A 142,653-nucleotide genomic window follows, 5' to 3' on the forward strand; every position below is an offset into this window, starting at 1 on the left:
AAAGACCTCCTTTTATGAAGACGGCGCTGAAAGCTAAGAAGGAAGCCCCTGCCCCTCCCAAAGCCGAAGCATGGTATGCAAATTACACTTTAATAAAAAAGATAATTAGCTTCTACAAGCCAATCAAAACAGAAGCGCCTTTAATTTTAAGGTGTTTTATAATGCAATCTGTAAATTCTCTCTGGAGGTAGGCAAAGATATACCAATCCATTTGTTTCCAAATTATTTATGCCTTTTATTCATTAGGGTTCTCCAGAGAAACAAACCAATGGCATGTGTACATATATAGAGAGACTTATTATAAGGAATTGGCTTACACTATTATGGAGGCTGGCAAGTCCAAATCTTCAGTGTGGGCCAGAAGGCTTGAGAACCAGGAGAATGGATGGTGCAGATGAAGCCCAAAGACAGTCTGCTGGTGAATTCCTTCTCACTCAGGAGGCTGGTCTTTCGTTCTGTTCAGTTCTTCCACTGAATGGGTGAGCCCTACCCACATTTTGGAGGGTAATCCAGATTTAAATGTTAATTTCATCCCCAAACACCCTGTAAAAGAAAAAAATTAATCATCACATAGCCATACATTGAAAGTATCTTATCAAACTGCCAGGGAGGCTAGATAACTGTTAGAAGAGTTTTTGAGATATGAGTTCCCTCATACCTTGACATTGCTCATTTGCATGTATTTCTATTGAACTTCCCTATTTCTTTTAGTAGGGAATGAAAGAAGAAAGAGCCTTGTACTCAGAACCTTTACAATTTCTTGGGATGTCATGAAGCTCTGACAAGCCAAAAGCAATCATTCCTACTTCCATCTGCACTCCCAAAACACACGTTCAGTCTATTTATACAGTTGCTATCAGTTTTTTTTTTTTTTAAAGACTTTATTTATTTGACAGACAGAGAGAGAGACAGAGTGCACAAGCAGGCAGAGCGGCAGGCAGAGGGAGAGGGAGAGCCTGATTTAGGGCTCAAACCCAGGACCCTGGGATCATGACCTGAGCCGAAGGCAGATGCTTAATGGACTGAGCCACCCAGGTGCTCCTCAATTAGATATCTTTACTGTTTAAGTCATGAAAAAAGTTTCGATTGTTTCTTTTTTCTCTGTATACATTTCCCTCCCCTTCGATAGAAAATACACCGGTTTGAATTAGATATAAACTATGGTGTTCACAAATGACAAAAAAAAATCTTGTGGCTAATTAATCTCCAATAATTAACAACCAAAAAAAAAAAAAAAGCTATCTGATGGGACTTCTGGGATGCTGGTGCGAGTGGCCAAAACAATTTGGGGAAAAAAAAAAAAGGAATAAAATCAGAGGATTCACACACTCCAATTTCAGAACTTACTACAAAGCAATGACAGCATGGTTGTGGCATAAAGAAAAACATACTGATCAATAAAGTGAGGGTCCAGGAACAAATGCTTGTACTTATAGTTATTTGATTTTCAACAAGGGTACCAACATAATTCAATGTGGGAAAGAATAGGCTTTTCAGTAAATGGTGCTAGAATAACTAGATATCCACATGCAAAAGAATGAAGTTAGACTTTTCTCACATCACGTACAAAAATCACCTCAAAATGGTCAAAGACTTAAATGTAAGGGTGAAAACTCTAACATTCTTAGAAACATAAGAACAGGTCCTCATTACTTTAGGTTAGGCAAAGCCTTCTTAAATGTGACATCAAAAGCACAAGTGAAAAGGAAAAGAAATTAGATTTCATCACAATTAAAACCTTTTGCTTTTCAAAGGACACCATCAAGAAAGGGAAAAGAAAATCCAAAGAATGGGAGAAACTGCTTGCTAACCATGTATCTGACCAACATCGGTAGCCATCAGAGAGATGCCAAATACAATGAGATACCACTGCATACCACTAGGATTGACAAAAAGACAGTAATAAGTGTTGAGGAGGATAGGCAGAAATTGGAACCCTCATACACCGCAGATGGAAATGGAAATGGTGCAGCCACTTTAGAAAACAATTTGGCAGTTCCTCAAAAAAGTTAAACATAGAGTTACCATATGACCCAGCAATTCCACTTCTTGGCATATTCCCAAGAGAAATGGAAACACATGTCTACAGAAAAATGTATATACAAAATGTTCATAGCATCATTATTCATAATAGCCCCAAAGTGGAAACAACCCAAATGCTTATGGACTGATAAATGACTAGACAAAATGTGGTATATCCATACAATGGAGCATCGTTTGGTTATAAAAAGAAAAAAAGTACGGATATGTGTTACAATATGGATGAACCCTGAAAACATTATGTTGAGTGAAAGAGGCCAGTCATATACCACATATTGCATGATTCCATTTATAGGAAATGTCCAGATTAGGGAAATCTATATATAGAGAAAGTAGATCAGTGGTTGCCTAGGACTTGGGGTGGGGATGGGGGGGTACAGCTGTTGTGGGGAAAGATGGGAGTGACTGCTAATGAGTATAGGGTTTCTTTTGGGGGTGATAAATATCTTCTAAAAGCGTGAGGCTGGCTACACAGCTCTGGCTATACGAAAACCTACTCAATTTTATGCTTTAAATGAATGAAGTTCATGATATGAGAATTACCTCTCAATAAAGCTGCTTAAAAAGATTTCTACAAATACATGGGGAGCCTGGGTGGCTCAGTCAGTTAAATGTCCAACTTAGGACCCAGCTCAGGTCCCCCCCCTCCAGCTCAGGTCTTGATCTCAGGGTTGTGAGTTCAAGCCCCGTGTTGGGCTCTACTCTAGGAGTGGAGATTGCTTAAAAAAAAAAAAAAAATTATTTTTTTTTTAAATTTCCGCAAATACAAAGGAAATATACTTATTAACAGACGGCTTAAAGAAGAAAATATTTCCTTCCTTTGCAAAGAGGAGCAAGGCTTTTTAAATTTATAGATATTCAGAGAACTGGCAAAACTAAATACAGAGCATAAGACAAAGAACACAAAGGATCCTATTAATAGTCAGACAATACAATAAGTCAATTGTGTTGAATATGACATAACTGAATTTTCAACTTCATAGTTGAGGGTGGCAAATGCTTGATTAAACCATTGTCTTGTGATCTCAAGACATACATACCAGTTTCCCAAATAGAATCTTCAAGAAAAACAGGAACAAAAAAAGACAGAGACACCAGGCTCCCAGTCATTTGCCACTTGACAGAGATCAGATAATCAAGGTTTAACCACCAGCTTTTCTTCCACCAATGGAAAAAACAATGACAACAAAAAACCAGCTGCTGTGGAGCCAGAATTGTTCAGAAACTGGGTTAAGCAGGCAAGAGTCACAAATCTTTTTTTTTTTTTTTAAGATTATTTATTTATTTATTTATTTGACAGAGAGATCACAAGCAGGCAGAGAGGCAGGCAGAGAGAGAGGAGGAAGCAGGCTCCCTGCTGAGCAGAGAGCCCGATGCGGGGCTCGATCCCAGGACTCTGAGATCATGACCTGAGCCAAAGGCAGCGGCTTAATCCACTGAGCCACCCAGGCGCCCCTAGAGTCACAAATCTTAACGGCTACCCAAAGAGGCCCACCAGAGGGGCTCAGGGGAGACAATTCAGCATCAATTCAAGGTGTCCAGAAGAGATGCCACATATAGGCTCCAGTGGAGAACAAAGGTGGGCTGATCTCGATGGAGATTCCAGAAGTAACTATCAAGGCATAATTGAGAGACATTTCTCACAATGAATATTTACTCATACATGCGGGAGACCAATCAAGCCCAGACCATCATGGAACAAAGGCAGGGCAGGGTGTATCAAAGCAAACACCACACAGGAGGGGATATCGTTAGACTTCCCTTTTGCCTTTCCGCAAGCTGACTGCCCGAAGACTACCAAGGAGAGCTGTTTGCACCTCAGGAGCAGAAGGGATTTTCAGTGATTTACAGATTTTTCAGAGACGCCTTGTGATTTTGGCTATGGCATGCACATGGTGTGCTCTCCTCTGTCATGGCCACTGGTACGCTTCCCTGGGCATGTCCATCGCAAGCCAGGACTGAATCTCTCAATTATTATTATTGTTTTTAAGATTTCATTTATTTTATTTGACAGAGAGAGCTAGAGAGCACAAGCAGGGGGAGCAGCAGGGAGACAGGGAGAAGCAGGCTTCCTGCTGTCCTGGGAGCCTGATGCAAGGCTCAATCCCAGGACCCCGAGATCATGACCGGAGGTGAAGGCAGACAGACCCTTTTAACCAACTGAGCCACCCAGGCGCCCCAGGACTGAACCTCTCAATTCCTTACCACGAATCCGGGTGTCTAAGCTAAAAGCCTAGCACCCCCAATTTTCTATTTCACTCTCTCTAATGTGGGAAACAAAGGCAGCAGGAAATGTAGGAAATGTCCTTATAACCTGCAGTGCTTGGACAAATACTTGAAACAGGCTGAGTATAGTGTCCCTCCAGGAAGCTCCTGATGGTCTTAATATTAAATCCTTGCTAGAAGGGAAAACAACCTTAGCTTCACAACAACAAGGCCTGCAGGATGCCAACAGTCTTCTTTAGCATATCAAAGTCCTTTTTAAAAACTCCCTTTTTCCTTACCTCCAACTCCCCCCAAGTATATAATCAGCCATTCCTCACAACCCCAGTGCAGCTCCTCTGCCCACATCCTGTCCCCATGCTTTCATAAAATCACCTCTTTGCACCAAAGGGGTCGCAAGAATTCTTTCTTGGCTGTGGGCTCTGGACCTCACCAACATTTCAAAACTATATCATCTTCCCAAGTCCCACTAATTCTGCTTTCTTAATACCTCTTAAACCCAATCTCCCTTTCTACCCTCATCATTTGTCCTAGTTCGGGCCTTTACAATCTGCAGGCTCAATCTCTCTCTCTCTCTTTTTTTTTTTTTTTTTTAAGATTTTATTTATTTATTTGACAGAGATTACAAGTAGGCAGAGAGGCAGGCAGAGAGAGAGGAGGAAGCAGGCTCCCTGCTGAGCAGAGAGCCCGATGTGGGGCTCGATCCCAGGACTCTGAGACCATGACCTGAGCCGAAGGCAGAGGCTTTAACCCACTGAGCCACCCAGGCGCCCTCCCTCTCTCTTTTTTAAAATTGTGTTTATTTAAGAGAGAGAGTAAGAGGGTGAGGGAGAACATGAGTGGGGGGAGGGGCAGTGGGAGAAGCTGATTTCCCGTTGAGTAGGGAGCCTGCTGCGGGGCTCAATCCCCCGACTCCAGGATCATAACCTGAGCCAAACGAAGGCAGACGCCCAACTGACTGAGACACCCAGGTGCCCCAGAGTCTGCAGTCTCTCTCTCTCTTTTTTTAAAGATTTTATTTATTTATTTAACAGACGGAGATCACAGGTAGGCAGAGAGGCAGGCAGAGAGAGAGACAGGAGAAAGCAGGCTCCCCTCGGAGCAGAGAGCCCGATGTAGGGCTCGATCCCTGGACCCTGGGATCATGACCTGAGCCGAAGGCAGAGGCTTTAACCCACTGAGCCACCCAGGCACCCCCAGAGTCTGCAGTCTCTTAACCAGGCATCCGCAGCCATCTGCCACACAGATACCAAAATTATAACAGAACACAGATGTTTGACATTTCTCTGCTTAGCAGCCTGCCTAGACTCCATGTTGCCACTAGAATGAAATTCCAATGCCTTAGAAAAATGGCTAACAAGGGACACCTGGGTGGCTCAGTCAGTTAAGCGTCTGCCCTGGACTCAGGTCGCCATCACAGGGTCGCTGGGCTCCCTGCTCAGCAGGGAAGCCTGCTTCTCCCTCTGCCTGCCACTTCCCCTGTTTGTGCTCTCTCTCTCTCTGACAAATAAATAAATAAAAATCTCAAAAAAAAAAAAAAATACGGCAAACAAGACCCTTCACAGTGTGGTCCCTGTGGACATGAGCAGCTCCATCTCCACCAGCCCTCATCCACCCATCCCCTGTTGCCAGATGCTGGCTACTCCGCATTCCCAAACCTCTCCCTCCACCTGAAGGTCTTACTCCTTTTCTGCATGGAAAACCTCCACTCACCCTTCAAACAGTTAAGTCTTCTGTGAGACCTAATTTACCTGTCAAAGCAAGTCACTTCTTTATTTGTGTTCCCATGCTACTTTATTCCATTCTTTTGCTTGGCACTTACTACATTGTCTTTAATTACTTGGCTGCTTTTCTCACACCCTGAGGCCAGTGGGCAGTGGCTGTCCTGTCTTTGTGTCCTCCAGCACCTCTCTTCTGCTTTGGCAGGAAAAAGCATCTCAGTACATACTGGGAGAAGAAATGTGTCATCCATCACAGAGACACGGACCAGCCGGTGATTTTGCAAGCCTGCACCAGCACCGCAGGTGGTGAAGACAGCTTATATTCTGGGGGACATTAAGAGAAGTAAACATGGGGCGCCTGGGTGGCTCAGTAGGTTAAAGCCTCTGCCTTTGGCTCAGGTCATGGACCTGGGGTTCTGGGATCGAGCCCCGCATTGGGCTCTCTGCTCGGTGGGAGCCTGCTTCTCCCCCTCTCTCTCTGCCTGCTTCTCTGCCTACTTGTGATCTCTGTCTGTCAAATAAATGAATAAAATAAAATAAAATAGAAGTAAACATGAATACAGCAAACCATACAGTAATCCAGAAGCCATATGAGAATCATAAACCAAATATTAGGGGTTTAGGCCCCTGAGAATGATTCTCAGAGACACCTCTGAAGATTTCTAGTTAGAGCGTGGGCCCAGCCAATGGTGGGAGAGGGGCGGCAAAGAGGCTATTTATAAATTTGATGCTAGGGCAGATTGATTGATTGACATCAGTTTCTTTTTCTTTTTTTATGTAGATTTTTCTTCTTCTTTTTTAAGGATTTTATTTATTTATTTGACAAGAGAGAGCACAAGCAGGGGGTAGCGGGAGAGGGAGACGCTCCCCCGCTGAGCAAGAAGCCTGATACGGGACTCTATCCCAGGACTCTGGGATCATGATCTGAGCTGAACAGGCAGACATTTAATACACTGAGTCACCCAGGTGCCGCTTGACATCACTTTCAAGGGCAAACTGTGAAATAACAACTCAGGGGTACTAGGGATTTTATCAAAGGGTTGCGCTCTCTGGGAATTCCCTTATCTGCTACACACAGGGGAACTGGAGTGCTTCCTTCTGTTGTCAAGTTGACCTTCCTCTTACAGATTTGGGAAAGGGTTCTCACGTGACTCCTGAGCCAGTTCACACTGTGGAGGGGGCTTCCCTGTGGTTACCTGCCACTCCTTGCTTATGGCCTCGGTAGTGGCCACACCTGGAGCTTGTGGCTCCCTGGCCTCCTTGATCTGATATGGCTATTGCCACACTGGCCTGAGTGGAGGGGAAGCAAAGAAAACTGTACTTGCTATGGTTGCCCAGCCTTTCGGATTCCTGCAATCCACCATCACTAGATTGTCGGGCCGAGACACTTCAAAGTTTGGCAGCGAAAGACTGATTATACAAATGGACAATGACCAGACCACATATACCGAGAGACCTCTAACCTACCCCCTGCAGCAACCAGCCCAGGGAGCCAATCTACTCTCTATGTCTTTGTAGAAGTCAGACCTCTCTCTCCAAAAACCAGTCCCGGAAGTCAAGCGATAACCCCTGGAACAATCAGGTCCAAAGGGTCAGCACTTTATTAATAACTGACAGCCTCCCTAATTCTTGCCCCTCATTTTTCCATAGAAAGCAAATATACATTCCTGACCACTCACAAAAAATACCCCACTTCTAGTTAGCGGCCCACAGCTTGCACGTGCCAACAGCCTCCAGTCGGGGCGGCCGAAGCCCTTCCCTTGTTCTGTGATAAAGCTTTCCCACTTCTCTGCCTGCCTTTGAGTCTCTGCCAAAATGTGTGATGGAGGCTGACTCCTTTGCTGTAGCAAGCCCTGAATAAATGATCTCATTTGGTTGGTCTTTGTCGATTTTCACAGCAGAAAAAGTGTCTGAAAACTAGGTGTTAACTATTATTCCTAGAATCAAAAGAGGAAAACGAGGTGCGCCTGGGTGGCTCAGTCAGTTAAGCATCTGCTTTTGGGTCGTGTCATGATCTCAGGGTCCTGGGATTGAGCCCCACTTCTGGCTCCCTGTTTAGCAGGGAGCCTGCTTCTCCCTCTCCCTCTGATGCTACCCCTGCTTGTGCTCTGTCAAATAAATAAATAAAAAAATTTTTTTAAATTATTTTTTGAGCAAGACCAGGGTTCTTCTTGAAAGCCATAACTCTTTTTTTTTTTTTAAAAGATTTATTTATTCATTTATTTGACAGACCGAGATCAAAAGTAGGCAGAGAGGCAGGCAGAGACAGAGGAGGAAGCAGGCTCCCCGCAGAGCAGATAGCCTGATGCGGGGCCCTGGGATCATTACCTGAGCCGAAGGCAGAGGCTTTAACCCACTGAGCCACCCAGGTGCCCCAAATAAAAATGTTTTAAAAATAAAAATAAGTAAATTTTAAAAAGGGGGAAAATGTCAAATGCTGTATAAGAGTCCTCTCATAGGCATAGTGGGCTCTAGCCTCACTTTGGGTTTCTCAGATTGAACCCTCCTCTTCGGTTCTGTAGGCCACCCAGGGAAGCATTCACAGCCCGGTGTTGCTCTGAACTACTCAGTGGAACACAGGAAACCACAGCAGTCCCTTTCCCTGGGGGTGAGTTTAGTTTAGAATCCGGTTGCCACAGGAAACCACAGCAGTCCCTTTCCCTGGGGGTGAGTTTAGTTTAGAATCCGGTCGCCAAAGAGCTCCAACAGAAGAGCCTAGGGTAGGCTTGCTCCCCATCTCTCAGACCCTTCAAGCTCTCTTCCCTGTGATGTGGGAGCAAAAGGCTAGCTAAGGACAGAACAGAAGCTGGCACCCTACCCCCACCCCCCTTGGGATATCTGTGACATTCCTCAGGAATTGCTGGCTGCCCTACAGGAAGAGCAAATGGTTCACTAATAGAGATCACAGTCCCGCAGGACAGGAACCTCCCTTAGTTGACAAATGTCCTAGTGATTTACAACAGGCTAACTTCCAGAAACCCATAACTCAGTTCCTAAAGCCCTAACATTGGCCTCCCCTCCATAAAATTGAGGGAGGCAGAGATGGAAGGAAATGTAAATCAAGTTGAATTTCTTCTAAACCTAAAGCTCATTGACAAGGATGTGTGATAGTAGGAATGTCACATTCCACCAGGAAACTCCCAACTGTCCTCATGTTAGTACCTCATTAGAGAAAACAAACAAACAAACAAACAAAACACAGCTTGGCTGGACAATAACCAGAGTTCCAGTATCCTGACAGTCTTCTTTACCATATGACAGCCCTTCTGATCACCCTCTTTGTCCTCACCTCCCCAACTCCTGAGTATATAACCAACCACTCCTTGGGGTCATGGGGCAGCAGCTCTTTCTGGCCATGAGGTCCTGTCCCCATGCTTTAATAAACCACCATTTTGCACCAAAGACATCTCAAGAATTCTTTCTTGGTCGTCAGCTCTGGACCTCACCCCACTGAACCTCACTTATATTCTAAAACATCATCACCTGGGGCCAGGTGACCTCACGGTGCCTCCTTTCCCCTGGGATCCTCCAGCCCCACTGCCGGTGACTCTTGGCCAGAAGCCCTCATACGCAGCGTACAGGATACGCACTGCTCAGAGACAGTCCAGTGGGGAATCCACGTCAGCAAAGAACACTTTCGTACAGCAGTAGGTGTGGAAATGACACCTGCTTCCTTCTACCTTACTATGCAGAGAAGTTTTACTCCCACTTTTCTCTTCCTCCTCTATTGAGCCCTGCCCAGGTGGTCCCATCCATAATGGAGTCCTTGTTGGCTTGCTTCTGGACAGCTGAGTCCCTCACTCTGGACACCGTCACTGACCACATGGTGAATTAGCAGGAGTCTGTGTTGTTTATCTTTTCCAGTGAGTTCAGATTCCACCAGGCCAGATTAAGAAGGAAGATGGTAAGATTTGCTTTCCCAGTATCCTGAGCGAGCCCAGGGGCTGGAGCAGGAGGAAGACTGAGGTGTTTTTCTCGTCTGTGTGTACGAAGGTACAATGTGAACTATTTAAATATTCCTGCTTTAAAAAAGTTCTTAAATTGTGATAATGTACAGATGAAATTTAACATCCTAATCATTTTTAGGTGTGGCATTAAATACATTGCTGTGCAACCAATCTTTAGAACTCCTTTTATATTACAATACTGAGACTCTATGCCCATTGAACAATTCCCCCATTTTCCCCTTTCCCCAGCCCCTGGCCACCACTCTTCTATTTTGTCCCTAGGCATTTGGTGATGCCCTCATGTAAGTGGAGTCAAAGAGTATTTGTCCTTCTGTGGCTGGTTTATGTCACTTAGCGCGATGTCCTCAAGGCTCATCCATTTTGTAGTGTGTGTCAGACTCTCCTTCCCTTTCAAGGCTGAGTAGTATTCCATTTATGCACATATCACACTCTGCTTATCCATTTGCTTGTCGGTGAACACTTAGGGTGTTTCTGCCTTTTGGCTACTGTGCATATATGGATGTTGCTTTTCTCTATTCCCTTGTTTTTGACTCTGCTCTGGCCAGAGATACTGACAATGCCCCAAATAGTGTTATTAGGATGAAATTAATCAATGCTTAGTTTTTTTTTTTTTTTAAGATTTATTTATTTATTTATTTGACAGAGAGAGATCACAAGTAGACGGAGAGGCAGGCAGAGAGAGAGAGAGAGAGAGAGGGAAGCAGGCTCCCTGCTGAGCAGAGAGCCCGATGCGGGACTCGATCCCAGGACCCCGAGATCATGACCTGAGCTGAAGGCAGCGGCTTAACCCACTGAGCCACCCAGGCGCCCCTCAATGCTTAGTTTTCAAACTGAATTATTTATATTACTTCTGAAATCCACTTTGAAAGGAAGGTGTGATGACAACTGATCCCCGAGTTTATGCCAAAGCAACAGATCTTGATAGAAACAGAACAGAGCTTCTTGGCTCTGGCTACACTGGGGAGATTCGAAGAAGTACCCAGTTCTACAACCCTGAGAGTGAGAAATAATTGGTGTGGGCTTGCTGGAATCTCCCAAGAGCTTTTAAATAGCACCAATGCCCAGGTTCCCCCCAGACCCATTAAATTAGAACTTCTGGGGGTAGGGCCAGACACCAATGTATTTTAAAAGTTCCCCAGGTAAGTTTCCTGCTCACTGGGACTGCCAACCACTGGCAGAGCCCACACCTCCACACCCAGAGGGACTAAAGATGGGCCACCTGAACTAGGATGGAACAGAGAGAAGGCTGGGGCATAAGTTCACATAAAGGGTGGGGACTTCAGTGGGGTCCAGGTGGAGGGGGGCCACTCCCCGAACCTGTTTACATATCTGTTAATGGTCCCTTCATTAAACTCTCCTCAGTTACCTTGTTTGAGTCAACTCTTCCTGCCAGATCCTCACTTAACGTAGTGTCCTCGCCTAGATGAGCTTGCTAGGTTAAGTACCTGGTTGTAAAAATTAGAGATGGTCATTTTGCCATGAGCAGATGCTGTAAGGCTCCATATGAACAAGACCTTTTTGAGAGTGGCTTATGTCACTTAGCATGTGTCCTTAAGGCTCATCCTCGTAATAGCAAGTGACAGGATTTTCTCCCCCCCTCTTTTTTTATTTTAAGATTTTATTTATTTACCTGAGAGAGAGCAAGAGAGAGTGAGAGAGCGCATGAGCAGTGGGGAGAGGGAGAAGCTGGCCCTCCACTAAGTAGGGAGCCTGACGCAGGGCTCGATCTCAGGACCCCAGGATCATGATTGGAGCTGAAGGCAGACGCTCAACTGACTGAGCCACACAGGTGACCCTGTATTCACATGTTTTAAATGTGAAATTTAAATTCAGGGAAATGAAAAAAATCTTAAGTGAATATCCATTATGTTTTGACCAATGTATAACCCCAAATCACCCCCAAATGTTCCGGCATTTCTTCCCAGCAAATCCTCACCCTCACCCTTCCTCCCAGAGACAATGACCCTTCTTCTGATTTTCTGCCATTGATTAAATTTGCTTCTTCCAGAACTGCATTTAAACCCAATAATCTTTAAGTGTTTTCTTTCATTAGATATGTGGCAGTCTGGAAAGCAAAAAAAAAGTAAAATGCTAAATGAGAAGACTCTGCTAATTGATTATCAATCAGAAATTCAATTGGAAAGGAAAGACCCAGGGGCTCCTCATTCTAGATCTAATTTAAATCAATAGGAAATCTTACTAGGTCATCCCAGTTCAATTTAAACACAACTTTTTGGAAAAATCTTCTTCAAGAATGTTAGTTTCCTCTTCATGTATCAACTCAATGACTCACATAATTATCCAGAGACAGTAATTTTCAAACTGTGCTCTTTGGAGCCCCTAGGACTTCCAAATTTAAATCAAATCTTTGCAGTGACCCAAGGGAATCTTCAGAAACCTAGGATGGGGTTTAAAGCTAAATAAGTTTAAAAGCCATTCTCCTAAATCACTGAATTTTAATAATGCAAAAGAACTTAAAAATTATATCATAACATGCTTTTACTATTCAGTTAAGGAAAATGAGAGCCAGGGACATTAAGTACCCAAAGCTACCAAGCTTTTATAGGGCAGAGCCAAACTCAGAACCAGGAGGGGGAGGTCCCCTTATTGTTGCCCAGCACCCTTTCACACGAACTCTATCTTTAGTTGGGTCTGCGGGTCTAAAGGAGAAAAGGATGAAAGTCTGCCTGACCAGCGTCATCACTCACTTATCTATCTGTGGGTCTAAAGGAGAAAAGGATGAAAGTCTGCCTGACCAGCGTCATCACTCACTTATCTAAAGCTAATAATTCAGATAATTCCTAACAGTAGTGCATGTGATGTTGCCAACATTAGAGAACCCCATGATTTAAGGGACCCTCTGAGGGGTTGCCAGCCATGATTCTGAACCTCTTCTTTGGGTATATATCATTTGCAGAAGCTGATAAAAGCTCTTGATTTTCTCCCCAGGGAAAAAACATACATTTTCAGACAAATTCCATTTTGCCTAATATTTGGGGGGTTCTGTAGACTCCTTGAAGTCTGCCCCTGAACCTGAGGTTCTGTGCTTGTGTCCTACAATATATCTAACCCCACAGACGTCCTTCATGGGACTTTTCATCTGTCTTTGACAGAAGACCCAGGAAACCAAAACTTTTTTGGTTTTGATGTACATCTCTTTATATTTTAAACGTATTTTGTCTCATGAAAGGAGATGTAAAACAATGATCATAATCCTCTAGGTCATGTTCAAAAAGGGACTCCCAAGGACAAATGAGTCAGGTCATCAATATACACCAGTGCCTGGGCAGGAGGGCGTTCTGCTCTCATTAGTACCTTAGTTATTAAGAGCCTCTCATCCCAGGCAGGGGGAAACGGACAAACCCAACACATGGCACACTGTTTGGCCTTGTTTTGTTTTTAAAGTAGTCTCTATACCTAACATGGGGCTCAAACTCACAACCCCAAGATCAAGGGTGGCATGCTCTAGCAGCTGTGCCATCCAGGCGCCTCCAGATGGGACTTCTGACCCCTTACTCTGTACCAGTCCACTAACTCCTGACAATGATCTAGTAGTAGATCTACTAAGTACTTAAGGTGTGTGAATATCAGAGGTAATTTCATTATAATAAAGTATCGAAGAAAACATTCTTTATGATTATAGGAAAATATACATAATCTGAGTTTCTTCATCTCCTGTCAGGATATGGGGAGGGCAAGGGCGTGACATTAGCAATTATAACTCTTGTCCCTACCCCCTAATGCAAGACTTCCAACTTCTTGCAAAGTTCTTTCCAAATAACTTATTCTCCTCCCAGGGAGTGTTTTCAGAGCTGGTCTTGTGGGACACGGTGTCCTATACCACTAATCCCACCAGGTGGCAGCACTACATTGGGCTTCATGGTACCCTCCTCCCAGAGTGTGCCAAACAGTTCTTTTCTGTCCTTTCCTCTGCTAAAGAGTTCCCAGAGACCAAGATTTTCTGGTTTGTTTTGTTTTTATTTTTAGACAGTACAGCTAGTTCAGCCCTGGTCTCTCCACAGGAATTGGGCATTAGTCCCCTCCAAGTCAGATCTAAGGGGCAGCCATGAGCTGTTCAGAAGTACCTTGCCCCTCTGATGACAAAGCCTTAGTTGCTGGGTCCTTCTGGTCCCTGGGCTGTTTGAGAGTTTGAGAAGAAGACAAGATGAGTCTGGAATTAGTTCTACCTCTGCCAATTCCTAGCCATAGGATTTTGAGCAGATTAACCTCAAAACCTGTTTCCTCATCAGTAAAATAACAACGATGATGGTACCCACTTCATAGGGCTAATGATGAAAGGAGAGTCTAGCCCGTGGAACGCGTTTAATCAATGTCAGTGTTTATTATAACCACATATATTTACAAAAAACATTAACAGTGATTATTTCTGCTGGCAGCATCAGAGACCATTTTAAATTTCTTCTTTGTTTCCCAAATTCTCTTCACTAAGTATGCATTGTTGTTATAATTTTTTGTTGTTGTTGTGGATCCCGGTTCCTGATGATTCATTGAAACAGGCAAATACTGTCTCCACTGCTCAGTGGGCTCTGGGCCCAGGTCTTCTCTGTTTGGGTACCGTTAGCATGAAATACGCCATTTGGGACCCAGCAGGTAGTCGATACTCATTTCCTGAACAAAAATCTCAATGGTAACTGCTTCAAGTTTTAATTTCTTTGTGTAATGAAACATCTTTTTCTTCTCCATGAATTCCTTTTTCTTACTTAGGTCCAAGTAATCCTTTTACCGATTTAATTGAATCCTCCCCAGATTTAGTCCTCTCCAAATTCTCCCCATTAGAATTTCTCTTGAATGCTGAGTTGGGTTTAGGCAGGCCGTCAGGAAGCCTTTCATCTGAGCTCCACACAACTCATGCCAGTAGGTGATATGGATGGGACTGAGTTGAGATCAAATCTTTTTAGGAGATAAATGAAGAACCAAGGACCACGGTAACCTAGATTATATAAGGATTATAAAAGGAAACAGATGTTTCCAAAGAAATATCATATTTTAACTTGACACCCATAGTGAAAAGAGTGATTGGTTGGTTTTTACCCATGTAAAGATACAGGGTTGTTGATGATTAAGTTTGGCCATTGCTGGGATGCCTGGGTGGCTCAATTGGTTAAGCGTCTGCCTTGGGCTCAGGTCATGATCTCGGGGTCCTGGGATTGAGCCCTATGTGGGTCTCCCTGCTCAGTGGGGAGTTTGCTTCTCCCTCTCCCTCTGCCCCTCCCCGCCGACTGTGCTCATGTACTCTGTCTCTCTCTTTCTCAAATAAATAAAATCTTAAAAAAAAAAAAAAAGTTTGGCCATTGCTATCATTTGGTTCCTTTGATCTTAACTGAATACGTGATATGGTCAGGCAATCTCTGGGGAGGACAGGCTCCAGCATGATACTGCACTGGTGTTTCTTCGACATGAGCAAACGCAAAAAAGATGACATTAGCCCTTGGCGGCTGGTGTATTTTAGTTCTTTTCTCACATTATTGATAAACGTAAGACTCTCTGTCCAGGAATCTGAATCTCAGGGTAAGTCCAAAAAGGATTCCGGCTGAGCCGCCTGAGGCAGGGCCCCATCTGTACAGAGCCCGGTACTTTCAGTTCCTCCTTTGATCCTGTGATCTACAATAGGTTCCTCTTTGATGAAGATGTTCAAACATTTAGACTCCTAACTAGGTCTTAAAAGGTGGTAGGCCAAGCTTGGGTCCAGGAGTAGGAGGCGGCCAGGGGTGGTAAGATGTGCGGAGGGTGGTCCTCTTGTTGATGGTGGCAGAGGAAACATGGAGAAGGTGGAAGGATAAAGAAAAGCTCGGATGCTTGCCCATGTTGGTCAGGCTGGCTTCTGTCCTCTGTAACCCAAGATACCGGTTCACATGATGTCAAAGCAGGCCTGAGTTCCTCTCGGCTCTGTTCCTGAGCCCCTGATCCTGGGAGGAGTGGGAGAAGTGCTGACATTCTCTGCCATGCTGTGGCCTCTCACACGATCATCTGGCCCCAAAGCAGAGCGCTCTGACTTCTGCATCCTGCAGCAGCTTTCTCCAGACTGCTACAGTGGTCCTCGTGAGGGTGACTGCAGACACCCTGTCTTTCCACCCTCTCTCTGCTCCCAGGCACTGGGACATAAATTTCTTCTCTCATCATTCAGGCAACAAATGAATAAATAAATGAAAATCAAATCAGGCAAATCTCCTTGGCAGAGGCCAGCATCTCTGGGTTGCCAAACTTGCCCAGACATGCCTAAGCTGAGAAGTGAAGGTTGATCAAGCTCATGGGTAAAGCCTGGGTCGTGAGGAAAATTCCAGCTAGTGAGGAGCATTGCTCTGACCCCTCCCACACCATGTTCCTGCAAAGAGCTGGTCTGGGGGAAACTCTGCTTGTTCAAAGATGATTCATCAAAAGGAAAATGCAAAGGATCTCTCCAGGCGCAGGAAAGGGAAAGGAAAAGCAAGTGGCAGATGTGAAACGCTTCCCAGGAAAATGCTGCCAGACAAAAGCCATAGCCAAAGACCTGTAGGCATTTATTTAATTTATTTATTTTTTAAGATTTTATCTATTTATTTGACAGAGAGAGAGAGATCATAAGTAGGCAGAGAGGCAGGCAGAGAGAAAAGGGGGAAGCAGGGGGTGCCTGGGTGGCTCAGTGGGTTAAAGCCTCTGCCTTCAGCTTAGGTCATGATCCCAGGGTTCTGGGATCGAGCCCCGAATCGGGCTCTCTGCTCAGCAGGGAGCCTGCTTCTCCCCCTCCCCTCTCTCTGCCTGCCTCTCTGCCTACTTGTGATCTCTGTCTGCCAAACAAATAAATAAATAAATTAATTAATTTAAAAAAAGAAAAGAAAAGGGGGAAGCAGGCTCCCTGCTGAGCAGAGAGCCTGATGCGGGACTCGATTCCAGGACCCGGGATCATGACCTGAGCTGAAGGCAGAGGCTTAACCCACTGAGCCACTCAGGTGCCCCAAACTGCAGGCATTTAAAGACTTGATGAAGGGATTGCCTCTAAGAAGAAAGAGTACAGGGAAAGATGGTAAGACATCAGGAGGTGAAACATGAGCCCAGGAAAAAAGTGGAAAAAGAAAATAAAAACAGAAAATAGCCCAAGGGAGAAAAAAACACTGCTGAAAATATTAAGGACACAGAAGGTTGCAATAACCAAAACTCAGCAAAATAAAATGGAAATAAAAGAGTTTAAAAGAATGAAATAGGCAAAGAAGCCCAATGACTATGAGTATACTGGGCATACGTGATGTGCCGGGCACTGTTCTAGGCACGGAGGAATACAGCAGCTCCATAACCAGTGTGGGCTCTTCCAGCCTTTGAAACAAAACTGTGCTTTGTTTTCAGCTTTCAATACCTATGGAAACCTGTGACTGATAATGCAAAGGCCACCCAAGAGGTGGCCCACTGTCAAGGTATATTGTGGTCTTGTCATGCTCTTGTCATCCGCAGGCATGTGGCACTATCCAGCACTGGAACAGTCTCCTTTATACTTAACTCCCAGACATCTAACTTTACCCCTGTCACCTCCTCTTCAGCTGGGTTACTGTTGCGGGGGGGGGGGGGAACCATTCAGTAACTGTGTTCCCCCCTAAATTCACAGGTTGCAGCCCTAAGCCCCAATGTGATTGTATTAGGAGACAGGGTCATTAGGGGTGTAATTAAGGTTCAGTGAGGTCATATATGGGGTTCTGACCCAGTAGAACTGGTGTCCTTACAAAAAGAGGGAGAGACACCAGACCATGGATAATACTGAAGGCCATGTGAGCACATGGTGAGAGAGTGGTGCCCTGCAAGCCAGGGACAGGGCTCTTACCAGAACATGAATTTGCCAGCACCTGGATGGTGGGCTTCCAGCCTCTGGAAGGGTGAGAAAGTAAATGTCTATTGTCTAAGGCACCCAGGCTGTGGTATTTTGTTACAGCAGCTCCAAGCTGAGTACCGGCCCCTCAATGTGCCGTGCCTAGCGTGGGATCATCTCTCCCTGGCGCTTCCTGAGTAATCATCAGGACAAGAGGGTTGGTAAGCCATATAAGCCTATTTTGAAAATTTGGGATTCTACCCTGACCATTCCTGGCCATGATGCTCTTCCCTCCTACCCTCTCTCTTAAAAGCAAGAAAGGGACCCAAAAATGGAGTGAGAGGACACAAACTTAATTGCTTTTCAGCTACCTGGATTTTCCTGTTGTCCTGAGATGGTCCTAGATCACAAAGATAATGGCTACTTGGTTGAGAGCCCTGCTCACTGAAGCCTTCTGTGGTAACCCACCCAGCTCTATAGTAGGTTTCTGTAAATTCTATAAAAATGCCCTTGTCACTCTTGCACTTGTCCCTTCTGGACAGAAGGTGTGGGAATGTGGTGGGGATGAATGAATGAAAGATGACGGTACAGGCACTAGAATGGCTTGTGCCAATTCTGTGGGGTAGAGGGAGAGCCATGCCCCCATTGCCTCAGAGGGACACGCTTGGACCCCGGAGGGGCTGAGCTGTGAGTGCAGGAATGCAATGACTGCATTCTCGTCCACGAAACATGGCGCAGTCACACAGTCTGCCTGGGCCTGGCGGCCCCTACTTCTCCTACCTGGCCTCCTGTGGGTCACTCATCCCTGCCTGCACACTATGGAAATAGGAAAACTCACAAGGTCACGGCCGTTTCTGAAGTACTCCTCTGGGCCTGATGCTCCAATAGCACTGGCAGACATGCTTCTGAATGTCCCCTTACATTGTTCAGACACCCAACTGGGACAACCTTCTTTCTGCCTGACTGATATAAATTTACCTGCTTCTCTGGAAGCCCAAGTGGTCTTGGGGTAGGCCAGGTGTGGCAGTCAGAGACCTGTTCATGTTCCTTTTTTTTAAAAAGATTTTATTTATTTATTTGACAGACAGAGATGACAAGCAGGCAGAGAGGCAGGTGGAGAGAGGAAGGGAAGCAGACTCCTCGCCAAGCAGAGAGCCCGATGCGGGGCTCGATTCCAGGACCTTGAGATCATGACCTGAGCTGAAGGCAGAGGCTTTAACCCCCTGAGGCACCAAGGCGCCCCTCTCCCCCATTCATGTTCCTTAACCAAATTGATGTAATGGTGATCCAAGTCAAACAACAAAGCACCAGTGCAATGACCTGTGCCTCTTTAAACTGTACCTTTGTGTGTGAGGGAGAAGGGCCCCAGAGTGTCTCTCCAGGGGCGGTCTGACGCTCAGCGGGGGAACCCCTTCCCAAGGTGCTTTCTTCCTTGGGTCTTCTGCTTCAGTGCGAGATTAGTGCCAGCTACTCTACCCACGGCGCTTGTGGACTTTCAAAAATTGTGGTAAAATCTACATAAATAAAATCGATCACTGTAACCACTTTTAAGCATACAATTCAGTGGTATTAAGTACACTCACAATGTTGGGTAACCATCACCACTATCTATTTCCAGAACTTCTCCATCATCCCAAACTGAAAGTCCATCCCCATTTCCTGTCCCCAGGCCCTGGTAACCTCTATTCTACTTTCTGTCACTATGAACTTGCCCTTTCCAGGGGTCTCGTGGAAGCGGAATCATGTAGTATTTGTCCTTTTGTATTTTTCTGAGTTTGCTTAGCATACTGTTTTCAAGGTTCATCCGTGCTATGGTGTAGGTCAGAATTTCCCTCCTTCTGTGCTGGAATAATATTCTACAGCACACATATACCACATTTTGTTTTCATTGGTTCCTGTATTGTTTAGAGCTCTCTTTACCCCTTGGTGGTTAAGCCCCTGTTATCGCTAATAATCATTTATATTCAACTCTCCCTGTTAACATGGTGTAGTTTCTGTCTCCTGACCAGAGCCCTGACGGACACACTTGCCTTTGGAAATGCCTTTCACTCATTCCATGTGACTTTGATGGGGCCAGTCATGGAGGCTGATTTCCCTCATCATGAACCGTACCACCCCGTCCCTATGATACAGTGATGGGCTCCAGGGCAGGCATATGACCCAACCAGTGCCAATCAGAATCACTCTCCAGGATCAATAGATGGAGATGGGGGAAACATATTTCCATAATGTTTGCCACACTGGGGTTCTTGGTGCCATGTTCCCAAACACGTGTAGAGGGCTAATCTTGTGGTACCACGTTCCCAAACATGTATAGAGGGCTAATCTTGTGGTAGAAGAAACTGAGATCAATACGCAAGGAAAAATAGAGATGGAGAGGTTTCTAATACGTCCAGAGGCAGTGCAGACTGTGAAGACAGTCAGAATTTAAGCAGGCGAGGGAGGAAATAAGAAGAGGAAGGACAGCCAGAAAGAAGGCAGAGAAGCTGGTATCATGCCATCGTGATCACTGTGATATCATGAGAGGATTTTTAAAAAGAAGGGAGGGGTGGCTCAGTTGGTTAAGCATTTGACTCTTGGTTTCAGCTCAGGTCATGGTCTCATGGTTGTGGGATCGAGCCCAGTGTAGGGCTCTGAGCTCAGTGCAGAGTCTACTTCAGATTCTCTCTCCCTCTCCTTCCCACTGGTATACTCTCTCTCTCTTTTTAAATAAATAAAATCTTAAAAAAATAAGGTAAAATAAAAGAGGGAAGGGGTAAAAGGGAAAAAAAAAAAAGGCTGGAAACCAGCCCCTGGATTGGGCCCTAGGCTGGGGCTGACTGGAGTGAGAACAGTGGAGCGCTCTCTGTCTCCAGCACCCTCGGGAGTCCTGGGCTCTGGCCACCCCTGTTGTTCTCCAAACGTGCCACAGCCCTCCAGCTTCCCCAGCTCCTGCTCCTGACCAACTCTGTCCAGTTCAAGTCAAACTCAGCTCTTCGGAGAAGATCCCAGGGAGCTGATCAGGCAGCACTGCGTCCGCCCCCTTTACGGATTACTTGGTATATGCTGCTGGCTGTGCACAACTGTCTCCTCTGCCAGCCTGTGGGCTCCCACGGAGTGAGGAAGCTTCAGCGGATGCATCTCTGCATTCCAACCACTCAGCACACGGCCTGGCGCTAATGGATCAGCGCCTGCAGGGGTGCACTCGCCACTTCTCCTGTTACAGGAGAGGGCGGTCTGGTTGCCATGGGGCTGAGAGAGCGATTTCTCCTCCTGCTGTCTTCAGGAGGAACAAATCACAGTGAGCTGAATGCACTTTGGCATCTGGCCAGCCAGGCTGATCTTGAGATGGCAGTGATACCTTTCCAGCTAAACAGATCTTTTCACCCTTTTCTTCCAGGCAGGTAAACTATGGAGTAACATCAAAGAATTTCCTTTCATCTGCCCCTGGGCGGTTTAAAGTGCTTCTCATTAGCCAGCATCCCCCTCGGCATGAGAGCCGGATTCCTCCCCTCCCCTTCTGCCTTGTCAGTGAGATGTCAGAGGCTGTTGCATGTGGCTTCTGGGAGGGCCCCTGAGGAGGGAGGCAGCTGTGCTAGCCCATGTTCTGGTCCTGCTTCCTTATCCTTTCCGCCTAAGACATGGGCCTAAAGCTTGGTGATGTGGGAAACAAAGGCTGAAGAAAAAGTATTAACTTTCCTTACTTGCCCACTGACAAGTCCTTGAAATAGGCAGAGTGACCTTCCTCTAGCAACACAGCTGCCTTTATGTTAATACTTTGTTAAGGGCAAAAGCAATCTTAGCCTGACCCCCCAGAATCCTGTAAGTCTACTTTAACATATAAAAACTCTTTTAGAAATTTCCTTTATCTCTAAATCCTCGAGATACATGTTAGCAATCATCCCCCAAGTATATGGCCCACTGATAGACAACTGAAGGGTCTCATGACTAAGGATTTTTTAAAAAAAGGATTTTATTTATCTGACAGAGAGAGAGCACAACCAGCGGGAGCGGTAGGCAGGGGGAGAGGGAGAAGCAGGCTCCCCCACAGAGGGAGCCCGATATGGGGCTTGATCCCAGAATATCGAAATCATGACCCGAAACGAAGGTAGTTGCCTAACCAGCTGAGCCACCCAGGTGCCCCTAAGGTTTTATGAGAGGGTAATGAATGACCTTTTCCCAACAATAGCTAGCCACCTCAAGGTCCTAGAAACCTTGCTTCCAAAATTCCTTAGAGACTTAGGCTATCCCTAACCCCCTCCCAATTTGAAAGTATATAATGAATGGGCCACTCCTCATGACCCCAGCGCAGCTCTTTCTGCCCACAGGTCCTATCCCTGTGCTTTAATAAAACCACCTTTTCGCACCAAAGATGTCTCAGGAATTCCTCTTAGCCGTTGGCCTCAAAACCTCATGTCTTTCCTATATCACTTAGTCCTTCATCAACCATCAGAGAAGTCAGCCCCAACATCCTCAAGTCTCGAGTCTGCCCTGGATTTCTCATCTTTGAGCTTCTTTGTAGATGGCTGAAAAAGATCGCTGTGTTGTTCTGTGTCTGTTTTTCATGTCTCTGTGACACAGACAACTACAAGTCCTAACTGATATCCCAGCCTCTGCTTCTTGGCCATCCAGAGGTGTTTCATTCTTGAGCCTGGCCTCCAGGCTCCTGCTGTCCCCCTAACACATGTGCTGTCACTCAGGCCAGCCTGAATGGGATCTTGTTTGTATCCAAGAACCCTTCCCAGTAGAAGGCATACGCTAGGTATAACGGGGAAATGGAGATGAAAGAAAACGTTCCAGGTATGAATATGTGCAGAGGCCAAAGGTGGATGGCCATCCCTCTTGTGAGTTAGTAAGGCTGGATCATACGGTGCGTGGGCAGTGAGGCTGGGAGGCACGCCACAGGGACACTGGGCTTTATCCTGAGAACACGGGGGTTTGCTGGGACTGCTGTAACAAAGTTCCCCAAGCTGGGTGACTTAACACAAATGTATCATCTCCCGGGTCTGGAGCTGAAGTGTTGGCAGGGCCCTGCTCCTCCAGAAGGTTCCAGGGGAGTGTCTTCCAGCTTCTGGCAGCTGCGGGTGTCACCCGGCTTCTGGCAGCATGATTCCAACCTCTGCCTCCGTCTTCCCTTTGTGTCTATGTCTGTGTCCAAATTCCCTTCATTTTATAAGGATACTGGTCATATTGGAATAAGGGTCCACCCTACTCCCATATGAACTCAAGTCATTATATTTGCACTGATCCCCTTGTTCCAAATAAGGTCACATTCTGAGGTGGCCTGGTCTTTTGGAGGGGCATAGTTCAAACCACAACCTGAAGTGTGAAATCCCATTCTGCTGGGACTTGTCAATCTAGGAGTAACACCTAGCTTTGGGGAGCCTTTTGTTTGTCTGTTTTTGCCTGTCTTGTCTTTCTAGTTTACATAAGCTTCCTCCTTCCCATCAAACTGGCAAAGCCAGAGCCCCACTAATATTTACTGACTGGGCTCTCTCTGCAGGAGAGGCACAGCCCGAATGACTTCTCATAGGGCTGAGAAGGCCTTCCCTGTGCTTACCATCTTGGGGTAGGGTCTCTCATGCCCAGAACTCTGGCTCCTTTGTGCTCTGAAAGCCTCTGAAGGCTGGGCCTACAGGGTGGGACACAGATGACTCCCTGCCTGAGTGCTGGTTTGTGGGGAACTGCTCCCCTCTGCTGGACAGAAGCAAACCAGCTCTCCTTCCACTTCTTAGGGATTTGTTCCCTGAAGTCACAATTTCATAAACCCATAATAAGAGCGGGAAGGGGCCAGACGTCAGCGGGTCCAGTCCCCTTTGTTGTTCAGAAAGGAAGGCTGAAGCCAGAGAGGGAAAAGGCCTTATTGAAGGCCACAGAGAGAGTTAGGGGAGAAGATGGGATTAGACACGAGCCTCCTCCCTCCCACACCAAGGTCTGGAATTCTAGAATTCTTAGAATTCTAGAGGCATGGACTGGAAGAAAAGTGGAGTGGGGCTCCTGGGACTCCTACACAAACCTTAGCTTGGAGAACAAATGGCAGGAGAAGAAGTCAAAAGACAGAGGTATGTACCTCACTCCAAGTAGGCACATGAGAAAGCGGGAGAGATACTGGCCCAGAGAAGTGTACCCAGACCACCTGTCAGTCCATTCACTTGGGATAATTCCCCATCAGCCTGTGTGAGTGATCCCAGCACAGCCCAACTTCACAGTCCTAAAAAATCGTGTATTAACAGAACTTCTGTAAATCAAATGCTGTCTTCACTCTCTCCCTCCTTCTCCTGTGTCCTGGGTATCTTTACCACCTTTCTCATAGCTGGCCTATGGCAGTAGAGCAGCTCGGGCAAGCTTACTGCTCTAACAAATAGACCAGAACATATCATACCTCAAGTTCAATAGAAATTTACTTTTCACTCATGTCAATGGTTCAAACAGCTTAACAGGAAAAGGCAGTGTCAGCAATGGGCTCTGGTCACATAGTCACTCAGGGACCAGGGTCTGCCATCTTTAACATGTGGACACAAACATCCAGCCAACAGACAGGAAAGGGCATGGAGGACGGCACAAGGGAGTTCTTCTAGGCTGGACTGGGAAGTAGCATGTGGCAAATTTAATCATGTTGCACTGGCTGGAACTCAAAGGATCCAGACGGGACAAGACACAAATAAACCTAAACCTGGGTTAAATGTTGATCTGATGAGTGGGGAGCATCATGAGAATATGACTCCTAGAACTCTTTACTTCGGGGAGTGTCACTGACTGAGGGACCCCAACTGTCGTCCTTGGAAACCTATGCTAGTGCCGGTGCGGAGGCAGGCCCTCTGTAGGCTGCTCCCTGCCAGTGACCGAGTGCAGCCCCCAAACCACGGCAGATGGTTCCTATGAGTACAGGGGGCTTTCGTGTTGTCAACTGGGTTCCAGAACTCCCCTACAGCTTTGCTGAAGCTTCCTGAGACTACGTGGCAGGCTAGGATGCTACACTCCGCTGTTACTCCATCGCCTTCACTCGGGTCGGACTGGCACCATGATCTGGTGGTTCTCCTGGACTCCCTGATTCCTCCCTACTTCATTTTCCCTAATAAAATCCTGGTGCACTTAATCCTGAATGGTGTCTGCATCTTGGAGTCTAACATAGGAGTCCGCTCTCCGATACTGACTACAACTCCACTGGGGGCATTTAGTGCAGGTGGTGAAGACAGATAAGACTTGTTGAACAAAAGATGTTCTGGGTACACCCAGAACTTGCTCGTGTCATATAGAGGTACCAGGGGTTAAGCTACAGCACGCTTTTTCAGGGGACAAAATTTGACTCAGAATTGTCTCCACGCTCAGCTGGGTGACTCCTTCCCACATTTCCCCAGCAGGATTGCTCTTCAGTTCTTCACGAGGGCTTTTCCAGACTGTCCCCACCCTCCCCAACATTGTAGCCAAGGAATAATTCCCTTTGCAGGCAACAAATGACTTTGCCTCCCCCCTCCCAGAAAACCAAACACTAACAGAAGGCAAGTCCCTTGGAGCGCCTGGGTGGCTCAGCGGGTTAAGCCGCTGCCTTCGGCTCAGGTCATAATCTCAGGGTCCTGGGATCGAGCCCCGCATCGGGCTCTCTGCTCAGTGGGGAGCCTGCTTCTTCCTCTCTCTCTGCCTACTTGTGATCTCTCTCTGTCAAATAAATAAATAAAATCTTAAAAAAAAAAAAAAGAAGGCAAGTCCCTTAACTGCATGCAGCGTCTGTCTCTACTTTATCCATCTTCTTCTCCTGCCTTCCCTCACCATATTCTTTGTTAGGCCTAATTCATATACTGTTTTACGAATCCCTTTCCTCTGAGGCAGGGGGGCTGATTCTCCCCACTTTTCTCCATACCAGGAAATGACACCACAATCTAGCCATTTGCTCAGGCTCCCAATATCCACAAGTCCATCTTTGTGATTTTCTTTTCTGACGCTCCTTCTTCCTCTAACACAACAAATCCATCAGCATGTCTGATTTGCTTTACCTTCCAGGTACTTTCTGAAACCAGCCCATCTCAGCATGTCCACTGTTGTTCCTCTGACCCAGAAATTTAACTGGGAGTTAGAAAAACCTCTTAACTGCTTTCCCTGTCCCCATTCTTGTCTCATTCCAGCCCAATGTCCACAAATAGCCAGAATGATCATCTTAAAACAGGAGTCAGACCATTTACTCCCCTGCTTAAAATGCTTCAGCAACTCCCCACTGCAGATGAAAATAATTAACATTTTTTTATCATGATCTACAAGATCTATACGATTTGGACTTCGCAGACTTCTCTGATCTTATTTCATATCTTTCTCCTTGTCATTAACAACATTCCAGACAATGGGTTTTTCTACTATTTTTTATGCAAGCCAAGTAGGTTCCTACCTTCGGGCCTTTGCACATGGCATAACTGCAAATCTTCTTGATATCTTGTTATCTCTATATCCTAGATCAAAAGTTGCCTCCTTGGAGAGGCCTGACCACCTATCTAAAGACTAGCCCCATCTCATGTCATGCTTTACCAAATTTCTCGCTTTATATTATTGTTATTGTTGTTGTTGTTGTTGTTATTATTTTCTTTTTAGAGAGGGAAGGAGAGAGAGAGAGACAGAATCTCAAGCAGGCTCCACACCCAGCATGGAGCCTGATGTGGGGCTTGATCTCACAACTCTGAGATCATGACCTGAGTTGAAATTAAGAGTTGGACACTTTACTGACTGAGCTACCTAGGCACCCCTCCCTGCTTTATTATTTTTAGAGTCCTTACCGCTATCTGAAACTATTTATTAACCAGCTTATTTTCTTCAAACATTTTACTTATTTTATTTTAGAGAGAGGGAGAGGGAGAGAGAGAATGAGGAGGGGCAGGGGCAGATGGAGAGGAAAAGGCAGAGAATCTCAAGAAGACTCCGGGCTCAACACAGAGCCCAACCTCACAACCCTGAGATCATGACCTGAGCCGAAATCAAGAATTGGATGCTTAACTGATTGAGCCACCCAGGTGCCCCGTAACAGCTTATTTTTATATCGCCTGCTTGGTCCCAAAGAATATAAGCTCCTTGTGAATAGGAGGTTTTGTACATTGCTGTTCCTCCAGTGCCTAGAACAATGGTTGGCACATAGTAGGTGCTTGGTAAATGTTTACTGAATAACTATGTGATGGGTGCCAGGGCTCTTAAGCATTACAAAAGTTTCAAGGGGACACAATCTTACCACTGTGACATTCCCTGTCCAAATCCTCAGATGTACCTTGAAGGCCAACAGTATGGTCAATTTTGTGCCAAGCTGGAGCAAAGGAATTCTTTCAAAGGTGACGACTGCCAGCACTTGGATCCAGCCCTCCTAGGGGTGCCAGAGTAACCACCACTCACTGAGACTCTGGCACTATGACCACATGGTATTTGGGAACATTTCTTCTGGATCCATCTTGCTACTCCAGTTGCTTCTGCTTCTCACTGTACAAGCCCCTAAGTGGGTATCTTCCCCTGACTCCTAATTTAACAGTTTTAGACGGTTTAATCTTCCCTCACCTATGCCTTGGGGGTCAAAGAGGGAAGGGAAGAGAAACCGTTCTCTTTCCTCCCAATGCTTCCATGTCAGTGAAATCAAAACAGAAATTAATCTTACAATAAATTATCCTGCCTTAGCCACTGGTATCACTAAGGTTTCAAGGGAACTTACCTCCTTGTTGTTGGAGAACAGAAGCTGAAACAAATCTTTGCTAAGGGAGGCTAGAAGTCGAGGCAAAACTTTGTTAATGGTTCAGGGTCCAGAAAGGAGAGTGAGTGCCAGAGAATTCTGGAAGCCAGACCATGTGGGTCACAGGCCAGGTTCACTTACTCTGGATTTAGAATCTTCCTCAGGGCACCTCTGTGTTTAGCCTCTGCTGTAGCAGCCTGGACCTAAGGGAAAAAGACCCAGAAAATCAAGCTATGGAGTTTTCTGCTTCTTAGGTAAAGGGGTAAATGTTTATTGAATATGACAGGTGCCTAACTTTTCTGTTGTAAGGAGATTCAGGGAGGATATTATTCTCACTGCAGTGGCAATCACTGTCAAAGCCTCAAAAGGTCCCTTGAAGGCCAGCAGTCTGGTCACTCATTTCTCAAGAGAAGGGACTGTACAACCAGTTCAGGGAAGAACCCTGTATTAGTTATCCATTGCTGTGTAACATATTACCCCCAAACCTGGCAGCTTAAAAAGCCAAAAACATTATTTCACAGTTTCTATATGTCAGAAAATTGGAAGCAGTCCAGCTAGGTGGTTCTGGATCAGGGCTGTCCATAAGGTTAGGTGCAAGACCTTGACTGGGGCTGCAGTCATCTGAAGGCTGGATTGGGGCTGGAAGGCATGACTCCTAGGTGGTCCACTCACATGGCTTATGGCAGGAGGACTCAGCACCCAAAAGCCCTTGGCACTGATCATAAAAAAGCTTGAATGGCTATACTAATATGAGACCACTTAGTTTTAAAGATAAGATGTATATTTAGAGATGAAGATGAACATTTCATAATAACAAAAGTGTCATTCGGCAAAAAGATGTAACAATTTTAAATGTGTATATGCCTAATAAAGTTAAAATACATGAAGCAAACATGACAGAATGAAAGGTAGAAAGAGACAAATTCACTATCAGAGATTTTAACATCCTTTCTCAGTTATTGATAGAACTAGACAAAAAAGTAATAATCTATCAACCACCTTTCTAACTGACCCTTATAAAACACTAGGCACAACAACTGCATAGTAACTATTTTTTTTAAGTATTCATGGAGCATTCACCAAGGTATTGCCATATGCTGGGTCACAAAATTTACTGAAGTCAATAAATTTCAAATGCTTTTCTCTGACTACATGGGAATTAAGCTAGAAAGCAACAATAAAAATAACAGTATATGCTTAAAGTTTTCGAATATTTGGAAATAACTTATTTGGTTTCAAATATTTAGGAATGAATTCCATTCTTTTTTTCTTTAAAGATTTTATTTGAGAGAGAGAGAGTATGAGTAGGAGGAGGGGGAGGTGTGGAGGGAGAGGGAGAAGCAGGCTCCCCATTGAGCAGGGAGCCTGCTGTGGGGCTCCATCCCAGGACCCTGGGATCATGACCTGAGCTGAAGACAGGTGCTTAACCAACTGAGCCATCTATGTGCCCTAAACAACACTCTTCTTGATAACTAATGGGTCAAAGAAGAAATCACACAGGGAATTAGAAAGCATTTTAAACTACATGAAAGTGAAAACACAATGTATCCAAAATTTTGGGATTCAACTAAAGGGCAAATCTATAATTTTAAAGGTTTTTTTAAGAAAAGAAAAAGGTTTACAAGAAATTATCTAAGTTTCTACCTTGAGAAGCTGGAAAAAGAAGAGCAATTTAAACCCAAATTAAGTAAAAGGAAAAAATTATAAAGTAGAAATCAATGGAATAGAGCATGGACAAGACAATAGAGAACATTAACAAAGTCAAAAGTTAGATGTTTGAAAAATTGATAAATTGGTAAACATTTAGCAAGACTGATCAAGGAAAAAAAGACAGCAAGAGAAAAAAAAAACCTAATTACTGATATCAGGAGTGAAATATAGGACTTTACTCCAGACCTTGCATGTATTTAAAGAATAATATTGGAATGTTATGAGCAAGGTTATACAAGATGACGTAGATTATACAGCTAGGCAAGTAAAAAAAAAAAAAGCATAAAGATTGGAAAGGAATAAGTAAAACATTCTATATACAAATCACATGATTATTAATGTAAAAAATCCCAAGGAATCTACAAAAAAAAAAAAAAAAGACACCTAAAAACCCAACTACTAAAATTAGTAAATGAAAGATCACTAGCAACAAACCACTGGAAAACAAAATAACACTCAGAGTTAACAAGTAAAATACTTAAAAATAAATTTAACAAAAGAGGCGTGTCTGGGTGGCTCAGCGGGTTAGGCCTCTGCCTTTGGCTCAGGTCATAATCTCAGGATCCTGGGATCGAGCCCCACATTGGGATCTCTGCTCAGCAGGAAGCCTGATTCCCCCTCTCTCTCTGCCTGCCTCTCTGCATACTTGTGATGTCTCTCTGTTAAATGAAGAAATAAAAATCTAAAAAAAAAAAAATGTAACAAAAGACATCCAAAGCCTATATTGTTAAGCCATCAATTTCCCTGAAATTGACCTATGGAATCACAATCTCAGCAGGTATTTTTTTTTTAAAGATTTTATTTATTTATTTGACAGACAGAGATCACAAGTAGGCAGAGAGGCAGGCAGAGACAGGAAGGGAAGCAGGTTCCCTGCTGAGCAGAGAGCCCGATGCGGGCCTCGATCCCAGGACCCTGGGATCATGACCTGAGCCAAAGGCAGAGGCTTAACCCACTGACCCACCCAGGCGCCCCCCAGCAGGTATTTTTTTTAACTGAGAAGTCAATTTTAAAATTTACACAGAAATGGAAAGGACCTGAAATAGTTAAAAACAATTCTGAAAAAGAAGAAAAGGTGGAAAATGTATGTTATCTGACTTCAAGACTTACTCTAAAGCAATAGTAATCAAGAAAGTGTGATACTGGCATAAAGGTCGATAGATGCATTACTTGAACAGAATAGAGATCACAGAAATAGCCTCACGTTATATAGTCAATTTATTTTCAACAAAGGCACCATACCTGATCAAAGGTGAAATAAATATTGTGAGCTTTTTTCCTTTTAACAATTGTTGTTGGGGAAGGTGGTGGAGGAGGACCTTAAGCTTGGCCTGTCCCATGCCTACAACTAGATAACACTCACAGCAGCCTAAACGATCCCCCCAAATAATCTGAAGACTGGCAGAACAAACTTCACAACTAAAGGTTGAGAAGAGGTCACATCAAAGAAGGTAGGAAGGGTAAAGATGCAGTCTGGGAGCAAAATGGACCATAGCCATCTGTGGTGGGGAGGAAGCTAGTGGCATGGAGAAGGGTAGAAAACAGACTATCACACCAGAGAGCCCATAAACAGGGAGAATGAATCCCTATAACATCTGCCTTTGATGTTATAGCCAGAGAGGACAGTTTCATGAGTTCTTTCAACCAGCAGGATTTAAAGCCTAGAATATTAAAAATCTGCAGGCTCAGCTCTGGGAGAGCCTGGAGGGGTTAGGAAGTAGAATCCTTATCCTTAAAGAGATTCCTTGACAGTCTATGCAGATACAGCACAGACACAGCAGTCTGACAAATGCTGGGTGCAGACCAGATGAGAGGAAGAGTGATTTGCTTATCTCAGAGTGTGGCCCTGAGAGACAGGGATCACCACTGGGAGACCCCTCTAGGAACAAATGAGCTGGCAGGCATTATTTCCCTCCCAGGCACCTCAGCATAAACAATGGCCACATGCAGAAAGCAGCACCTCAACAAAATTCTTTACACTGCCCCAAACCCTGCCCCCCATGCACCAGGGATCCATCCTTTCCAGTCATGCTCACTTTGGTCTAGGCACTGCGGGACTCTCCCACAGAAGAACTGTGCAAATCCTGCCAACACCACATCTCTAGGACTTGTGCATTTTGCAGGACCACAGTTCCAGTGGCAGTGGGGGTATACTTAGTTTCACAAGCAGACCACCCACACCTTGTTAAAATGTACCCCACCCATCCTGGGGACTAAACACTGCTCGCAATAGGCAAAGAGAGCCTCTGCAAACAACTGGACTGAAGGAGAAACAGGCCAAGACTCAACAGCAGAATGCAGGTGACACACATAGTAGATACTCCCTGAAGTGCCAGGCCCTGAGGAACAGGGGACACTACACTGCAGGACACACTTCAGGACCTCTTGTTCATAAGGCTGTTATTGTTAAGAGAAAAAAAAAAGTAGCTGACTTTAATAACACACAGAAACACACAGAAAAAGTCAGACAAAATGAAGAGACAGAGAAATAGCTCTCAAATAAAAGAACAGGACCAAACCACAGTAAGAGACACAAAGTGAAATGAATGTAAGTAATACACCTAACAGAAATTTAAAGTAATGGTCATAAAGATATTGGACCTAAGAAAAGACTGGGAAACATCAGTGAGACCCTTAACACAGAGATAAAGAAAAAAGAACCAACCAGAGATCAAGAACACAATAAATGAAATAAGAAATACCCTTGAGGAAATAAGTAGCAAGCTAGAAGAAGAGGAATGAATTAATGAACCCGAAGACAGAGAAATGGAAAGTAACCAAGCTGAGCAAAGGGAAGGAAAGAAAATCATGCAAATTGAGAATAGTCTTAGGGAACAACAACAAACAGGACCCAAACCCAGCAAAAGGAAGAAATAATAGAGATTAAAACAAAAATAAATGATATAGAAACTAAAAAAAATAGGGTACCTGGGTGGCTCAGTCGGTTAAGCATCTGCCTTCGGCTCAGGTCATGATCCTAGGGTCCTGGGATTGAGGCCCTGCATCAGGCTTCCTGCTCAGCAGGGAGCCTGCTTCTCCTTCTACCCTTCCCCCTCTGCTTACTCTCCCTCTCTCACTGTCTCTCTCAATGAGGAAAATCTCAAAAAAAAAAAAACCCACCTCATTTACAATTGTACTAAAACGACAAAATGTCTAGGAATAAACTTAACCAAAGAGATGAGAGACCTAAACAAAACAAAACAACAAAACAAAAAACCCAGAGGTGAAAGACTGAAAACTATAAAACAGTGATGGAAGAAATTCAAGACAATGCAAAGAAATGGAATGACATTCCATGCTCATGGGTTGGAAGAACAAATGTTGTTAAAATGTCCATACTACCCAGAGAAATATACACATTTAATGCAATCCCTATTAAAATATCAACAATGTTTTTCACATTATGGAATAAGCATTCCTAAAATTTGTATGAAACCACAAAAGACCCTGAATAGCCAAAGCAATCTGGAAAAAGAAAAGCAAAGCTGGAGGCATCAGAATTCTAGACTTTAAGTTATATTACAAAGTGGTAGTAATCAAAACAGTATGATACTGGCATAAAAATAAACACATAGATCAATAAAGTAGAACAAAAAAAATCCAGAAATAAACCCACAATGATATAGTCAATTAATCTTTGACAGAGAAGGAATGAATATCCAAAGGGAAAAAAGACAGTCTCTTCAACAAATGGTGTTGGGAAAACTGGACAACTAGATGCAAAAGAATGAAACTAGGCCACTTTCTTTCACCATGCACAAAAATAAACTCGAAATGGATTAAATGCCTAAATATGAGATCTAAAACCATAAAAATCCTAGAAGAGCACAGGGAGTAATCTCTCTGACATCATCTGTAGCAACATTTTTCTAGGTGTGTCTCCTGAGGCAAAGGAAATGCAAAAATAAACTACTGAGACTACATCAAAATAAAAAGTTTCTGCACAGCAAAGGAAACAATCAACAAAACTCAAAGGCAACCCACTGAATGGGAGAAGATATTTGTAAATGACATATCTGATAAAGGGTTAGTATCCAAAATATATAGAACTGATACAGGCGCCTGGGTGCTCAGTCGTTAAGCATCTGCCTTCGGCTCAGGTCATGATCCCAGGGTCCTGGGACAGAGTCCCACATCAGGCTCCCTGCTCAGCAGGAGGCCTGCTTCTCCCTCTCCCACTCTCCCTGCTCGTGTTCCCTCTCTCTCGCTGTTTCACTGTCTCTATCAAAAAAATAAATAAAATACTAAAAAAAATAAAGAACTGATACAACTCAATATCCAAAACCCAAATAATCCAATTTAAAAATGGGCAGAAGTTGGGCGCCTGGGTGGCTCAGTGGGTTAAGCCGCTGCCTTCGGCTCAGGTCATGATCTCAGGGTCCTGGGATCGAGGCCCGTGTCGGGCTCTCTGCTCAGCAGGGAGCCTGCTTCCCTCTCTCTCTCTCTCTCTGCCTGCCTCTCCGTCTACTTGTGATCTCTCTCTGTCAAATAAATAAAAATAAAATAAAAAAAAAAATGGGCAGAAGATATGAATAAGTATTTCTCCAAAGAAGACATACAGATGGCCAACAGACACATGGAAAGATGCTCAATGTCACTCATCATCAGAGAAATGTCAATCAAAACCACAATGAGCTATCACCTCACACCTGACAGAATGGCTAAAATAAAAAAATATAGGAAATATAGGAAACAACAAGTATTGGTGAGGTTGTGGAGAAAAAGGAACACTCTTGCACATTGGTGGGAATGCAAAGTGGTGTAGCCACTGTAGAAAACAGTATGGAGTTTCCTCACAAAATTAAAAATAGAACTACCGTAGCATCCAGTAACCACACTATTGGGTATTTATCCCCCAAATACAAATACACTACTACAAAGGGATACGTGCACCCCCATGTTTATTTTTTTAAGATTTATTTATTTGAGAGAGAGAGGAGGGAGGAGGGGCAGAGGCAGAAGGAGAAGCAGGATCTCTGCTGAGCAGGGAGCCTAATGTGGAATTGGGATCATGATCTGAGTCCAGGGTGCTTAACTGACTAAGCCACCCAGGTTCCCCACCCCTATGTTTATTGCAGCATTATTTACAATAGCCAAATTATGGAAGCAGCCCAAGGATCCATCAATAGATGAATGAATAAAGAAGATGTGGAGGTTATATATACAATGGAATATTATTCAAAAAATAATATTATTCAATTATATTGAATATTGAATTCAATATTGAATATTGAATGTTATATTGAATATATTCAATATTATTCAATTATAATATTATTAAAAAAATGAGATCTTGCTATTTGCAACAACATGGATGGAGCTAGAGAGCATAATGGTAAGTAAAATAAGTCAGTCAGAGAGAGACAAATCCATGATCTTACTCATATTTTAGAATGCTAACTTGTACATAGTATGTCCTCAATGAATATAAACTATTATTATTGTCTTGTAGATGTAGTTTCCCACGGGAAACCACTTAGGAAATTCTGCTAAGGGCCATGTGGACCTATTGAAGTGTTGAAGTACTGAAATCCTGAGCAAAGAAGCAAGATGCACAGCTTTGCCTTTTAGAAATAATCACTGAGGAAGCAGAGGGAGGAAAACAGATTTGGAGACAACAGCTGGGACTGTCCTCACGTGAACATCAATGAGACATTATTGATCTAAAGAATTAAAATACATAGAATGATATTTAAAATATACAGAATTTGAATGTTTTAGTAACACTGTAAATAAGAGTATATGTAAAAGTTAAAATTGTTTTTATCTTCAAAAATATTAAAATCAAAATTAGGCATTAAAATGAAGCCAAATAAAAATTGTGATTAATGTCAAATCTTGAAATAAAAGTTCTAAAAAACATAAATGGTTTAATACTGGGGAAGGTTCTTCTGCAGCTGCCCTGCTTATGCTCAACTGTCAGTACTTCTCCAGAACCACAATTTGGAACAGGAAGAGAATATGGACTTCCATAGTACTGAGAAAGACAACTTCATTCTGGTGAGCCTGTAAGCTCCTGGGGGGGGGGGGGGTCACAGGGAAGGTGTGTATGGTTGGCTCCAACAGATGCCATCAAACAGTTCTTTTAAAGCGGCTGTACCCGTTGACTCTCTACTCAGCAGTGTGGGACAGTCCCCAGAGCTTCACTTGGCATTTTCCATCACTTTCATTTTAGACATTCTGGTGGATGTGCGCCATCCTATGTCTATAACCAACACTTTGTTTATTTTTCTACTCTCTCTCTGGAAAGGGAATCCAGCTTTGCCTGCCGACCCACCTTTGGGGCAGGAGGGAGGAAGCCCATCTCTGGAAGGTCGTCAGCTGGGGCCCCAAGCACAAGAGAGCAGGTCTGAGGAGGCAAAGCCATTAGGAGGGAATCGCGGGCGCCTGGATTCTCAGCTCCACTCCCCTCCATTATCTTGTTTCCTAGTCTTTCCTCCCCTCTTTGCCTCTTGCTTTTCCTCATCTCTGCTGGTTCAAATCCTGCTCGTCCTACAAAGGCTGCTCAGAAGTGACCTTCTCCGAAGAACCCCTCACCTCTCCTCCGCCTTTCTCCAACTATTTTCTTGAAGTGGGTAAAGCAGGGGTGTGATAAGATGTGCAAATCAATAAATTCTTTTGTTTCTTCATACGAGGGGCACGAGAGCTTGAGCAACATTGAGTCTACGTCCCTGAGTTGCTGTGATATGGGCCTTTAAAGCCCCAGGAGCGCACGAGCACAAAAAAAGCGTGCATTTCCGTGGGTGAGCCCGTCAGTGCCCAGAGCCTACGCTTTGAAGGTCCTCGTGCGTCTCAGTCTGCAGGTCTCGGAACGGGGCTGCGTGCCGGAATGTGCACCCTACTGGGCTGGCCTGGCTTATCTTTGTGCAAGTCTGTCGGCGGGGTGTTACCTGAGATCCCGCAGCCCTCCCAAGCGCCCAAGGTGGGGCGAGCCCTCTGAAGTCTCTGAAGGAGCGCGCGTTCTGTGTCGAATCTGCCGGTGGCCGCGTCGCGGGGTGGGGAATGTGCGGCTGCGCGCGCTCCGCGGCGTTTACGCGGCGATTTCATCATGCTCCCGGCCGGGCCGCGCGCGCCGCTTCCGCCGCCGCCCGCTCCGGACCGCCCAGGCCCGCCGGCTCATGCCCCCTCTGCGCTCGGCGCTGCTTAGAGCCGCCCGCGCCGCGCTGCTGCTGTCTCTGCCTTCCCGGCTCCCGGCCCGGCCTCCGCTTCCGCCCTGCCGACCCCGCAGCGCGCGCGCCCACGTCCCGACCTCATTCCCTGCCGCCGCCTCCCGGAGCAGCATGGACGGCGCGGGGGCTGAGGAGGTGCTAGCCCCTCTCAGGCTTGCCGTGCGCCAGCAGGTACTGGCATCCTGCGCCGGGGCCCCAGGCTCTCCTCTCCCTGGTCTGCTCTCCGTCATCCTCTCTCCTCCTCGGGCACCCGTCCCCCGCGCCGGTTACCCCACTCTCTCCTTCATCCGCTGGAAGCCCTTGGTTTCCTGGTGTCTTTCTCTCCTCCCCCACTTTGGACTCCGGTCCCCGCGTGCGTTGGCCACCTTCCTCGCTGTGGACCCGCGCCCTAGACTCTCCTTGGGTGACTCCCTCGGATCCCCTCCGACATCCTGCGTCCTCCCTCTCGCGTTCTGCTCTGCTCTTTCCCAGTCCTTGTTAATGTCTGTGCCTCTCCCCTCTCCGATGGGGCTGCGATGGGTGGTGACCTTTGATTACTCCTGGCGCAGCTCAGTAATCCTCAAGTCCAGTTTTCCAGTCTCTGCGGTGTTCTTTGTGCCCCCTCGCGGGTGGCCAGGTTCCTAATTCTTCCCCGGCCGGAGGCGAAGCTGTCCGTTCTGTCTTACTAGGGCTGGCCTCTTTTTTAAAGTCTTCAGGATGCTTTGCATAGTGTTTCCTCCTTGACACCTTCTTTCATTCAGTGCTTCGTTAGCCAAATGATGGCTCAGAGAATAAAAGTTGAAACGTGGATGTGACGAGGTGTTGAACTTCTTTTTCTAATCATGGTGTGAGTTCATTGTCCTTCGCTCATCGTCCTTGGCTCGCTCCTGTCATCTTCTCTGGGTTCCCAAAAGACTGGAGTGAGTGAGCTAAATGTTGCTGAGTTACTGGGTGAAGTCAGCCATCTCTGTGTGGAACATTTTGAAATTTGATTTTGAGGTAGGGAGGGAAGTTTCATGGGCTGGAGGGCTTGGTGATTTAATACAGGCCTCCCTTTTCCTCGGGCACTGTATGAATATTAGGATTTAGAGAGGACAAGGGAAAAGATTCGCTCAAGTGGATTCTCACATCCAGTCAGGCAAAGCCAAAAGCTTGGAATAGGACCTGGGTGTCTGTGACCTAGTAGTAAACACCAAATGGGGTTCTTCCGCACCGGTGCCTGATGCAATAACTTGCCTTAGCTACGGAGGGTGGAACCCTACCTCGGAAATAAATCACTGGGGGCAGAGTTGCCAAAAATTAACCAAATTCTGCCACTTTGTAATGTCCACTTCCTCTAGTTTGAGCCTGATTCAGTAGTATTTCGTTTTGAAATTTCACTGTAGGCTTAATTTTTTCCCATTTATTATTGATATTATTGGTATTATTCTCTGTCTCCCTCTACCCACTCGGCCCAAATAAAATTAGGTGTGGTTCCCTTGTCCTTTCTGTTAACTCTTGATTTTTTTCCCCCCAAATCCTTTACTTGAAGAATACATCTAATTTGGAAAAACACACACAAACCCCTCCCTCTGCCACGTTAGCCTGAAACTGCAGTGCAAATTATCCATGTGTAGTAAGACTGTGGAACTAGTTAACTGAAGTAAAGTTTGATCCTGAAACAGCCTCCTGATGTGATTACTATTTAGTGTATTGTTTATGTTGCCTCGAGTGTTTTGTTTTGTTTTGTTTTTGGTACTTTTAAGATTTTTTTTTCTAAAGATGTAAGTTAGTTTGAGTTCTTTTTCTATTTCTCTGGGACCACACATGTATCATTTAGCTGCCTGGAATTTTTAATCACACAGATTCCAGGGTCAGCTGGAAGGGAATTTAAAGATCATCTAATTAAAGCTTTTTTTTTTTTTTTTTTTGGCTTGTGAGGAAATAAGACACATCGTCACATCCATCCATTTGACATATTTCCATTGTGAAGTTTGTGAAATTGAAGACATTCTTGGAGTGGGATTTTTAAGGCACTTAACAACTGGTCTTGTTAGTGGCATGTGTTATATATAAATTTCTAAATCACTTGACTACATGGATGCTGTCGCTTTTTTTTTTTTAACTTTTTAAAAAGATTTTATTTATTTATTTGACAGACTGAGATCACAAATAGGCAGAGAGGCAGGCAGGCAGAGAGAGGGGGGGGGAAGCAGGCGCCCCGATGAGCAGAGAGCCCAAAGTGGGGCTCGATCCCATGACCCTGGGATCATGACCTGAGCCCAAGGCAGAGGCTTTAACCCACTGAGCCACCCAGGTGCCCCGATGCTGTTGCTTTTAAAGGTTTGGCTCATTGATTGACTGAAATGTATTTTCCCATGGCATATTCTTAGTTATTTCCTGAAAAACTAGTTATGGAACTTGGGAGGGCCTCAGAGCATCTAGAAAACACAGTAGTTGTTTGATCAAGGGCACCCTGGGGCACTTGAGGTATGTTATGTATGTATGTATGCATGTATGTATTTATAAGCAGTCTCCACCCCCACCTTAGGGCTCAAAATCAGGACCCTCAGTTGCACCCTACGGAAATGGAGTTTTTTTTTTTTTTAAAGTTGGGAATTGGGGCACCTGGGTGGCTCAGTTGGTTAAGCATCTGACTCTTTCTGCTTGCGTCATGATCTCAGGATCGTGGAATCAAGCCTTGTATCGGGCTCATGCTCAGTGAGGAGTCTGCTTGAGATTCTCTTCCTGTCCATATGTGCCTTTCTGCTTGTGCTCTCATTCTCGCTCTAAATAAATAAATAAATAAAATTTTTAAAAAATAAAATAAAATGTCATTAAAAAAAATGCTGGGAGTGAGCACAGTGTCGCCCGCTTTCATTTTGCCAGATAAGAGTAATTAGAAACCTAGTATAATCCTGACTACCATCTACTGTCCCCTTTTATTTTATAAAAGAAAGGAGATTATAGCTCAAAAGAAAGAGTTTTTTTTTAAATAAGATTTTATTTATTTATTTATTTATTTATCCCTCATTTGACAGAAAGAGCCTAAGCAGGGGGAACTGCAGGCTGAGAGGGAGAAGCAGGCTCCCTGCTGAGTAAAGATTTCCCAGGACCCTAGGATCACAACCTGAGCTGAAGGCAAATGCTTAACTGACTGAGCCACCAAGGTGCCCCACGATTTTATTTTTAAGTAATCTCTACACCCTAGGTGGGACTTGAATGTACAACCCTGAGATCAGGAGTTGCATGCTGTACCAACTGAGCCAGCCAAGTGCCCCGACTTATTTTTTTAAGAGCAGTCTTTTATGTTCGCTTTTATGATTTTTTATAATTTTATTTTTAATTAAAAAATTTAAATTTAAAAAATTCATTTTTTATTCAATATTTAGTAGGTCTAGGTTTAAAAAAAGATCGAATATATTGTCTTTTTTTTTTTTTTTTTTTCTTCTTTTACCATGTGTTGGAAAAACCTGTCTTGGAGTGTCTTCTTTGGGAACAATTGCTGCAGGGCAGTGGTTCTCTGGTCTTCAAACTCTTGGAGGTCCTCAAAGTCAAAGCCATTTTCATAGTGAGATTGAGATGTTATTTTCGTTTTTTACTATGTTATTTGCACAGAAGATGTGAAAGTAGTGGTGGATAAAGCCGTGTGCCCTTAGAACTAAACACATGAGGACACCGAAATCATACTGTCATATCCTAGCAGTTTAAAAAAAAAAAAAGTTTTGCTTTAGAGTATCCTTGATGGAGCAACAAAAATGATTAATTTTATTAAATCTAGACCTTTGTACACCTTTTTAATGTTCTATGTGGCAGGATGGGAAATATGCATAAAGCATATGGAAATATGACTGTCTCAGGAAAAAACACTTGTATGATTGAATTGCAAGATGAACTATCAGCTTAGTTTCATGGAATACTATTTGTAAAATTCAGTTTTGGGTATTGGACATTCGTTTTCTGAAAAATGCGTGAAGTATGCCTGTCATTTCAGGAAAACAACGGATAGTATCTGTAGCAAATAATAGAATCAGGTTTTGGTTAATTTTAGAGTTTTGGAAACCTTATCTGCTGCATGAACTTGGCAGCCTCACAGTACTTACCCACTTTTCTGATGGGAATGACTGGTGATATTAACAAATGTACTTTTTTTGGATACAGTGTAATAAGTGTATGTAGAAGATCTACATAACTCAGTTAACTAATATTTTTCAAATGATAGTGCATGATGTTATGGAATCAAATATTGGTAAAAGATTTATTCAGAGTCTAAGATACATTAATGAATTTAATGTAACAAGGTATAAAAAGTTCATTGGCATAGTTTCCAATTCCACATTGCTAGTAACCTTTATGAAATAACGTTTAAGAAACTATCACTTGTCAGAATTTTGATATAGTCTAAAAGAATAATATTTACAATTATTTGAAAAAGATTTTAAAATTCTCCCTTTTCTAACTTATGATATTCTTTGTATACTTCACCATTAAAATGTTATATTGCAAGAGAGGCAGATATGCAAATCTAGCTATCTTTTATTGAGCTAGAAATAAAGGGATTTGCAAAATTATAAAACTTATTCTCACTACTTTTTGTTTTGGAAAATACAACTATTTTCACAGAAATGTTATTTTTATGCATGTTGGCACATATTGAGCTTTTATTACTTAAATGAATTAATATTTTTAAGTTTGCATTTTAATTTCTACTATAGTAAAAATTGGTAGAACTAACCTACAATAACAAAAAACTTTTTGGGGTCCTTAGTAATTTTTAACAGTGTAAAGAAGTGCTAAGACCAAGAAGTTGTAGAACTGATGTTTTAGTGCAATGGAAGTATCTGATTTATATGAAGACATATTTGGGCATTTACCTGGAATATACCCCAAAAGCTTCCATTTCCCCAGCCTGTTTTTCCCTTTATAGCTCAGTGTTTTCTCCTATCCTGTCATTGTCTCCACTTTCATATTTCTCATTCATTCCTTTATCCACTGCTCTCTGCCTTTGGCCGCTACTATTGTCCTTTCATGGTACCCTAAAGGATTTTACCTATTTTCAGCATTTAATTGGGTTGATCACACTCTCCTGTCAAGAATGCTTCCCTTCCCCACAGCTTTGTCTAAACACAAGGTGAGATTCTGTAGCTGAAGGAATATATATCTCAAGGTGTCAGTGCAGACAGGATCTGTTGAGATGACTTTCACCTGATGTGGAGGTTTAGGGAGGAACTGGTGTAGAGATCTGATTGTATGTTTTCAGTGTCATTGCTTGGAATTAAGAGGTCACTCTGAAATGATTTTGGTGGATGTAGCTTGATGCTCTAACAAAGTTGTATGGAAAAAAATAACCAAGAAGGACTTTTTTTTTTAAACCTGTAGTAAAATTTAATAATTGTCAAGATAGGAGAGGTTTTGCAGCAGTTGCTAAATGGGCTTTCTTTATACCCTTGCATATTTTTGTGTTGATGTGTCTAGTAATAAAAGTGTAGGCTCTAGGGCCCCGGGATGGCTCAGTCAGTTAAGCGTCCGACTATTGATGTCGGGTTAGGTCATGATCTCAGGTTGGAGCCAGGCTCCATGCTCAGTGGGGAGTCTGCTTGAGATTCTTTCCCTCCCTCTCTCTCTGCCCCTCCCCTCCTCCCAGCTCTCTATTCCTCTCTCTCAAATAAATAAATATTTTTCTTAAAAAAAATTGTAGACTCTGTAGTTGTATTTCCAGAGTTTGGATCTGACTCCACTGTTTACTAGCTGGGGATGTTTAGCAAGTTATTTAACCTCTCTGTAGCCAGACTTCATCTGTATATGGGAATGGAGTCATAAACATTAAAATGAGGTAGTTTCTGTGAAGTGCTGAGAAGGGTGCCCACAGCGTGTGTAGTAAACTCCTGCTAAAGTGTTAGATAGTGTTCTGAGATGATTGAGACTTACTGGGGGTTCTAGTTTTACCAAACCATTGCTGGCATAGAGCTCACATTTTCTTGTGATTGCCGGTTTGAAAACATTTTGCACCTTTAGGAGAGGATTGAGGTCTTCTGAATTTGGTGAGATGGGGTGCCAAAAAAACCCTTTTTAGTGGTTTCTTGGAATTTTTAAATAATGATTTACCATCTGGAATGCTAATGGTAGGTGTATGAATGTATGAATGTATGATGTATGAATAATATTACTTGTGTTTCAAATTTTCTTTTGCTCTAATTGGGAAGACACAGATGAAACTCATATCTTGGTAATAGTAAGAAGACTTGCCGTGAAGAGCCCTGAATTTTTCTATGCTTTGATTTTCTGGACTAAGAGTATCCTTTAAAGCTCTTGCTTAATTGACAAAGGGCAATGAAAAGTTTGTGAAATTTTTGTCAGTAATTATAAAATATTTGGGAATCTGAGATGAATTCAATCTTTTTTTTTTTTAAAGATTTTATTTATTTATTTAACAGACAGAGATCACAAGTAGGCAGAGAGGCAGGCAGAGAGAGAGGGGGAAGCAGGCTCCCTGCTGAGCAGAGAGCCCTATGTGGGGCTCAATCCCAAGACCCTGAGATCATGACCTGAGCCAAAGGCAGAGGCTTAATCCACTGAGCCACCCAGACGCCCCAAGATGAGTTCAATCTTAACAGGATTCTTCTACCTACATATGTGTAAAGCTAGGTGAGGAAATGTCTTCTTGTTGGTTTTTCTTGGCCGGCTGAATATGTACCATGATATATATGAAGGATCCATGAAGAAGATCCCTTGGAATGATTTCTCATCTAATAGCTGCTCTGCTTTATAATCACAGGCTCTTAGTTCTAATATATGTCTTTATAGTAAGAATTTATCCAGGAACTAAGCTTCTTAAGGATAATTTAGAGATAGTGATGATATTTCACATCAGTTTTTTTCAGTACCCACACTTAAGCATGCAAGCTCAACCCAGTATAGTTGAGCAGTGAACAAAGAAGGAAGAAAACTAATTAGATATTAGAACTTTTTAGGTACTTTCATTCCATGTTTAGATCACCTCCAACTCATTTGTTTTTAGGATTGGATCATTATTAATCATGGTTTAATTATTCTGTTACTTGGAATAAACATTATTTCCTTTCTTCACTGCATTTTACAGATGATTAACTCAGTGTAGGAATCCTTATTCTCACAGTTTCTATTTGTTTATTTATGTATTTATTTATTTATGAAGATCTTATTTATTTATCTGACAGAGAGAGAGAGGGCACAAGTAGGGGAGCAGCAGGCAGAGGGAGAGGGAGAAGCAGGCCCACTGCTGAGTGGGGAGGGGCTGGATCCCAGGACCCCAGCACCATGACCTGAGCCAAAGGCAGATGCTTGCTTATGCTTAATGGACTGAGCTGCCCAGTTGCCCCACACTATTTCTTTTTAATAGCTGCATTTTCCTTGATGTAGGTGTTCTGTGCCTGAACCTTAAAAGCCAAAAAAAAAAAAAAAAAGTGTTTCAGGGGAATTTATTTTAAATTCTTCCTGACTTTACTTGTGGCCTTGCTCGCTAATGTTCTCTGAGAAGCTTCAAAAGAAAAGGTAGATGAAGTAGGTGGGAGTGCTAACCCCTGACATAGAGTGGTTAGATATTCAAAAGAACTACTTACTTCTTTCAGACATTCAAAAAGAACTACCATTTTGCCAACGGTCTTTTCAGAACAGAGGCTCTCACAGAGTTCTTATCCTCATCAAAAAGCACTTTTGGTGAACATTATAAGATAGGTGTTCTGATAGGTAGATGAAAGGAAAAGAAAGACTGAGAAAAGAAAAAGTCAGTAGATATTTACTGTATACTAAGTGCTCTGTACTTTGCTAGGTTTAGGTTGTGATATCAATCAAGTATTTAAGGACCAGGACATGCCAGAATTCTCATCCTAAAAGAGCCTACTTTATTCTGACAGGGACAAATAAAATGCATGTAAGTTGGGTGACTTCAGTTATTCTAAGTGTAATGAAGAAGCCAAAATAACGTTTGAAGATGACTGAGAATGTGGCTTTAGCTAGAGAGGTCAGGATAATAGAATGAAAACTGCTAATGTAATAACAGTCCAGACTTACTTGCATATGATAAGAGAATAAAAAGAATAACTAATTCAGTGGCTCTGAACTTTCAGACCCAGTGTCCCCTTTTACAGCAGATATCTTGGAATTCCCCATTACTATCCAATAATGAAATTCATACAAAATAATCTAGAAAATCTAATTAAAGAAAAATGTGTGTGCATATAATGTTTTGTATTATGTAATACATTACCTTATAGTAATTTATAATGAAGCAATTTATAATAAAATGATGTATATTTGAATATGTAAATTCTTGGTTATGAATCCACTGGAAGTTATAAGCAGATGCTTCTACCAATACATAGATTGAGAGTTACTGTAGTGGCGATGGATACACATTGATAAAGGTATATCCTGTTGGTTGCTTAGATGCCAAACAATATTGATATTGGTCACATGTTACTTTTTGTTTTTGTTTTTAAAGGTTTTATTTATTTATTTAAGAGAGAGAGAATGAGAGAGCACAAGACGGGAGCGCAAGTCAGAGGGAGAAGCAGACTCCTGCTGAGCAGAGAGCCCTATGTGGGACTCAGTCCTGGGACTCCAGGATCATGACCTGAGCCAAAGGCAGTTGCCCAACCAGCTGAGCCACCCAGGCACCCTTTTGCTTCAGATAATAACAACTTTCTGTAAAACTGTGAACAAAGTAGTATATAGTCTTCCTTTAAATTACATGTTCTTGGGTGCATTCCTTGAAAATGCAGTGTATGTTAAAACTGGGAGATTACTTCTGATTACCTTTTTTTTTTTTTTTAAGATTATTTATTTATTTGACTGAGAGAGCATAAGTAGGCAGAGCAGCAGGGAGAGGGAGAAACAGGTTCTCCACCAAGCAGGAATCCTGATGTGGGGCTCAATCCCAGGACCCCAGGATCATGGCCTGAGCTGAAGGCAGAGGCTTAACTGACTCAGCAACCCAGGTGCCCCACTTCTGATTACATTTAAGCAGAGTTAGGTTCTAGGTTAGGTAATTAAAAACATTTTTCTCACCTCTTGACCAGGACATTGTAGAGTAGAGTGGATTGCGGAGAGGAAAACTGTTAGTGAGGGGAAGTGAGTGGGAGCTTAGAAAATAACAGCAAGGGGAAAGGGTAATAATGACAGGCCTTTCAAAGGAGCTTAGGTTTTAGAAGGAGCAAAGAGGAATGAGTTTGTAGGTGTAGAGAGGAATAAGGAGGACATCTGTTCCATTCCTAGCCTCTGAGGATCAAGGACTATGGGAGAAAACTCAGCCTTTAGTTAAAATAGCTTTAAGGGAAGCTATTGTAAGGTTGGGATATTCAGGAAATGAATTTCATTAAGTGAAGAGAAGTGCTTTTGGATAAAAGGATAAACATTATTATCATTATTTTTTTTTTAGAGAGAGAGAAAAAGAGAATGCACCCACGTTTGCATTTGGGGAGGGGTGGAGGCAGAGGGAGAGAAACTTAAGCAGGCTCCATGCTCTGTGGACAGCCCGACATGGGGCTGGCTCTATCTCATGAGCCTGAGATCGTGACCTGAGCTGAAATCAAGAGTCAGATGCTTAACTGACTGAGCCATCCAGGTGCCCCGAGGATAAATATTATTTAAAGCATGGGAATAGGAATAGTCACCGAATGCTGTGTGCTCATGAAAAGATATACGAAGGTCAGAGAGGAATGACATGCATTGGGATAGTTTGGGGTGAGCAAAACACAGTGTAGACACCTTTGGATGACAACCAAATTGGTAATCTGTTTTAGTAGTCTAGTCTATGGGGTGTGAAAGGGAGAGAGAGTAGATTGAAATTTGAAATTGATGGATATTGGCGGTAAAGAAGGATAGCTTGATGTTTCTTGTTTGGGTAGATTTTTTTGTTGTTAACAAATGGAAAGCAATAGATAAGAGAAGGAATAAGTTTAGGGCAGAGAAAAATAATTCAGTTATGAACAACTTGGGTTTGAAGTGTTTGAAAAATAACTCCGCCACAATCAAGTTGGGGTGCTTTTTTTTTTAGCATGATAACTATTTTTTTTAATGTGTCTACTGTTTGTTAGGTACTATTGAAAATATTCTATTTAAATTATTTCATTTACCCTTTATAGCACTTCAGTGAGGTTTTGTCATCCTGATTGTAGTTGAGGGAACAAGCTCAAAGAGGTGTCAGCTTATTTAAGGTTTCACGATTAGCTGATGAGCAATTAAAACCCAGTCTCTAATCTCTCATAAGTACCATGTTTTACAGACTTATCTAGATGTAGGTTTTGTTTTGTGTGTTGTTTGGATTTCATGGTGCTTCCTAAATCTGAGAATTCATGTCTTTGAACAATTACAGAAAAACTTAAAGTCATTATCTTTTCAAATAGAACCTCTTACAGATTTTCTTTATTTTCTTTGAGAATTCTGGTTGGATAAATGTCAGGCTCTCTTTTTCTGTGTCTCATTACTCTGTTTATATTTTTAAATCTTCGTCTCCCTGTTCCATTCCATGGATTACGCATGGATCATTTCTTCAGGTCTGTACTCTAAGTCACTAATTCTCTTTGATCTGCTATTTAACCTGTCCAGTGAGTTTTTAATTTCAGTGATTCATTTCTAGATGATGTATGTGGTTCTTTTCCCCTTTATTTCTTTTTTATTTATTTATATTGAAGTGTAGTTGACACACAATGTTATATAGGTGAATAACATAGTGATTTGGCAAGTTTATATGTTATACTATGCTCACCATAAATGTAGCTCCCATCTGTCACCATACAGTGCTATTACAATACCATTGACCGTATTCACTATGCATATCTTTTATTACTGTGACTTCTTCGATCCAGAACTAGAAGCCTTTATCTCCCACTCCCCTTCACCCATTTTACCCCTCCCCCATTCCTTTATTGTCTTTCTTGGTCCTGAACCTGTGTGGTTGTCAGGTTTTATGATTGTTTTTGATAGTCTCTAGTTCTTTGCCCATGTTTTTGACTTTTTTTTTTTTTAAACATCTTAAGCATTTAAAAGGTATATTTGATCATTCTAGTACTTTGGAGGCTCTAATTCTGTTGTGATTTCTGCTGAATCTTGCTTATGGTGGCTTGTTTCCTCAATGGGTTTTTAAATTTTGAGTTGAATGCTTATTATTTTGGTGACCTTGATTTGTGAAAATCCTAAAAGCCTGTGTGGATGGTCTGCTCCTCTAGGGAGCAGTTACTTCTGTTGGGAACCCAAAGGCTCTCTCATTTTGACAACTTTAATTTCTCAGCTTGAAGTTTCCTAGACCATGTAGGTAATGTTGTTTGCTTTTTCAGATTACTTATTCCACCACATTGCCATAAGTGTGGGAATCAGTGTACAGGTAGTAGGTTGTTGGAAGTGAACAAGGTATTCTAGAGAAATTATTAAGGAAAAATTCTAATTAAGAAAAGGGCAGGGCGCCTGGGTGGCTCAGTGGTTAAAGCCTCTGCCTTCGGCTCAGGTCATGGTCTCAGGGTCCTGGGATGGAGCCCCGCATCGGGCTCTCTGCTCAGCAGGGAGCCTGCCTCCTCCTCCTGTCTCTCTCTGCCTGCCTCTCTGCCTACTTGTGATCTGTCAAATAAATTAAAAAAAAATCTTAAAAAAAAAAAAAAAGAAAAGGGCAGAGGGATATGAGTTAGTCATGACTAAGAAGAAATGGTCAAAGTAGGTGGAAAACCAGGACAGTCGTTTTTGTAAGTAGGAGAAAGATTCAAGGGGAGGGTGGTTTATATATTGGTTCTTTGGGTTCTCAGTACTAACCTTATTCTTTCATAGTTTCTATCAATTCTTTCCTCTCCTCCTTTTCCACCTGCCTCCTCTTCCCCAAGGGGAAAACAACAACAACAGTGGTACTAATTACCCTTAGAACATAATTATTTGTATACTTGTATATTTTGCTGGGTTATAAATGCTGAGGGCAAAGACCTTCAGTTATTTATAATGACATTTCGTATAATAAACATTTGAATGGCCTCATTCTTCCACAGGACTTATAAAGGTATGCTTAAAGACAATTTCATAATTTTTCTTGACTTCTGAAACCAATCCTGAATATCAACTCTCTTTGTTGTCTAGGGAGATCTTGTTCGAAAACTGAAAGAAGATAAAGCACCCCAGGTAGATGTAGACAAAGCTGTAGCTGAGCTCAAAGCCCGGAAGAGGGTTCTGGAAGCAAAGGTGAGTCTTGGAATCCTAAAATTGAAATATCATCTTTATTAATCTCTTTGGGTGGGAAGGACCTAGAAAAGTTTTTGAAGGAGTATAATTTGCCTTATCTCTGTATATCTAGCATACCTTCTCTTCCCCTACCTGGCTGACTTCTCATTCTTTCACACTGCATCTCAAAATGTCACCTTTTTCTGTGAAGCCTCCCTGACTTCTGACCCACCCCTCCTCTAAATCCTAGATTTAATACACTCCATGAATTTCCCTGGAAGGCTTTGTGTTTGCTCTTTTTTATTATTTATTTTTTGGCTTGTTCTTTATGAATTCTTCTATCCCAGGAATCAATGGTTTTGTGTTAAACTTTTTACTTTTAAGGAAAAGGTGTATCCATCTAATACCTGCTCCCAAATCTTTCAAATAGTGAATCTCCCATCCCCAAACTGAAATAGTTTGGAATTCTAAGTCACTGTCTCACTACAGTGATCCACTAAAATTTCAGACGTTGTTTATCAGTATCTGCATCTAAGTTAGCTTGGTATTCCTAAATAATTAAGTTAAAGGCATCTTTTCTGTAACTAAAAAGGGAAAAAACCCTAAGCTTTCCAATTTTTAAAGGCATCAAAATCTTGCCTGATAAATTGTATATTGAATTTTGCTGAGAAATAAACCAAATTCACATATATAAATTCATATTTCCTCTCACCTCTAATCACACATTTTCTATTTAAAAATCCCTTACAGGAGCTAGCATTACAACCCAAAGATGACATTGTAGACAGAGCAAAAATGGAAGATACCCTGAAGAGGAGGTTTTTCTACGATCAAGCTTTTGCTATTTATGGAGGTAGGGGATTAATGTCAGAAAGACCAGTCATGTTGTAGGTGGCTTTACTGTTGTTCTTAAATCAAAAACATGGCTTTTCAGTTGGTAACTAATTGTATCAGGTTACATAAAACAGAATATTTTGCTTTTGTTTGTTTAAAATCGGCCATTGGTGTGAAATCTGTTTGTTCCTTTCCACCCTACTTTTTCTTGAAAACTGCTTTTTTCCATTAAGATGTAGGGAATTGTTAGGGGCCCAGGTATGAAGCACTTAATATGTCCAAGTACCTATCAGATAGACTCTTCTTTGGAGCAGTCGAGGGCCATTGTATCAATGGCCAACTGTATTGTGCACCTTCACACAAGGGCAGTGAGAAGCCAGGGTCCCTGGATTGTTCTTTATGACAACTGCCAGGAGAAAACATTCTTCCTAGGTAAGTAGATAAATCTCTACATCTTTTTGAATGCTTTGTGAAGGTACATAGGCAAATATAATTCACCGATTAAATGTACAGTGGTATTTTTCATAGTCAGTGGAGATCACTGCAACAGTATTAGACTTTTAGTACTTTGCCACTGAAACCTGATTCAAGTTTGGCTAAGCAAATCTCTAAATGTTTAACTTGAGGTTTAAATATAGTGGCTCGTATACCCAAAATTAAATACAGTGGCTTATATATCCAAGAACAAATTAGAGAATTAGGTGCTAAAATTCATCATTGTTACCAGCTGATGCACCCGGTTAGATCTATGGCAGACACTGTTATCTGTTTTTCATTGTTTCTCATATATGGAGGAACATATTTTGTTTTTAGTTTTTTGCTAATCCTGCTTGGAATTCTTAATATTGAAGTAGTAAATGGAGTAAGAGCTTACTTTGGTCAGCTAGCTGGAAGTAAGGGGTTACTTACAGTAACCCTTTCAGAATTGAGGGGTTTGAATTGTTGACTTTAATCCCTTTTTAGGGACTATGTGAAGTCTGACAGTTTCTTACATCTCCTCACTTTAATTTGCTCAGAGTGACAAACTAAAGCACAGGTTTTCCTTGTTCATATTTTATAGGTGTTAGTGGTCTGTATGATTTTGGGCCAGTTGGGTGTGCTTTGAAGAACAATATTATTCAGACCTGGAGGCAGCACTTTATTCAAGAGGAACAGATCCTGGAGATTGATTGTACCATGCTCACCCCTGAGCCAGTTTTAAAGTAAGATTTCTACTTTGGAAGCTGAAATTCATTAATATGCGTATTTAAATAACTTCTCATGATTATAGAATCTATCCATAGTCATTGTAAATATGCGGAAAATTAAAAAAAAAAACAAAGAAAACATACACCTAATGTCCATAGACAGCCACGTCAAAATTGTTGTGTTTATTCTTTTTTTTTTTTTTTTTTTTAAAGATTTTATTTATTTATTTGACAGAGAGAGATCACAAGCAGGCAGAGAGGCAGGCAGAGAGACAGGAGGAAGCAGGCTCCCTGCTGAGCAGAGAGCCCGATGCGGGACTTGATCCCAGGACTCCGAGATCATGACCTGAGCCGAAGGCAGCGGCTTAACCCGCTGAGCCACCCAGGCGCCCCTGTTGTGTTTATTCTTACTGTCTTTTTTCTCTATAAGTCCTTGCACATGTATCAACGTTAGCAGCACACTGCGTTTTTTCATGTAATATAGGTGAACATTTACTTATGTCGTTAAATAATCTTCTAAAGCATTTTTAATGACAGCATAGTATTCTCTTGTGGATATACCATAATTTATTCAGCTAGTGCCTTATCATAGGCATTTAAATTGTTCCTGGGGCACCTGGGTGGCTCAGTTGATTGAGCAGCAGACTCTTTGTTTTGGCTCAGGTCATGATCTCAGAGTCTTGGGATCGAACCATGAGTCAGGCTTTGTGCTCAGTAGCGAGTCTGTGTGAGGTTTCGCACTGTCTCCCCCACTCTCCTGCCAGGAATAATAAATCTCAAATAAATAAATCTTAAAAAAAAATTGTTCTTGATTTTTGAGTCCACTGAGCATCCTGATAGGTGGATTTTATATATTTATGATTATTTCCTTACTTTAAGTTTTTAGAAGTTCTGGGCAAAGGTGTTGATACATTTAAAACCAAATAACTACTATTTGTGTTGAAGTGTTAGTGCAGAAATTTATTTTTATAACATTGTTGAAAGCAGGGCAGGATTGCTAGAATATAGAAAGAAGAAAGAAAGAAAGAAGAATCTGTACATTTAATGTTCATTTAATGTTGCCTAGTAAAGAGCTAATTTTCACTGTTTACATCTTTTGGGCTCTCAGTGATTTCAGCCAAGAAAAACAAGATGAATTCCTGATGATGGATCTAAAAGATCAAGACAACCTACATTTTTTTTTTTGTAAAGATTTTATTTATTTATTTGACAGATATAGAGACAGTGAGAGAGGGAATACAAGCAAGGGGAGTGGGAGAGGGAGAATCAGGCTTCCCGCTGAGCAGGGAGCCCGATGCGGGGCTCGATACCCAGGACACTGGGATCATGACCTGAGCCAAAGGCAGACGCTTAACGACTGAGCCACCCAGGCACCCCTAAGAGAACCTATTCTTTAGCTACTTCCTCCACTAGTAAGAATTATGTAAGAGATAATACCAGTGTCCATACAGTTTTCAGTGGCAGAAAACTCTTTTCTTAAGATGCAGGTTCAAAATGCAGGTTCTGGGGATGCCTGGGTGGCCCAGTCGGTTAAGCGGCTGCCTTCGGCTCAGGCCATGATCCCAGTGTTCTGGGATCGAGTCCCACATCGGGCTCCTTGCTCTACAGGGAGCCTGCTTCTCCTCTGCCTCTGCCTGCCACTCTGCCTGCCTGTACTCTCTCTCTCTCTGACAAATAAATAAATAAAATCTTTTAAAAAAAAAAAGATGCAGGTTCTGTACTGAGTTACCATGAATTCTTGTCTAGTCAAATTCCCCCTGGTTTTGGCCTTTGCGTAAATCATTAATAATTAGATAAGCATGGATTAATTGATTCTGCAAGGTAGCACATACTTTATGACAACTTGTGAGAGTATAATCTGGTTGATGTCTTTTTCCTGTGGGAAGGTAGAGCTTGGGGTGGGGGTGGGGAAGGTGGAGATAGATTTGAGGAAGGATTTTCTCTGGCCTACATTATTATCCACTGTGGATACATCATTATATATATGGGAGCTTCCATCTTTCAAATACACAGATATAAGCTGGATATATTATATATAGAGGGGGAACATCTTAGAGCGTAAAGTTTATGTATTTATTTGTATGAAAATGACAAACTGGCTTGGCATTCGTTAAACTAGGACCTCTGGCCACGTAGACAAATTCGCTGACTTCATGGTGAAAGATGTAAAAAATGGAGAGTGTTTTCGTGCTGACCATCTATTAAAAGGTATGGTTTTTCATCTTGGATAAATATTCTTCTAAGTAAAATTGATCAGAACAGAGGGTTTAGATTAAATTTTTCTCATGTCTTTTTTGGGGGGCATAACATCTAAAGAGGAAGGTGCACAGATCTTGCCATATAGGCAGACCTCATTTTATTGCACTCCACCTTCCTGTGCTGTGCAGATATTGGCCAACCCCAGGTCAGGCAGTGGAAAGACAGTGCTGTTCTTCCAACAGCTTTTTTCGCTTTGTCTCTCTTACATTTTGGTAAATCTTGCAGTATTTCAAACTTTTTTGTTATTTTATTTTTTATAGTAATCAGTAATTAGGACTCTGAGAGCTCAGGTGATGGTTAGCATTTTTTAGCAATAAAATTTTAACTTAATTTTTTAAATATTCTATTTTCTTGAAGATTTTATTTATTTACTTGACAGAGAGACACACACAGTGAGAGAGGGAACACAAGGATGGGAAGTGGGAGAGAAAGAAGTGGGCTTTCTGTGGTGCAGGGAGCCCGATGCAGGGCTTGATCTCAGAACCCTGGGATCATGACCTGAACTGAAGGCAGACGTTTAACAACTGAGCCACCCAGGTGCCCCAATTTTAAAAATATTTTAATTAAGGTATACTTTTTTTAAAAAAAGATATAATGCTATTATATATATAATAGAATACAACTTTTATATGCACTGGGAAACCAAAACATTCATTTGACTTGCTTTAGTGCAATATTTGCTATATTGTGGTGGTTTGGAACTGAAGGTACACCTGTACAGCTTGAGTCCCTTATTTAACAAAAAGAAGTTCTAAATGATAATTAGAAATTCTAAGTCAGCAAAAGGATCAAGACATTATCATTATTTTCCCTGTAAAATTAGCCATGGGATTTGTATTAAGTGAGAACACTATCCTTGGATTCATTTTTTTTACCTCTCCAGCACCGAAACTCAAAGTGCGTTGTCCTTTTACCCTTTGATTGAAATTGACATGTGTCAACACTGTTCTTGTAGCTCACTTACAGAAATTGATGTCTGATAAGAAGTGTTCTGCTGAAAAGAAGTCAGAGATGGAAAGTGTCTTGGCTCAGGTGAGTACTTTAGAGATGTTATCACAGCAACTCAGGTAGGTACTATCTTTCTTACAGTGTTTGATGACTGTTGAATCCCACATTGTGCTGACCCAGGCCATGATTATAAGGAGGTGGAGTTTCCCTTATGTTTCTCTTTGTATTTTTATTTTCTTCTCTTTCTACCTTTTGTGGCTAACACTTTATTTTAGCCCAGACTAGCAATTCAGTGTAAATAGGCATGGAATGGGTTCTATCTCCTTAGAAACCAGTTTTCTGGATTTAGTAGCAAAAACCAGAGAAGTGGTTAAGGATGAATAGTGTTCAGTTTTGATAATGGAGATTTGGGGGCAGCTATCCTTGTGAATACTGTCTCATCAGCCACTTGATCTGCTTCTGGTTGCACTGTCCCTGACTACATGCTGTTATTCTTAGAACCTGATGAGCAGGGCCCTGCCTTTCCTATAGACTCAATGTTTTATAATTTCTATTTAAGTTGGCAAAGTTTAGGGAAGACTTAAGAAAGACCATGGAGATAATCTGTTCTGACTTTTACCAAGTGCAGGAATACCTTCTATATCAGAAGTTGTTCTTATCCCTTTTCTAGGTCACAGATCACTTTAAAAATACTACGAAAACGGTACCTCTTTTGCTCAGGAAGATGCACATGTCCACGTGTGTATGTTGCTGATCTCTCACCTTACGTATCCATTTAAGCAAAATACCTTTCTCCAACACCGTGCTTGATCATGAGGTCCACCAAAGCTCACCTCTTAAATTTTATTTACTTTCTTGGGCAAAACTATATAGACATACCCAGAAACCAGTGCATTTATACATATTTTCTTTATATTAGTATATAAATTTGTGAGGCTGAATGTAGGAATCCCTACCTCTTTGCATTTTCTCATGAGCATTTACTGGATACTTTTGCAGTGCTGCCTTGTTTTCTAAAAATATGCTGATTTTTCTCTGTGGTATCTAGCTTTCTAACGGTAGCTCAGAAATTTTCTCCTTCCTCATTTAAATTAAAAGAAAATCTTAATTTGGCTGTTGACTCATCTGCCAATTTATTTTAGTCCTTGTGAAGTATATTTTATCCTTCGCTTGAAGCTCATTGCTTTAGTATTGTTCATGATTTAGTAAACCAGTTTTTGGATTTTGACACCATTATAGCCAAACATTCATTTCTCATTTCCTTTCCCAAAGGCATGACCTTTATTAGAAAGAAGAAATGAAAAGCACTTCTAATTACCCCCCAGGTTACTGTTTCCCATTTTGAATGTTAGACTTACAAAGCTTTTGTATGTGTCTTTGATCTTAACAGTTTCATTCATTTCCAAGTCAGTTGTCAGAGCAGGAAGTAATTAGTTGATTCATTAAGTCATTTATAGTTTGAACCCTGACTTTCTGTCTGATATTCATGGTCTTAGAAGAGCAGTCTGTTTTTTTCATTTTTGGCTTTTGTTTTGTTTTGTTTTGTTTTGTTTTAAGAGAAAATGGGTGAGTGTGCTGGTGAGGGGAGGGCAGAAGGAGAGGGAGAAAGAGAATCTTAAGCATACTCCACTCCCAGTGTGGAGCCCAGTGCAGGATCCCAGAACAAGGTTCGGTCTCACAACCCTGAGATCATGACCTGAGCCAAAATCAAGAGTTGGATGCTTAATGAGCTGAACCACCCAGGCACCCCAGAGAGCAGTCTGTTTTTTGGTTTGCTATGTTAGATATACATAGAAGCTGCTGTCCGTGTAACGTTCAGTGAAAAGTTGGGAACTGTGGTTTAGTACTCAGAAATGGCCCCGGTGGATTCATGGCCAAAGGCCCATCTGTTCGCTTGAGCAGATAATCGCTTTCTCTACCTGTTAGCGTCTGTGACTCCTTTTCAGCTTTATGCAGCGTGATAGTTCCTTTAAAAGGAACTGATTCACTCTCTGTAGTAGGAAGAGCTTTATTCCTGTTATGTGGATTCAGTAGATCAGAACTGTTTTTCTTCTCTGTCCATTTTTGCTGACCCACCTGTGCATGGACCAGCTTTTAAGTCAATTTTAAGTTTTTTGTTAGGAAGAATTCAAAACATATACAAATAGAAAATAGTATAATGAGTACTAATGTACCCATGAACCTGCTACAATGTTATCAAATTTCGTTGAATCCATTCCCTGCTTTCCTTCCTTCTCCAGAATTATTTTGAAGTACATCTAAAACATCATTTTAATTACATTTTCTTAAATGTTAACCACTTTTTTTGTTTGTTTGAATTGGGCTCCAGATAAAGTCCATACTTTGTGAGTGGTTGATATATTTCTTAAATCTCTTCCAGTCTTTAGGTTCTTTATCTCTTATATTTTCTTTCTTTTTTTTTTTTTTTAAAGATTTTATTTATTTATTTGTCAGAGAGAGAGATCACAAGTAGGCAGAGAGGCAGGCAGAGACAGAGGGAGAAGCAGGTTCCCTGCCGAGCAAGGAGCCCAATATGGGACTCGATCCCAGGACGCCGGGATCACGACCTGAGCCGAAGGCAGCTGCTTAACCAACTGAGCCACCCAGGCGTCCCTTGCCTTATATTTTCATTTAAAAATATTTTTAAAAAATTGTAATATTTGTTTCTTAGTATTTTCTACTCCCTGGATTTGGCTCATTACATTATTGTGGTGATATTTCACATGTTCCTCTGTTTCTATATTACTTATAATTTGGTAGTCCGACCTAGAGGCCCAGTTGGATATTTTGGCAAGACACTTAGTGGTGTCGTGTATGCTATGTGCCAGGCCCTGTGTTAAGTACTTTACATAATTAATCTTCATAGTACCTCTTCATAGTGAAGTAGATGCTGCTTCCCTATTTCACAGATGAGCAAATTGAGGCTCAGAGAGGTTAGATAAGTACTTATTCTTGAGTCACACAATCCGTAAGTGGTAGAATTGGGCAGTTTACCCAGGTTTTTCTGACTCCAGAGCCTCAGTTCTTATGGTCCTGAGTTGATTTATCTAATTAATTCTACTAGGAGATTTCTTTTTTTAAGTTTTGAACATTCTTCAGTATTAGGTGGTTTGTCATAGTCATTTGAAATTTTTGAATTGGAAGTCACATCATTTTAGAGGGTTTCACGTTGGTTATCAATATATAAAATGTGCAGTACACTAGAACAAGCAGAGATGAATAAGAAACAGTTTCTACCTTCAAGAGCTTAATATCTAGTGGCAAAGGAAAGTTATATGCACAATTTAATAGGGAAGTGTACCTGACTCTTAAATATGCGAAGTGGTAAAATGCAACTTGAAAACTTATTTATGGGGCACCTAGGTGGCTCAGTTGGTTAAGCGTCTGCCTTTGGCTCAGGGCATGATTCCAGATCTTGGGATCGAGTCCCACATTGGGCTTCCTGCTCAGAGGGGAGTCTGCTTCTCCGTTTGCCTCCCACTCCCCCTGCTTGTGGTCTGTATCTCTCTCTCTCTCTGACAAATAAATAAAATCTATAAAAAAAACCCAATGTAATTTATATGATTTCAGATTCTTACCAATCTGTAACTATTATAATTGAACCAGAGATATTTTTCTTTATCTTTCCTTGTGAAATGGTGAATTTGTCAATTTAGGTCAGTTCCAGAAAAGTACTCCATTTTTCTAGAACGGTAAATGATAAATTGATAAATGGAAAGTGAACTGGTTATGATTTTAATTTGGGTTTTTTGAAAGTTAGATTAACTTTGATGTTCTTATTTTGGGTGACTTTTAATGGTAGATGGGTTTTATGTATGTAATACTTTTATGCTGTGTTTTTTTTCTCAATCTTTTATGTTAATTGTTTTCTTTATGTATCCTTTAGCTTGATAACTATGGCCAGCAGGAACTTGGGGATCTATTTGTGAACTATAATGTAAAATCCCCCATTACTGGAAATGATCTCTCCCCTCCAGTATCTTTTAACTTAATGTTCAAAACCTTCATTGGGCCTGGAGGAAACATGCCTGGGTATGTATCACTTACTCTTTATGTAATGAAGTTACTAAAATTGTTGTAATAAAAAGTAAACATCAAATCGGCCATGAAAGAAAATTTTTGAAAAATGGTATGTAGAAAGTACAGATAAACATTTTAAGGAGAAATAATAACAAACATATTCTTAAATTTATTCCTTCTAATCTTTCTGAATATATATATATATGTATATACATATATATATATGTATATGTATATATTTTTAGTGTATGTGATCATTTTTTTGCCAGAAAATAAATAGAAGTCATATCTTGTGGTGATAGCTGTACAGGGTAGGAGAGATAGTTGAGGAATGGTTTTGAAAGTCATTGAACTTATTGCCGAAGGAGACTTACAAACCATTTAGTCTAGATCAGTACTATCCAATAGAACTTTCTGCAATGGTATAAATGTTTGGTAATCTGTGTTGTCCAGTATAGTAGCCACTAGCCACATGTGGCTACTGAGCACTTGAAATGGCATTAGTGCTTCTGAGGAACTGAACTTTAAAATGTATTTAATTTTAATTAATTTAAATTTAGGCATTTGACTAGTGGCCTACCATACAGAACAACATAGGTTTGGTGTTATTTAAAAGATGTGGTTTTCACAGTAAAAAAAGCTGAACAATTTACAATATGACCCAGAACTAGAATTTGTAGATATAGATTCCTTCTCAGTGTTAACAAACTTAGCCAAGTAGTCCACTTCATAACTTCAGATGTTTTTCTTATGGTCTCATTGTAAGTAATCGAGGGTAGGCTTTTGTTAGATGAAGCAAGATAGATTATGTTTCCTAAAGTAGAAAAATAAAAATTAATTGTGACAGAATGTATGACTAGAATTATTTTAGTCACACACTGTGTTGACTTGGGATATTTTATGGAACGAGGCCAAAGGTGAGCCTTTCATTTTGGCAGTACATACAGAAAGTCATTAAATGGGCCAAGCCCTCTGACCTACTCTTGGGAATTTATCTGAGCAGATAATTCAAAAGGAAAGGAAGCTATGAAGGTGTATTTATCAAGAGCATATAAATTAAAAATAGAAATAACCTATTTATCCAAAAATTTGAGATGGTTAAGTTAATTAAAGTAGATCGTTTTAGTAGGATACACTGCAACTATTAAATATGAAATATTTTTATGATTATTTAGAAAATGGAAAAAATAAAGAATACATAATTTTACACATTCTACTTCTAAATCATGCACATAGAAGCGCCTGGCTGGCTCAGATGGTGGAGCATGTAACTCTTGATCGTGGGCTCATGAGTTCAGGCCCCATGTTGGGCATAGAATCTACTTAAAAATAAATAAATGAAATTTAAAAGTCTTACAGCTTTTTAAAAAAATGTGTATAAACTGTAGTTATACTTCTTTTGGATGAAATCTGGAAAGGACCTCCAGAATGAGGTATTGGTATATTAGAGTGAGAAGAGGGTACAATTATATTTTATCTTTTCCTTGATTTAAAGTTCTTTTCACAAAATATTTATTTGAGGTAGGCCCTTGGAAAAGCTTTCTTTTTTTTTTTTTAAAGATTTTTATTTATTTATTTGACAGAGAGAGATCACAAGCAGGCAGAGAGGCAGGCAGAGAGAGAGGAGGAAGCAGGCTCCCCACTGAGCAGAGAGCCTGATGCGGGGCTCGATCCCAGGACCCCGAGATCATGACCTGAGCCGAAGGCAGCGGCTTAACCCACTGAGCCACCCAGGCGCCCCTGGAAAAGCTTTCTTAACTGATGTTTTTGCAGAGAATATTTTCTGTAAAATTGAGAAGAGGAAAATGGCTATCATGGTGTATTTGCTTAGCTGTATCTTTAAAACATGGAGAAAAAGAGAAGAAACCCGTGGCTGGAAATGTGGAATACCACAGAGGAGAAAATGATAGGAAAAACCTGCCATTTGCCTGGCCTGGTGTGATGACTGTGATGAATGAGCTCTAATGCTGAGTGTAAGGCCATACTGGCTTCTTTGTAGCCACACAGTTACACTCTAATAGGTGCGTTAACAGGCATATACTTAGGCAGAGTCTTCTTTTCAGAAGGATCTGAATTGTTGTCTGCCTGCACGTTAATGATTTATCAGGTTTTAGGGACAATAAGAGAGAGGTGGCATTGACTCACTGGACTGATAAAATAAAATGACATTTCTGATAGTAGTATTGCCATACCAGTTGCTTGATACATTCTCTAACACTTGCTTGAGTATGTTTGGTACCAGGGAAAATGTCTACTCTTCTTATTCCTTTGCTTTAGAGCATATATGCCCTGCTTTGTATGAAAATAGTATACTTAGGACTTTCAGGATTTGTATCTAGAATTTCAGATTTTTGGAAAATTTAATTTCCTTCCTTCTAACAGACCAATTTATTTAAATTTATAGGTACTTGAGACCAGAAACCGCACAGGGTATTTTCTTGAATTTCAAGAGACTTTTGGAGTTCAACCAAGGAAGGTTGCCTTTTGCTGCTGCCCAGATTGGAAATTCTTTTAGAAATGAGATCTCCCCTCGATCTGGACTGATCAGAGTCAGGTACTGCCCGTATTCTTCTTCCAGTAAAATTTGTGAATGAGCTAATCATTAAATAGGAAAGGGAAGCTTGCTATGTTGAAACAGTTCTGCTTTGTTCTTACATGACCATGTCTTTAGTTTTGTCCTCCAAAAGATGATGTTTGTTTGTAATCTCTGGGACATCAGGTAGTTGTGAGTAACTAATGGGAACTTGAAAGGAAGGAGGGTAAAGAATAGATCATGTTTCTCACCTGCTCCAAAATGATCTTTCCCCCTTGTTTGTCATATATTTAGAGGATGGCAGGATCTTGATTGTCTAAACCAAGGCATTTTTCTGGCAGTGGTGATGTATGTAAGTGTAGGGTGAGGTGGGGATGAGGTGACGGTTAGGAGGAGAGTGTTATCCGGGGTGTCCAGGGCAAACAGCAGCACTGGAGTTGGGCCGAGGGTGTTTCTGTAACCAGTTGACATTCCTCCAGATACTTGGTGTGCCTCTGTGACAGGCTAGCTAGCAGGCTTGCTTCTGTCTACTCTAGTCTGCTCACTTGTCTCTATTCTAATAATCTCCTTTTGCCAGATATATACAGGCGTACGTGGGAGTGCATATTGGCACTTAAGTTTTCTTTAGAAACTTACTGAGATTTTAAGCTTTTTGTGATTTCTGTGTTTTCTTACTGATATCATCTCTTGGCATTATAAATTGCATATAAAAAATAAGATACGTAGGTAAACTTAACTATCTTAGACTACAGAAGGATTTTCCACAGCCCCACCACCCCACCCATCTCTTCTCTTTTCTTACTCACTATAATTACAGACTTCAGTCATAGCATATCCCAGCCACTGACTCTACATCAAAGCACCCAAAGCACCTGCCTAATCTTGTCAGTCCCCCTGACACTCACTGTGGAAACGCCCCATATACTGACCAAACTGTTTCTTCAGGCCTATGATTGGCTCAGCCTTCTTGTCGAGAAAGTGGGGACTGCGCGAGGAAGGGGCTTGCACAAAACAATTTCCCTTTGGGCCTCCATGCGGAAAGAAGAGGTGGTCAGAAACTTTAGCCAGATATAATAACAATGAAAACTTGTAGGCTTGAGTCTGTTTTACTTCCTGGCGTCTTGGTTTTTCTGTCTCTCTTTTTCCTTTTGTTTTTTGGCTTTCCATCTGTTCCAGTAGTGTCTTCAAGCATGGTTTCAAAATACTGAGGAAGCCCGGTAAGACTGACTTTGTGTAAAGTCAGTGTTTTGGAGAGGATTTATATAATGTCGAGTAGCTCTTGGAAGTTATAAAAAAGGACCACAAAGTAAGGCAAAACCTGGGGCCTGTGGAATGGAGAGTGGTAAATCGAAAAAGTAGCTCAGAGCTGAGGATTGATTAGGAGTGAGCTGGTGAAAGGTCCGTGGGGGTTCCTTGGCCATTTTTATTTTGGTCACTTTCACTTTAAAGCACCCTGTCTGGATTCTGGCTGGTTTTTGTTATATGCATCTGTAAGGTCCCGACTAGAAGTCCACTTATTCTTCCATAAGCCAGTATCCACATGGCTTTTGTTCCTTGGAATGGGCTAGGATTTGTTTAGTGCTGTGAGGTCTTCTTGATGGCATGGGGTTATCAGGTGATCAGTCTTTGCATGGCTATGATTTCTTCTGTTTAGGTTGAGAGTATTAGACGGTTCATCTGTAATTTAAAAAAAAAATTTTTTATTGTGATCGGCTGGTTCTGTCTCCTAGACTCTAGGTTATTAGAGTTCTCCACGGTCCAGGTACGGTCTCTGAACTCAAAGACAAGAGACCATTGGTGGGATCACTGTTAGAGTTGATTTCCATCTCCCGTCTATGGGCCGGGGTTATTTGACAGAACAGACGGAAAGACTTGGGCAGCAGCTTATTTGGGGTTCTGGGCAGGACATTTTGACACGCTCTGCATCTTAGATGTTCTCTTGCTGTCCGCCAAGCTGTAAGGTATGTGAGGACAGACATTGTGCTTCTTGTCTCTGTCCTTTTTCTGTGCACATGGAGGATGTTTGATAGTGGTTGAAAGAAAAGATACAGGTACCTTAGGACCAAGGAAGAAATACTATTAAAAAATAAAGTTCAAAGTCCGAGCTCTTTTGCAGTGCATTTCATGTATTTTTAGGGCCCATTTAAGCAATTTTTCATTACTTCTGAAACATCTGAGATAATCATGGAAGTGCACTAGTAAATGTATGTGTGGGAGGTGTTTAAAGAAGAGAGACTTGATTTTGACTCATAAAATTAACTTAAAACACTTTTCCCCCAATAGCTACTTAATTGCCATTCAGTGAGGTCTCTTTGGGAAACCATTACTAAATGCATATTTATTTCATCATTATGCAGTTAGCTTGATGCTAGCCTGTTCAGTTCATGTCTTATGTCCTCTGCCTTGAATAACACTTTATTCAAGAAGCTGTTACTCTAAAGAAGCCAGCTGTATGGTGCCATTATCAGTCATTTACTTGCTCAGAGCAATAAAAAGAAAGAAACCAAACTACCATAAAAGCTGAAGAATAATTTCACTTCACTTTTAATTTCCCGTGCTTTGAAAAGGAAATACTGGGAACTTCATTTAGTATATATTTATAAAGACTTGCTAGTGGTCTAAGGAAAACCACTTTATTTGGAAGTCGCTATTCAGTATCATTTCTTTTTTCTGTCTGACATTCCCTTAATTTTCCTAATTTTAAAAACTATCAGTCTGTTCTTTAAAATGTATTTTCCAATGAAAATAATCTTTTGTTGTTATGGCTAGTATGGAAGGAAACACAGATGGGTAGTAGTTAAGGTAATAGAAACAGATTTTATTCAAGACTGTTGCAGTAGGGGAAAAGAGACCTCAGTATAGAATAGGGGCTCAGTTTTGAATACAGCAGGGGCAAGAGAGGATTTATAGCCAAGGCGTGGGGTGAAGGGCATCAGTGGCTAGAAAACTACTAAAAGGGACCACCAGGGGCAAGGCAAGGGGGATTCTGGCTAAGCCAACCTAATGGGATCTTGCTGGATATAGGCCAGGGTAAACAGACACCAACTGGGGGATGGTAGTAGATGACAAACCCAAAAAAGAGAGCAGAGGTGATCACGTAGCAAGGGTTGGGGTGGAGGGTCCTAGTTAAACTGACTTATCAGGGTTCTTGCTAAAACTGGATTTTACAAAGAAGTATACAGATGGGCCTACGAAGAGGTTCAGAAAACTGACTAAAATTAGGGCAAGCAAAGAATCTTTGTCATTAGACAGAAGTTAATATTTGAGAGAAGTTTGATTGTATTTATTTATTTAAATTACTATTGAGGTGAGTTGTAAAGTTTTCTTTAATATGTTTAAGAATAATAGCCACCCAGACAAACTTAATCCAACCTCTTTTTTTTTTCCTTGCCATTCTCTTAGGAAACAGTTTTCTGGTTTACTGATAAGAGATTCCTGTCGCCTGAGGGCCTGTATCATTGCAGAGTAAAGTTGAAAATAAGGGCCTCGTTAATTTTTATAGTTAAGTATGCAACTTTTATCCCTTACATTTTTTCTTCCAGAGAATTCACAATGGCAGAAATTGAACACTTTGTAGATCCCAGTGAAAAGGACCATCCCAAGTTTCAGAATGTGGCAGACCTCCACCTTTATTTATATTCAGCAAAAGCCCAAGTCAGCGGACAGTCTGCTCGAAAAATGCGCCTAGGAGATGCTGTTGAACAGGTAAGATTCCATAGGTAATTTCATTTAGGTTATTCCAGCTTAGGGTCTGCAGTACTTAGGAAATTCTGTGTCCTGGATGACAAAATATTTATTTTAGCAGTCATTTTATTTTTTATATAGTATTTGCTTTTTATACAGTATTTATCCTATTATTATTATTATTATTATTATATTAATATAACTGTTATTATAGTGGGAGGAAATTACCTGAACATGCTAATTTGTAGGCCAGGGGGCTAACATGAAAAAAATTTAGCAGAGCACTTGGAAAAAAGATCCTGGTCTGAACTGTGCCCGTCAGTCCCAACTTTTATCAATATGTACCATTTGGGGGAGACATTTTGAGTCATGGAAAGCCAGTCCTCTGGATTTTAATCTTACACATAACAGTTGGGCTAAAGTCTTGCATAGAATAGAATTTCTCTAATCATTTGTCTAGAAAAGTGAGTGAGTGGAAACTTTATCTAATAGTCTCTGCTGCCTGATAGTGAAATGAATTGCCCGAGGGAACAATGAACTTCCTGCCCCTGAAAATATTTCAGTTGAGGCTGGGTGATAACTTGCCAGCCATTTTGCAGAGAAGGGCTCTGCAGTGGGTAGTAGATGGGGCCAAATGATTTCTAAGACCCTTCTGGTACTGGTGTGTGCTCTGGGGTGCACACACTTCAGTGGATAAGGATACATTAAAATCCCTTCAATATGTCTTATTACTTTTGTTAATTCAGAGGAAGTATATCTGCCCCTCTGTAGGGTCATTATTATGAATGGCATTTCTAGTACTGTAGTACTGAAGTATTGGGCTGAAATTTTGCTGATCCAGTGAGTATGGCAGAACGATTTTGAATAACTCTGTTATAATCAGCTTGTTAACTTGACATTAACCCCTTTAAAAATAGCCACAATCAGATTCTTTGAGATTGTTCTGAGAGCTGGATAAATTAGCTTACCCTGTGCGTCAAATATTTTTCAGTAGAGTATGAATAAATCGAAAGTGGTACATTGGCCTTCAAAAGGATGTGTGTTTTTTGCCTTCCTCTGTGCTTGTTTGCATGTTTGCTTGCTTATTTATTCACTTACTTGTTTATTCATTGATTTTTAGGGTGTGATTAACAACTCAGTATTAGGCTACTTCATTGGCCGCATCTACCTCTACCTCACGAAGGTTGGAGTATCTCCAGATAAACTCCGCTTCCGCCAGCACATGGAGAACGAGATGGCCCACTATGCCTGTGACTGTTGGGATGCCGAGTCTAAAACATCCTATGTAAGGATGTGGAAGGGTCGTTAGCATGTGATCTTCACACTGTTAACATAGGAGGCATGGATTTCAAAATTGCATTTTGTGTGTTCTATGTCAGAGTGGAACAAAGAGAAAAGAGGTCTTTTCCAAAGCAAAATGGAAAAAGCGGTTGTGCTCTGTCCTCTTATAAGGAAGGGGTTACTTTTGTGTCCCAAGAGCCCTTTGTAGACTTAGGTGGCTTTTCCAGAGACTGAGAGAGACAGGGAAGGTCAGTGACGGAGCAGTGCTGGTGTGTACATTCTATGTATTTAATAATAATTCAGAGACATCCTGGCTACCGCTTCACTGTACCTTACCACCCGCAGCTCCCGAACATGAACATTCTTACTGGAGATTAGGATTGACAGACATTTGGGTTTAGGAGGGATGCCTGGCTGGCTCAGAGGAGCATGTGACTCTTGATCTCAGGGTCGTGAGTTTGAGCCCCACAGTGGGTGTAGAGATGACTAAACATAAATAAACATTTAAAAAAAAGTTAAAAAAAAAAACATTGGATATAGAAGATGCTTTCTGCCCTGGTGGCTGTGGGAACAAGGTGGCATCCAGAACAAGGGGCCTGAGAGCCTCCTGGCCTTTCATGTTGGTGCTAGAGGGACTTGTCATTTGTTCCCATGTGCCCTTGGTTTCACTCTTTAGTTTTCAAAATGACTTTAATAGATTCATTTTTAAAAATTAGAAATAAAAATTAGTCATTTTAAAAAATGACTCATTTCTGTAAAATAAAAAGCAAAAAGTAATTCTGAAGAATATTATGTAGAAAGTGAAACTTCCAGCTGTATACACGCCCTCAAAAGTTGTTCTTGTCTCTGCATCAGGGATCAGCAAATGTTTTCCATAGTAAATGTAGTAAAAATACTTTAGGCATTGCAGATTTTTATTTCTTCTTGTCGTCTCTTTCTTTTTTACATTGCTTTAAAAATGTAAAAACCATTCTTAGCCCCATGGGTTTTTTAGCCACTGTTCTAAATGATATTACATGCGTTACAAACATACACGCATGTATATGTTCATAGTGGTATGCAGATATTTGTAGTGGCTATTACTGATGTTTTAAATATATTCATTTTCCTTTGTGGATTTAGGAAAAAATTTCTGTAATCTGTTAGGTTTTTCTTGTTACTAGATTTTCCTCACAGACTTGTTGGACATATGTATGCCAAAATGATGGGAGTAGTTATTTTTGGGTTATAGATGAATATAAATTTCTTTACATGTTTTAAATTTTCTGGAATTTCTTCCTATTTGCACATCAGATAAATAGATAAATAAATAAAATAGTTCCTGTGTTGTGTGAGAAAAGATTATTTCTTTTCTCTTTGTTCCATACCAGTTCCCTTTCTTAGTTTTCTCTGACTCTAATTTTGTTGAAGTAGACACAAATTCTTGCTATCTCACTTGAGATTCTGAATGTGGCCTGGATTACATTTTATTTCTTTCATTTGTTCATTCAGCATGTATAATTGGTAAGGGCTGTGCTTTCCATTCTGAATGCTTCATATGTAGTATCTTGTGTAATCCTCATCGTAGGTCCCGTTTCTGAGGAGACCGAAGTGCTGAGAGGTTAAGCAATTTGAGTCTCACAGCGAGTGGTAGAGGTGCTGTATGCACCAGGGCTGTCTCACTCTGGTCCCGTGCTCTTAACCACTGTGCTACATTGCTTTAGTAGACCTTATGACATTTCTGCTCATGCTTTTTTGAGTGCCACTGTGAGCTGTAGTTAAGTATTGAGAATCAGAAATGTGGACCTCAGGCTTCCAGATGCGATGAACGTCATGGTGATAGTAGTTAATCATGCTACGTTGGGTATTTAAAAGCTGCTAAGAGAGTAGGTCCTATAAGTTCTGGAAGGCTGCCGGATGTTAACCAGACTTATTATGGTGCTCATTTTACATTATCTACAAATACTGAATCATCGTATTGCATACCTGGAACTAACATAATGTTTCATGTCAATTGTACCTACATTTCTTTTTTTAAATTAAAGAAGAATATTGAAAAAAGAAAAATGTGGGCCCAGCATGGAATTAGGCTACAACATTTTACATAAGGTCATTGGGAAACTAAACAAAACCAGAAACTTGAAGGTAATAGGAACTTTCAAGGAGAGGGGAGAACTCCTTTAAAGACCTTTTATTGTTTTAAGTCCTCACAGTAGTGATTTTTGTTAAACTAGTTGCTTTATAAAGTGTTGTAGTTGTTAACAGTTCTACCAAACTGTAGACAACTGGTGCCGTTTGCTGAGCATGTTTTATAAAGCAAAGAAAATGCCAAAACCCTATTCAAGTTGTTCCATTGTAGCCTGAGAGAACAGAGGAAAATTGTTTCTCACTCACTTAAATCAGGGAAATAAAATAGGTAAAGAGCTTCCTTCCCTCATCTGAAGTACTCCATCAGTAGAACAGTCTGATAAATAGAAATAAGACAGTCCCTGCATTCAAGAAGAGACTTGAACACTTCCTTTTTATGTGCTTCATATTTTATATTTTTAATGAAAAAAATGTTAACTGAGACAGCTAATGCTCCGTCCCTTTCTTCTCTTTTCTCAGAGGTAACCACTATCCCAGGCTTATTGCTTGCCGTCCTCAGATGTGTTTCAGTGATTTTACCTTTTAGTACATGAATATGTTGACATCTTCAGTGAATGTCAGATGATCAAGTTACATGATTTTAGGTTTCATTCTTTTAATTTCTGTTTTGTTGTTATGTGTTGGGGTTTCTGAGCTTGTGAGGTTTATCTTTGCCGTCTTTAGTCCATGCACCCCCATGTGGTCACATGCTTGGAAAGCTTAGTAGTTGTGATGGTTGCAATTTTTCTTACTCTTTGGATCAAAGGCAGAATATAAATATTCATGAGGACTAACTAGATATCTACTAAAATAAGCCTTTAACATCTCTGTGGTGGCGTTGCTGTTAAGTTTTATTCTGTGACTTAAATGCTACCTGCTCTTTACTGAGATTTCTTTTGTTGTGTAAGAAACTGAATTGAACACCAATGGCCACATTCATGGCCAGCTGAGCTGTGTGTTTAGCACAGCCATTTGACCTCAGGTTGTGAGATCAATAGACACTTCATCCAAAGAGAGTAGAGGTTTCTGCCAATTCATTTTGAATCATGGTCTCAAATTTGAAACATGTCTACTGACTTTGTCTAGGTTCACATTTTATTTTCGTAGTTAAATCCTAGAATATATTAGTTTATCCCACATTCACAATATGGCAAAATAAATCTGCCCAGAAAATAAGAAGACCACTTTGTGTACATGTGTGAATTATATTTTAGAGCATTGTTAGCTGCCTGATGTATAGAACTATTCCCATTTCAAACATTTATAAAAGTTGAGTGGAGATGCTATAATAAATTATCTTTGGGTATGTGAAAGTTACTTATAATCTGCATGCATCTGTGAATGAACCCAGCGTAATAAATGTTTTTATTTATTATGTCTTCTTAGGGCTGGATTGAGATTGTCGGATGTGCAGATCGTTCCTGTTATGACCTTTCTTGTCATGCTCGAGCCACCAAAGTCCCACTTGTAGCTGAGAAACCTCTGAAAGAGCCCATATCCTTTCTGGTTGCTTCAGCAACTCAGGTCTAAAGTGTAAACTTATTGAAAATGGATAAATCCAAGTCTGCACATTCTGTGGATAAACTGAGATGTTTTGGATATTGTGGTAGCACTTATTTAAACCTACTATTCTACCCATGTCATTGCTCCTTTCCTCGTCTCTTTTTTGTAATCTGACACACCCACTTTGGTGTGATTTATGCTTTGAAAGAAGCATATTCAGAAGAGTGCTCTGAGTGTCTTCCCCGGTGTGGGCCAGTTATTCCCAGCTATCTCCACAATGCGTTTCTCTACACCTGCACCTTTAAATAAAGGGCACCTAGGGAATACTTTTTCTACTAAAAGATGAGTGCCATTTTATGGTAGATGAAATAATAATTTAGCTCACTTAGTCTGTAAATCAGCAAAGAAATTTCCATTCTTTACCAGGCAGTTGAGGTCGTGAACTCATCTTAGGGCGAGGCCAGTGACAGCAGGTAGATCCTGTTGTGTTTGGGACATTTCAGAAATCAGTAAACGGTCAGCAGAGGTAATTATGCTGTGTTATGTTGCTGGTTAGATAATATCCCTTTCATCTCACTGTAACTTTGCAGAAGTCTCTGTTGACAGTGTTTACTTACTTTTAGTGAGGTTTGTCTGAATGGTTCTGTGAGTAGTTATTTCATCTTACACTTGAAGTCCTTATAAACGGGATCTAGGATGCCAATAGAGAACTAGTTGTTTCAATTCGATGATGGATTGTCCTCAAGATTGTTTTCCAAAATACTGTGGCAGTTCACTGTGCTTTTTGGTTCCTTGACTACTTCCTACAAAACAGTCAATGTTGTTCAGTTTGAACCCAATAAGGGAGCAATTGGCAAGGCATATAAGAAGGACGCAAAGCTAGTGCTGGAGTACCTGGCTGTTTGTGATGAGTGTTACATTACAGAAATGGAGAAACTACTGAATGAAAAAGGGTGAGATTTAAGATGTGTACTTTTTTTTTTTTAAAGATTTTATTTATTTATTTATTTGACAGAGATCACAAGTAGGCAGAGAGAAAGGGAGAAGCAGGCTTCCTGTTGAGCAGAGAGCCGGATGCCGGGTTCGATACCAGGACCCTGAGATCATGACCTGAGCTGAAGGCAGAGGCTTAACCACTGAACCAGCCCGGCGCTCCAAGATGTGTACTTTTATGTGGGTGTTACTTAGCTGTGTCCTCTCTGCAGGTTCTGAAAGGGTGAGATCAGTTTCTCTAGAAATTTTCTGCAGGTAAGTATTATCTCTAGTATTTCAAGAACTGTGTTTGCTGAGATTTTGGCATTATAGCCTGGAAATAGATTTGAAATGATCTCTCCCCCCATCCCATAACTTTCTCAGAGGGGGAGATATGTCTAAGGAAGTGACTGAGGAAAAATTAGAAATGACATTCTCTCAATCTTTTTTTGAACTTTGGAGTGGTCTCTATAATTGTTTTAAGCATAAATATAAAAACAATAGAGACAGATCTGTAAAGGAATACGACAAAATCCAATACTAAACAACGTAAAATTTACTGTGTCTGACAAACAATGAAAAATTTCTAAATGGAGTGCCTGAGTAGCTCAGTCAGTTAAGTGTCTGACTTCTGATCTCAGCTCAGGTCACGATCTCGGGGTCGTGAGTTCAAGCCCCACATTGCATTCCATGCTGGGTGTGGAGCCTACTTAAAAAAAAAAAAAGTTCTCGACATGAAAAAGCATGAACACATGACCTGTATTGAGGAGGTCTATAAATGTTAAGTATGTAGGTGAATATAAATGACATTTTCTTTAATTTCTTTAAAATGACATCTCTTAATTTCTTTAAAACGTAATGAACTGTTTAAAGCAAAAACAGAGGCATATGGGTGGCTCAGTTGGTTAAGCGTCTGCCTTCAGCTCACGTCATAATCTCAGGGTCCTGGGGTTGGGCTCTCTGCTCAGTGGGGAACCTGCTTTTCCCTCGCCCTCAGTCCCTCCCCCGACTTGTGCATGCACACGCTCTGTCTCTCTCTGAAATGAATAAAGTCTTAAAAAATATTTAAAAAATTAAGCATGGGCGCTGGTGATTCAGTGGGTTAAGCATCTGCCTTCAGCTCAGGTCATGATCTCAGGGTCCTAGGATCGAGCCCTGCATCAGGCTTTCTACTTGGCGGGGAGCCTGCTTCCTCCTCTCTCTTTGCCTAACTCTCTGTCTACTTGTGTCTCTCTCTCTCTGTCAAATAAATAAATAAAATCTTTTAAAAAAATTAAGCAAAAACAATAACAATATGTTGTGAAATTTATAACATAGAAGTAAAATGTATGCCATCAGCAGCTCAAAGGATGAGAACAAATAATTGGGAATATACTGTTGTAAGGTGCATACATTATATGTGAAGCGGCATAATACTCTTTGAGGGTAGACTGTGATAAATTTGAAAACGTGCATATGGTAAACTCTAGAGCAATTACCTGGAAAAACATGCAAAAAACAAATGGATATAAATAATGAACCAATTTTTATGGGAGATAAAATAGAATAATAAAAAATACTCCAGAAGAAGGCAGGAGAAGGGGAAAAATGAACAAAGAAAAGATGGGACAAATAGAAAGTAACTCTTGAGATGTTAGATTTAAACTCAGCAGTACCAATAATTATATTAAATGTAATTATCTAAACAATTAATAGCCATTGATTGTCAGACTAGTTAGAAAAAATCAAGACCCAATTAAATGCTAATTACAGGAAACTTGTAATACACGAATAAGCTTAAACATAAAAGAATCAAAAGATGTTTCCTGTACAAATATTAATCATTAAGTCAGGAGTGGCTGTATTAGTATCAGACAAAGTCAACTTCAGAACAAGAGAAATTGCCAGGGATAGTTACTTTTCATAATGTTAAAGGGATCAGTTCATCAAGGCAGATTCTAACTTATGCAACTAAAAACAACCTGAAAATATGTAAAGCAAACTTGACGGAACTGGAAGGAAAAATAGACAAATCCACAATTACAGTCAGAGATTTCTACACCCTTCTCTCAGTAATTGTTAGAGTAAGCAGACAAAAACAAAATGGGAGTTTGAAGATACAAACATTATTAAGTGGCTTAATTGCCATTTACTGAATACCTAATAACTGAAGAGTACAGTTTTTTAAGTGAATTTGTAAAATCTTTATATATATATATATATATATATATTTTTTTTTTTTTTTTTTTTTTTTTTTTTTTTTTTGTACAGCTCTCCCACTGAGTTTTGCATTATTTTCTAAGTGTTGTTTAAAAAAGGCAAAGAAGGGGTGCCTGGGTGGGTCAGTGAGTTAAGCATCTACTTTTGGCTCAGGTCATGATCCCGGGGGTCCTGGGATTGAGCCCCACATCAGGCTCCCTTCTCAGCAGGGAGTCTGCTTCTCCCTCTCCCTCTGCCACTTGCCCCTGGTTTTGCTCTCTCTCTCTTGCAAATCAACTCTTTTAAAAAAATAAAAAAGTAATAGAGCAAAGAATACAAAAGACTGCATATGGCATGCAAACCATGAAATAGTTCATATCCGGCCCTAGATAATAAGCAAAGTGAAAGAAGTCTGACACAAAAGATATATATGTAAAACTAGGAAAGATGATTCGAGTTTATAGTGGTAGAAAGCACATCACTGGTTGACTGGGAGTGGAGGGGATTGAAATGGAGCGTTGGGGCGATGGTTGCATGAGAACCATGAGAATTGTCAGAGGAAGTTTTGTAAGATGAACAAGTTGAAGATATATGATCGTCCATTTCAGTAGGAAAATTTTAAAACATACTGGCTTCCCACAATTAACATCTATTTATGCTAAAACACATCAAATGCCATTAAAATGGACAAGTAAGAGCACTAGTTAGATATCATTATTTGTCATAAACATGACAGTTTCCTTTATTAATTATTCTCAAATAATGGCTCTTTGCTAATTTCAGCTTTTTTTTTTATGACTATTACCTACTCTACACCTAGACTGTACTCACAGAATATATCTGATAATGTTTCTGTAATGGAATTTTAATGCACTTACAAACTTCAGACAGAACAGTAAAAATGGAGGAAATTTCATGAAAACCACTCATGCCGCATGAGATTATTAGTGCTAGAAACTAGCAAAATGCAGTACAAAGTGTGCCAACTACACAGCTTAAAGACAACCACATGAGGGCTCTCTTTTCCTGCCACTGAGCTGCTTGTGAGCCAAGACAAATCCAAACCGATCATAATGGGAAGAAATACCTAATAAACTAAAATACATGTCATGAAACACTTGATAATTACATGGAACACTTGATAAAGGTGAATTCTTCTAACCAGAAGTGGAATGGGCATATCTCAGGATATGAACATAATGCAGTCACTGATTTTTGGAGGGATAATGTTTTATATTGATGTATTGGACAGGATCATTAAACTTCTTTAAGCTATGGGGCGACTGGGTAGCTCAGAGGGTTAAGCCCCTGCCTTCGGCTCAGGTCATGATCTCAGGGTCCTGGGATTGAGCCCCGCATCGGGCTCCCTGTGCAGCGGGGAGCCTGCTTCCCCCTCTCTCTCTACCTGCCTCTCTGCCTGCTTGTGATCTCTGTCAAATAAATAAATAAAATCTTAAAAAAAAAAACAAAAAACTTCTTTAAGCTGATCTTCAACGTAAGTGTCAAAGTTTATTTTGGGATTAGCGTGGGAGTTTTAAAATTACCTTCTATAAGATGACAAGCTGGTCATTTTTGCATTTCTTGGGACAATAATGAGAACAGTGGTCTTTTTGCCAGCAGGCCTATCTCTGACAAATTTATTGTAATTATTCTAAAGCTAAATTTTTTTTTAAGTGGTTTTGGCTTTATTTTGATCTCAAAAGCAAAGGAATTAATCATTGAGGCACTTGTGGAATTTTATAAGACTAGTCACGTTTTTGGGTGCTTCCCAGAATACTATTTGGTTCCATTGTTAAAATAATAATTTGGTGTTCCTTATGAAATAATTTAAATTTGACTTCAGCCATTTTATCTGGAAAGTTGACCAACCTGTATTACACTTAAAATGAAAAGAGTTTAGCAATTGGTAAGACTCCTTTAAATTAAGGCATAGGAATTTTCCCTAATAAATGATGTGTTCTCTTTGTAGGGAATTCACTATTGAAACTGAGGGGAAAACATTTCAGTTGACAAAAGACATGGTCAGCGTGAAGAGATTCCAGAAAACACTACATGGTAAGTTTGTAAAAAATAATTAAGAAACAAACACAAAAATCATTACTACTTAAAGTTTAAGTTTTATGACATAACCATTTTACAGAAAATTTGGAGAAGAAAAATAAGTATTTAATGCCACAACCCTAAATATGTTTAGGGCATTATCTTTTGCCTTTTTAAAAAAGGCATTGTGTTAATAAATTGTGTTAATACTAAAAAATATAATACCACCTTTGTATTTCCTTTGAACTGAAGTGCATATGAAGAATATCTCTTCAATTAAAACCATCTTTTCATTTGCTCACATTTTAAGGAAATATCCTTTTGTTTTTTTAAGCAAAGGAGAGAACTCACCCCTTCACTCTTTTGTGGCAAATTAACCTTTTAAAAAGTCATTTAGATAATTGATCTCTCATGCTTTTTTAAAAGATAAGGAGGTAATTATTATTTGTAGAACAAATTACATGAATTGGGATATGAGTGTTTTGGAGAATATACCAAGGATGCTTATGGTTAACTGTGGCTGAATGGAAGCTTCTGGAAACTGAGAGTAGTAGGTGGGTATTTGAGAAGCTACTGCTGTTGGAGACAGCATGCCTACTTTTCCATTTGTTTTTGACCTGCCTTATGGCCAGGCTTCAGTGAACTGTGAAAACAGTCTGAGCAATGGTCAGAGTAAACAGGGGATCCTTCTTGCTCTGGGGCTTTTTAGTTGCTCTGATTCAGAACTGTACTTCATCATGGCTTGGGTGACCCAGAAGGATGGGCAGGAGATGCCTTGGTCATATGTTATTCTTACTTTTTATCACAGACAAACAGCCTGTCTTTTCTTCCACATATGTGTATTTTTGGTTCTACTTCTCTCATTTTCCTTGAAACAAACTATCCAAGGTTAAGGTCAGGTACCTTAGACCCAGTGCTTAGCAGTCCTTCCTTTCTGAATAATAAGTATTAATGAATCCATTTCCTCTGTGTACCACAGATATAGCCTCCCCATGTGAGGCCTCTGGTAAATGTCTTTGACTGAGTGCAGATCACCAAGCAAACTCTTCTCTGAGGGCTTCCTGACCCCAGAACCGTGGGAGTACGATGGCAATAACTTGACTTTCTTAAAGAGTTCTCATCAAGATAACAAGATAAAAAGTAATCCACAAAGCATGTGATTGTGTGTAGGAATTGTTTCTGTTAATTTTGCCAGCTGTGGTGGTAGATTTTTCATTCTAGCAAAGTCTTACAAAAGCTGAACAGTTTTCATGCTTTCTAGATGATGGAGTAGCTGCTGTTGCTCAAAGCTTAGCAAGTGTGGTGTACTTGGTGTACATAGTATGCTGTGGCGTACTACAGAAGGAACACTCTGGTACCTTATTTCAGTTTTATGCTGTATAAACAAAGAATTTGGTGAAAAATGTTAAAGGCATCATATTTCCTATCAGCAAATAGTTCTAAGGAATGTTCTGACTTATTTGTCCTGATGTATAGGATCAATCAAGTCCGTCTAGAAAAGAGAGCTTCTTAGTGCTGGTACGAATTGTTGGGAGAGGACCCGCAATGCTTTATGCAGTGTTGGAGAGAATGTTACTGGATTTCTGTCTCTTTTGCAGTGGAAGAAGTTGTTCCGAATGTAATTGAACCCTCCTTTGGCCTGGGCAGGATCATGTATACAGTATTTGAACATACATTCCATGTACGTGAGGGAGATGAGCAGAGGACGGTAAGTTGTCTTGGATAGTATGCTATTCTCTCACAGAGTCAGGGCATGAAGTTTACTGAAGTACATTATTAAGATGACTCTGGAATGAATGATTAGTTACTGAATGTACTAGCGGCATTAACATTCATTCATCTTTGCTTAACTGTTTACAAAGCGAAAACTTTCTTCTGTTAGCTCATTGAGCTTTGGAATATGTAGGTCATTGGGGTTGTTTCAGTTGCCTGGTGCTCATTATTCTGAGACAGAGCATATTATGATAGGGGAACTATCTGTATTGTGTCAATGGAAGATACTGGCACTTTCTGGATATACTCATGTTTTCAGAAAATTGGGAAGAAGGGGATGGCTCAGAGAATTTGGACAAACCAAATAACTATCTATGCATTAGAAGGGTGAAGGGTTAAAGGGTACTTTCTCAAACTGCACAAAAGTCAGGGACTTTGGGGGTTAAGGTTCTCGTCCAGAGGTACTGAGACCCAGGGATCTATATTTACTTTGGGGGTTAAGGTTCTCATCCAGAGGTCTGAGACCCAGGGATCTATATTTTCTTATAAGAACCCCAAGTGATGCCAGTGGAGAGATGGACAAATAGTAAATTGGGCAGTGGTATTTGGGGGATAGCCTTTCCTAGCATTCAAGTTCTGTTAAAGGTAAATATTTCTAAGAAGTCTTCATTAACTCCCACACACTGTCTTTTGGCCCTGATACTTCTGAATCACTGCTCCATGCCTTCCACTTTATCTCTTTGTTCTGCCTTATTCCACATTTCTCACCTTGCCACTGCCTGCAGAAATTACACTCTTGTTGTTTATGGGCACAGATTTCCAGGAAAATCAGTTTGAAGACTGGCAAGAGTGGAGAGGTTGTATATGCCAAATAAAGTGAATGAAACATTCTTATCTGCATGACCATTCTGGGCTGTGTGTACATGATGTGAGACATCAACTCTATAGTTCTTTGTAGGACATTTAATCTTGAAGAATAGACTCATGAGTTCTTGGTGCCAGTGTTTTAAAAAGTCTGATATACTCTTATGTCATAATGTAGCTAATAAACCTACTGTCTTATTCTCTGCCATAATTGCATCTTCATTTCCTGACATTTAAGGAATAGCTTTTCATTCATTCAGCGGATTGTAAGAAGCTGGTCTATACACCAGAAGTGTAAATAAATAAATGGTTATTCTTGAGGACTGGTGGCACACTCAGAGTGTTCTTTTAGATACCAAGTTTGCTTCAAGCCTTTTCTATTTATTTTTCTAATAAAAAGGTCTTTAAAAAATATTTTAGCCGTTTCTCTGAATCTAACAATATTGATATAACCAGAACTTTAATAGAAATTTATAAGGGCTAAGCAAGAACAAATTAGTGACAGTGTTTTATGAATTACATAGAGATTACCTTCTGAATAGAAATTTGATTAGGCTCTGAGAAGCCAGAAATGTTTCTAAATTTTTATCACATAGCTCCTTAATCCGTTTTCCAGTGAGATTGAAAAAATTATTTTTCTATAAAGGCAGTTCCTCACTTCTCTCTCACCAGATAGAGAGGAGTGGAATTCTGAGTGTTCTGTGGTTCGGGCAGCTGTGGAGTCTACGGGGTTACAGTGGGGATACTCACCACTGCTTGGCATTTAAGGCTGATGAGGCTTTTGAGGGACTCAGTTGGAATCCATGTCAGTGATTTTTATGGGACCTGTTCATTCTGAGTTCCATATTCTTGCTTTCCTGTGGACCTTTTATATAAATTTTATTTAAAAACTGGGTTCAGCTCTTATTTCCAGCTAAAAGCAGTAGACTAGTTTGCTTTTCACAGAATGTCTTCACTGTCTTTATTTCTCAATAACTCTGAAGCCTACTTGAGGAGCAGTTTAAGAGGTTTGTACTTTTCAGTAGAGGTATACAAAGCATCTCTTTTGGTTTCACCCTATTTCTCTTGGATATACATTTGCAAACTACTTAAATTTTTCTGCCTTACCTGGTTACTAAGGCTCATAGGCCCTTCAGCGATGCTGAATTTCTTAAAGGACAGGGTTGGATTTTGGTTTTCAGCACTGCCACTTACTATTTGATGATTTGGCAGGAGCTTCTCTAGGGGTCTCCACGGAAAGAAGTAAGGCTTTTATGTGATACCAGAAATGACCATCTCATATGGTAGCTTTCTCAGTGCTTTCACGTCATTCAGCTTTGTACAGACATGTGAAGTAAGAGCGGATGGGAGGTACCCGTGTTTAGGTGGAGAGACTGAGATCCAGAGTTCACTAAGGCAGTTCGGATTTAGAGCTGAAAACCAGATCCTTCTGGGTCCGATTACCATGATTTGTCTTTGTCACACTGCTTTTCAAATAATGTTTTCTGGTATTTTGATAATGAAATTTGCACATTAATGTTTAGATGTTTATAAACTAATGTCTTTGGATTTCTTTCTTTTTTAAAACATGCAGTTCTTCAGTTTCCCTGCTGTAGTAGCTCCATTCAAATGTTCGGTCCTGCCACTGAGCCAAAACCAGGAGTTCATGCCATTTGTCAAGGAATTATGTAAGCAAATCCAGTTGGGTAATCTCTAGGGGAACATTATTAGGTAGACTGAATTTTAGAAAATATATATTTTTTTTCAATAAAAATACGTACCAAATAAAGAGTAAATAAATCTAAGTGATTTTAGCTTCTGCCCTTACTTCTTACAAGAGGGTGTGTGCTTGTTCAGAATGTTTCCTCCTAGCATTTGAATTAGTCAGGGTAGGACCCAAGGGTCAGATTTAAAATATCCTTGCTTCTGCTCTTGACCTTGGCACTGCTCCCTTCATTGGGGGAATCCTCGTTGGGGGTTAACCATCCTAGTGGATCTGCACCCACTGGACCCACAGCACTGAACGGGCACCTAGTGGTCCTGTGGTGGGGCCCAGTGACTTCAGAGTTGGGAAGTGGGAAGAGTTCATTGAGTTGCTTGGGGTCATGCAAGTAGAGGTGGGGGAGTCTGGACAGGATCTCCTGGCCTTGGCTCTTACTGTGATACTCATTCTGCAGCCATGTGAGATACAGGTAGGAGCTATAACAAGGCACTTAGTATAAATTTTGGTGATTTTTCTTTCTTTTGCAACTGTTACTTATTGTTCTCTTGTCTTAGTCTCTTTTATAAGCTCCTGATCTTGTATGACAACATGTAGATGACATTGGGCCTTTGTTCATTTTTTATTTTTAATTTACTTAATTTATTTTGGATAGCGGAAGCCCTGACCAGAAACGGCGTCTCTCACAAAGTAGACGACTCCTCTGGGTCGATTGGAAGACGCTATGCCAGGACTGATGAGATTGGCGTGGCTTTCGGTATCACCATTGACTTTGATACAGTGAACAAGACCCCCCACACGGCAACTCTGCGGGACCGAGACTCCATGCGGCAGATTAGAGCAGAGGTGGCTGGCTTTGTCTTTGGCATTTTTAGTCTTAGAAATGTATCCTGGTTCCTTCTGATTTAACCTGGATTTTGTTGTCTCTATGCTCCCCACCCCTTTTTTTTCCTTTGAATTTTAATCATAGGCTTCTATTAGAGCACAGATTCTCAGGTCCCCTTGGTTTAATTATGAAAATACCCATTAACAGTTATCTAATGTTTTATAACCATTTGGCTCACTCTGGACCCATTCTCCAGCAGTTTGCTTTTATGTAGTTGTTTATTTGGGCAAGAGAAGTGTGATCCCAAGTGGTTGCTGCCATAGTTTTATGGGCAGGCTTTGGGGGGCTTTGACAGTTTTACCTTTATATTTCTATACAAATGTATACATATGTAAGGATACCTATGTATGTATAAACTTTTCCTGTGAATCCATTCAAAATAGCCAATAATGTTTCAGTAATTTTACTTAATGGGAAGGGATAATGGAGATGGGAAGAGTTCAGAAGGGAAAGGAAAGAACACCCACTAATTGACAACTGCCTAATTAATTTTGAGCAGAGGTTTTATTTAGGGTGCCTGTTATGTACTTAGCTTGCTACAGAGAGTTAATAATAGGAAAACAGAAGTAAAAGACTGCATTTTTTCCAGAGGTGTTTATAGTCTAATTTGGAAGTTAAGGATTTCTGGTTTGTCTTTTTACAAAGCCAGATCTGGCTACTCTGGAATTACATTCTCAGCTGATAGTGGTTCTCAGAGTGTGGTCCCTGGACCAGCAGCATTCACATCACCTGGAATTTTGTTAAATAAGCAAACTCTTCAGCCCAGACCTACTGAGTCAGAAACAGGTGGGGTGGGAGGTTGGAAACTGATAGAGAGTGGACATGACATGACCCCTGGATGATTCTGATGCACGCTCAAGTTTAGGAACTGCTGCTGAGTGGTAGCCAGTGTTTAGTTGTGACGTGGGAACAGCTGGCCCTCTTGGTCGGGGCGCTGCAGTTTGCCATTCTCCCTCACTCGCTCCTTGACTAGCTTCTCTTCTTAAAGTTAATGCTCATGAAGTAGCTTCAGGTGGTAGCTACTTAGAATAATTAGGAAAGGCTTTGTGGGAGAATTGAGTGATCCAGGGGAGCTGGTAGATATTCTGGGTGGGAAGAAAAGCATGAACCCAGGCCTGGGAGAGAAGTGAGTAGAAGTAAGTGAGGAGGCTTTAGTAGGAGTGACGGGAAACACTGAGTGGGAACCAGTTTGCAGAGGAATCTTGTCATTAGACACTGATCTGGCTCTCTGTAAGGTCTCCTGAGTTCAGGGTTAATCTTTTTTCGACAGTCTAATCAAGTTTGTTGATTCTTGGAATTCTCTTTCATTTCCTCAGGTCTCCGAACTTCCCAGTGTAGTCTGCGATCTGGCCAACGGCAGCGTCACGTGGGCTGACGTGGAGGCCAGGTATCCTGTCTTTGAAGGGCAAGAGACTGGTAAAAAAGAGACAATCGAGGAATGATGACAATTTTGGTGACTTTTGACCACTTGCCCTAATAAAAAAATAGCTCTTATCATGCCCACTTTACAAACAGCATTGCAATTACTCCTGGGGACTGCATTTTATCCTCAGTGGCTGCCTGATCTGACCCCCACAATTAAAGAAATTCTGAACAAACTTGGAATCCATTTGCTCATGTTTCTGCTTTTTTTTTTATATATTTTTTTTTTCAGCATAACAGTATTCATTATTTTTGCACCACACCCAGTGCTCCATGCAATCCGTGCCCTCTACAATACCCACCACCTGGTGCCCCCAACCTCCCACCCCCCAATGTTTCTGCTTTTTCAGCAAAGCTTTTTTTCCCCACCTTTGAATCGATATGCTTATGACTTAATGTTAAACGCGGTTAATACTTTTTTTTTTTTCAGTTAACAGCTGTATCGGGGTAAAATTTACATTTCATAAATCTCACCAGTTTTAAGTGTCCAATTCAGTGATGCTTAATGCATTTACAGAATGGTGCAGCCATCACTGCAACCCAATTTTAGACCGTTTCCATCACTCTGGAAAGAAGTTACATGGACATTTAGCATCACTGTCTAATCCAACCCCAGTTCTGAGTAGCCACTTACCTACTTTGTCTCTCTAGATTTGCTTTTTCTGCTCTTTTTCTTTCTCTGAGAAAGTGGTGCAATGTGTTAAAGAGACCGCGTTCCCTCAGCCGCTGGAAGCACTTCTAGGAAAAGCTGGGGTGGGGGATGGGCGGCAGGAGCAGCGGAGGAGGAGGAAACGAGCTGCTGAGGGGTCGGAAGCATGCTGCTGTGGGTTTTTAGGGCTGCCAGCCACGATGTTCTGAGGACAGAAGACCTTGCTTTTCTGAGCCTCTGGGAGGGGTTGCGTTGGCAGAAGCCTGCTATGTTAAGGCGTGCTTGTACTTGGCCTTGCAAGTAGCCCTGACGATCGTTGAACTCCTGATGCTGGAGGAGCTCCACCTGTCTCGTCTGACTTAGCAGTTTACTTCTGTTATGTTTTTGTACAGAACATTCAGAAGACATATATTTATTTGTTGGGAAAATATTCAAGCATCTGTGAATTTGAACAACTGTGTTTTCAGAGTTAGGACTTGTCTAGTGTCTAAGCTTCCTCTCAGACAGTGTGGCGTAGGGGTGGGGTGGTCTCCAGAACGTTCCCTTTGTCTTGGGTAGGAGGAACAGTAGAAGTAGTGGATCCCTGAGGGATTCCCTTCATTTTTCTCTCCTCCCCAATGATGCCTGCCACAGTACTGCACGTAGTAGGTATTCAGCATAGACTTTGGATGAGTCTTGAATTTTTGAATGAACTTTTTGGGGGAAGAAAGCCTTTTACTGAAGCTTATTTCTCTTCTGCCTGGTGCCTTTTAAAGCCTTCATTCTAGAAGAAACTAGATTTTGAATAAACTGAGTGTTCATTTTGTAGGGATTCCTTTCACCTCAAACTTCTTATAGCTCTTGACCTGGTATATAGTCTAGCATTCTCACACTGGGGCTGGGGGTGGTCTTGGCTTATTCTCATTTACTTCCTTTTACAGCGAGTACCCGCATAGTCAGTCAGTCACTACTATCTCAGACATTGTTATGAGCTCATTAATAGTAAAGATAAATATTTCATACATAGTGGGATCTGCCTGCTTTGGATCATAAAGGGATTAGAACTAAAACTGTCTTCACTTTTTATTGGCAAATAATCTGTCGTGAGTTCAGTCCTGGATATTACTTCTGGGAGCCCTCCCTTTCTCTTCTCTGTTCCCCCCTAGGGCCAGTGTGTGGTTTCTCCTGAGAGAAAACTATTCAGTTTATAGTAATCAAGGGTTGATTACCTGAGTGGGGAATGTGGGCAGGTAGTAGGGCTCACGGGTTCTGTTTGTGCCATATGTGCTCAATTCTGGGCACAAGCAGGTGAAGGACTGTCGCCTGAATGAAGAGGTTCTCAACACATGAGTTTTGCTTGCATACATAAACACACACACACACACACACACACACACACACACACACACACACCCCTTCTTTTGTTCAAGCTCAATATGTATTTAAAGCCAGAGTCTTTCTGGCTCGATGCTCTGTGAGGCCTTTTTCTTAATTATTTGTTTATTTGTGTGTATCGGGCTATGGGCTAGTTCAATGAGAGCTGGATGAATTGTGCTGTCTCTCAGAGAAGTTACTCCTGTTCATCACTCTCTCCAAAATCAGTGATGGGGAAGGGTCAGATTCAAACCAGTTTCTATGGAATGTGTGTAAGAACACTGTAGTTCCTTTAAAACCTAGGTTGGACTTCAGGGCATTCAGATACAATGAGGAGGTATGTCCAGAGAGGTCATCTGCGCCTGACTTGTGCAGGAGTCCAGGACCTTAATATTGCTTAACAACTCATAATTGTAAAATACAGAACGTAGCTGGAAGCTCCAGAAAAGGAATTCATTGCCAAGTCATAAAAATAGAGAATTGCTTGAGATGGTACTAGAGATGTCAGATGTCAAATGATCTTGTGACAACAACTTGCAAAATTATTTTGTTAAGTAAATACTTTAAATCACTTTTAGACCTTTATTTACTTTTCCCTAAAACAGTATAAATTTAGGATAACAGTAGTGATTGTTTTAGCTAATGGAATCTAGTCATGAGAGAGCTGAATGCCCTAGAAATAAATCCAAATTATCTCTGGATATAGTTGCACTTAACCTTCTATCACCAGCAAAAACTATTTTTTTTTAAAGATTTTTATTTATTTATTTGACACACAGAGATCACAAGTAGGCAGAGAGGCAGTCAGAGAGAGAGGAGGAAGCAGGCTCCCCGCCGAGCAGAGAGTCCGATGCGGGGCTCGATACCAGGACCCTGGGATCACGACCTGAGCCGAAAGCAGAGGCTTTAACCCACTGAGCCACCCAGGCGCCCCACCAGCAAAAAGTATTAATCTGTACCTCCTGACTGAGCCATAAGAGAGGGCCTTTGCTTGGAGAGGGGAGAGATGAGTTGTCACTTAAGTCACTCAGTCCTGTTGCTACTGTCCTTGAGGGTTATATCATTTTCTGGAAGCTGGTTGAACAGAATGGGTTCAGTGTTCAGTACATCTACCAATGAAACAGCTGAGTGTTTGTCTTCCCCCTCACTCCTTGAAGTTTGCCATTCGAGCTGTTTGAGAGGAATGTTCCTGTCCTTGGCCTGAATTCTCATGTCCATGTGTGGTTCAGGCTCTGACACTACCTACGGGTACAGTCACCTTGGGCAATTTGTATAAACAAAGCTGACAAGCCTTCACCATTGGAGAAACTTCATGTCCTCATTTAAAAAGAAAGAAGCAGCCCTCTGTCAGCAGAGCTTTAAGCCGATAGATGGACCTGTGTTGGGCCCAGTGGGGTGGCTGGCATTTGTGTTAAGTGGAAAAGGCCAATGGGAGAGCCAGTTCTGGCCTGATTTTTTTTTTTTTTTTTTTTTTTTTTTATAGATTTATTTATTTATTTATTTATTTGACAGACAGAGATCACAAGTAGGCAGAGAGGCAGACAGAGAGAGAGGGGGAAGTAGGCTCCCCGCAGAGCACAGAGCCCGATGTGGTGCTCGATCCCAGGACACTGGGACCATGACCTGAGCCAAAGGCAGAGGCTTTAACCCACTGAGCCACCCAGGTGCCCCTCTGGCCTGATTTTTAAATCTGAGGCCACTCCACGCTGGCTAGAGAGGAGATTGCAGAACTACAGCCCTGGACACTGACTTGAGAGGCCGCAGTTCTCGTCATGTGCAATTGGATTTCAAAGAGAAAGGGGTCCGTTTGAGTGAGCAAATGTCCGTCTACTCTGTGGGAGCCCGCACTCTGTAATGTGTGTGTTCGGGGCAGGGACAGTGTAGTCAAGACGAGCTGTGGGGGAGCCCTCACACGGGGTTGTGGTTCCTTTTGGTGTTTTCCCTACTATTCTATTGTTGGGAACTTTCTTACCATGTGAAATGCTGGACTCATTGCTCCCTCAAAAGGACTTGGCCTTGGAAATGTGAATTTATGAGAACGTGTATCCAGTGAGGCAATTAGACAAGTGGGACAGGGTGGAGGGACAAGTGTGCAGTGGGAGTTCAGTTTCCTGGGGGGATTTCACGGAGCCACCAACTTACAGGTTGGGGGGGTGCGGGGCCGTGCTGGACATAAAGTGCATTCTAGTTCCAACTCTTCCAGAATCTAGCTGTGATGGTCCTAGTGTAGCCTTCCATGTCCCTGTCCCAAGCCATAGCCTGAGCCTGAACCTAATGGAAATTTTGTGAGCATGAGGCTGGGAAGAGAGAGCCCTTCTCTCTTTGGGAGCCAAAGCTCTGTGCCTCTTCTTGTAATGTTCTGGACTTGGTACAGAAGTGAGTCCGCGTATTTTTCCAGACAGTGTCTGCATTTGTTATGTCTTAAAACTCAATCGCCAGCAATTAGCACAAAAACAGTTATGCTAACTAAAACAACTTAGCCTAATTAAAACCTTTTTTAGTTCATCAGAACCCACTGTTCTGCATCTGAGTGTGAGTTAATTGATAGATTAAGTGCAGTGAGCTTTTGGGAAAGGGAGGGAAAACTTTAAAAAAAAAAATCCTTATTAACATTCTTTGAGAAATTGAGACCACACCTTCCATTTTTTTCTCTAAAGAATTCTGGAGCAAGCTTACAAACCTGACCTCTCGGTTAGTAACAGCTCCTCAGTGCCTATCCTGACTGCTTTTCCTCCTGTATGCCTCATTCAGACCATCAACTCCATGCTCCCCGGGTATTTAGAATCAGGCCCCACCCCGGTCCGGCTATCACCATTTCCCCACTGGTTTATTTCAAGACTCTTACTGAACTCTGTTTCACAACCTGTTTTCAACACAGCAGCCCACGTGATCTCATTGGTCCTACAAATTCAGACTCAGTGGCTTCTCATTCAAGAATCAAACCTGTGTGGTCTCCCCCATCTCCCTCTCCACCAACCTACACACACACACACACACACACACACACACACACACACGCGCGCGCGCGCGCGCGAGCGCGCGCACACGCCAGGCCTCGGCACTGACTTTTCCATCTGTCTGCAGTGCTTCCCGCCAGGACTGGATGCTCACAAGGACTCCCTCTGTTCTCAGGAATGAGGGCTCCCCAGTGATTCCACTTACAGTTTCAACCTTCAGCCATACCTTCCTCCCTTCATATTCAAACACATACACAATTTATATCCCATTCCTTGTTTATTTTGTCCCCTTTATCGGTTAACGCTGTATAGCATATTTTCCTTCTGTATCTTGGTTTTCACTCTCCACATCAGGATGTGTTCCATGAGGCCTGGGGTTTGGGTCTGTTTTGTTCATGGCTGTATGCCTGTGATGCCCAGAAGAGTGTGAGCACTCAGTAGATGCTCAATAAATATTTGACGTAAGAATGAATATTCTCCAAGGTGGCTCCCACAATCAGTGTTTGGGTGTAAAAACTGACTTACTTTGGAATGTCTACTCCCTAATGCATATACCTAACTCAACTCTTGGCTCAAAAGGCAGGTCCTCACTCGGGAAAAGCCCGGCAGTCACCGAGTTGTTTGTGCTGAGGCAGGTTCACAAATTCAGTATATTGTAGTGACCTTGATCGGGGACACCGACTCTCAGAACTCCGTGGAATACATGAGGGAATCCCCAGTTTGAGGAACTGTAGCTCATGTGTTGTATGATTAAACTGTCCTTCATTGACACTATGAAAAGGGTGTTTTAAGGTCAAATATTTTTTAAGATGATCACTAAATTTTTAAGTCTTTAAAGTCTTTTTAAGATTTTTTGATCTTAGCTTTTTAAGATTATAACTTAATCTAGCTTTTTAAGATTAAAACTAAAATGAAAGTAGTAAATTTAAAAAATTCTTATAAAATCTGTAGACTCTGAGAAGAAGTTCAAGGCAGAGAAACTCTAAGACTTCAAGGCCCTTTAGGGACAAGAGTTCCTGGGTCTGGGTTAGACTCCCTGGGAGGAGTTGGAAGCTCAAGGTAGCCAGCCTTTTTTTTTTTTTTTTCTTTTTTCCTTTATAAGCTGAGTTTTTCTATATTGCTGGATTTTTAAGATGCTTAAGTGAGAAAGTACATGGGAAAACATTTAGTCCAGTGTGCTATGCTGAGGGATGTGTGGTATTCCCTTCTTTCCTTTCTCCCTCCAAGTTCAGTGCAGTAACACATCTGGCGCTACTACGTGCACTAATTCGTGTACTGTTGTGGTTCATTCCATTGTGCTTCAGTAGAAGCTTCCTCTAGCAATCTCACTTAGAAAGCTCCTTCCTACCTGGCACCAAGAGGAGTCCCCCCAAGGGACTAAGACTGTATAAACACAGTGGTTTTCAGATTCATGCTTTGGGACCCTTTGTTCAAATGAAATCTCTCTTGGAACCCTGACATTTTCTGGGTACTGGTAGTTCAGGGCAGAGGCAGACAAAGCTCTGGCTGGAGACCAACCTACATACAATAGGTGGTGCAGGAAAGGCAGAGCTGCGTCCTGCAGGGGAGAGGTGGGCAGAGCAGGAGATGCAGTGAGCTGAGGGCCTTGTGTGCCAGGGAAGGAAGGAAGGCAGGCAGGAGAAGGATCTTCCCGGGTGAGCAGCGCTCCTGGAGCCTGTTAAAAGTGTGAAATCACACCCCCTGGGACTGCGTTTCAGGAGGTCTGGAGTGGGCTCAGAACCATGTGTGACACAGAGTGCCCACTCCCTCTAACACAGGCAGGCTTGATCTCTGCCCATGTGGGAGCTCTTTAATTAGCTCTGTGAGAGCGTCTTTATTTCATCTTGAGGTCACGAGCTTTTAAACTTGGGTCTGTGGTTCTTTTGAGGATGTCTGTAAAAATTTTCTGCACTATTTAATGTGTAATATTTGCACATTTCATATATTTATATTTTTCTAGTTAGGGAAAGAATCCACATTTCTAAGGAGGGGCCTTTCCATTCCTTCAGATGGAAATGTTGAGGGAAACAAAGATAGGAAGAAGATGACTAAGAATCACATACAACATGGGACCCACTGATGCACATCTGAGACACGTAGAACATGACCTTCTTCAAGGGTCTCATGATTCATGTTTTACTAGATAAGAAAGTTTAAACTTATCTTGACAATAGCCAGACCTCCAAGGTTCTGTAAAGCTTACTTTCAACATACACAAAAGAGAGTTGGCCCTAACCCCCACTAGCTACAAGATCTAGATCAGACACTCCTTTACACTCACAAGTGCAGTTTTTTCTGCCCGTGGGTCCGGTCCCTGTGCTTTACTAAAAGCACCTTTTTGCACTGTGAAATGTCTCAAGAATTGTTTGTTGAGCTTCATGCTTGATGATCCTGCATCATAAAGACTTTAACGTTTAGTAGGTGTGCAGTGGTGAGGGTATGGAGTGGGGGATAGCCCAGAATCTTTCAAACCGAGGCCTGATATGGATGTGGAGACACAGGGCTGGGGGAGTCCATGAGCTTAGGGACTAGAGGCACAGACTCCATAGTGCACGCTTTGGAAAGCCCCAGAAGGATAAACTATTTGGGCCAAGCTGGAGGAATAAGGAAAGGGTCCCTATCCCTCATGGGTCCACCACCAGCCTTCTCCAGAGGACATGGAGACCAGAACTGGGGGGAGGAGGAAGAAATGACGAGTCTTTGAATTTCTCTTGTCTTCTTGGGCAGAGGGGCCTCCATGGGGATCCGTGATGTTGGGTTGTTCCTCACATGTGGTTGGGCCTCAGAGAGCCAGAGAAGGCTTCACTTGGTGCCGGGCAGAACTAATTATGAAGCACAATTAATTACTTTCTTGTTTTCACAGCAGAAACAGAGGGTTGGTTTTCTTCCAGAGCTGATGCCTCTTCCTGCTCACTCATTTGTCCAGCCAGCAATTATCAAAGACTGGATGCAGGACTTGGCTTCAGAAGGTCTCTCTGCTTGGGCTCCCTTTCCAAAGTGCAGTAGCTAACATTCTAAAATGTCTGGGGCCCTGGCTTTCATTGTTCATTTATCCAGGCAGTTCATTCCTCTGTGGCTCCTGCTGTGTCATCAGACAAATGCGAGGATTAAGCAGGGTGGTCATAAAGTCAGTTGTCTAAGCCGGGACATGTGGTTGGGAGAAGTGCTTCCACTCCCCAGGGACAGGACTGTGGGCTCAACCCTAGACAGTGGGGCACAGGTCTGGTCCCCTACCTCCACCCAGTAGGAAGACAGTGCCCATTGAGGCATAGGGCTCCATGGTGTGAGATTAATAGGCGGACACCTGCAGGGGAGTCTTGGAAGAATGGAGAGGCTCTCCTCCTCCAATTTTCTGCTTGCACATGGAGAGGGGATGCCCTCAGGCTTGGCCTGGCCCTCGGCTCTGGTGGTGGTGGGGTATGGAGCTGGAGAATGGATTTTCCCGCATGTAAAGCTAATAGATCTCTGGGATTCTTTGTACTTTTGGTCTGTTCTGCTAGTACTGGACTCTAGCCTCTAAGTTACCAGTTCGAGGCGAACAAATGCGAAAGGCCAGTTTATTCAATGAATGTTTCTAGAGCTCCTACTGGGTGCAGAACTCTTGTGGACGTAAGTGGCAGCATAGGCCTTGAGCAATTCCAGCCCGGCAGTGGAGCCTGGCATGGACTGCCGTATGGGTTCCCAGGTGGGACTTGTCTGACCAACGCTTGTATGAAGGCTTCCTGGAAGAGAGGCTCTTTGGTCCTGTAGAATGGACAGGATTCACTAGAAGGAGTCCACCGTGGTGGTTCTGTGGGGGTGGGAAGCATGCCGTAGCTCTGTGGGAGGGTTTCAGGCTCGGAGCAAAGAAATCCCTACCAACAGTATCCGGGGTAAACTCAGTCAGCATGGGGCAGGGACCTCAGCGTGCTCTCAGCCGATCCTTCCTGCTAACTAACATCTCTGAGTGGGGTGGCTTCCTCTGGGGAATTACTGGAATTTCCGGGGCAGAGCTGGAAACCGTAATCAGCATATTGCTGAATACACTTCATGTTTTGTACCTGCCTCTTTCTTCCTGCTCTAGCTGCCTTCTCTTAGAGGTTTCCGGAAAGGCAGGTCAGGTTACTCACCTTCCCTTTCTATAGTAGTAGTAGTAGTAACAGTAGTAGTAGTAGTGTGTCTGTGTTGGAAAGAAGGGACAAAATGTTTCTTGTTCAGTTCAGTGGCTCCCACACCAGACAGCAACAGAAACACCTGAGGGGCTTGTGAACATGTAGATTTCTAGATCCCTCCCCAGTGTGGAGACAAAGGTTCCCAAAGTCTGCTCTTAAAGAGCAGCCCTGTTGGTTCTGATGAGCCAGCCACGTGTGTTCTCAGAGCCCCTGGCCAGGCTCCCTGGCTGGAGGCACAGCTCTTTTCCACACACCTCTCCCAGATCCTGGCTGAAGTGTCACTTGAGGAAAGGACTCCCCTTGTGCCTTGCAGCCCCCAGGCACACCCTATGTCAGCCTCAGACATGTGAAGGGGCGACCTTTTGAGTGACAGCCCCCCTTCCCAGCCTGTCACCTCACTGCCCGTGCACCCTATCTGCCTATGGCGCTCTGAAGATGCTCCGGAAGGAAGAGCAGCAAACACTGGGCTCCTTTTCCAGTTTTGTCTGTCTCTGTGGCAGTCCGGGCTGCCCAGGACTATGGGAAATGGGCAGGGACTAGGGGAAGGCAGCAGAGGTTCTTGTGTCCCCCAAACCTTGTCTGGCTTGAGGCCACCACAACCGTGGTCTCAGAGCTGTGGAAAATGCAGGGAGCTGAGGAAAGTGCCAGCCGCAGAACCTGACTTGTTTTCGGTCCTTAGGCCTGACAGAAACAGACACTGGCAGATCCAGCCAGGTAGCGACGCAGAGAACCTCCTTCCTCTTGCCTTTCCCTGGTGCCTTTGGGGGGCTATTTCTTCTCAAGTGGATGCTGAGTTTCTTGGAACAGGAACCTTGTGTTACTCGTGCTGTTACTTCCCTATGTGGTGCGCAGTGGTGCTCAGTAAATGGGGCACGACTCTGGCTGATGGACGCTTGTGCATTTGGTGGTGGGGTGCCCCTCTGCGTGTCCCCAGGCATCTCGGTGTCCATCTGGGCTTCCCTCTGCGGCCCTCAGAGTGTTGGCTTCCACATCTGTGAGCCCCGGTGTGTGTCTCCTGCTACGTATGTCCACATGTTGGTGGTCGGTTTCTGGGAGTCTTTTTTTCCCCCTCGAGGTCCATTTTCCTTCTGCTGCTAGTCAGCCTCATCCACAGGAGAGCAGGGCGCTTGCGGCTTCAGGCCTCAGATGGAACCTTCACCACAGACCCTCCAGCAGGGACACATTTCACGCTCCATGCCCCTGGCACAGAGGCCCCACACCTGCCGCTCCTGTTGGCCTCCTTGCCTTCCACAGGCTCGGACCCCAGCAGGCACCTCAGGGCACCACTTTGAGTACAGGCCAGGGGGTTGGAGCAGTCTAGGGTCAGGGCTCTGTGGCCGCTCGGTGCGAGTGGGGCCAGAAGGCTGGGCTGAGGAATCCCCTTGAGGTCTCAAGCCCTCCTCAGCTTTATAAGTGAGGGCAGTGAAAGGCCCTGAGGGGTCTGGGTGCCAGAACCTGACTCCTAAGGAGGAGCGTCTGCCAACAAGGCCACTTTGCAGGAAAGCCCGCTCAGCGAGGGACTGTCCACGCTGAAGCAGCTGCTCACGAGGCCTGGCTTGGCTGGGAGGAACCTCACGAGGTTCCCCAGAGGGAGATCCACAGAGGGCCTCCTGGCTCTGCTGGCATTTCATAGCCAGAGGCCTGGCTGGGGGCATGACCGAGGGCGTGAGGGGTGAGGGGATACATGTCAATCAGCACAGGACAAATGAGGGGCCTTCTCTGAACTGAAGTGGGAACAGGCCATGGTGCCTGCTGAGCAGAGGCTCGTGACTTGGCTGCTCTGCCAGCTGGGAACTGGGGCCGTGGGGCAAGGAGCCGCATCTGAGGAGCAGCGATGAGGGGCCGGGGCCTGGCACTGCTGTGATGAACACTGAGCTCCTTGCTCCACCAGCAACGATGCTAATGCAAGAGCGGTACGCCGCCTCAGCACCAGGGAGCCTTTGCAAGGCGCACGAAAGTTAGTCCTGTGTCTCTAGAAAGCACAGAGTCAGGGAGCCCCCTCCTTTCCCACCAACAGAAGCAAAGCAGGGGGCCCGGCTGCAGGTCCCTTAGGTGCAGCGCCCAGCCATGAACCTCCCCCCCGCTCAGCTGCCCCTGGTGAAGGATGGCAGGAGCGCCTGCCTGGGGTAGCCAAGCCTTTGGCAAGTCAAATGGTTTTCAGTTCATTTCTTTCAGCCACATTTAAAGAGGACTTAATTAAGTGGTGGGCTGACACATAATTTTTGATGATAGATCACTATGCAGTTTTGGGCATATGTCTCAGAAGGAGGTCAGGGACCCTGATATCTACTTATTTATGTGAAAAGGCTTCTCATTCTCAGCACGTAAAGCTATAAAAATGAAAAAGAAAGAAAAGATGCTGAGTCCTGATTTATTCCAGCAATAAATATTCACCCACGGATTCATGAACAATTAAGTTCCTATCCATTCCATTAAGATGTGCTTTCGATAGATTTTCCTTTTTAGGTTTAACATTTGCCTTACAAAAACTTTAAGTGTCTGTGTTGTATCAATCAATTCTATCCTATATTTTATATCAAAAATAGTTGTGGTAACTCAATCCAGAAGACTTCTTTTTTTAATCTCTCACAAATTTTAGTCACAGAAAATTAAATATTTCTATTTCAATTCCCAAATATATTTTGTGGCAGAGAAGTAGAAGAAGGTGATCAAGGAAAGACTTTAGCCCATAAAAACACTGCATTAGTATAAAATCCTATGGGGGAAATGGAATGAAGATACAAGTTCCAAGAAAGAAGGGACAATGTAAAATTTCCAGCTGTTGAGGAAGAGCTGGTTAGCTTGTTTTTTTCAAACAGAAGAGCCTGGCCATTAAATCACGGCTGTGTTTGGATTCTTAGTGAAGTATTTTAAAGTGTTTTGGCAGTTTTATTTTAAAATGTAAATATTTGCCAAAAGCCAGAAATCACCTCTCGCCAATTTAAAAATCTAAATAATATTAGATGTGAGCTGAAGAATATGCAAGATGGGATAATTATTTAAAAAAATATGTTGGTGGTATTCCTAGAGCAAAAGCTCTTTTGAACCCTGACCTGATGGCTCCTGCCTCCTCTTGTCCACTCCAACCCTCTCCTGGAAACGTCCTGTGGTGTTGTTCATGGATACTGTGGGGTGTGGTCTATACCTGCTTCCGGATTTCAGACACTGGCTTTGGGACAGAGCTGTGGTGTGCTGGGTGAGCTGCCCCTCTCTCCTCTGTGCTGAATTAAACTGCTGTTGGTAGGAGAGGAGGGGTAGAGACTGTCTTGGGGGAATAAGGAAGGGACAGGCTGGCAGACACACAGGTCAGAGAAGAGAATCAGCCCTAGGCCAGGGCCGTGGGCTCTGCAAATGAGAATGGATCCAGCTCCCCATCCTTGGCCACAGCACCCCTTCGTATGCCTGGTTGACTTGACCTGAGAGGAGGCTGTTTCCACAGAGGCATGGTTTATTTCACAGAGAGCCAAGATGTTTCTGAAGGGGAGGCTGAATCGAAGTCCAGTCTAAAGTGGGAGGTGGGAGATTTGTTCCAATCACCAAAGACCTCGTTGGTTTTCTATTCCTTGCCCCCGGCCACCACGCTTCTCCTCCTCGTTTCATCTGCACTATGTATCTGGTTGGCTTAAGAGTGTAGGGTTATCCTAGCTGCACCTTCCTCCTCTAGTGTCCCTCCCCAAGGCCCTGAGTCTGTGGACTAGGTTGAGAAAAGCTCTCCTGGGACAGGAAGCAGTATCTCTTCCAGGACCCAGGGACAGGAGGATGGGTGGGGCCGGGCAGAGAGATGGCCTGCTCTGGGGTAGCGTGCAGGTGAGAGCCTCTGGGAGGAAACCAAACTAATTCCTTGCTTCCAGCTGCTGTGCCCTGCCCATTCCACTTCTGGGAGGCAGAAGGCAGGGAGCAGGGAGCAAGGCCATATGTTACCCTGTTGTTGGTGGGAAAGCCCACACAGAGGGAGGAGTCCCCGCTCTGCCATGAATGAGCTGTGTGACTTGGACAGGCCCTTCGTGGTGCTGGGCCCGTTTCCTTGCCTGTGAGTGGGGCTATAGTGAGGATGCCGGGAGAGAGGCTGGTGTGGGCAAATGCCTGAAGACATGTGACCCACTCTTCTGCAGGGATAGGTGTCTGTGACATCCCTCTGCTCCCTCTGCACTGAGACATTGTACCTAGCGGACCTGGCTCCTGAGAGCTTCTCGCGCTGCCTGCTGCTGCACACCCCCCTCTAGCAGGGCTGGCCAGCTGATCTCTCCCCTCCCTTGTGCCCCCACCAGGGCCTGAGCTGAGAGATGGCGAAGTGAACCCAGAGAGAGGCACCCCATGGGATAGGGAAGCTGTCCTGATGGTGAATGATGAGCGAGCGGGGTGACGGGGGGCTCACAGGGCGGCCGTCTGCTTGATGCTGTGGAAGCTGATCCGTGTGGGCGACGTGGGGATGGACATGGCCCGGGCCACAGGCACTCGGAGGGAGTGATGGTCCTGCCAGCGGTGCCACCTTTTCCTCACAGCTGAGCGCACCTGCGGGGGAGGCAGCGGCTCAGCAGGGCCTGCAGGCGCCAATCCCAGAACCAGGAGCCTTCTCTCCTGCTCCTACCCCTTGCAGGACCCTTAAAGGGAGGGAGGCTGGGGTGCCCTCCCGACCACCACTGTCATACCACTGGCCGGTTCCAAAAGCAGGTCCTTCCCCTGAAGCTGTTAGCCTCTGAAGCTCCTGCCCTCTGTCCTCACCCCTCCTGGAGAAACTTCCTGCTCACCCCTCTTTGGGGCACACTGCCCTCCCTGCCCCCTCCCTCTCCCATCTCCTCTTTATGGTGGGACCCAAGCCCCAGCTTCGAACATCTGCTTCTGGCTCTCCTGGCATCTGGAGAGCTGTGCGCTCTCCTCACATACTTGGCATCCCTGTCCCTCCTGAAAGCCCTTCCTCCAGCCTCCTCCCCCAGTGGACAGCCCCTGCCTCACTGGCCATAGGCCATAGTGTGCACTGCTGAGACACAAAGTCAAGCTAACAGTTCCAGTCATTTCAAAACCTGATCGTGGCCAGTACCATATTATTCTCATTGGTATTGGAACTAAAGGATTTTTCTGCAAAATGGGTGGTGTCCCCCACATGCTAGCCTAGACAGGGCTGACCAGAATAAATGCCCCAGAGTCACTGTGCGTTTTCTTTGAAAGCTTTCTCCTGCCCTCCAGCCCAGCCAGTCTCTACTGTTGGCCTTGCCTGTGTTGGGGTCTGCTTTGATTGACAGAGACCCAGGCGGGCAGAGAGTGGCACTCTCTGCAGAGGCAGGGGAAGTGTCTCAGGATGGCACTTACCTTGAGTGTTTGGAAGCTCTCAGGACCTGGGGCTGTGTCTACTTTTGGCCCCATAACCCACTGTGGGTCCTCACCCAGCACAGGCCAGTGTGAGCCTCTGTCCCAAGCTGCTTATGCTGAGATTCTGGGCTGTGTGAGCTAAGCAGCCTGTCCCCAGTGCCTTGTTCCCTGGTGTTGGCCCCAAGCTGTGTGATCTGTTCCGTGGTGGGGGAATGTGCTGGTGTCTCTCCTGCTCCCTGCGTCCATAAGGGCCTGGACGCGCGGCTCACACCTGACTCACTCCTGCAATGCCTCCCCATTACCAGCGGTGTTCTGGCATCTGTCTCCAGTGAGACCCTGAAGCCAGGGCTCCCCGCTCACCCATCTCTCCAAGTGCCTTTGTGAAGTGTGGCCTTTGCGAAGGGGACCTTCTAAACTGGTTGGAGACCCTCAGGTAGGATTCCTGTTTCCCAAATCTCGGTGGTTTCTCCAGTCATCCCCTCCCCTGTCCAGGGCAGAGCTGAGGAGAGTCAGGGACCCCAGGCCTCCCTAAAGGCTGGGCGGCTCCCCCGAGCTGGGAACTGAGGACCGTGGCCTCCTACCTCTCCATTGAAGAAGCAGTAGAAGACAGACACAAAGAAACCCTGGAAAGGAAGGAGGGAGGATCAGTGACCTGCTTGGGGAGCGACTCTGCAGGAACAGCTGGGAATACCTGGACCCAGAGGCTCCGAGCTCAGGGGCAGCCCACCCTCATGGTACGGGTGTCCCGGGGCTCACTGCGAGTGACAGGCTGTCAAAAACCCTCAGAACAGGCACTGGGCCACAGGCCAGGGTGATGGAGACCCAGTTGGGTGTGAGCCCACCTGACCCCTGGGGTGGGGCTGCCAGGGCGCAGGGCTAGGGTTCTATTTCAGTGTGAACCGTGTCCCCTGTGAGGTCTCTGTGAGGACACCGGTGCCCCATCTGGTCTCATGCCCCACCTGGAACGACTGCAGGAAGGAGTTGAAATAGATGAACACGATCTGCGACAGGTCGTCCTCCCCAGGGTTGACGAAGAAGAGCATGTAGGTGATGCCCAGGAGGGGCAGGAGAACAAGGGTGGCCTTTACTGCCTTCCTAGGGGGGTGACAGGGCGACAAAGCTGGTCTGAGCCCACAATGCCAGCCGGCCCTCTCTCAGGTGCCGAGCAAGCTCCCTGGCTGAGGCCTGTGAGGGTTTGGAGGGCCCAGCCTAGATGCCTCATTTCTGCCCTTGGGGGGTTTAAGACACCCGTCATTCACCTGTACTGGATTGTCTCCGATGTCGTGGATGCTCGCAATTTTGTCATGAGGATCCTGACGATGTTGAAAAGAAATACAAAATTGATCTGGAAGGGGGGAAGGCAAAAAAGGAAGGACCGTGAGGTAGGGAATGAACTGAGAGGCAGCTACTTCCCCCCCATAACCCACTGAGCCCCGTGTCCCACGCACACATCCATCCCACCCGTCACCCCAGTCCTTGCCTGCGGTCCCAAGGCCTCTGCTTCTCCTTCATCAGGACAGGCAGAATTCCCCCTTCCCGGAGGGCTCCAGGGCTGGCTTCTCCATCTCCAGACCCCAGGGGGAAAAGTGGCTTTGGAGGCAGGGACCAAGGACACCAAGGTCACTTCTCTTGAGGCATAGCTCCTCAGAAAGTCCCCCAACACCTGCCCCACTTGGGGAAGCCACGGGAGCTGGCCAGGCCTCCGCCCCAGTCCCTTGCCCTGCCTGCTATAGGGTCTCCCCCTCTTGTTGATTGAGGGTTCCCTCTGAGGCCTGCTTCCCTGGGGGAATGGACCTGGGAGTGACTAATTCCTCACCATCCCTCCCTTGCCCCTAGGAAAACACTTCCCAGGCACATCTGAGGCAATGAAGATGAATGGGCTGCTGGGCTGGCTCCAGGGCTCCTGGAAGAGCCTCATTTATCTTCATTTCAAGCCTTTTGTTGGTGCCAGAGCTGAGGCACCCAGTCTTTTCCCAGGACCTGCCTGGGCCACCCTAACCAGGCTTGTGCTGTGGATGGCCACTGTGGGCCTGCCAGTGTCCTGTCCATCTGCACCGGCTTGTCTGCGTGACTGTGTGCTGCCCTCCAAACACTTCTGGAGGGGGGGGGTCTCTCTCTGTGCTTGTGTGAGTGTGTGCATATGAGAGCCTGCGAATCTGGGGACGTGCGCATGCCAGGGTTTCTCTACACCTATCTCCAAACGTGAGCAGACAGGAGAGATTCCCTTCCTTGGGAGTCTCTCCCGAGGAAGTGCCCATGGGTCAGAGAGCATCTGCTGGCTCACACTATGCACCTGTGTGAGTGTGTGTGTGTGTGTGTGTGTGTGTGTGTGCATGCACAGACACACACACACACATTTTGCCCGAGGCTCTGTCCCAAGAATCCGTCACTTCTTGAGGCTCCTAAGTTCTGGATCCCAGGCTGAGAGTGGGGGGACACCGGGAGACACCCCGGGACAGACAGCCCTGTGGCCTCTGCAAGACCCCTAAGTGGAAGGATGCTCTGGGGGCCTGGAGGGAAAATATATTCTCATTTCTGGCACATTCCCTACATGCAACCATCTATCCTTCCATCCATCCATCCACCTAAACACGTACTCGACAATGCCTTCACCTCCCGGCTGCAGGGTCCCATTCCACGTGCTGAGGCAAGAGCAGGGACAGGGTCTGGTGCGGAGGAGCTGGGACACAAGCCTTATACCCTCCACTCATGTGAGGCAGGCAGTTGGTGATGCTGCCCCTATTCCAGCTCTCCCTGGGCCTGTGAAGCCTGAAAGTCACTCTTTCTTTGTGAGTGTGGTCGCCAGCCATGCCCTTCACAGGATCCTCTCCACCTCATCCTTCCATGGGCGCCTCCTCCAGGGAGCCTTGGGCCCCTAGCCCACACTGAGCTCTCCACTCTGGGGCCTCCCTCTTCTCCCCATCCCAAATCCCAGCTCTTGAGTGAGCACTGGTTATTGTACCCTAGCTTTGTCCAGCCTAGTTTGTTTGTTTCCTTCCTTCTTTCCTTCCTTCCTTCCTTCCTTCCTTCCTTCCTTCCTTCCTTCCTTCCTTCTGTGAGCTGACTTGCCATGTCCCTGCTCCTAGAAGTCTTGTGGCCTGGAGGAAGGGGTCAGAAAGGCCTAGAGAGACAAACAAGATCATAGAAGACTGAGTGGAAGAAGCTTTTCCGTTCCCCTGATAAGAACAGCTTTCTCATCAGTCAAATGATTGGAGAAGTGTGTAGAGCTACTGCCCAAAATCAGCAGGAAGGGAGGAAGTTGATGCCATCTAAAGAAAGGTATCCAAATTGGCAATGAAGAAGTCAAACTCTCTCTCTTCGCAGATGACATGATTCTTTATATGGAAAACCCAAAAGACTCCACCCCCAAACTACTAGAACTCATACAGCAATTCAGTAACGTGGCAGGGTACAAAGTCAACGTACAGAAATCAGTGGTTTTCTTATACACTAACAATGAAAATACAGAAAGGGAAATAGAGAATCAATTCCATTTACTATAGCACCAAGAACCATAAGATACCTGGGAATAAACCTAACCAAAGAGGTAAAGGATCTGTACTCGAGGAACTACAGAACCACTCATGAAAGAAATTAAAGAAGACACAAAAAGATGGAAGACCATGCCATGCTCTTGGATCGGAAGAATAAACATTGTTAAAATGTCTATACTGCCTAGAGCCATCTATGCTTTTAATGCCATTCCGATCAAAATTCCACTGGTATTTTTCAAAGAGCTGGAGCAAATAATCCTAAAATTTGTGTGGAATCAGAAGAGACCCCAAATCGCTAAGGAAATGTTGAAAAACAAAAATAAAACTGGGGGCATCACGTTACCTGATTTCAAGCTTTACTACAAAGCCGTGATCACCAAGACAGCATGGTCCTGGCATAAAAACAGACACATAGACCCGTGGAACAGAGTAGAGAGCCCAGATATGGACCCTCAACTCTATGGTCAATTAATCTTCGACAAAAGAAGAAAAAATACACAGTGGAAAAAAGACAGTCTCTTCAATAAATGGTGCTGGGAAAACTGGACAGCTATATGCAGAAGAATGAAACTCGACCATTCTCTTACCTGCTACCTCGCTTACAGATAAAGCCGGGGCCTTGCTGAGGCTAGAGCCAGGCCACACCCTGACCGGACCCTGTGTTCAGGAGATATGCAGAAACGGCTGAAGAAAGCAGGCAGCCAGTGAAGGGGAAGGACTGGGGTCATTTACTGCAGCCCATGGCAGCCTGTGCCTGGGACTCCAGCCTAGAGAAAGGCAGCTCCTTTCTGCGAGGCCAGCCAGCTATGTGTCCCAGCGGACATCAGTGGGGTCCCCCACCTACTGCCTTACCCTTTAGTATGCCACCGTTCTCCGAAATGAGTCAGGATAGCATTTTCTTGCTCTCTCCCAAGGTAGAAGGATAAAAAGGCCACCCCAAGCCTTGCTGAGATGAGAAGAAGAAATTCCAGAAGCATAATGTGTTTGACTTTTACTCTAATAGGAGATGGATATTAGCAAGAGGAAGATGTTCGTCTTGTAGACCCATCACTCTGCTGTGGCCAAAGAAAGCCGGCCCAGACCCAGAGGCAGGTTTTCTGAGAAGCTGATGAGGCCCCTTCCAAGCCCCAGGTGTGGGGAGGGGGCCTTGTCTGAACTCACAATGTCAGTGGTTTTATAAAGTTTGCAAAAACAAGGAAAAAAAAAAAAAAAAAAGAAAGGCCTAGAGAAATGGCATTTGAGCTGAGGGCTGATGGACTGTGGGGGGATTGGGTTCCAGGCAGAGAAAGGCCAGGAGAGAAAGCCCTGGGATAGGGGAGATATGCCAGCTGGCAGCCACTGTGGCTGAGGTGAGCATTGAAATCTTCCTCCTTCTAGAACAGCAGCGGCAGGGCCCTCCCAGCCCAGAATGTTCTTAGGGCAGCCTGCATGTCAGGGGCTCTGGGAATGCGGAGGGGAGAAGGTACTGGGTGAAAGGGTAAGTCAAACCCTCTGGAGAAACTCCCCATGAAGTCTAGCCCTTCTCCCACACTGTGTTTCCTGGAACTCCAATGCTCACTGGCACATTGATTCCTAATGAGGCTCCGTGGGAGGAGCACCCCAGTCTGGTCAGAGCTCCGGCCTGGGAGGCGGTGGTGCATTGTCAGGCCCAGAATGGAGAACTGGACGTTATGGTTGCTGCCAGGACAGACAAGGGAGACTTACTGCTCCCTAATGTGGCCCAGGACAGAGATCATTCCAGGTTTTGTTCCAAGCACTCCACAAGCCCAGCCTTATATAGTAGATGTGATCATTATACCCATTTTACAGATGTACAAACTGAGGTTCAGATAGGCTCCATCACTTGCCCGTGCCACAAAGGACACATTGGTGTCAGGATTTGAACCAAGGCAGCTGGCCTCAGCGTCCTCCCCCTGACCTCTGTGTCGTGTTCCTGCTCCTGCAGGAGTTAATGAACTCTGGGCCAGATGGAAGCAAGCAGAGGTAAGGTACTGGCCACACTGCCAGGGATGGGAGATTGGAGGTCAGGAGAGCACTGCAAGGCCCATCAGCACAGGAGCCAGACCCGAGGCTCCGGGTGTGAGGAGGACCTGCTGGAGGCGGGGCCCGAGGGCTACCATGGGTCCTCCCAGTGACCCCATGAAGCAGGGACTGGCATCATCATGTTAGAGGTGAGAAACTGAGGCTCCGAGCGAGGAGGTCCTTCATGGTCACAAATCCCAGGAGGCCGCGACCAGGACTTGTCCTAGGATACCCTACAGCATAGCGCCTGCCACAAAGGCAGAGAAAGTAAAGAGACCTATAGCTCATCAGCGCAGAGCATCCTGGGATCCCCTCACCACCACCCCAGCTACTTCTCTAGATGGTAAGGATGCTCATGGGAGACCCTCCTTGAACTTCACCGTCGCTTGTGCACAGACAGGGAGGGAGGCGGAAAGCAGACTGACGTTTCGACCTCCTGGACTTCAGACATGGTTCCCTGCCTTGGAGATATCCCTTGCTCCCTCCAGTTCTGGGTATTGGAGGTTTATTGGGGTGCTCCCAACGCAGCTCAGGACCCTCCTCTCACTGCTCCCCTGCTCTCAGTTTCCGGACTGCCCATTTGCCAGGGCAGTTAAACATGGCTGGCCTGTCTGTGCCACGTGCATCTGTGGAGCCCAGTGACTTCACCAGATGCCTCCAGAAGCCTGGAGACCTGTCTGTTTCCTGGGCCATGGGGGCCTGGTCCTCACTGGGTGCCTCAGCTTTCTCCTCCTGTTGGCGCACTCTAGGCAGGTGTAGCCTCAAAGGCCCATGCCCAGGGTCCTATCGCGCAGGGCCCTATCGCGCAGGGCCCTGGCTGGCCTACAGAGAAAACCCAGACAACGCCCATCGAGTTCTCCATCTTGAGTGTACACAGCCAAGTCTCCCGGGGCCCTTCGTCTGAATGCAGATCTTGGGCCCACTCCAGACATTCCCAGGGGAAGGCGGGGGACCCTGGAATTTGCATGTGGCACAGGGGCTGCTGGGACATTGCTGGAAGGAGCAGGGAATGAGGAGACTTTACAGACAGACCCAATGCTCCGTCCCCTGGAGGAGCCCAGCCGGGAGTCCCCTGCTGCTGCCAGTGACACTTCTCAGCCTCAGGCTTCCTCTGGTGCCTGGGGAGCTAGCTCAGCCTCACCACAGAAGGACCTGGAAATATGCAGGTTTCATGTCCCCAGGGCCACCTCCACGGTGTAACCCAACTTCCTAAGCCTTCAGCAGGGGATCCTTCTGACACTCTTCCACGTGGTTGTCCCCATGGAAGTTGGCTCATCACCTCACCTTGACTTCCTCCCTGCCTTTTCTTCTACTCCCACCTATTGCAGTGCTTCCTGGGACCACCTCCTAAATGAACGCCTGGCACCAAGTTCTTGTCACATGGCTCTAATCCTGGTGCTCATGTGGTCTTGGGCAAGTAAGTGGCTTCATTAAGCTTCCTGAGCTTCTGTGTCCTCACTGGCCCAAAAGGGACACCAGAGAGCCTGTCTTGGAAGGTCAGCATGGGTTAAAATACTCATGGAGACCCCTGAGCCCCGTGCCTGGTCCACAGTGGAACCCAGTGTCACACACCTTTCCCATGACAACAGCCTCAAACTGAACCAGCCGGTTCACTTCCCAGAACCCAGAAATAAGCTTGGTCGTGTCTTTCAGCAGCAGCAAGGAGGGCAGGGCTGGCGAGGTACTGAGCGCATACCCAACCCAGAGGACAGGCAGGGGTGAGTGACCAGCCCTTGTGTCTCAGCTCAGCGAGCTATTAGTGGTGACCTTGGGCAGGAGGTTTCATCTCTCTGTTTCTCCAGCTGTAAAATGGGGATCATAATTCCCATTTCCAGCCACGGATGATGCAAGATTTGGAAGTTACGAAGATGAAGCTTCTGGACAGGCTTGGGGGGGCATGGGAAGCTCCATAAGTGCAATAGAGTAAAGGCCCAAAGGGAGATGCAAAGGGCTCTTGGGCCAAGAGGTGGGGGTGGAAGCAGAGAAAGGGTCAGAGAGGAGCAGGCAGGGAGAGGGGGCTAATATGGGGTCCCCCCATGCCCATCTCCCTTTTTCTGTTCATTTTCTCACGCTGCCCAACATCCTTGCAGCCAGGGGGATCCCTCCCCACTATCACTGAAGCCTGACCCAGGCCAGCCTTCTTGGGGGGGGGGGCCCAGATTCATGAAAAGCCCTATCCCTCCAGGATGGGCTCTGAGCAGCTGGCTGGGAGGGGATGGGTCTCAAGGGGTTTCCGTTCACACTGAGGGTGGGGATGAGTGACTCACTGCAGCTGGGACTCCAAGGACAATCACTCCCTCCCATCCCCAACCCTCTCCTCGCTGACAAGGACTGGCTTCTGCCTCTGAAATAAGGTGGAATTTCTGATTGTAGAATTTCAGGCAGTGGGTAGAAAACCTCCTTAGTCATCCCCAGGTCATATACAACAAGGGCACTCCAAAGATGGGGGACAAAGGAATCCCTGAAGAAGTCACAAAAAGGAGGAGTTGGGAAATGAAAGAGATAACGGGGACTGTCTCCAGGGTAGATCACAGAACCCCCAGTAGGCACCTGTTCTCTCTCTCTCTTTCTCTCTCTCCCCTATGTATCCCACAAGAGGGCGGGTGGCCCTTTAAGGAAGCTGGTGCGTACAGGAGCCTGAAATTACCAAGCCTGAAATAAGTCTTACGTAAATGCCAATTTCTTATGGGGCTTTTTTGCATGTCTCTTTTTTAAAATGTATAATATATAATGGGTTCATTTTTGCAGAATGCAGCCTCTACTTAAACTCCACCTTAATTAAGCTCGTTGTGGATTAAAGACGTGGTAGCAATTATACCTTAAATGCGAATACATTTGCCAAAGGGTCGGGAGCTGGACAAGGAACAATTGCTCATTACGTTTCATTCTAGTACCACTGTTCCAGGCTGGGGGCGGTGGGCTGGGCCCCAGAGGGGGTCGCTGGGGGCAGAGGGAGGTAGGTCTGGGCTGAACAGAAGTCCGCACACCCTTCTCTTGCCATTAATAGCTGCCCCCTCGCCTGGCTGTCTCAGTACCTGGCAAGGGGACATCAGATGTAGGAGGCACTAGAAATCTGCCAGTCAGACCAGTCAGATAGTGGGGTGGGGGGAGGTGCGTGCCAGGAAGTAGGGTGGTGTGTACAGTGGGTGTGCAGGACGGCCACTCCAGGCCACATTCTTCCCCAGCATCTCTGCCGGGTGGGTCCTCTGCTGCCCTCCCAGTGCCCGGCCCCATCCCGGTCCCTATTGAGGACCTACCAGGAGCACAAGGATGATGGGGCCTTGGTAAATATAGTCCACCAGGTCACCGGGCTCCTTGCCAAACCAGCACCTGCAAAGATGGGGAGGCTCTAAGTGGCCTGCTCAGTTCTGGTCTGGCCACCACAGCAGATTTGGGCCCAAGGTTCTCTGGCTTGACCCTTCCTGAGACCCAGTCTCTAGGGCTTTGTCTTCCCAAAATGCCTGGGTGGATGGCCCTGGCCCCTCTGACCATCCCGGCTCACCCGTGGGCTGCCTTTTGTCCTCCATGGAGGGTCTGGTCTCCCCAGCTGGACTGAGGGCAGGCCCTGGGTCTCATCACCCTCCTTCTCACTCCCCTACCCTGTTCCAGACTGTGGATGTGTACCCAGTACTGGGTAGACAGGAGGCTCATGAATGAAAGCAGAGCTGGGCTCCCCCTTGCTGGCCCAGGGCCCAAGCACCCTGTAGCACCTGTTCCTGTATTCCTTGGAACCTGCCGCTCCACGTGCCAGGCACTGAGCCGCACAAAGCAGCAGGTGGAGAGGCGGACGGCTTCTCCAGCCCTGAACCCCGGCCTTTCTCTGAGCTGAGCCTTATTCACCTGGTGAAGGGAGCCTGTCGCTAGCAAAGGCTTGGTTATTCTCGGGGGACGTGGGTGGGTGTAGAAGCTCAGAGTCCAGGGGAGCCATGGGGCTGGGATGCAGTCTGGCTCTGTCAGTCACTCCCACTAGACCTCAGGAAGGGCCACGTGGACTTCGGGAAGTTCTGACTGTGTCCTCCCAAACTTTAGAGGTCATTCAGTGCACCCTGCCTTAGACAGGAATCTCCTTGGCGCCTCCCAGCGCTAAGGTTTTGGTCTTTGCTTTAACACCCCTTTTGACAGGAAGCTCACTACCTTCCATGGTGGCCTTCTTATTCTTGGGTAGTTTTAATCATTAGGCACTCTTCCCAAAGCTGAGCTCTTGGAGTCCACTCCGGTTCTGCCCCTGCCCCCAAATCTCCAGCTTCAGAGATCTCTTAGAGATTTGTGTCCGGAGACTGACATTCCCTTGTCCCCCTCTTGTTCCAGCTGGTGACATCCAACTTCCCAGCTTCTGCTTGGCTGACCCACGGCCAGAATTGCCATCATCTGGGTGTGGCTTGTATACCAACAGCTCCAGAGCAGGGAGGGTCGCAGGATGGGACACTGTACTCCAGGCAGGGACAGGGATTCCAGAATAAAACAAGTGCTCCTGCTCTGGCCCAGGGTTCTGTGAAAGGCTCACGGACACCCTTGGATGTGCTCAAGGCTGACGGCCTCTAGCCCGTGGCCTCCTCTATATTTACTGGACCAGACATGCTGCTCTGAGGAGGAAGCCTTACTGAAGGCTAAGGGGGTTATGCATTAGGGCATTTGAAAGACTCATGATTCCTAACTCATGACACCCAGTACACCAGTATCTCGGGGTGCCAGGGATATTTTCTCAATATAGGGACAATGGGAAAGTCAATCTGTCCTGGTAGGGCTTCAACTCCTGCCCCATGACTAGGCTGGAGCCCTGGCTTGACCTTTCCTGACACGCCTCTGACCCCTGCGCTGGCCGGTCCCACTTACTGTTCGTTTTCATAGTAGAGCTTGCCAATGGCCCAGGCAGCAATGATAGGGCAGGGGATACCTGAAAGAAGGACAGACACAGGCTATGGCGGACAGACAGATGGATGAGGGCCCTCTTGTAGAGCACAGGGTGAGGCGACCACAGGCGCCTGGGACCAATCACCCAACTGCAGGCTATCCATGGCACCATCCTGACCCCCCTTCTCCTCTCTCAGCAACCCCCTCTAAGCGGGTCTGACAAATGAAGGGACGGCACAGTTTTCTGAGACCATTTGATAGAGAAGTGGAGCTGGTCAGCTTCTTTCTCGAAGCCAGAGACATAGGTCTTTGGCTTCGTCTTCCCAGGCAAAGAGGGGGTGTTTGTAAAGTGTTCTGTTGGAGCTACTGCTTGCTTCTTCCCTTCCAGCAAGGGAAGGCAGCGGCTGCCTCCCTAGCCTGTCCTGGGGATGGCGGGCAGGGGTGTGCACCTGTCCTCAGACCCAAGATGAAAGCAGGTGACCTTGTCAGCACTGCCCCCTCCCCACTAGGCCCCGTGACCCCCAGGGACCCTCACACCATCCGATGAAGAGGAAGAGCCACTTGCGCAGGCGCTCGGTGGAGTAGGTCATGACGATGGCCGTGTGCAGGTAGCAGCCCTCGACGAACATCCAGAAGAAGTTGGTCACCACGAAGTAGTTGAAGACGGTGGTGACGCAGCGACACCAGACCTGCACGGGGCAGGCGGTGGTCAGGGGCTGCCTGGGGCCAGGGCCCAGTGCACAGTGCAGGCACCCGCCCAGAGTTACCTCCTGGACATGCATTCTAGACCCTCTAACCTGGCTCTGGGAAGCTTCACATGCCCCCTAATTCTGTCTCCCTGTTTGGGGTGAAGTTAAGGGGGCAGCTGGCACTGTTCCCTTCTCGGGCTGCGCCCCCTGCATTTTCTGATCTCGTTTTAATAAAGAACGAGGGAGTCTGGCTCTGAGCTTTCTGTAGGCAGAGGCTAGGACTGAACAATACTGCTGTTTCCATGGTCAGTTTTTCAAGAGTCATCTTTGAGCCATAGCAAGGTTTCCATTTAGGGATGAAATAGGAAATCTCACGTAGAAAAAAAGTAGTGAGTCAATTAAAAGAAAGTTGTTGCATAAATAATAGTGTTGGGTTATGAAGGAGAGCTGCAGCCATCGAGGTGACTCTCCAAAATCTCCGGGTTTGGAAGATTCTGGGTTTAGGATGATCACGGCTGGTTCTGGGTGGAGACTCACCATCTCCAGGGCAGGCTGCCGTGCCCCTCTGAGCCTCATTGGGACACGGAGAAACTGCTAATGGCACCTAACAGGGTGGGTCAAGGAGATGCAGGCTGGCTAAGGTGGGCACCAAGAAATGAGGGTTGTTGCCATTTGCCTTTGTCCCTGTCCCTTTGAGCAGGGCTACCCACCCTCCCAAGTACCCTGCAGAGGGGAGATGGGGGTGTGGGCAGAGAAAAGCTTGTCCAGGGCCGCAGCCAGCCATGGCCAGCTCCCAGGCCTCCTGACCTAGCCATCTTTCCCCAGGCTTCTTCCCCAGGGCACCTTCAGGCCGAGGTTGAGATCTGGAGAACGGTGGCCAGGAAAGCCCCGTGATGGGAGTTCTCTGCCCTGCAGACACCACACGCCTTCTCTGTCCAGCTCCGAGGGCACCGGCAGTCAGCAGTCCTGGACTGAGCTGTTCTCTGCCTCTGTGTCTTTCCCCCAGGGCTCTAGCCCTGATCTCAGGCCCCACATGGTTGTCTGTCTCCTCTTCTCAAAAAGGCCTGCTGAGGTGGGAAGCTAAAGGTCACCTCCTCCCAACTGCTTTTTCTCCAAGCCAAGTGACATCTTATCAGTACAAGTTAGTATGCAGCTATAGGGCCCCCCAGATTCGGTTGAACTCAGTGAGTGCCGAGGCAGAGCTTAATGAGGGACAAGTGAAAGGTCAAACCAGGTGGGGTGCCTGCTCAGGTCCACCGTCCAAAGAAAATGTATTGAGAAGTCTTTAATGGTGTGCCACAGGACTCTGTGCTTGGCCCTGGGTTAGTCTCGGGTTTTGCAGTGACTTGGACAGAGTACAGCAGCCGTTGGCACAACTCCAGCCTGTGTAGCTAACACATGGGTGCCCTGGTCAAGATCCTGCTGGCATCACAGGGTCATGTAACCTCCCTGAGCCTCACTTTCCATGTCTGTATAATGGGGAAAATAACCCCGACAGGTCTCTCATTGCAATCGAGATAAAGTTCAATGGAGCTTAGTTCTAGCTGCTTCTTCTCTAAGGGGTCTTTGGGAGGTCCTAGATTTAGAAGACGGGGAGCGGAAGAGGCTAACCCAGTCTGGTTTGAGGTTTGCACTGCTCCCAAGACCCCGGCCCGGCAGCACCCCCTGCCCTGACTCTGGCCCCAGCTCAGGAGGGACAATGATCAGGGTAGAGGTAAGCTCAGGTGCGGGTCTCCACCTGAGGACTGGGTAAGAGAGATGGGTGCCCCCAGTGCCGGAGCCCCCCAGCCCCAAGGGTCAGCCCGGTGACCTCATTGCTCTCATGCACTTCGTGGTCAATGAGCTGCAGCAGGAACCACGTGACGTTGCGCAGGATAAAGGTGGTGATCAAATTCCAATGAATCACATTCCGCAGACAGCGGATACTCCTGTGGGAGGTAGGGGTCAGGCAGGATTGGGAGTGAGATGAGCAGGGCTCTGCCTGGGGTCAGGAAACAACTGGGACTGGCACTCCCCACCCCCCATCCTCCAGGCCAGGTAAGAGACTCAACCTCTGATGAAGGCATGCTGCCCCAGGAGCCACATTCCCCCTGTGGTGGCCGCAGTGGGATCTCTCTGAGCCAGCCTCGGCACCTCCCCCAGACCCCTCTGTCCACTGGGTTCATGGCCCTGCCCCACCCTGCCAAGTGGAGGCGAGACTGTCTGGGAGGGGTGATGGGGGGCGCTATGGGGGAAGGGCAGGGAAAAGCAGCAGGCCATGAGGGGGGTTGGGGAACTCACCGCAGGGCCAGGAAAAGCAGGAAGGCAGCCACAAGGGCGGCCACAGAAACACAGTGACCCAGGTAGTTGACAACGAGGGCGACACGGTAGTGCAGGTCGTACTTCCTCTGCTGGACAGAAAGACACACAAGCAGATGGAGGCATGGGGCACACAGAGGCTGGAGCTGGCCACTCCAGCTACGCCCCCACTGTGTGTCCTGAGCTTGGAGGCAGAAATGGCTTCAAGTGTCATCACCACATCTGGCTCCTAGCGCTCACTCCCGTTGGCCGTGGGTGGCTCTTGGTACAGACAGACAAATGGCTGCAGTCAGACCCCCTGATGTTTCCCAGAATATGCCTGACATGATATCTTGGGATTTTATTATCTTTTTAACTCTGGACTGGGAGTTGCCACAGCTGTGTTTAATCTCAGCTCAGACCCTTGCTGGCTGAGTGACTGAGGGCGAGTGGACTTATATCTCCGGGCCTCAGTTTTGACATCTGTATAATGGGGCCATCCTGCCCTCCTGCCTCAGAAGCAGCAGGCTCGGGGATGTCTGGAGGGTGCCCTGCGATCTGTCTGTCCTTGATGCAGCAACAAGGGGACGCAATGTCCGTAGAGAACTTAAGAACAATATTAACACCAAATAAAAGCCCGTCTCCTTTTTATGATCACTATGTGCTGGCAATTCTAAAAAGAGGCAGGTAAAATACTCCTTCTTTTCAGGGCAGGCTCCCCTAACCCCACGCCCACCATGGTTTGCCACTGCTCAGAGGGGCTGAGAGAGGACAGAGGTCTGGGGAGGAGTCTCCTTCTTTATGACCCATCTCACTTGCCTCTCCCATGGCCCCACCACAGACCCCCTTTGGCTCACATTTTGTAGCATCCCTTTCTCAGGGTAGCTCAACCTTTTCCCTCTGAACCTGGACTTCTTGGGGAAAGTTGCAGATTCACTGAGGGCTATAATGGTGAATGAGGAGGGGGGTGGCCATGGGACGTGTCCTTTTGGGTCAGGAGCGAGGTGTAGCTTCGAAGGGGAGGAGGTCGGCACTGCAGCAGCCTGGAGCCCAATTCCAGAGCAAGGGGGCTGCTGAGGTGTGAGCAGGACCCAGATCCCCTTGGGGCCCAGCCTTCCGGAGGCAGTGCTTGTTTCCAGATGGAGCCACAGAATCAGAATGCTAGATGGGGAAACTGAGGCCCAGAGGAGGAGGAAGGAAGTCAGTCTGTTAGCTGTTTGGGACATGGGTCACAATGTCATTCCCTTCTTATGTCACATGCCAGAGATGGTTGTGTCCTCTGCCAGCCAGAGCTCTCCCAAAGGTGGAGGTCTGTGTCCCCCTTCTCTCCTGTAGCGTCACTGAGCAGGGAACAGGACGTGGAGGCAGGGGGAAGAAGCGCAAAAAGATATGGCTGGGCTGCACAAGAGCTGGTTCTGTCACCCTTGGGATCCTCCATGGTCACCCTGAGTCCTGATACCTGTACAGGGATGAGGGGTGTGCAAGGTGGGGGCCACTCACCTTATCATCCAAAATGGGCTCACACTGTGAGTAGTTGATCCGTGAAGCCCACGTCCCATTCTCCAAGCACTCTCGATAGGCATTCCCTACAAAATATGCCAACCACCAAGAGGCAGGTCACTCCCTTCCTCAAGAACACTCCCTGGCTCCCAGGTGCCCACGGGATAAGGTTCATACTTCTCAGCCTCTCTAGGTCAGGAAACACAACACACGTTTAAAAGTTCACAGGAGGGGCGCCTGGGTGGCTCAGTGGGTTAAGCCTCTGCCTTCAGCTCGGGTCATGATCCCAGGCTGTTGGGATCGAGCCCCACATCGGGCTCTCTGCTTGGCGGGGAGCCTGCTTCCCCCCTCTCTCTGCCTGCCTCTCTGCCTACTTGTGATTTCTGTCTCTCAAATAAATAAGATAATTTTTAGAAAATAAAAGTTCACAGGAAAGTCATTTAGGTGAAAATCGTGCAAAAGGCTTACCATACATGGTAGCTAAAATGCAGAATAAGATCCATTTTTTATATAATCTTTGACTAGCATTTTGTATACCTTATTTAATTTTGTTTGGAATGGAACCTGACTGGGACCCCTGTTGTGCCTGCAGAGTTGCTGCTTTCTACACACCAAATTCCCATTCTTCTCCCATTTTATTTATTATTATTATTTTAAAAAATATTTTGTTTATTTTATTTGACAGAGAGTGAGAGAGCACACGAGCAGGAGGAGCAGCAGAGGGAAAGGGAGAAGCAGGCTCACTGCTGAGCAGGAGCCTGATGCAGGACTTGATCGCAGCACCCTGGGATCATGACCCAAGGTGAAGGCAGCTGCCTAACTGACTAAGCTGCCCAGGTGCCTGTCTTCTCTCACTTTATACGCAGGCGATCCGTACTAATTCCCAGCAGCAGTTCTGTTTAACACCAGCTACCCTTCACAGAGTGGCCGCTCACCAGACCGATCTTGATAAGCTCATCCCTTCAATCCTCCCAGCAACCCCATGAGTAATGGTAACCCATTTTACAGAAGGGGAAACTAAGGCACAAAAAGATTAACCTACTTGTCAAAAGCTGTAGAAATGAGAAGGGGTAGAGCCAGGATTCAAATCCAGAAGGTCTGGCTTCAGGTTGCACGTTCTAAACCCCTTGCTACCAAGCAGTGGGACACAGGAACGAGGGACACCCAGGGAAGCGGGATTGTGTTGCCGACCTTGAGCTGTGGCTGCCTGTGAGAGCACTGTGTGAGATCTCTTGGTGTCTGACAGGAGTCTGCCCAGACTCTTCAGAGCACCAGTGTCTGATGGCCACAAGTGCAGGCTCCATCCTGGGGGAACGCAGGAAGATCAGAGAATGCTCATCTTTCCTGATCATCTTTCATCTTTCTTAAAAACTGAGCTTGACTGTAAGTCCTAGCCCCCAAGCCACCACCTCCAGGTAGCCCACACTCAACCTCCAGCCAGGACGAACCTCCCACCTGAGAACGCCAGAGCCCTTTGCCAGCCTCTGCTTTGCCCCATGAATGTGAAAGTGATCTCCCCTACTTCCTTACAAATTCTGAGTGATCTGTGGTTTGGGGGTGACTTATGCTGGCTTTTTCAGCTCTCTGGCTAATGGGCAGTTATGTGTGGATTTTTCTTTTGGGTTGCTGTCAGATATATACTACAAAGCTAATTAAAATAAGTAGCTCCCAGAGCAGAGAGTCATAGAGCTGGAGGGGGAAACAGATTGCTTCTGGAAACAATGAGTTCTGAAATAATTAAGTTACTTAAAAAAAACCACTTCTGTTGAGCTGATAGTGAGTTCAAAGTAGTGGGATTCAGGGAGCACTTGTTGAGGAGCAGAAACAATGGGGGAGAGTCTATTAGCTTAATTGTTTTTTAATTTGGTGCTCTGAGCTCAGAAAGTCTTCAGGCTCAGGGTTGTTACTGGCCTAAGGTTGCTGCCCTGGCCCTGGTGGGAGTCGAGATGATCTTGACCCCAAAGTGAGGACACCAGCCCCTTACCCCTAAACGTGGCACCCACATCCACTCTTGGGTTTTCTCCTTCCTCAGGGCTGTTTTACTACAGAAAGAGAAATTTCTACAGTTAAGAGAACCCAATGCATAGAGTTAGTGATGTTACTGAACTGAAGGTCAGAGTGCGGGGTGAGTCAAATAGACCTATGTAAAGGTATCTGGGGGCGGGCTGGTCCTTTTGTAAAGTGAATAATCCTTTACAGATAAGGGTTTAGGGTCTTTCTCAACCAGCTTGTCTAAGGTGAGATAGGTCCTGACCCTGGCTCTGGTTCAAAGGTCAGAACATTTATCTTCTAAGGATGTGTTCATAGATGTTATCCAGCTTTCCTGGAGTTCAGTGGCTAAGCACTTCCTCCAGGAAGGCCTCTTTGATTGCTCCCATCTCACAGATTTCTCTCTTCTGAGTCCCCGACTCCACCCCACCCAAGAGTCCCATGAGCCTGAGCCTCACACTTCATCCCTTGCTCATACCCTGGCCTGAGTTATTTTGGAGTGCGAGTCTGGTCTGCCTGATCGTTGTGGGGCTAACCAAAGACAGGAACTCAGAATACTTTCCCAAGTGTGATATCTCATGATGGTAATAAGCATGGGGTAGGCCTGAGGAGGGAGGGAGTCATGGTAGAGATACTGCAAATCTGAGACCTTCCTGGTCCCTTACGTCAATGCCTACCAGGGGTGCCAAATTTTATGACTTCTCTATCCTGGCTTTCTTTTCTGGAAGCCAACCCCCTCTGCCACCACTCCACATGGCACTTGGCATTTGCCTTGGTGGGCCTGGCATATAGCTGGCTCTGTGCCGAACCCCCCCACCCTGAAACACCCTCCTCACTCTTACTGACAAACCCCTTCTTATCTTCTAAACCATAGGTCAAGCGCCTTCTCCTCCCGCAGGTTTCCCCAGCAGCCCAGGCATTCAAGCCATCTCTTTTTTTCCTCTAAATGCCTCCTCTAGGCCTTGCCATCTCTCGAAACATGGGCCTTCACATTTGACTGTCCTTGAGCCCCACCAACACATCCAGCCCATCCACACCCCCACCTCCAGCCCACACACGCCCTACATTAGTGAGGCCAGTTTCACAAAGCAAAATTCATCTTGACCACAGCTATGATATTCTTCCTCCTCTTCTATTCTAATGAATTCTATTTATTTTCTATACAAATGCTGGTCATGACTCACGAATTTGACTTCACCATCCACTATGGTGCTCTGACCCGTAGTTTGAAAACCAAACATCAAGTTTAGAGCATTTGCCATAATTCACTAAGGGTTTCACCTTTTTGGACCTGATCCTTTTTTTTTTTCTTTGCTTACTGAACTTAAGCTCCCTGGAGACAGACAGGTAGGCAGAGGCCATATGGGGGTCCCCGGGTCTCCCGCAGGAATTAGCCATGAAGTACATATTGGATGCAACAAACAAACTCAGATCTGCCAACACCTTGGAAAGCAGGGTCTGAGCTGTGGGATGTGGTGGTGGAAGGGGGCTCCCCTCTGGGAGCTCAGTCGTGCCTGGAGATGAGGTTTTGGCTGCAGACTCCAGGTACCAGAGGCCTGGAAGACAGATGTGCCCAGCTCTTCGGGGGAGCTTGCTAATGAGGACACTGTGCCCTCAAGCACAGCTTTGGACAGGAGAGAGTAAGACAGAGTAAGACAGAAGAGTCCCCCCCCCCCAAACTGGAAACCATGGGAGGATGGGCACGCAAAATCTGAGGGCAGGTGGCCGGACCAGAATCTCAGAACTGGATGTGGTGAGGTCCGTGCCTGTTGCCACAGCAACCCAAGTGCCCCTGCCAAAGATCGATGCCGGTGGTGTGTGGTGTGGCCTGCCAGGGGCATTAGGGTCTGAAGGATGCAAGCAGGGTCCTCTTGTGCAGGGCTCTGTGGCCTGGGAATGCTGCTCCCTATTTCCCGCAGTGTGCCAGGCCTCTTCCCCCTAAGTGCCCCTGTCCTGTCAAAAGCCCCAATTACCATGGCCTGTCCCTCTTTCAGATGCCAACCCCTTTCTGATGAGAGCTCCTGATTCAGGCAGTCATCTAAGCGGTTCGGAAGCCTGGCTGTGAGAAGAGGGGGGTTGCTCTTCTAGCTGTGGTTTTGTCTCTGGCTGGCAGGCTAAGTGACCTTAGCTAAGTCCCTGCCCTCTTGGCCTCAGTTTCTCCTCTCAGTTAAAGTGATGTACATCTGGGCTCCCTGCTCAGCGGGAAGCCTGCTTCTCCCTTTCCCACCCCCCTGCTTGTGTTCCCTCTCTCGCTGTGTCTCTCTCTGTCAAATAAATAAATAAAATCTTAAAAAAAAATAAAGTGATGTACATCATTTCTCAAAGATGCTATTGGCATCTCAGGTAGATCGGTTATCTGTTATGTAGGACTTTCAACCTGATGAACCCAGTACTACCCTCGAGCTATGTGACAACTCCAACCGTCCCTGTATACTTTCAGGTGCTCCCTACGTGGGCACTTCTATGTCTGACAGTCTAACTGACAAGACATGGGAGACAGAGACCACGAGGGACCGTTTTTGGGTGATGGTTATGGGGGAAAGATTTTAAGGGACAGGTGGGGCACAGGGAGTGAGTGGGACTGGTGGAGGGGGATAGATATCTGGGGAAAACGGACAAGAAGTTAGGTCAAGTAATGCTGGCAGGGAGGTGGAAAGGGCCAGAAGCACTATTCACTGAAGGAATGAGGTCACTGTGCATGACAGGAATTTTCAGCACTGTGGACAGCAGAATGGTACCACTCCACACCCCCCACTCCCCACCAAAGCATATGGATGGCCTTGGAGAGCTCCTGAAACACAGCCCTCGAGTCTGCATTCATCACACTGATTTGCGAGGCTCTTCAGGCCCAGCTTCAGCCCCAGCTTCTTCATGGCTGTTCCAGCTCCCTGAGGGTTCCACTGCTCCCTGGTGGGCTAGGACTGCTCTTTCCCAGCTAGCTCAGGGGGGTAGGGGTGGGGAAGGCTTAGGCTGCCCTCTCCTCTGGCCCTTCCCTACGAACTACCCAGACTGAGTACACAGGGGCTCAGGATGGACTGAGGTGGTGCTGTTATCTATGTGACTAACTCTGAATGAGGATGAGAGTCTCAGAGCAGGCCAAGAAGATAGTCTGCCACCTTGGGCGCCCAGGCTCTGTCAAGCTGCACAGCAAATGCCCAACAGTCTTACCTGCAGGAGGCACCTAGGTCTCCCACACAGGCCACAGGGAGGCTGAGCCCTACTGTCAGAGGGGCTGCACCATGAGTACAATCCCACACGGGGTAGGGGCTGTCAGTCCCAAACCACAAAGCTGCAGTTAGACATCCTCCCACTGCCAGCAAGAAAGCCTCCCCTGGTCCCAGGAAAGCATCCTGGGAACTGAGTCAGCAGGCATCTTCCTGGGAATGTAAGAGGGGGAGGCAGCTTCTCCCTCATTTGGTCTGGAGGGGCCCAAAGAGGGACAGTGACATGCTGGGGGTCACCGAGCCACCGTGTTCTAGAAGATGCAGCAAACTGTGTCATGCCTGCAGTGTCTTAGCAACTTCATGTCCAGATCCCTGGGGCAGAAAATGCCTGAGGGGCCAGATACCCCACCCTCAAGCCCCCTGACTGACTCTCCCTGGAAGGTGATGGCCATGATCTTCCTGTCCTGGCTTGAGGCCCTGCTGGGAAATCTTTGCCTTTCACCTTGGTCACCTTTCTTATCTTTTGTAGAAAAAATATCTCTACTTGCTGGTTGAGGCGATGATGCTGTGGGGCATGACAAGTTGCTCTTTGTGTCCAGTTAAGACACCATCTGGGGGAGTGCTGGTCGTGGTGCCAACAGCGTAGTTTTCCGAGCTTCCCAAACAAGGCACTTCTCCCGGAGTCAGCACCCCTGCACTGCTTAGATGCTGTGGCAATGGACCAGAGCTGGCCTGCTCTGGGGCCCAGCTGGGACATTTCTTGTCTGGGTCTGATCACAGCCCACTGGGGGTGGGGGTGGCTGCTGGGGTTGCTCCTCTAAGCTCTGAACCAGCTTGACCTAGAAGGAATGCTGGGTTGAGGGTCTGGAAACCTGCCATCATCAACACAAACCCCAGGTTGGGAGGGACCTCCCCAGGGCCAGCTGCTTAGGACATCTGGAGTGAGAGACAGGGAACTTCTAGTCCATTTCTTCAGTATTGTGTGCACACTGCTCTCGGGGCCCCAACTGTCCATCTGGACCTCCGAAAACCCTCAGCTCCTTATTTCCAAAGGACTTTCCACTCATGATGCCTTTCCGTCCTTGAGAGGCGTGGTAGGGGGAAATGTCTATACTTACAGCCGACAGTGGGGAAACTGAGTCAGGGAGGCATAGAGCTGCTTCATGCAGCCCACACAGGGCCCATGAAACAGGGAAGAGGTGTGACTGGAATCCAGCTCATTGTGCAAGACCACGGTCCTCCCCAGGGTTGATGCAAGTGGGAAGAGATGCCTACCAGCCAGCTCCAGCCTCTGTGGTGCAGGGCTGCCTCCTGCCAGTCATCCCTAGCAACGCTCAATGGGCTTGTCGCCATGATGCTAGCCTGCGACCCGCACAGGGAAACAGGGAGGAGAAGGCGAATGGGGGACCCCTGAGGCAGAGACTGCCGTGGAGAAGAGGAACATCAATGTTGGGGGACCGTGAGAACTCGCCAAGCTCCCCCCGCCACCTAATACAGAGATACTGAGACCCAAAGAGGAGAAAGACCTAACCAAAGGTAAGATAAGCAGTCCGTGGCCTGGCCAGAATTACAACCGGCTTTCGACCATAGTTTCTGTGAAGTAATGTGGAGTGGAGACATCTTCGACGGGAATCCTATGTCCTCTTTTTACCGACAATGGCATTGCTCTGGAGGGCCAAGGATCTGCCTCTCTCTGGAGGCCTCTGGGATCAGATCCTCCCTCCTACTGCTCCCTCCCACGGTGGGGCCACAGACTTTCAGTGGCTCTCAGAGATGACAGGCCACACCACCCAGAACGAGGACAACTATACTTGCCGTGAGCAGGACCCTCGAGGACGTGATGCCGAGAACACAAATTCTCCTTATTCTGGGCCTTATTCTTTACTTACCCTGCTGACAGCACTCCAGCTGTCCACAGAAACCCCAAGCAGCTACGTCTCCCCAGGTGCGACAGGGCCTCGCAAGGACAGCATATTTTCTGTCCCCTCCACCCAGATGAGGACACTGGGACGTGTATGAGGGGGGACCTCCCTGTCCCTTGGTGAATCAGGGCACAGCCAGGACTTCAATCTGCCTTCCTGGATCTGCATTGGGTTCCTCTTGCTCTCCCTGACCCCAACCTCCACAGGTGTAACAGGAGCTCCCCACCAGGCTCTGGAGGACCTGGTTTTTGGATGGGTAGACGGCACTCGGGGCCCTTGGGGATGGTCCCTGAGAGTCACTGTGGGTGGGGCTTTGCTGTGGGGTTCCAGACTCTGCAGGTGGTTGCTTGGGGCTGGGAGTCAGGTAGGTAAGGGTGCTGCAGTTCTGACTTGACTGAGTAGGAAGGAGGAGAGGGGAAGGGCAAGGTTAAAATTCTCAGGCAGCCTGGATTTAGATTCAAAGGTACATCCTGAAAATCCCCGCCCAGAATATTCCGTTCCTGCACCGTGGGGCTATGGGTAAGCAGCTGGCAGCACTACCACCAGCAGAACTGAGGCCCATGGTCTGGACTGGTGTTCAAAGCCTCCATACCCCTATTCCCTCTACCACATCTCCTCTCCATCTGTTTGCACTCTCCCTTCCAGCTGGCACATCTCTGGCCCAATTTTTCAAGACCCTCTCCAACAACATTTCCTCTGTGAAGTCTTCCCAGCTTACCTTCCCCTCCTTTTGGAATCAACCTCCTCCCAAGAGCTCCTACAATCGTGACTGCTATTTCACTTAAGAGCCATTATCAGAAAGCTCTTTTCAAGAGTCTCTCTCTCTCAGGATGCCTGGAGAGCTCAGTCGATTAAGCATCTGACTCTTGATTTCAGCTCAGGTCATGATCTCAGGGTTGTGAGATGGAGCCTGGCATCAGGCTCCACTCTGCGCATGGAGCCTGCTTGGGATTCTCTCTCTCCCTCTGCCTTAGGCCCACTAGTGCATGCTCTCTCTCTAAACAAAGTCTTTTTTTTTCTTTTTAAAGTCTCTCTCTCTCTTCCTCTTTCCCTCTAAAACAGGAGCCCCTGGAAAACTCAGGTCTTTCTCGTGTTTGAAGAGCTTGTTTCTAGTAAAGGGGGCAGTACTCTCACGAAGCCGGTGAGAGGTGAGATGGGCAGGAAGAGGACGTGTGAGAGCTGGAGGATTCCTGGGAAGAGAGGGAGGGAGATCAGGAGTGGTGGCACCCTTGGTCCTCTCTGAGATGAAGGGTCCTCAGGCGGGGGGGGGGGGGGGCAGCTGAGACATCACTGTCTCACTGCTCGGCTGCCCAGGTCTAGGCATGCAAGGCGGAAAAATGCTAGAGCAAGGGCCAAAAGTTTTCAGAACCAGCACAGGCCATTCGGTGCCCTGGCTCTCTATGGGATGCTAGGGAAGTGTCTTGTCCTTTCTGGGCTAGTTATTTTCCACCCCTAAGCAACAGGGGAGGTGAGGGCAGCACTCAAACAGGAGGCCTTGCAGCTGGGAAGTTCCTGAATGTCTGGATGGCCAGAGGGGTATCCATTCTGCTCAGTCTCTCTTCCCTCCTCCTCCTCTTTGCCAAACCCTCAGTGATGGCCAGGCATGTCCCACTTTCCCTCTCTCCCAGCATGAAAACCATTCTTAAACAGGGTTAACTTCCTGCCCCTGGGACTCAGAGGTCCAGATGTGAATAGGTCTCACTTGGGGATAGAGAATGTAGACCTAAGTTTTTAGATTCCCAGCTTCCATTTCCTCTGCCTAGAGGGGAGGCTCTATTTGGATCCCTTCCTGAGGCTCATACCCTCATATGACACAAATGTGGAGCCTCCACTGCTCCAAGACCTTCAAGAACTGCTCCCAAGAACCTCCTCCAGGAAGTTTTCCAGGAATGCGCCAGGGCCCACCAAGCCCCTCTTTCCAATCCCTGACTATTGGTTTGTGTGAATCTGGTCTTGAGGCAGCCTGGGATTCTCTGAGGGCAGGGTTCAGCCCTTCTTATCACCATGTCTCCTCAGGGCTGAAGAGGGGATTTCTACAGAAGCAGGCTGACCCAGTGGGAAGATGCCCCTAGCTGGAGACCACACAGTTTATGTGTTTCCAACACAAGCCATGCTTCAGCACATCTCTAGAGTGGGGTTCTGGGAAGTATGGACCCCCAGGCCTCTCTATGGGTTTAAGTCGGGTGGAGTGTCTTTTTTCCCCCTTCTCCTGGCAGATGCCTCTGTACACATGGGCCCTGAAGTTGCCAACAGGACACGGTGGGAGCCTGAGAGCAAGAGACTGAAGCTGAGCCTTGCTGGATTTAGCAATTCTGCAGGGGGGACATGGGCCCCATGTGGGAGGGGACAGCCCCCCCACCATCACCACAGCCACGAGGGCCCCAGGAACAGGCAGGAGGAGGTGAGAATGAAGGGAGCAGGGAGAATGAAATGAGGAGGAGGGAGGAGGGAGAGAGAGAGGACTGAGGGAGAATGGAGGGGAGAGGGTGGGGAGGGGAAGGGAGAAACGGAGGAAGAGAGCTGGAGAGGAAGGATGGAGGGAGGCAAGGAGGAAGAGAGAAAATAGCAGAGATAGAAAACAAGAGAGAAACAGAAAATACATCCAAAGACAAAGCTGGAGCCACACATAGAGAGGAACAGAGACAAAGACAGGGAGACGCACAGACACCTGCACACAGACATGGGCTCAGGATGGTGGGAGGTGGCAGGAAATGGAGTATATTGCCTATTTCGGGCTAGTCCGTTTCCTTTCTCCTTGCAGACAGGGAGACTGAGGCCCAGGAAGAGGATCAGACTTGCTCCAGTAGATACTGTGTATAGACATTATGATAGAATTTGAATCTGCATCCCATAGGCCTCCAAGAAACTTGAGGGGAGGCAGAGGCCACCTCCTGCCCCAGAACTGAAATGCTGAGCCCTCACCTTCCAGAGTCAGGGTGTGTGACCTAGAGCCCCCCACATTCTCCCTCCCCATCAGAGGCACCTGCCCCCAGGGCATTAGTGAGCTGGGGTCCACAAAATGGAGACAGGGAGAAAGGCTCCCAGCGGCCACTGCAGGAAGCTTCCGCATCCTGGGAGGTTGGTGGCAGCGGGACTGTGGCCCAGCTGGTGGCCAGGTCGCACTCAGGGAGAGCAGAGTTCCCTTACTGGGTCAACTCTGCCCTGAGCTCTTGGCTAGGGGCCCCAAATCTGGTTCTTCAGCCCACTCGGTGATGCCACAAGCTTCTTGATATCTTTTCAACTAATCCGTTCTCTATTTAAGCCAACACAGTTGTTTTCTAAGAGGCAGCAGAGCCGGAGTTGGAATCCTTATGCTGTTACAAGTCGTGTGGCTTTCAGAAAGTCAATTAACTTCTCTGTGCCTCCATTTCCCCATGTGTCGTATGAGGATAATACTACACCTCCATTAAAGTGTCAGCGTAAAGATTAATGAGTTAACACAGGTCAAATGACGACCCAGGCCCACGGAACCTGGGCCACAGAAATGTGGGCAGTGGGGAGAACCCTAGAGGGAACTTGGACACACAGACATTTCACTTGCTTCTGCAGGGACTAGCTTGTGTGGCCATGGACAAGTCCCATCCTTTCCCTTGGCTGTGCTGCATCTGGACATTGTCTCTGGGTAAAAATTATCAAGACTCTGAATGATCCTCCCCCACGGGCCACCTGTACCTGTCAGCTAACCTCACATCCAAGAAGGTCTTGTCTCTAGCAGAAGGCGCTTTCCTGGGCTTTCCCCTTCCAGCAGACTATGTTCTGGATGGACATCTGCACTCAGATGTCCCTCCAGCTCCTTAGGGCCAACATATCTCCTCCACCTAGGCTCAGCATTGTCCTGGTGTCATCCCTGACTCCTCCTGAGTCCCCATCTCACCCCAGTCCTGTATATTCCAGGTGCCCACGTCTCCCGCTTCCATCCCCTCAGTTGGCTCCTGCAGCCCGCATTAGACTTGGGCAGCTGTAGTAGCCTCCTGATCCCTCCTCTTGTCTCCAGGGGCTCTGGGCCCCACAGCAGACCTCCTTTGCCCTAGGCTCTATCCTGCATGGACAGCAAAACCCACTGCACCACCCTGCGTCACCAGACCAATATCCACGCGTCTGTTTCTTTCTTCTCCTACCTACACTCTGTACAACACTCACCGGTCCCGAGGGACAAAGCAATGGTTTCACCTCCTCCTGTGTACCTGTTCCACTTTCACCTGCTAAAATCTGCCCTGTCTTCCTAAGTCCAGCTCTGTGGGCGAAGACCTCCCCAGTCCTCCAGAGTGGAGACATCCTTCTGTTCCTCTAAATTCTCCCCCAAAACTATCTCTTTTGGAGGCAACATTGCCCTGTGGTTAAGAGTATGGGCTGTGGATTTCTCTGCCTGCACTGGTGCCTAGGAATGAACTATAACTTGGGAAAGTCACTCCATGTCTCTGAGCCTCAGTTTTCCTGACTGCAATATGGGCATAAAAGGGTTACATATCTCAGGGCGGGATGGGGGGGGGCAATGAGAAGGTGGAGATGAGTGGGATCACCTGGGCAAAGCTCTCCCCGTGGTAGCTGGCACCTGGAAAATGATCCACACTTGGTAGATTTGTGGCACATTCTCTGTGTTCAGCTGAGTGGAAGAAAGTTCATGGGAACTAATCACTAGCTGCTTTCTTACCCCAGGAATGCCGGCCCTCTGAAGAATGAGGCTTCAGTGGGGAATTGGCTGCAGCCTAGCAAAAGTGGGCAGGAAGAGGAGCCAAACTCTTCTTCCTCTTCCCCAAGGCTTCTCATTGAAGCTGTTTTCCTTCCTGCATCCTTCATAAAGGAAGGATCCCACTGCAAAGGCAATGGGGCAACAGGAAGCCTCAACCAGGAGGCAGGGCAGGGGAGGAAGCAGTCACCGCATTTCCATTGCCATTAGCTTCACTGCTCTTCCCACCTCAGCTGGCTGCACTGGCTAATGGCCATGCTCCCAGCGCCCTGTGCTCTAGTTTCCTAGCAGCTACCATGTGGCCAGCACTTTGGTCCTAAATTAAGAAAATTGCTCATTAGATACTGGGAGCTAATTGGCACTCCATTTGCCAACCTCAGGGGCGCCCTGAACTTTTCTGAGCCTCTCACTTGATGTGAGGGGAGTGGCCTGGTATGCACTCCAACACCTCCTTCGGGAAGTCTCCTCTGCCTCACCTGTCTCCCTTCCCCCATCCTCCAATCCCCTTGCTCTCCTTCATCAGGGCATTTGTCACTCTGTATTCCCTTTGTCTGTTGCAACTGTGAGCAAGGGCCTCAATGACAGTGCAGTGGCCAGCACATAGTAGCTGATCAATAAGCTGAATGAAGAAATACTGTGCTCAGCTCTGAAGAAGAGACTCCTCACCCCAAGAAGAGACCCCCCCCCACTGTTGGGGAGCTCCAGATTGGTGGGGAGTATAGGAGAAGCCCTGGCTGAGGGGGGAAGCAGAGCAGAGCTCCCTTAGGTCCATGGCTATGGCATTCAGAGGCCTCATCACCTCACTTGGCCCTTTGTCCCCAGGGCCAGTCTGAACTAGAGACCCTAGGATCCTCTGATTCAGCTCATGGGACCCTAAAAGTACAGTTTCAGAATCTCAGGACTGGAAAGGAGAATGAAAGTAACTCCTTCTGCTTCATTTTCATCCAGAGAGGTTTATTTTAATCATGGGTGGGAAGCTTGTTCTCAGATAATGCAGAAACCTTCCTCAGCGGCTCTCCTACCTCTACCACCAGCTTCCATTAGGAGCACCTCTGCTGTTGGACTCCTCTGAGCACGGCTCCTCCCTGGGCCCACCAGAGCCCTCCACTGGTGCAGACAAGGGAGTGCTGCTTAGCATTAGACTCAGGCACAGTGGTCTCGTTCTCTAACCATCGCTCTCTGAGGAGGCCTCAGCACCTGAGAGTTTGGACAGGTGTGTGTGTGTGTGTGTGTGTGTGTGTGTACGTGTGTGTGCGTGCATGCATGCATGTGTGTGACTGTGTGTGTGCACCGGTGCCTGTGTGAGGTGATGGGGAGCTGTGCTGCTGTTCAAACACAGATACGCAGAGAGAGGTTGCTATGATGTTTCCAGGATGAGGGGCTTCAGGTAAGGAAGCCCTGGGGGTCTCAGGAGGACCTCTCCCTGCTGGTGGGGTGGGGCTGCTGATGTGAGTGTCTGGTCAAGGTGGGCCAGGGCCCATGGTCTTACAAGACACTCCCACTGGCACCCATCAGACCTCCCGCAGGGCACAGACTCTGCCCCAACCCCACTCCCCACAGCCTGTGCTGAATTACCCCACCAGCAGCTTCTACTACGGGGTTCCCCAGAGTGTCAAGCCAACCAGTGGTTTGCCAGGAGGAAGAAGGACCTGGACTGTTCTCCCTGGGAAATGTGGGGTGGTCCTGATTCAGACATCACACATCACCTGGGCAGTAGGAGTAACGCTGCCCAGGAGTCCTGACTCACAGCCCAGAGAGCTAGTCTGGAACATCCCGGTAGGGGTGAGGTGCCACCCACACACTCTGCCCCAGAAGCGTCTATTGCCCCCACCCAACACGAGTGCTCACCCCATCTTTCCTGCCTCCTGCCCTCCTTTCTCTCTGGTAGGAAGAGTCTGACCACCGCACTCACCCCGGGATTTGGGAACCGAGCATATACGGACCCTCCACCCCCACCCCCACCCCCCGCCCACCCCGTGCCGGTAGCACTGGCTGAACAAAGGTGAAATTCAGGCAACCAGAGTAAATAACATGTGAGAGAGATTTGCCCTTAAAATCCTCAAAAGGGAGCAAGTATTTCCTTCTTCCCCTTCTGGGCAAATCAGACGTCTTACTGGTCTGAAGCTACAGTAGGGCAGGGGACGGAGGAAGCGCCTCCGGCTTTGTAAGGGGACCTCAACGCCAGCGGTATGACGCCGCCGCGGCCCTCGGCAGGTCTCCGACGCCGGGTCCAGAGCTGTGCCCGCTCCCTAAACCGCTCTTGTCCGGCGTCGGGCGTCGAGTCCGCCGCGGAGAATTGGGGGTTGTGGGGGTGGGGTGGGGAATGGCACTCACGGGTCGTGTTGTACTTGACGCCGTTGAAGTACTCAGGACACGGCCTCTCCACCAGGGCTCCGGCCGCGCTCCGGGGCCAGCACGTCCCTATCTGGTCCAAGGTCGTGTTGCAGTAGGAGTAGGCACCTGGGAGACGGGTGACAGAGGAGAGGGGCTTAGCTGGGGTGCCGGGGGCGCTCCGAGCGCGGGGCCTGGGGCGCACTCAGCACGCCGGGAAGGAGCCCGCGCCGCCCGCTGCGGTCGCCTCCGCCTACCCTCGGGGTCCAGGGGCAGCCCCCAGCCGTCCAAGAGCAGCTCTTCGGCCAGCGCCAGGCTGCAGTTGGCCTCCAACAGGCTGTAGAGCAGCGCCGCGTCCATCGCGCCCGGGAGCCGCGCGCCCAGAGGGGGTGTGAGTGCGCGCCCGGCGTGGCTGCGAGGGACTGGGTGCCAGAGTGAGCCGTCCGGGGAGCGCGGGGGCCTGGCCCCGGCCGGTCCAGCTCCGACCTGCCGGGCAGCCTCGCGGCACCGCGCCCCACCGCCAGGGGCTGTCAAATCGGGACCCTTGCAGAGAGGAGCTGCGGAGCGCGCGGAGCCGCGGGTCCACCCGCTCGGTCGCGGCCAATGGCGGCGCCAGGGGGCGGGGCCGGGTGGCTCCTGTCCGCCCGGCCCAGCCTCCAGCCCCCCCCCCCCCCGCCCCGGGCCTCCGGGTCCCTCGGGCCCCCTCGGCCCCCCGCCCCGCCTGGAGTCCGTCTCCTCAGGCCAGGACAACGTCCGGACGAGGGTGGCGGGGAACGAGGAGATGCGCCTAGGGTGCCGGAAAGCTCCGTCGGAGGATCGCAGGCCCCGGGGCTGAAAGGGGCAGCAAAGCGCGCCCTCCCGTGCGCGGGGGAACCCACTGCAGCCTCAGTAACCGAGAGCCACAATTGGGCGGCCTGAGTCTCCTCTCCTTGAGGCGGGACTCTGGAGACGGGAGGCAAGGGAACGGAGAGGGGAGCGGAAAGCCCACGTGCAGATGTGTGCTCTAGAAAAGCCCATGTGGCCTATGCGAAGGAAATGGATTGGAGAGGCTTTGAGGGCAGCAGGGAGGCCACGGAAAAGTGTAGTGAGATCGAGTGGCCTGAATGGATGAACATTGAGACCAGGCCATGGGGATGGGGTAGAGAGGTATTTCAGAAGACAGCCTGCCCTGGTGAGGAGGGACTGGAGAGAGGAGTGAGAGAGTGAGGGGGTTCCCGCAGGAGCCAAGAGGCGGGGAGAGCACTAAGTCTCTCCTTTGGGTGACTGGGGAGAGGTTAGTGTTGTCATTTAATGGAAAGGGGGAAGTCCAGGGGAGAAATCGGCTGAAATTATCTGGGGGATTTTGAATACCCTGGTCTTACTGCCCTTAGCTCCAGAGAGAACAAAGTGAGAAGTAAAAACATGTCTCTGGTCCTCCTAGCTTGGCGGGGGCCAACCGAAGCTAGTTTCCATGCCAGTGTGAGTGTGTGTGTGTGTGTGTGTATTTGGGCTCAGGAGACAGGGACTGGGTATGGTACACCTCAACTCAGGCTGAGTTCTGGTCTTGCCTCTGTGTCTACTCTCCCTGGATGTTACCCCCATTCTTGGGGCTGTTTCTCCAAGAGTTCTTGGAGAACGTTTTCTCCAAATGTTCTCTGAGGCCCCTCCCAGCCCTGAGAGTCTCTGGCTCTGAGTTCTGAGACACAAAGCCTGAGGAAGGTGTACATGTGTGTGTGAGTGTGTGTTGAGTGTTTCTATCTTTAGAGCGCAGGGGGAGCTGGGACCCAGTCCCCACTGGGCTGGAAGTCCCAGGGGAACTAGTCTTGTCCTCCCCCCTGCTGGCCTCCCCTGGGAAGAAGCCTGCCAGAGAAGGCCAACAGCACCCTGAGCTAACCCTGTGTCCTAAGCAGAGAGAGGGGAAGAGGGGGGCTGGCCTGCCTTGGTATGTTCCAGTTCCACCACTCTCCCTCCATATGAATGCTTTGGTCACTGGGAAGGCAGAGCCCGAGAGCCAGAGGGCACTGAGACCAGAGATGAGCACTGGCATCTCTCCAGGTCTCTCTGGTTGGCAGGTACCAGGGGCAGGTCTGCCAGCCAGGCCGATCTTCTACCTCTTGAATGGACCGTTAGAGCCCTTGGCTTAGCTCTGTGTAGCTGAAGACGCAAAGGTCACTGGGTGTTCATAGTATAGTAGCCTGTGCCAGGAGCAAGGGAAGATAGGTTGAGTCCCAACCCCAGTTTCTGATCTGAGTCCACAACCTAACCCAAGGCCAAGTCCTATCCCCAGCCCCAGGCTGAGCCCCAGCCCACAGGGTCCCACATAGGCTAGAATGTGGCTGGCAGGGTCAGCCCAGGTCTTCACCCGGGAATAGTTGTATTCGTGCATAAAGGAGGGTCCTTCACACACTGATCATAGTACACGGGAAAAGAGTGAAAAATCAAGCTAAGTTATTAGGGTGCTTATCATCAGAGCCACTGTGCTGGTGTGGTGAGTGCCCAGTGACCAGAGGCCAGGGACTTCTTGCCTGTCATACAGGTTTCTGCAGAGTAGGATGGCCTGGGAGACTTGGATGGCTCTTAACTGGGAGACCACACATCCTTAAGATCCCTCTGGGAAGTGACTATCTCAGGGGCAGACCCAAAGCCTGTTTTGCATCTCAACTGGGCAGTCAGGGCCCGTGCACAGACCCACAGACCCAAGGTGCCCTGGTTCCCAGGACACAGGGCCATCTCTTCATGGATCCTATTATTATGAGCATAATCGTGTGTTATTCTAGATGTGGCAGAGAGGGACCTGAAGGCAGCAGCTTTGGAACAAGTTGATTTTACAGCTCACTTGAGTGTTTGTAAATAGGTAAATGAGGAAGAAACTATAGAGAGCTCAAAATTTTTTCAACTGATTAAATCTAACTACAAATAGACAAACGGTGGGGCCTTTTTGCTAACTAAGGAAGCAGTGGCGGAAGGCAGGCCCCCGGAGATGGAGATCTTCTAGCAGGCCAGGCACTGGGGTTGGGCCCGGGAGGGGAGGTAATGGGATGGTTGTGTATCCCCCCGGGGACTAGGGAGACAGGATGCAAGTAGGTTCATGGAAGTGTGACAGGTGCTGGATGTGTCAGGAGGAGCACGGGGTGAGGCAGGTGTTCCCGGCCCACCTCTGATGTCAGCTGCTGTGGCAGTGGGCAGTTGTAGGCAAGCTTGGGCACACACACGGTCCTTCAGCACACAGCAAAATAGGCATGCAGAGCACACTGGAAACACACACAGCGTCTCGTTGTCATGTGTCTTGACAGCATCACACACGTTCTCTCATTCACCCCACCATCCATCAAATGTGAGCTGGAAAATAGGATTTAAGGGGATAGATTCTGTCTCTGCCTCTCCTCGGGTCTGTGCTCAGTCAGAATGAATACACGAGGAGCAGGTAGATTGGGTCAAAGTTGTGGGGTTGACTGGGAGTCATCAGGGGCTGCTGCGGGTGGGGAGTCTTGGCTGAGGCCAGAAGGTGCCCTACTCTTGTCTGGAGGCACTTTTGAGACAGCACCCCCAGGCCAGACACTCTTCCCCCACACATCCTTGGCACAGGGGATGATGGCCAAGGGGAGATGGTATCTTCAAGTCCAACCATGGGACGGGGCAAGGCCCTCAGCAACCTTCTAATCCCACATTCTCATTGACATATGGACAAAAAGAATTTCCCTCTCCAACCCCTGGGCCATCCTCACCTCAGCAGCATTTGGACCGGGCTCTCTGTCTCTTCCACTAGGCAGACGAAGTGATTTTTCTATAATTAAGAATATGGCATTCTTCCTTTAAGAGTGGCTCCCCATTGTCCTCAGGATGGAGCTCAGCTCTTAAGCACTGCCAAGGATACTCTTCCAGATTGTCTACCCTTCATGCTCTCCCTTCTGTCAAACTTCAGATGCTCTTTGGGATGACTTGTGATTCCCCGGAACCATTCTAGACCTCCCTCTGCAAGGAACGCCCTTACCGCTCTACACTCCAGTTAGCCTGGCTGACTCCCACGTGCCCTTCAAACATGCAAACATTGACTTTGCACTCCTTTGTCTTGTCTGGGTTGGGAGGGCCTCCTTGGTGCCTCCATCTCTTAGGGTTGGTCTGTGTCACACCAAGGTCGATTTTTCCACTGTCTCCTCTACCCTCCCATGGCAGGGCTGGTCTTGTTCACTGACTGATCTCCTGCACCCATCAGAACGCTCCAGGTCTTGGCACAACTCTGTCTTCTGGCCAAGGCTCTCTTGGCCAAGGCCGTTTGACCAGCCCGGCGGGCTGTGTATGTGTGTGTGTATGTGTATACACATGTTGGATTGGGGAGTTATTTTGTTTTAAGGGATTCCTGAATCCATTTGGACCCTTATATTGCCTATGGACTAAACAAATAACATGGCTTATGATCTATGCCCTATTAGGTGCCTCTCTGACGAACAAAACAGAAATAATCCATTTAAAGCCTGCCTGAAGTCTCTTGTGATTATGTGTGGTTTTTCTTTATTTGGACCTCAGAGGCATACATTTTAACTGGTCACAGCTTTTGACTTATGACCACTTGTCATCATTAGCCCATACATGGCCTAACTTTATTTTATTTTAGTTCTCTTTTACGGAAGTTCAGATGTAGTAGTAAATTTAAGGAATCTAAATCTACCACCGAATCCAAAATGAGATCATTGCCAACCACTTACATATTTATCTAAATACTCCTTCCCCAGAGGAAACATTCTCTCAAATGTTTATCATTCCCTTGCTCTTAGTTTTCCAGTTTTATCATGTGTATGTAGGTCTAAACAATAGATGGTTGGGTTTTGCTTCTTTCTGAACTTACGTCAGTCACCATGCATTTTCTCAATCCCTGGACACTTAAAATGAGGTCAGTTTCATGTGGGGACCTGAGAAACTATTCGTCAGGCCCAAGGGCATCCTAACCGCCTATGCGTCCCACCTTAAAGGCGTGGTGAAGGAAGGATGATGTGTCCCCACCACCGCTGCTGGGCAGTCTCATCAGTGATATGGAGAATGCTCATTTAATGGCATGGGGAAAAACTCACACTGAGTTATAAGAGGAGAAAGTAGGCTCCAAAACTGTAGACACAGAATCATCAATGTGTTTTTTTAAAAACACAAAAGAAGTAACATGAAGCTCGATAGGTCGATAAACTCCTAGGGGATATAAACATTATCAACATTCCCAGGTTGTAGAATAATGAACACTCATTGTCTTCTTTGATTTTTAAAAATATTTTTTCTTCCAAATTATATCCATGTAATGTATCCCATTTGCAAACAGATGAATGACATTATGAGTTAAGCAGGGGAGGCCTCGTATTTGGTGAGGTTGAGTCCCTCCCCACTAAACTCAGGGGAGAAGGGGTGGGGTACTGTCCACCAGGGGTCATGGGGAAGGCGAGGGTCTGTGCTATGTGCTGGAGGGCAGGGCAGGGAGAATCCTGATAAACCAGTATTGCCTCTCAGAGCAGAGCACTCTAGTGGGGGGGAAGGTTGGATCCTCCTGAAATGGGGGGGCTCTCATTTCCTGGGCTGATGGGTGCTTGACCTGGCCCATGCTGGGTGTCTCTATGATCTCTCCTTCAAACATCACAGTAAGCCTCTGAGGCCGACTCAGACCTGTTTCTGACTGAGGCTTAGGTGGTCTTCTAGGCTGAATTTTGTCCCTCTAAATCCATACGCCCTCAGTACCTCAGAATGTGACCTTATTTGGAGATTAATTGGTAATGAAATTAAAATGAGGTTATCAGTGCTGGCCCTCATCCATTGTGACCAGGATCCTTGTGAGAAAGGAGCCTAGGACACAGACGTGCACTGTGGGAAGACCAAGGGCAGAAGGCGGCCATCTCCAAGCCAAGGAGAGAGGCCTCAGAGGAAACCAACTCTGCCAACACCTTGATCTTGTATTTGTAGCCTCCAGGACTGTGAGAAAATATGTTACTGTTGTGTAACAGTGTGTGGTATGTGGTAGTCCATGGCATCCGCCGGTTAGTGAACGCGGAAGGCTTAGGTGACTCATTGGGGCCACAGTGCTTCTAAGTGGAGGAGGTAAGATGGAGGCTTGAGTCTGTCTGACCCCTGCACCTGAGCTCCGGACCACTCCACTGTCAGTAAGGCAGGCCACAAGGCTTTCCTCTCAGATACCTGACTGGACCCCACTGCTGGAAGTGCCCTGACCTCCTTGTGGCCTTGGCAGGAGCTCCATGGCCCTGAGCACTCCCCAGCCCTCGTCTCTCCCTGCTGCTCCTGTGGGTGCAGACCTGACAATGCCAGAACACTGGGTGGGGCCTGGGGACAGATTTCCAGAGCCTATGAGAGCCCACAGCTCTTCTGAGCTCCGCAGGGGCTGACCTGGACTCGGAGTCCACTGCTGGCATACTCCGAGGGGTCAGAATTCAGGGGCCCCGGCTGCTGTGTTACAAGTCCTTACTCAGAGGGGACACCTGTAGTCACGGCAACTGGAAAATGTGGTTTACACCTTCTGCTGCTCTTGCTCAAGTTGATAAGCAGAGTGGGGCCCCCTCCTTTGGTTCTAGCATGCCAGCCCAGCCAGCTTCCTTTAGATGCAGGGAGCTGGAAGCTGAGGGCCAAGGCCTTTATCACTGGTGAAGAACCTGAGCCCCAAATAGGGGAGGGGTCGGTCCCAGGACAGAGATGAGAGTCAGGAAGCCAGTCACCATTCACCACCCCACAGAGCTGGGTCTGGTCCAGGAGAGCTGCCTCCTCCCTCCTGGCCCTGACCCACCCCCCAATCTCCAGGGATCCACTCGGGGGCTGACGTGCATACCTGATCTGTTGGCGAGGGTTGTGAGTCCAAGGCAATACTGCTCCAGCAGCGCCCATGGGGGCAGGGCCACGGGCGCCCGGCTCAGCCCGGCAGCCTAGAGGATGGGAGGGACGCGGGGCCAAGGTCAGGCCCAGGTTAGCCACTGCCAGCTCCTGCCTGTTCCCCCTACCCTTTTATCCCTCAGCCCTCACTTCTCTCACTTCTGCTATATAGAAAGGGAAACTGAGGAGGGAAATGGCTGCCATGCAGCAGGATGGCAACTTGGTCAGGACCGGAACGCTGACAAGGCCTTAGAAATGGTCCAGGGCAGCTTGACCTCCAAGGCTGGAATCTGAGCCATCCAGCCCCTGGTCCCCAGTGCTCTCCTCCTTAGGATGGGTGGGTGTCTACCAGCTGTTCATTTACCGAATCAGTATCTGTAGAACACCTACTGTGTGTCTGGCCCTGGTTGGGAAACCCACTGGGTGTCCTTGGGACAGTCCCAGGCCAGGTAGAGATCCCCTACACTCAGAAGGCATAGAAAGAAGGGGAGGAGAGCAGACGATGTGACTTTGTTTCTCTGTTACACAGGTAAACAGGCAGTTATGACCAAGGGTGTCTCCTCATAGGGGAGACACCTAACCTGGACTTGGGAGAACAGGGAAGGCTTCCTGGAAGAGGTGACACTTTGGGGGCAGGCAGAAGAATGAGTAGGGGAAAAGAAAGGGATCACTGTGCCAACATGGATACTCACCAGGAAACAGACATGCTTGATGTAACCATGGCAATTTCATTTAAAAGATAAAGACTATCCAGGACCCCATCTTTTGGAAAAAACCATGAGAATGGGTGCTGGACATAGAGAAATAAAGCAAATGTGGTTATCTTTGCCCCTGAGGGACCATCTTTTGATGGGAAAGATGGATGGGGGACCAAGTTGTTACAGCATCTACAATTTGCTGAGGCAGAATGGGGTAGCATCTTGGAGGAGGTCATGCAGATGTGGGCTTTGAAGATAGAGTAGGAGTTTGCCCAGCTAAAAAGGAGGGTGCCAGGAAGAGCATCCTGGGTAGAGAGCACAGTGTGTGCAAAGGCAGAGAGGCTGGGAAATGCATAGTGTGAGATTTAACAAGAGCTTGGCACTCTAGAATTCTAACTCTCGTCTCCTATTCTTCCCAAGGCCACCATTTTTTCCTATGCTGTGGCCAGTATGCGTGTGTGTGAATGCACTTGTGCTCTTGTGTATGTATGCAAGATGACTTTTGTGCCTCTCCCTACCTTGACATTTCTGATTCTGGGATTCTAGAAGGCACTGCCCACCAGTGGGCAGTCCCTCCCCTTCCCCTTGCCGGTCACATGTTCTCTCGCTGGTAGCTGGGTAAATGTTTGCCCCAGGATGTCTCCCGGGGGCTAGAGCCCCATAACCTTCAAACATCACATCCCCCCACATCTGGCTCAGTCTGTTTCCTGTGCTGGGACAGGGCCTGCATGTTTCGTCTCTGCATGCTGGCCTGGAGCTCCTAATAAATGACCCCTCCTGGCCAGATGGGCAAACACGGCCTGCTGCTCCTCAGAGAGCTTAGGGTGGCAGGGACCCCATTCCTAGGCTGTCACCGCACCTGAGACCAGCCAACTCTCCCCTAGGAGGCTGGGAACGGAAGGAGGTGTGGGGGAGCAGGGGCATGTGTGGTGTGTGTGATCAGTGTGGGTGTATGTGGGGGTTGTATTATGTCTGTGTGGCATGTGTACTTGTGTGAGTCGTATAGTTGTAGTGTGTGTGTGTGTGTGTGTGTGTGTGTGTGTGTGTCTGTGTCTGTAAGGGGCTCCCACGAGCCAGGAGCTCTGGCATCTTGGCCTGCAGGACAGAGAGACACTAGGGCCCATGGTCAGCTGTACCCATACCCCAGTGGCTACTGGAAGCTCCTCAGCATCAGCTTTTGGGCGTTGGGAAGGCCTTGCAGGCCCTGCTGCCCAGGGAGCCCCTGCCAGGGGTGAGGTGGGCTAGGAAGGGGAGGGAACACTCTCAGTCCCCAGATTTCCAATTCTGAGGTCCACCCTCAGCCGGATCTGAGCAGAGTGGGGGCCCCAGGCCTGACCCATCATACGTTTCCCAACCCCCTCCTTGCCCCTTTTTGTTTATGAAGCAGCTAGTAGTGCCCTCCACGGAGGAACAGAATTTCCAGCGAGTCAGCCTCATCTGGAGCTCATGGCAGAGACAATGCTTGACCCAGAGGCACATGGAGTTGAGGGTGGACCTTCAGGCAGGTCAGACTTTGCGTCTTAAACAAAAGCTCCTTCTCTCAAAGCCACCAACTGCCTCATCGTGGTCCCATCACTCAGGTGTCTCCTGTCCAACTTTCAGCACACAGTCTGAATGCACGGGGGAGGGAAGGGTCAGGGCCTCCTCCACCAGGAGCCAGGGATTGCTAGGATGCCCCTGCATCTGAAGCTATGGGCTGAGGCTGGGGCTGAGCCTCCTCGCTGAGCAGAGCACTGGGGCACAGGGTGCTGTGCTCCGTATTGATATGCTGCTCAGACCTGGGCTGCTTGGGTAAGCAGATCAGAGGAGGATTTGGAATAATTGCCAGATCCAGGCTCCATCTTCTGGAACTTCTCCACCAGTCCAATAACCCAGCAGAGCTAAAGATGTTCTTCTCTTCAACAGGTTGATGGGGTGGGTTTGACTCAAATAAATCACGACAGACCCTGGAGGTGCCTATTTTGGGCAGAGCCGTGGCTGCTGGGAGTGCTGGGTGGGCAGGGAGGAAGAAGAAGAGGTTGCTGCTCTCAGTGGGCCAAGGAAAGCAGAGACACGGCCATGAATAGTCCCACCTCAAGGGCTGGGCCACGAGCTCTCAGAGATGGTGGACTCTGAGAGTCTACCATGTTCAGGTCTCTGGGCACACTGCTTGTTAGCTCAGTGGCCTTGGCCGAGTGACTTAAGTTCTCTGAGCCTGGCTCCCCTCGTCTTTAAAACGGAGATAATACCAACCCCATAGGGTTTTGGCGTACCTTAAACAAGTGACTGCAGGTCAGGAGCCTGGAACATGTTAAATGGTGGCCCCTGGCAAGGCCTTTAGGAGGGGTCCAATAAGAGAGCTCAGACATAGGGGTGGGGCTTCAAGCCCCATTCTTGGGAGTCCCAAGGCCCAACTCAAATCCTTCTCTTCGAGAAAAGCTTCCTTAAACCCTATGTTCCTTCTTCCCCAGCTCTCTAACCAGCACTGATCCCCCTTAGCCCTCAGCACCCCTCCCAACACTGGGTCCCTGAAGATACAGCTTGAACCCCACCTTGGGCACCCCGTTCAGCAGTGCCCAGCGCATGCTGGGTAAGGAGACTCAGGGTTCCATGGAGGGTTGGGCGCTGGAGCTCAGTCCAAAAGGATAACAGCTGCGTCCAAGTTGGGGAAGGATAAGAAGAGCAGAAAGTGATCCCTGGGGCAGAAGCTGAGCCAATGAAGGTTCAGAGGCAAGAAAGTGCAGGACCTGGTCAGGAGGCTGCCAGCCTCTGGTCTGAGGACGCCATTAACAGGGTAGAGGGAAATAGGTGGGAAGGAGAGGCTTCGTTAGTGGGAAACCAGCACTTAGGATGGGCTCAACACAGCTCTAAGTGCTTTACCACAGCTCATTCGACCCCCACAACAGCCTCTGAGGTAGTTGCGAATAACCCCATTTTCTAGAAGAGGCAACTGAGGCCCAGAGAGGCCAAGTCGCCTCTCAAGGCTGCACAGCAGGTAAGGGGCTGACGCAAGACCAGACAGATTGTCTGGTAGGTTGTGGCTTGGTCAGATACACAGAAGAGTTGGTCCTGGGTGAGGAAGGGTAGGCTGTGGTCCAGAGATGTGGAGAGTCCCTAACAGTCCCCAAAAGGGTGGCTGTGGGGGTCCAGAGACCACTCAAGAAAGAAGCTATTCTCGCTGTGCAGTGGGGCCCATGGGCAGGGGGTTGGGTCACAGCCGGAATATGTGCAGACCCAGCCAGCTGGGCTGGGCCTTGCACATGGAGAAGTTTGGGCTTTATAACTTATTCTGAGCCCCCCTTGGTACCCGCCCCCTGGATTATCCTCTCTTCTGCAAGGGACACTCTAGGCTTCTGCACCCAGCTCTTAGGTGTCCTAGGGACAGAGAGCAACCTGCCAGCCCTCACCTCTACCCAGTGAGACTCTAGGCAGTCCACATCTGTCTGGTTCGCATCTGTGTCCCCAGTTCCCAGTCCCGAGCCTGGCACATAGCCGGTGCTCAGTAAGTGTTTGTTGGCTGAAAACTGGATGGATGGATGGATGGATGAGACCACGACCCCCTCAGCCAGGTGGAGCTGCACCCCTACCCCCAATTCCAGCAGCTCAGGTTCTGGGCTCTTCCTACTTGTCAGATTCCTTCTCTCTCCATTTTCACTTTGGAGCCAGCCCAGTTCCTGGTTCCAGCCCCTGTGTGCCTGGAATTGGAAGCCTTCACGTTAGAAAGGGTGGGGGAGAGGCCCTGGCAGGAGGAGGAGGCGGCAAGAGGCCAGGGCCAAGATGCCAGCTGCTCATCTACCTTGGGCTCTGTCCGGGCAGAACCTGTGCCCCAGGGACAAGGGAGGCCTCAAAGGTGCTACCTCCTTGGAGCCGGGGTGTCGCCCAGCCTAGTGCTCCCTCCTGGTCTGGCTACAAAGCTGCCTCTAAATTTAGCCCTTGGTCTAAGCCGTGGAGATTTACGGGACCACAGGTCCTGTGGCCAGGCTGCCAGTCACCAGAGGGGAATGGGGTGAGCTCCCTCCTTGCCTCCTCCCTCCCTGCCCAAGGTCAGAGAGGACTCCTCTGGGAGGGGGAGGATTCCTCCCCACTGTTTTCTTTCATTCACTGGTTTCACTGAGCCCAGCTAGGGCTAGAGGAGGAAGAAACTCAGGCCCCTGGGGGGTGGAAGGGTGAAGCGAAGAGGAGGAGAGGGGAAAAGGGGGAGAAAGGGAAAGGGGAGAAGGGAGGGAGGAGGAGCAGAGGGGGAAGAGAGGATGAGAAAGGGAGGAGAAGTGAGGGGTACAGCAGGAGGTAAGGAAGAGGCTGGCTCTGAGCCCTGAGCAGACACACAGGAGGCAGTGCCAGGGCGGAGGCTGACTAAGGCAGAGGGTAAGGGGCTGGCGGGCATGTGAAGGAAGTAGTATGTGGGCAGGCTTCCTGGAAGGGGCGACTAGATACTCAAGTCTAACTTAACAGGTGCTGGACTTTAAGTGAAGTCCCCCAGGGCCCCAGCAGCTTCCTGTGGGCCCTCCCATCCCTGAGGGTTCCAGCAGGTACCTCTTTCTAAGATGCCCACTCTCCCATCCAGTTCTAACTGCCAACAGTTCAACTGGAGAAACTTTCAGGCCTCTCCTTATCATGTGCTCTTTCTCACCTCTGACAGCCTGGGGCTGTCTCTTCTCCACGCCTCTCCCCTTTACCTATCCCAAGCCCTGGGCCCTCACACAGATGTCTGAGGATGGAGGAAACCCTGGTGGGGGGGCCGGGAGTCCCCATAAAGGGGCAGGTGGCTGCCCAGGAGGATGCCCTAGAATAGATCTAGGTTTAAAATTATCCTCTTAATTATCAACTTATCTAATGTCCAGATAACCTAAAATCATTCCATTCATATTTGTTTGGGGTCTGTCTGAGTAGCCTAATTAAATTTTTGTAAAGGGAATAGAATCTGGAGTCAGCCTTCTTGGTTTGAATCCTGACCCTGCCACGACCAGATGACTGACCTTGGGCACATGACCTTGCCTCAGCTTCCTGATCTGTAAAATGGGGGTAATGAAGGTCTTATCCTTTATGGGTATTATGAAGCTTAAAATAGGTAATACATAGCAATGCTTAGAACAGGGCTGAGCATGTGGTAAGCCCTGTGTAGATGCGAAAGGGAATAAACAAAATATTGAATAATCTATTCTTCTCTCTGGTGGGCTTTAAATGACATATTAAAAAATAAGAATTTTGAATAAAGGTCCTTTAGACAAACTGGCTGAGGACTCCTAATAATGGCTAAAATCAGATAAAGTAGTAAATGACAGTAGAGAGGGTACAGAATAGCCCTGTAATTTGTAAAGTGGTGCAAATTTAAGACTTGCCAGGAATACAAAATTAAGTAAGCAGTGCTCTCAGACAAACTGGTATTTTTAAAAAGTACATAAACATCATCAAAGTGGCAAAAAACAGAGAATAAATTAGATTTATTAAAATGGGCTTCGTCAATTACCCAGAAAGTAGCTTAATTTTGGGGAAAAGTTATTAGATGAATTAGCTTCTGGCAATGACCCCAGAGCCCCCTGGCTGCACGTTGGGTGTGTGGGGAAGGGGTGCAGGGCCCCGTCCTTGGTCTTGGGGAGGACTGTGCAGCCAGACTTTTGGAGCTTTGGTCTTCTCTCTGGTAGCTGAATCTTCTCAGGATGGATGGCCCCACCAGAAGGCGAGACCTGGAGCAAAAGGCCACAGAAGGGCTGTTCTGAGACCCTGATGATGGGGGGTGGGGGCGGCAGTATTTTGCTGCCCAAAGGTCCAAGGGGCTGGTAGACTCCTGGGGTCTTCACAGAGGGGAAGGTGAATAGTTCAAAAGGTTAAAATCAAAGAGTTTGGGAATCCAGTGGTCATGTTACTTAGCCTCCTCCCTCCACCTCTTCCTGCCTGCAAAGAACGGTCTCACTTTCCGCCCTCAGCCCAGTGCCTGGTGCACAAGATAGGCTTCATGATTATATGCTGCCTCAAGAAAGCTGCTTCCCAAAGCCCTTGGAGGGAAACCGGGAGCACCAAGGTCAAAACTCGGCTCCTCTGGGTTCTGAGTGCGGGCCCGGTCAGCGTGTCCTCCCCATTAAACCACCAGCTGGAATTTCCATAATGGCAGATCAGGGCAGGCCTCTCCCCTACTCAGGAAGCTCCCAGAGCTCCCTGTCCTCTTGGGACAAATGTCTGATCCCACCAGGGCCCACCAGACCCCCAAAGCCTGCACCATCTCTTCTCAAGGTTGGGGCTTGTCTGGGCCTTCCCTCACTCCTGGCTCTCCCCACGGCTCTCCTCTGGGGGTGCCCTGTCCTTACCCAAGCTGTCCTATCCACCTCCCAGCAGACTTTATCATAACCTGCACACAACTTTCTTAGTTCCAAAAACCAGTGTTTGTAAATGCACACTCAATTCTTTACCATTATTTTCTTTCCACCAGTGGCTCCTTCTAGGCCATCAACTCCGTAGGGCAGGAGCTGTGGGCTGGCATTTTCCCCCTCAGGACTCCGCTGTGCCACGTCCTCCTTAAATGCCAGTTCAGTGAATGAGAGGGCTGGAGGCCAGGTCCCTCCTACAGTGCCTTCCCTCCCACCTCCGGCTCCGGGTCCCATGCCCTCTTATCACAACGAGCAGAAATCTTGGAATAGTTGGACAAGGACCCAGAAATAAATGTCGTTACCACAAGGAAGTCTGCGCTTTGGGGCCAAGGAGATCATGATTCAGTTCTTCTCCCGGTGGTGACATGTGACCAATCTTCAGTCTCAGCCTGGGGTCTCCCAGGAAACTAGGGGGAGGTTCTGGTTGATTCTAAGGGGATGCAGACTGTTGCCTCTCAGGTTCCTAGTTTTGACACCCCCAGAACCCAGGGGACCCTGCCACAGATATATATCTCCCCACCCCCGCCACCCTTCAACTGGCCTTGGCTCTGGGCCAGCAGCCAGAAGCCCTCCCCGGCTCACCAGGTTCTGCGGTCAGCATCATGGCTCTTGGAGGGGAGGGTCAAGGGGCAATTCTGGGCTTCACATCTGGCTCCCTTGAAAAGCATGTATCTCAAGAATGACTGAGAGGTGACAAAAAGTGCTCAAAGCCCAGGGCATCTGGGGTAGGTATGGGAGGACACAGGTGGTAGTGAACCCACTCCACAGCCTCTACTCATCCCAAGTACAACCTTCAATGTCATTAAAAGGACCTGGCAAGTATGAGGGCTGGCTGCCTATAGGGGGCACTGACCGGCCCCTCTCCTTCTTCTGACCAGACCACTGGGAGGGCAGGGCCCCTGGAGGGGATCATGCTTTGTCTCTAGTGCCTGGCAGTAAACCATAGCTGGAGTTACTGGGCTTATTCTGTGCTAGTCACGGTGCTGAGAGCTTTACTTAGATTATCTCAACGATTCCTCACGATAACTCTATCTGGTAAGCACTGATACCACCTCCATTTTACCCATGAGGACCTGAGGCTCAGAAGATCTGAGTAACCTGTCCGAGGTCACACGCTAAGTAACAGAGCAAGGATTTGAATCAGGTGTGTTGGCAAAGCCATTTTGCCACTGGCCGTGGTTGCTCACTGTCTATCTGCTGAAAGACGATTAAACAAATGAGTCTTCTGTGTACATATGAGGATATCGAGGCCCACGATACCAGAGGCTGGTGTGTGGTAGAGTCGGGACAACACTGGGTTCCCTAACTTCTAGCCTGGTTCTTCTCCCCTGAATTGTGTGGCCTCTGGGCCCCTCTTGCCTCTCTGAACCCTTTAAATGTTGTGGCTCTTCATGAGAAGCATGACCTAGAACAGATGTCCTTCCTTCTCTGAGCTTTGGTGTCTCCATCTGTAAAATGGGGAGAGGGTTTGGGGTGGGTTCCTCCTGCATCTGTTTTTGGGAACCATTCCCTCCTAGCCTCACCCCTACCTCGTCAGCTCTTTCTGTATACACCCATCCACCCTCCACCCCAGCACCCACCTGCACACCCTGACTCGGGCCACAGGGTGGGGGTGGCCTTTGCCCACTGTTTTCAGAAACCCTGGGCTAGGCTGATCCTCCCAGTGCGCCCTCTTCCCATTGTTCAGTTGGAACTGGCAGTTGCCTGCTTTAACGCAGCGAGAGGCAGGTAGGGACAGGGTGGCATGAGACAGAGGGTGCACCTCTGGCGTTCTCTTTCAGGGAAGGGTGTAGGGTGAGGGTGTGGTGGGGAGGTGGAGAGGGACCCACCGGGGAGGGGACAAAATGGGCAGGGGATAGGGAATTTCTGGATCTGAGGAGGGGCATGCCCTAGACACTAGAGATTCACCCACAACACTCTGCTGGGCGGTAAAGGGTCTTCATGTCCCATTCTAGCCGACGTCTGTTCCCTCTCCCCTCCACCTGCCTCCCTCAACCAGGCAAGAGATCCATCTCCACCCTTCCTCTCATACAGGGATCCAAACCTCACTCCCGCCACCAAGTCACCCATCTCCTAACTGGGCTGAGGGAAACCTGGTCCAGTAACCCGGCACTGAGACCCACCTCCCACCGCGGAGTTCCCAGCACCGCCTCGGGCGCCCCCACCCTGATACGGAACCCCACGCCCTGCACTTACTTTAAGCAGCTCCGGGAGGAGGCAGAGCAGGCAGAGGAGCCAGTGTGGGGCGTGGAAGAAGAGCGGGGGCCCCATGGGACCCCCCATGCCAGCGGAGTATGGGGAAAGGAGCACAGGGCTCCAGCACAAAGGTCCGCCCCGTCCGCCCCTCCCCCAGCTGGAGCCCAGTTGGTCCCCTCCCCCCACACGGAGGCACAGAGGCCAAGGTAAGCCTCCAGGCCCAGGGGCCACTCTCCCCTGCGTACCAGGCCAGGGCGGCGTGACACCGCCCCACAGCCCGCCCTCCAGGTTATTTATAGCGGTGCTGGGCAGAGGCTGCTGCCTGGGACGGCCAGCCAGGGGCCAACCTTTGTGTCCAGCCTGCAGACAAAGGGTTAACACCTTTCATCAGCCCGCCCCTTTTGCCTTGGCAGGAGCTCCTCAACTTGGAGAGAGAGGGATTGAGAAAGGGAGGAGGGCGCCAGGGCTGGGGTTGTGTCCCCAGCACAGAGTGGCTCAGGTGGGTCTCATCTGGGGCCAGAGGGCATCTTCTGATTATCTGGGGAGCTTTACCGGGCTCCAGCACCTCTTGGGATCATTGAAATGTGAATGTGGCATCAGGATTAAATAACGGTAATATATCCATGTTCAACTTCCTGATTTTGATAACTACACTGTGGATAAAAGGATATTCTTGCTTTTAGGAAGTACACATTTAGGGATAAAGGGGCACCATGTTTCTAACTCACTTCCAAATAGTTCAGAAATACACACACACAGAACAGTCAAGCAAAATGTAAATTATTGGGTAATGTGGGCAATGGGTCTGTGGTATACTTCTGATCATTCTTCCATCTTGTCTGTAAATGTGAAAATAAATGCTGAATTAAAAAAAACCAAACACCAATGACAGCAAATGCATGGAGCATGGATGCCAGTCCTCCCCCCACCCCACCCCACCCCACCCATCCCCCAAGGGATTCTGATTATAGGTTGAGTGGTTGGTTGGGGGACACCTCAGGCACTTGTAGGATTCAGTACGTTCCTCAAGGATCCTAATGTCACGCAAGGCTGAGAAGTATTGGCCTGTGGTGGGGACAGGTTCAGCCTGTAGCGGGGTCAGGGCTCAGGAGGTGAAGACTGCTGTCTGGATGGTGCCGAAGCAGCCCTTGGAACTTCTAAAGGTAGGCCTGCTGTAGGGAGTTTTAAAAGCTTTAAACAGCCATTCCAGCATCTTAGGATGTGAGGGGAAAGCATCTGAGGAATGTGATTAGTGGGGCATTTAGCTTTTCCTGGAGGTTGTAGACTAGGTGGGTTCAGGCCCTGGAGACTTAAGAACCTTAGATACTCTGTGTTGACTCTGGTCTCTCTACCTGGCACACTTTTCAGGTCAGGTCCTCCTCGCCTCCACCTGCTTCCTCAAGGCAGACTGATCTGACAGTGTCAGCCCCAGAGTGTGACCCCCCCCCCCTGAAATCTTACAGGCCAGAGTCAGCCCCAGGCTCTTCCTCAATGGGGACTCTTCTGTAAGTGCCCCTGGGGCAGTTGAGGCTGGCCCCCACCAGCTTGGGGAGGAGAGAGGGAATCCCTTCCTGAAGGCAGAGCCCCAGCCTCCCCTCCTCTATTTATTTCTGCCCCCCCCCTTCCCCACGCTGTTGCATAGAGCCTGGCCCCAGAAGTGGTGGGGAGTATTTATGGGAAAAAATGGGGAGTTGAGCAGATGTCCTCCTTCACTTGAAGGTGACAGGGTGGAAACCCCTTTCCAGTCTTGGGCCAGGATATGACTCGGCTGGACCTGGTCAGATGGGCTTGGCCAGAGCGTGCTCCTGGTGGGAGATGATTAGTTGGCAAGACTCAGAAGGGTGGGCAGACTCAGAAAGAGAGCCAATGGATTGGCATGGAGCCCACCAGGGCTCTTCAATACATGTCACTGGGCCTCTCCATGGCCAGCCTCACAACGGTCCTCTTCAACAGAGAGCAGAGGCTCTGACCTCAAGGCCAAGCTCATGACCTGGGGACTGTGGGGAGTGTGCCAGGAGAGGGAAGGATATGGAGCCCGTGAGGTCTGGGCAGAAGGAAGCATGATGGGAGCTGAGAGATGGTACCAGGCATGGGGCAGCTCAGGGAATGATGAAGGGGACTTCAGGGGAAGGTGCTGTGGAAGTACCTCGAGTGTTTAAACAGATGGAAAAGGGCAGACCTTTACTCCAGATGCTGGAGTCATGGTGAGCAAAAGCAAGGAGCTGGCCAAGAGCAGGTGGGCTGGGCTGGGCTGGGGCCTGGTTGGGTGGGCACAGCGTAGAGCTAGGGCATGGGGGAAAGGCTGGAAGGAAGCTAGATCCACTCTGGTTCTAAAAGGGTCTTTAGAGAAGGCACATAGGTGCTCGGTCACATTCTTCCCTGGCAGGGCATTCCTTGTGCTTCCAGACCAATCCCCCTCGGACGTGGAGTGCTCTGGGGAAAACTAGAACCATATTTTGCATGAGGTGGGGATCCCCAGGTATCCAGGAGTTTGCATCCCCCAACCCTCAAAGGGACGCTTAGCCATTGAGTGGCTGGTGCTCCTTTAGCTGGAAGCAGGTGAACTCTAGATGTAACTAACACTAGGGGCTTCTGTGAGGTCAAGGGAGACTAGGACTTGGCCTGGGATCTCACTGCTGTGGGACTTGCTTGCCGTTTCTCTCCTGCTTTGCCCCTTCTCTTCTGAATCT

The 142,653-nt window shown here is 46.3% G+C and overlaps 2 protein-coding genes and 1 long non-coding RNA gene across 16 annotated transcripts; 1 reads left to right on the plus strand and 2 right to left on the minus strand.

Moving 5' to 3' along the window:
* Window positions 1-210: 210 nt before the first annotated feature.
* Window positions 211-36,167, minus strand: LOC125080639 (uncharacterized). Of its 2 annotated transcripts, XR_007121441.1 has the most exons (4): window positions 36,015-36,167; window positions 35,402-35,473; window positions 27,556-27,617; window positions 211-543 (listed from the first exon to the last, which is right to left on the minus strand). It is a non-coding gene; the product is annotated as an uncharacterized LOC125080639 (long non-coding RNA). The 2 variants fall into 2 exon arrangements; XR_007121440.1 differs by lacking the exon at window positions 35,402-35,473.
* Window positions 36,168-36,174: 7 nt separating this feature from the next.
* On the plus strand, window positions 36,175-80,730 carry GARS1 (glycyl-tRNA synthetase 1). Its single transcript, XM_047694571.1, has 17 exons — window positions 36,175-36,464; window positions 48,345-48,446; window positions 49,176-49,278; window positions 50,320-50,461; window positions 52,566-52,654; window positions 53,661-53,737; window positions 57,540-57,685; window positions 60,078-60,227; window positions 63,749-63,911; window positions 65,011-65,175; window positions 68,664-68,771; window positions 69,588-69,733; window positions 73,900-73,985; window positions 75,569-75,678; window positions 78,121-78,214; window positions 78,902-79,092; window positions 80,449-80,730. The coding sequence occupies exons 1-17, from the start codon at window positions 36,243-36,245 to the stop codon at window positions 80,572-80,574; spliced, it is 2,220 nt and encodes a 739-aa protein (XP_047550527.1). The 5' UTR covers window positions 36,175-36,242; the 3' UTR covers window positions 80,575-80,730.
* Window positions 80,731-92,019: 11,289 nt separating this feature from the next.
* Window positions 92,020-140,188, minus strand: CRHR2 (corticotropin releasing hormone receptor 2). Of its 13 annotated transcripts, none has more exons than XM_047695689.1 (15): window positions 139,964-140,097; window positions 138,070-138,174; window positions 137,810-137,914; window positions 130,688-130,781; window positions 123,901-124,026; window positions 109,805-109,890; window positions 108,308-108,417; window positions 107,766-107,955; window positions 105,874-106,027; window positions 105,321-105,381; window positions 103,745-103,817; window positions 96,231-96,316; window positions 95,931-96,066; window positions 95,553-95,594; window positions 92,020-94,176 (listed from the first exon to the last, which is right to left on the minus strand). In XM_047695689.1, the coding sequence occupies exons 3-15, from the start codon at window positions 137,810-137,812 to the stop codon at window positions 94,036-94,038; spliced, it is 1,302 nt and encodes a 433-aa protein (XP_047551645.1). In that variant the 5' UTR covers window positions 137,813-137,914; window positions 138,070-138,174; window positions 139,964-140,097; the 3' UTR covers window positions 92,020-94,035. The 13 variants fall into 13 exon arrangements, with proteins under 13 accessions (XP_047551645.1, XP_047551646.1, XP_047551638.1 ...); XM_047695690.1 differs by having other exon boundaries at window positions 138,070-138,197; window positions 139,964-140,089; XM_047695682.1 differs by lacking the exon at window positions 138,070-138,174 and having other exon boundaries at window positions 108,308-108,414; window positions 139,964-140,185.
* Between the last annotated feature and the right edge of the window lie 2,465 nt (window positions 140,189-142,653).

Source organism: Lutra lutra, chromosome 11 (assembly GCF_902655055.1).
Source record: "Lutra lutra chromosome 11, mLutLut1.2, whole genome shotgun sequence".
NCBI classification, from domain to species: domain Eukaryota; kingdom Metazoa; phylum Chordata; class Mammalia; order Carnivora; family Mustelidae; genus Lutra; species Lutra lutra.

Coding starts and splice junctions, on each gene's coding strand:
- GARS1 (XM_047694571.1), top strand. CDS start 36,243: ATGCCCCCTCTGCGCTCGGCGCTGCTTAGAGCCGCCCGCGCCGCGCTG. Junction 68,772..69,587: donor AGAAACCTCTGAAAGAGCCC/ATATCCTTTCTG, acceptor ACTACTTCCTAC/AAAACAGTCAATGTTGTTCA. Junction 79,093..80,448: donor TGCGGCAGATTAGAGCAGAG/GTGGCTGGCTTT, acceptor TCATTTCCTCAG/GTCTCCGAACTTCCCAGTGT.
- CRHR2 (XM_047695681.1), bottom strand. CDS start 140,050: ATGGGGGGTCCCATGGGGCCCCCGCTCTTCTTCCACGCCCCACACTGG. Junction 96,067..96,230: donor TCGGAGACAATCCAGTACAG/GTGAATGACGGG, acceptor TCACCCCCCTAG/GAAGGCAGTAAAGGCCACCC. Junction 95,595..95,930: donor CCTTCCTGCAGTCGTTCCAG/GTGGGGCATGAG, acceptor CTTCCTTTCCAG/GGTTTCTTTGTGTCTGTCTT.